The sequence below is a fragment of the Chelonia mydas genome, chromosome 3 (genome assembly GCF_015237465.2).
Source record: "Chelonia mydas isolate rCheMyd1 chromosome 3, rCheMyd1.pri.v2, whole genome shotgun sequence".
NCBI classification, from domain to species: Eukaryota; Metazoa; Chordata; order Testudines; family Cheloniidae; genus Chelonia; species Chelonia mydas.
The window spans coordinates 167,265,578-167,394,914 of record NC_057851.1 but is presented as its reverse complement, the minus strand read 5'-3'; the positions used below and the strand labels follow the sequence as shown (position 1 = coordinate 167,394,914).

Sequence of the window (129,337 nt, the reverse complement as noted above, 5' to 3'; positions counted from 1 at the left end):
TCCTAATTGCTATTCTGATATAAGAAATCTGGCATATGTAATGTACTAGACAATGTGGTTTCCGCTGCCATGTGGTGGAAGTTATTCAGTATTGTGTGTTAGTTATGGCAATGTGACTAGATCTATATGAATTCAAACAAAGATGCAGCAAATTTAGGGCCAATTTTCCTCACTGTTGTATTCTTATTCAGTATAAAAGTTGCTAACAATAGCAAGTAGTGTTAGGGATAAGAAAAGCAACAGTCAGTTTCATTACACATGTGAATCATCCCACAACACTGGGCTGTTAACTCTCTGATATGTTTCACACCTTGCTGCTGTCATAAAGAACAGAGGAGCACAGCAATTTGCAAAGCCAGACTACCCACGTTCTAGCCAAACCCTTCATAGGCAGCCAAACTTCCTCCCCAAATGTTTGATTTAGGTCGTGTTGTTGGTGTGACAAACAGAGCCTTGAGAAAAACTCCTCACTGCTGGCACAAAGGAGCAACATTTGTTCATTTAACTTTCAGTTCACTTTTCCCTGGGAAAATGAAAGGCAGGTTCCCATAAACAAAACAACCCAGGACTGTTGGTCTTAGCCATAAATACTCTGCTCCCCATTTCTGCCAGCACAAAAAGTTGAGTTGGATGGCAAAGTGAAAAAGGAAATAAGATACAACTTGCAAAATCTTTTCATATTGATGATAACAATCCAGAGACAGTGTCTGATAGATGATAGTTCTGAGGAATTGGTTGGGATGGGACAAAAGGCTTTACTGAGGATGAGAAGTGGTTAAAGCACTGTCTGCTATGTATTGTTGTACAATTTTAAATAAAACATCACGGAGACTGCCAGCTACATGATACTTCCAAAATTCAGGCTATTTTTTTGGTGATAGTCCTGTAGATTAACTGGTATTTAGTGAAATTTCTGCCGAATGAAATATTCCTGAGGCTTTGGGGTTGAAACCTACTCATTCCAGCCAGCTCTGGTTAAGCAAAGTGAATGTTTCTGGTCATTAGTGAATGTTTCTGGTTTGGTCATTAGCTGGGGCATAAGGACCAAAAGGTTTTGTGGGTTCCATCCCAAGGAGAATTACAACGGCAGTAGATGCTAGAAGGGAGTGTGTGTTAGTGAGAGAGATGAACTGTTCTGTGGATTTGCAAGAGTTGCCTTGAGTTAGTCAACAAAGCAGAGCAGCTAGTGAACACACTGGGGGCAGATCCTCAGCTGAGTAGCCAGGCTGGGCGTTATGTGTCTGACATTGCCTACATCTCTTGCTGTCAATTTAAAGTTCATACAGTCAGTCAAAACTAAACTCACCCCTGAGGCAGTAGGGGCAGCTGTGCCCTGCAAGTGGTGTTTGCACTTACTCAGGGCTTCTGCTAAGGGAAGGCAGCTTTTAAGTATGGCATGGCAGCCCTTCTGGCAAAGGCAACTTGGATTCAGCACATCCTCTGGGCTTCCTGGCCAGTGTGCCCCATCGCACCACCACAAACATCCTCTCTGGGCAAACTCAGCCCCTCCCTGGGCCCTGCTGGCAAAACCCAGTCTTCAATCTGGCCCTTTATTTTTTTACAGGCTTTCTTTAATGCCCTATAAAATCAGAAACAAAAATCCTAATCCATACCTACAATACAGGGACTATCTGAACGCTTGGCTGGTCACTGCTGTAGCTCCAAATCATCCCGAATGCTGCAGGCTATTGCGACAAGAGCGCTCTCCTGACCTAGTCCTTGCAAAGTGGGAAAATAAAAGGGTAAGGCCTTCTATCTCTTGGCCTCACAGCGCTGATGGTGAAAAGACCTCATGGCACTCAGGAACAGCTCTATTCCAAAGATAAGCAGCATAGAGGTTTCAGAAACCCATTTTTAATGTGTTAATTTGACCTCCAGTTAGGGTGTGGGCTGACTGGATTCATACAGAAAAAGCCTGCACAGCCTATTCTGTAGGCAGAAAACAGCTTATCTTTAGTCTTCTGTGAAAAGACTTAGAAGAAACAGAAGAAGGGGGCTTGTTTCACTCAACAGTAATCACAGTAGTACAATATGTATTTGCTTTTCTCAATTACAGGCCATTTGGAAGACTGAAATGGAGCTTTTGGAGAAAATGTTATTTTTTTTTTCTCTAACGCTGACAGTCTTATCATTTTAATACAGCCTCTTCTGCATACATATGAAGGGGCAGGGGGGAAGGTGGCAAATAGCACTGAGAACAAGGCTTAAAGGAACAAAAGCTGAGGAGATTCAGAAGCAAGGTTGGAAATCCTGGCTCACCAAGCAGAGATGAATACTATAGGTAACGATGCAGGACTCGTGAAAAACTGAAAGCTCATAGACATGTTTTGTAGTAAAACCAAATCATCGAAGTGCAGTTTTTGTTCTGTTTTTGTGGATACTTCTGACCAGTTGGGTACTTCTCACTGAGGGACAAATCTAGCTCCCATTGAAGTTAGTGGAAAAAGTCTCATTGGCTTCAGTGGGAATTGGACCAGGCCTTTAATCCTCTTTGTAGGCCCAAGATATTTCTGGCAAATGTCTTTAAGGCTTATGGGCTAGTTTGCGACCCTAATCCCTTTCTTTTCATATTTTCTCTAGAGCTGGTCAAAATTGTTCAAATAACTTTTTTTATTTTTGTTTAAAAAAGACATCAAAATTTTTTGATATTTTTTCTGCAACAAAAAAAAATTAGAGTTGGGTTGTTGTTGTTTTTTGACACTACTGAAAGCTAATACATTTTGTTTTTGGCTTTCCTTTTGTGCTCTGGGTTTTGATTGATCATTATTCTTTCCCTCCCCTTTCTCTGCTTCTCCTTCCCACTGCTTTTCAGGGCCAAAGAAGAAAAAAGGGGAGAAAGGGAGATGGTAAAAGGAAAAATGGAAATATTCCCCTCACATTTTAAAAATGAACAATTTTATTGAAAAATGTTCAGGAAAAAACTGATAAAGCAAAAGCGTTCCTTTTTGAAACTTGCGGAATGAAATTGACTTTGAAAAAATTCAATGATTTCTCCCTCCCACCCATGTTTTGACCAGCTCTAATCAGTCTATATAGATGTGGAGGTCTCGTGCTCTGTGGTTCTGCTTGGATCACCTACTGCAAATCTACCACTCCCTTTGAGTCCTTAGTCCCATGCTCTATTAAAAATACTCAGAGTGTATGATCTACAATCAATTAATTTATCCTCATAAACACCCCTCTGAAGTGGGTAAGTAATCATTATCCTCATTTTACACTTGGCGAAGCAGAGTTTGTGTGTGTTGCTTGGAATCTGGAGTATATGATAATACACCAGTTCTCAAACTGTGGTATGATGGTTACAATCAAACAATGTTCAGGTTGGTTTAAAATATAGTATCAGAATTGGAATCTCATTATAATTACACTGAAGTAAATTTATGAAGGTGGCACACCAAATACTTCCGAGTTTTAGATGTGGTAAGCTAGCTCTGAAAGTCTGAGAACTGCTATTGTAAAGAGCGTGTGTGTCTCCCTTCCTCTAAAATCAGAAATACCGAAGTATGTGTCATAGGCACTGTACTATTAACACCTAAAAAGATTCTCCCGTAGCTCAATGGAACGGTGTATATGCCTTTACAGCAGGAAGATATGTGTTCTATCCCTGCTATTGCTGGGAAAATCCCATGTGGCTGGCATGTGCACCATTAAGAAGCCCACAGTTATCGATATACTTTTTTAAACAGTATTTAGCTCCAGAGTGTGCTTCGTTGCAGAAGCAAAGAATGCTCCCAGTGTGATACCTCATAATGCTAGTATTAGGTGAGAATCCTCCCTTCATTGCACAAATACAGCTCATCCAGTGTTCATGGGAACAATTATCCAAGGGGAGATTAATAGAGTTTTCAGATAGGCGCAAACGTCTATATGGTGAATTTGAAACTCTTGAAAATAGGGGTTTCTAATGTAAGTGTGTCTGTTTCTTAAATTTATGGGGGTGTTGTTAATAGACTAAATCTAACTTGGCAGTTCATTGGGAAATGTACAATTCTGAGTTAAAATGTACTGTTTTGGGAGGAACTGACATATCAGGGAAAGCATACAAAGGTGCTAAAGAAGGCCACAAGTTGTTACTGAGGTCTTATTCACTCCTGAAATCACTGGCCTCTCTTATATATTTAAAGCTTCCGGTTTTCTGTTTAAACCAATATTTATATATAAAACTAAAATATCCATACTATAAAACTTTTAATACATAAAACACACCAACCTTCCAAATATTCAGGCAGCTGTTTTGACACATGCGTTGACAAAGACAATATGTGGAAACAGTGGACTGAGTGTTTTTAGTGTGGTGGTAGTTTTTAACTATTTAAATGAATCGGTAACAGGCAATCTGTTGGGATTAAAGAAAAGTCTTTAATAATAAATATTTGCTTTATACTGATTTTTTTCTTGTTTCCTGATTTCTGCAGCCCGGCCATCAGTTTCATGTCGATCTTTCAGTTTCTCAAATGCGCACTGGCACTGGACTGAAAGCAGACCAAAAAAAAGTCCAGTCTTTGGACTTTGCAGCATGGTATTTTGTTTATACTCTATCTTATTTCTATAACAGTGGTTCTCAGCCTGCGGCCCAATCAGCACAGAGCTGCGGCCCACGTGAGATCCTCAGGGCCATGCAGGTAGTATTGGATGGGGCCCGTGTAACATATTGAGGGCCGCATACATGGCCCACAATGGTAAATAGTTTGAGAACCACTCTTCTATAAAGATCCTTTCATTTAAAAGCATCCCCAAGCTATGTGTAGGCTTTACATAGAGACGATGGAATGATTTCACAATGCAGCTACCTTTGGGGAGGAAGGTACCATTTTACAGATCAGGACAGGAGGTGGACCCATGAAGCTGGAATTTAGGGAGGCAGAATGTAATGACTCATATTGGGATTTTGCCAAGATTCTGGAATTAGCAGAGGATCTTCCATAACATGTGGTCAGGAAGTCAGTTTTACTTTTCATCTGAGAGAAGGTAACTCCTCCAGCAGCATCTTGGACTCTGCTTCCATGCTGGAGTATGAGTTTGGTGGAAAGAGTGCCACTATTGAATCGTCAGCACCACTTCCCACATTGCCCTAGTGTTTTTCCCTTGGATGTCTCCCATGTACTGACCAGACTGAAAAATATCTGTAGAAAACTGGACTCCTTTAGCCTGATTTTCAGAGGTGCTGGGCGCACACATGGGAAAGGGACTGAGGGGTAGTGTAGACCACATGCCTGTAAAAATATTCCCAAGCCTCAATTACATTTCAGTGGAAAGCTTTCTTTGTACATGATTAGGTAATGAAGTCCATCCCTACTAGGCTTTTCCAAGCATTCCCATAGAATTTCTCCCTGAAGCTATGGCAAAATATTTGTTCTTCCTCTGATATAAACATCTGTAAAAGAGGCTGTGTGTTTAAGAGAAGGCACCTATAAAAACCCCGTATCACAGCAATCATTTGAAAAACATGGTGCATTTTGTTATCTTCCTGAAGTTTATTTAAAACATTCAGTAAGCCTATTAATTTATGTTATTGTCTTGGTCAAATCTACACACAGCAAGACCCAATAAAAGGCAGAAGAGACAATTGAATCATAGAATCATAGAATATCAGGGTTGGAAGGGACCTCAGGAGGTCATCTAGTCCAACCCCTTGCTCAAAGCAGGACCAATCCCCAACTAAATCATCCCAGCCAGGGCTTTGTCAAGCCTGACCTTAAAAACTTCTAAGGAAGGAGATTCCACCAGCTCCCTAGGTAATGCATTCCAGTGTTTCACCACCCTCCTAGTGAAAAAGTTTTTCCTAATATCCAACCTAAATCTCCCCCACTGGAACTTGAGACCATTACTCCTCGTTCTGTCATCTGCTATCACTGAGAACAGTCTAGATCCATCCTCTTTGGAACCCCCTTTCAGGTAGATGAAAGCAGCTATTAAATCCCCCCTCATTCTTCTCTTCCGCAGACTAAACAATCCTAGTTCCCTCAGCCTCTCCTCATAAGTCATGTGTTCCAGTCCCCTAATCATTTTTGCTGCCCTCTGTGGGACGTTTTCCAATTTTTCCACATCCTTCTTGTAGTGTGGGGCCCAAAACTGGACACAGTACTCCAGATGAGGCCTCACCAGTGTCGAATAGAGGGGAACGATCACGCCCCTCGATCTGCTGGCAATGCCCCTACTTATACATCCCAAAATGCCATTGGCCTTCTTGGCAACAAGGGCACACTGTTGACTCATATCCAGCATCTCGTCCACTGTAACCCCTACATCCTTTTCTGCAGAACTACTGATAGCCATTCGGACCCTAGTCTGTAGCGGTGCATGGGATTCTTCCATCCTAAGTGCAGGACTCTGCACTTGTCCTTGTTGAACCTCATCAGATTTCTTTTGGCCGAATCCTCTAATTTTTCTAGGGACCTCTGTATCCTATCCCTACCCTCCAGCGTATCTACCTCTCCTCCCAGTTTAGTGTCATCTGCAAACTTGCTGAGGGTGCAATCCACACCATCCTCCAGATCATTAAAGTATATTGAATATTCTGGCCCAGATCCTCAGCTGGTGTGTAAATCAGCAAAGCTCCACTGAAGTTAATAAAGTGATGCTGATTTATGCTACCTGAGGATCTGGCTCTCTGAACATTAAATATGAAGCACAGCATTCTGTGGGATTGTCTAGATAAAAGAAACTCTTCTTATTTCAGTGTCGTTTAGCTTGCTTGTGTTTGCACTGGCAGAGAAGAATATCTCTTCAAAACAACTAGCTTCTCCCTCTTTGAGAAACACTGCCGTAAATGATTTATGCCCATTTGCTTCTTACGGATAGAAGCTGTACTCAATACAGCTCATCCACCCACACCATCATACTTGGCTTTGCCATCTGTAAACTCAGTATCACTACCTGATCCCCATTTTATTTAGCTTAGTACTTTTAGCTGTAATTATGTCTGCTCAGCATTCTCATGCTGATCATACCAAGGTAAAAAGGGAGAGTTGAGCACATGCATATCCTAAAATGGAAAATTGCATTTACAAGATTGTTACACTGTCTCACTTCTGGGGCGTACATGAGAGAGCTGGTTCAGCTTCCTATGAGTCTACCAGTTCACTTGGCATCGGTTTTATAAAAGCTCTTTGATAGGCTTGCTGAACACATTAGTGAGAAAAGTCCTGTGGCCAATGATTGTAGTAGGGCACTGTTTTATTTCCCACTTAGTAGAAATAGGAAGTAAAAGAGGGAGCACAGGTGAAGATCATTTCTCCTTGGCCTGTGGAGTTTGACAGATCTCATGAGACTAAGCAGGTATGATTTGGTCATTGCTTGGATGAGAGCCTTTCCCCAGCCCCCTAGAGTGATGCAGGAAGCAGTACTGAATAATCAGTAGGTGACAATCTTCTGTCTAAATCAGCACTAAGTCAGTGCACAGGGAGTTGGGGGGGGGGCACTCTGCTTTTGGAGATGCTGTCTTTTGATAGACACCTAAAAGTAAGGTAGTGACTACTTGTGGACACTAAAGAGCTTGTCACAATTTTCATAAAATTAGGAATGGCAGCCTGGTATCTTAATCAATTTCCAGCTTGGACCTTTATCTTATGTATCATAAATTTTAAGGCTGGAAGAACATAAGAATGGCCATATTGGGTCAGAACAAAGGTCCATCTAGCCCAGTATCCTGTCTTCTGCCAGGTTCCCCAGAGGGAATGAACAGAACAGGTAATCATCAAGTGATCTATCCACTGTCGCCCATTTCCAACTTCTGGCAATCAAAGGCTAGGGACACCATCACTGCCCATCCTGGCTAATAGCCACCGCTGGATCTATCCTCCATGAACTTATCTAGCTCTTTTTTGAACTCTGTTATAGACGTGGCCTTCACAACATCCTCTGGCAAGGCGTTCCACAGGTTGACTGTACATTGTGTGAAAAAATATTTCCTTTTGTTTGTTTTAAACCTACTGCCTATTCATTTAATTTGGTGGCCCCTAGTTCTTTTGTTATGAGAAGAAGTAAATAACACTTCCTTATTTACTTTCTCCATACCAGTCATGATTTTATAGACCTCTATCATATCCCCCCTTTAGTCGTCTCTTTTCCAAGCTGAAAAGGTCCAGTCTTATTAATCGCTCCTCATACAGAAGCAGTTCCATATCCCTAATCATTTTTGTTGCTGTTTTCTGAACCTATTCCAATTCCAGTATAAAGAAGGAACCCTTATGATCACCTCCTCAGACTGCCTGCATAACACAGGGCATAGAACGTAATTCAGTAATTTCTGCATCAAACCCATAACTTCTTTTTAGAAAACTATCCAGTCTTGACCTAAAGACTTTAAGTAATGGAGAATCCACCACATTCCAAGGTAAGGTGTTCCAATGGTCAATTACTTTCACTTGTCCAAAAACCTGTACCTTATTTGTAGTCTGAATCTGTTTAGCTATGGCTCCCACCCATTGCCCTTTTCTCTAGATTAAGGAGCTGTCTACTATCAGAAATCTCTTCCCCAAATAGGTACTTGTAGTTTATGATCAAGTCACTGCTTTCCTTCTTTTGGATAAACTACATAGATCAAGCTTCTCAAGTCTCACCATAAGTCCTGTTTTCCAGGCGTTACGTCAATTTTATAGGTCTTTTGTGAACACTTCCAATTTTTCCACATCATTTTTAAAGCACAGACACCAGAACTGGACACACTATTTTAACAGTGGTCTTACTTATGCTGTGTACAGAACAGTAATACCACCTCCTACTCAATGCTCCCCTGCTTATGTATCCAAGGATTGCATTCACTTTCTTAGCTACTGCATTGCACAGGAAGCTCATATTCAGCTACCATGACCACTAAGATCTTTTCCGGGTACGTCTACACAGCAGCTGGGAGCATGTTTCCCACCCTGGGTAGGCAGATGCGTTCGCTCTGCTTGAGCTAACCTGGTAAAAATAGCAGCATGCCTGTGGCAGTACCGGTGGTGGCTCAGATTAGCCACCTGGGCATGTACCCAGGAGTTGGATGGGTTTGTACACCGGTGCTTAGCCTAAGCCGCTGGCTGTGCTGCCATGGCCACATGGCTTTCTTTCGCCCCCTGGCTTGAACAGAGGTAGTGCGTATCTGTCTCCCCGCACTGGGAAGCCGTCTCCCATCTTGTGTGACCTGGATTCTTGATGTATGGCCTTGCGTTTGGGTGCGTATAAAGCATGTGTTGTTCAAATGATTTTTTTCCAGTGTTTTGTTTCACAGGAAATTTCAATGATTTTTTTTTTTTGGTTCAATTTCAGAATGGAAAAAAATAGAAATTTTGGGTTTTCCCCTGAAACAGAAACACCCAGCTCTACACACCAGTTAAAAGAAGGAGAGAGAAGAGAGCGATTTGAAGAAAAAAATAAACGGTGGGGGAGGAAAGCTCTGCACAGCTTACCTGCAGAAATACCTGACTAATGACGAAGAGGCAGCCAGCTAGTCAGATCTCCAGGGAAACCAATATAGGTCATATGTAACCAGATAATCAAGACATTATCGTGGAGGTCAGATTTGTATGGCAACCCTAAACTGTCAGTCATTGGTGCTACAGCAGGAAACTAAACTGGTGTCAGCCTGGTGAATTTGGAAAGCAGTGGGCCCTTTTGCTAAGTATGTGGTGGGGAGAAAACACTGAACAACTGCATGGTTGGCTCTTCCATGTCTAGGGTTTGGGGTCTATCTTGGGTGCCTGTATTGTGGAAAATATAAACAGGTTGCTGGACTAACTCAGTGCATGGGGAGTGTTTAATGATAGTGATGAGATGTTATTTGGGGGAGTGGATGGTTGAAGGGTTCGGCGATGGCATACGTCAATGGAGATATGCTGATTTATAACAGTTGAGGAGCTGGCCCTGAATCTGTAGCAAGAAAAACTTGAGCTTATATTTTCTGATGCAGGGACACATTTTCCTGTTTCCTGTACTAGAGTAGAGCCCAGCTCAGCTTTGAGGACCCAGTTTGGATACTTAGAAAAGCAAGATCTTAGTGTTCTGTCCATAATCCCTAATGCTCTTAGCTGAAATCATTCTGATCCAGGGAGTTCTCCAGGTTCATCCATAGAGGAAGTATTTTGCATCACAGTGTTGGCAACTCGCATGATTTTATCATGAGTCTTGCAATATTTGGTGTTTCTCTTAAAGTTCCAGCTGCTGGAGTCATGCAATTATGTGAGAATCTCAACTTTAATTCAAAACTATGGAAATTTCTAGCTCCCGAAGTTGTGGTGAAGAGCTTGAAGAAATGAATCCCAGAGGCTCACAAACAGGCGGCAAATAAAAAAGACCTTCAACTTTATTATTATTTTTTTTAATTTCATGATTTTGTGGGGCCTGATCATGATTATTGACCACTTAGGATTGATAATACCGGAGCAGTAGCTCCAGGTTTATTTTAAAAAAATGCAGGTCTAGATAATTGAGGATGCAAAATAAACACATTTCTTTTCAGCCAGGTGAAGTTGTTGAAGTTGATAAGGTGAGTTGTTAGACTCTCTGGCTGTAGATAAGGAAGCATTATGAAGGGAGACATATATATTAGGATATGACAGTTATACACATGTGCATACACACTGTCATCCTACTTTCATTGGACGCACTCCATTATCCCCTTCAAAAGTAGAGTGCCAAGGAGAAGTTTCAGAGTAGCAGCCGTGTTAGTCTGTATCCTCAAAAAGAAAAGGAGTACTTGTGGAACCTTAGAAACTAACAAATTTATTTGAGCATAAGCTTTCGTGAGCTACCGCTCACTTCATTGGATGCATGCAGTGGAAAATACAGTAGGGGGATTTTATATACACAGAGAACATGATACAATGGGTGTTACCATACACAATGTAACGAGAGTGATCAGGTAAGGTGAGCTATTACCAGCAGGGCAGAAAAAAAAACAAAAATAAACAAGCAAAAACACCTTTTGTAGCGATAATCAAGGTGGGCCATTTCCAGCAGTTGACAAGAACGAACAGTAGGGGGGAAAAATAAACATGGGAAAATAGTTTTACTTTGTGTAATGACACATCCACTCCCAGTCTTTATTCAAGCCTAATTTAATGGTGTCCAGTTTGCAAATTAATTCCAATTCAGCAGTCTCTCATTGGAGTCTGTTTTTGAAGTTTTTTTGTTGAAGAATTGCGACTTTTAGGTCTGTAATCGAGTGACCAGAGAAATTGAAGTGTTCTCCAACTGGTTTTTGAATGTTATAATTCTTGACATCTGATTTGTGTCCATTTATTCTTTTACGTAGAGACTGTCCAGTTTGGCAAATGTACATAGCAGAGGGGCATTGCTGGCGCATGATGGTATATATCACATTGGTAGATGTGCAGGTGAACGAGCCTCTGATAGTGTGGCTGATGTGATTAGGCCTTATGATGGTGTCCCCTGAATAGATATGTGGAGACAGCTGGCAATGGGCTTTGTTGCAAGGATAGGTTCCTGGGTTAGTGTTTTTGGTGTATGGCTGCTGGTGAGTATTTGCTTCAGGTTGGGGAGGCTGTCTGTAAGCAAGGACTGACCTGTCTCCCAAGATCTGTGAGAGTGATGGGTCGTCCTTCAGGATAGGTTGTAGATCCTTGATGATGCGCTGGAGAGGTTTTAGTTGGGGACTGAAGGTGATGGCTAGTGGCATTCTGTTATTTTCTTTGTTGGGCCTGTCCTGTAATAGGTAACTTCTGGATACTCTTCTGGCTCTGTCAATTTGTTTCTTCACTTCAGCAGGTGGGTATTGTAGTTATAAGAACGCTTGATAGAGATCTTGTAGGTGTTTGTCTCTGTCTGAGGGGTTGGAGCAAATGTGGTTGTATCGTAGAGCTTGGCTGTAGACAATGGATCGTGTGGTGTGGTCTGGATGAAAGCTGGAGGAATGTAGGTAAGTATAGCGGCCAGTAGGTTTCCGGTATAGGGTGGTGTTTATGTGACCATTGCTTATTAGCACTGTAGTGTCCAGGAAGTGGATCTCTTGTGTGGACTGGTCCAGGCTGAGGTTGATGGTGGGATGGAAACTAAAACCTCTCCAGAGCATCATCAAGGATCTACAACCTATCCTGAAGGACAACCCAACACTCTCACAGATCTTGGGAGACAGGCCAGTCCTTGCTTACAGACAGCCCCTCAACCTGAAGCAAATACTCACCAGCACCACACACCAAAAACACTAACCCAGGAACCTATCCTTGCAACAAAGCCCATTGCCAGCTGTCTCCACATATCTATTCAGGGGACACCATCATAGGGCCTAATCACATCAGCCACACTATCAGAGGCTCGTTCACCTGCACATCTACCAATGTGATATATACCATCATGCGCCAGCAATGCCCCTCTGCTATGTACATTTGCCGGACAGTCTCTACGTAAAAGAATAAATGGACACAAATCAGATGTCAAGAATTATAACATTGAAAAACCAGTCCGAGAATACTTCAGTCTCTCTGGTCACTCAATTACAGACCTAAAAGTCGCAATTCTTCAACAAAAAAACTTCAAAAACGACTCCAATGAGAGACTGCTGAATTGGAATTAATTTGCAAACTGGACACCATTAAATTAGGCTTGAATAAAGACTGGGAGTGGATGCGTCATTACACAAAGTAAAACTATTTTCCCATGTTTATTTTTCCCCCCTACTGTTCGTTCTTGTCAACTGCTGGAAATGGCCCACCTTGAATATCACTACAAAAGGTGTTTTTTTTTCTTTTCTCTCATGCTGATAATAGCTCACCTTACCTGATCACTCTTGTTACAGTGTGTATGGTAACACCCATTGTTTCATGTTCTCTGTGTATATAAAATCCCCCTACTGTATTTTCTACTGCATGCATCCGATGAAGTGAGCTGTAGCTCACGAAAGCTTATGCTCAAATAAATTTGTTCGTCTCTAAGGTGCCACAAGTCCTCCTTTTCTTTTTGCCAAGGAGAAGTTAGTATTACTTCTTTTTAGCTTTAACATGAAAAATACAGTTAGACCCCTGCTGCAATTTAGGTGATCTGGTGCAAGAGACTCATCTTCTGTCCTGGGGCCTGGATCAAAAGATTATAAGGTAGGGGTGGCCAAACCGCGGCTCGTGAGCCACATGCGGATCTTTTATAGTTAAAGTGCAGCTTGTGGAGTCCCCCACACCTGAGCCCGCCTTTCTCTACCTACCAGACTGCGGGGGATGGAGGGGAAGCTCGGGGCTTCTGCCCTGCAGCGGGGTGGTGGGGCAAGAGTCTACTGCTAGAGACAACTGGTGCCTGCTGAGAGTGCGGGGCACAATTTAAAGGTTCAGGCCCCCCCAACAGCTTGCATCACACACCGCCAGGCACATGCCTCCTCTTACCCGCAGTGGCCCCTCCCTGCGGCTCCCAGGTGTCAGGTCCACGGAGAGAAGCAGCAGCAAAAGCAGAAGCTCTCCCTGCAGCTCCCAGCTGTTTGCCACTGCCTCTGCCCACAACCAGCTCCAGCAGCTGCCATGCAAGGAGGGGGCCCGGTTGCACCATCTGACCGAGTGGAGCCAGCAAACCCTGGCTGAAACCCCAAGCCTGGGCAGGCGCGCCCCGGCTCTCAAATTTCTGAAGATGGTTGTATGCAGCTCAGAGGGTCGGTAAGTTTGTCCACCCCGGTATATGGTGTTTTGCAGATGTGACATTCATATTTTCCAGGACAGGAGTTTTGAGGAAACTTGTGTTTTAGCACCCTCTTGTAATTGCTGTTCTGGAGGAAACTGTGAACACTCAATCTGGGGGATAGTCTACACTTACATTACTGTAGTGCTTAGTGAAGATGTAACCTAAGCCAACGGGAGAACTTCTCCCCTTGGCACAGGTACTGCACCTGCCTGAGAGGCAGTAGCTATGTCGACGAGAGAAGCCCTCCCTTCAACATAGCGCTGTTTACACCGGGAGTTAGGCTGGTATAGCTGCATCACTCAGCGGGGTGTATTTTCTAAACTCTTGAGCGACATAGCATAAGTTTACTGGCATAAGTTTATAGTGTAGACCTGGGCTAAGAGACAGAGGTTTCAGAGGTCCCTTGAGACCCAAGCATGTGCCTTTGCTGCTCTAAGAATGCAGGATGAAAATATGAGCATGGTGGGGCAAAGGAAGGGAATGACGTCTTTCTGAATTAGCACTTCCTGTTGGCCAGTCCACATACTAACATTAACATCAACCTCAGAAGCCCCTTGGTTTTGGTGAATTAGCATGAAAGATGCACTTAGGGCATGAGTCTGGAAAGGGGCACAAGTGAGAGTCCCATCTGGACTGCCCTTTGGTTAGTGGTGACTGAGGTGTGGTGAAGAACTCCTGATTGACCCCAAAAAAGTAGTAAAGCAAAATAATGACTGGTTAGGTCAAAGCAGGGCACTGACTGCAGAGGCAGGTGTTTTCTTTACCTCCCAGGAAATAGGTTGGTGACACTGAATGAAAGGTATGAAGGAACAGGGAAGAGTTAGTCAGGAGATGTAGGATATGTCTACGTTAACAGCTGCTACAACCGCACAGCTACAGTGGTGCAGCTTGCCGCTGTAGTGCCATAGCGTAGATGCTTTCCACAGTGATGAAAAGGTTTTTTCCCCTTGATGTAGTTAATCCATCTCTCCAAGAGGTGGTCACTAGGTTGACAGATTTCAGAGTAGCAGCTGTGTTAGTCTGTATCTGCAAAAAGAAAAGGAGGGCTTGTGGCACTTTAGAGAGTAACAAATTTATTTGAGCATAAGCTTTCGTGAGCTACAGCTCACTTCATCGGATGCATATGCTCAAATAAATTTGTTAGTCTCTAAGGTACCACAAGTACTCCTTTTCTTTTCAGGTTGACAGAAGAAGTCTTCCGTTGACCTAGCCACTTCTACTCAGAAAGTTAAGTTGACGTGACTTCATTGCACAGGGTGAGAAATTTTTCACAGCCCCGAGAGACGTAGCCAGATTGATCCAATTTTTAAATATAGACCTGCCCTATTTCTGATCTGGCTGCAACCCCATGTACGAAAAGCTGGCAGAAAAAGGTGGGCGGGTAGTAGAAATGCAGGGGAGAAATAAAGGCTTGCTAAATTGTCATATATTTGTCATTGCAAGTGATCCAGTAAAAATCAAGTGTATAGGGGCATCCGCACTATAATATTATCCATGTTGGAAGACCTGCTTACTGCACAGTTGTTCTCTGAAACACCTGAAACACACTTCTCTCTTGTACTGACACAATCTCAACCACGTTTTAACTGTCTCCAAGAATCAATTTGAAGACCTGCTCTGTCTAGTCTAGTAAAAGAGGTCATGTTTCAAAGTGTGTTAGGTAATGTTTTAACAAATAGGGTTTCACCTATTTAAAACAGAATTAGTGTTTAGAAATGAGTTCAAAATGTTTTAACTAACCTATTTTAAACATGACTTGCCCTGTCTATATTAAGTGCAAAGTTCTGTTAGAACTGCTATTTAAAACATAGCATGTTGTGTTTAAAAATGTTAGCTATTTTCCTAGTCTAGACATGGCGTAAAGTTGTAACATGGTTCAGGGACATAGTTAACCCAGGGAAATCTCTGCTATTTTTATAATGTTGGGGGGCCCTGGTTATTCCCTCAATACAGTTAAAATATGGTTTAGTCTTGTTCTGTAGATGGGACCTAACTGTATTAACCATAGTACATTGTCACATAGAGCAAGTCTGTAGCATTTATGGCAACCTATAGGTGGTTTTAACATGGGCAGTCCCATAGAGATGGATCAGAAGGAAGTGAATCATCCTTAATATACATCCATGAGTGCTGGAGATAACTGCTTAGAGCATGGGAATCTCTAGCAGAACAGTGGACATGCGTGAACAGGAGACAGCAAACACACCCAGCTGCAAGGCCTGTGAACTCAACACAGTGGAGTCACTTGTAATCTGTGTACAGAACACTATGTGCAGCTCAGTCAACTCCATGCTCCGATATGCTTTAGGTTCAGATACCATATGCTATGACTTGGATGGCCGTGCCCATGCCTTCCTTCTGGCTGCCACTTGTGACAGATGTTGCTACTTATATTTGTCTAATTAGGACTTTTTTTCAAATTTATGTAAACACTTTTTTGAAACAGGTAAAGCCAAATACTGTGAAAACCTCAGGAAAAAATAACAGGGGAAGGAAAAATGATTAACTGTCAGCAATGCTGCTTGTTCTGCTGCTTGGGAGGTAACAGCAAGCAAAATATTTTTGTTTTCTGACAGGCAGCTTGGAGAGTGTTAGCTGATATCTCTTAAAACCCAGAACTTGGGGGGGGGGGGGGGGGGGGGGAGAGGGAAGTGCAATAAATCTTTAGTTTCTTGTCTAGCTTAGATATTTACAAATATTTGTTTGCTGTGATAGGGCAGAAAAAAGAATATTTAAGCTCAATTGACCCCACCAGCAGAGGTGTATGTTTGCATGTTCAATTCCACAAGGCTGGGAGGACCTTCAGATGAGAACATAAGAAGCAGCCACACCAGGTCAGAGCAGTCGTCCATCTAGCCCAGTATCCTGTCTTCAACAGTTGCCAATATCAGATCTTCAGAAGGAGTGTACAGAAGAGGGCAGTAGGAGTGACGTATCCCCTATCTTCTACTGCTGCTTCTGGCTGTCAGAGGTTTAGGGTCACTCCAGGTATAGGGTTGCATCCCTGACCATCTTGGCTAATAGCTTTTGCTGGACCTATCCTCCATATATTTATTTAATTCTTTTTTGAACACATTTATACTTTTGGCCATCGCAACATCCCACGGCAATGAGTTCCACAGGTTAGTTATGCATTGTGTGGGGAAAGTACTACTACTTATTTGTATTAAACCAACTGCCTATTCATTTTATTGGGTGACTCCTGGTTTTTGTATTGTGGGAACGGTAAATTACACTTCTCTATTCACTTTTTCTACTCCCTTCATGATTTTATAGACCTCTGTCATATGCCCCCAGTTATCTCTTTTCCAAGCTGAACAGCCTTACTCTTTTTAGTCTTTCCTCATAGAGAAGGTGTTCCATTCCTTTGATTATCTTTGTTGTCCTTCTCTGAATCTTTTCTAGTTCTACTATATCCTTTTTGAGGTGGGGAGATCAGAACTGGACACAGTATTGGAGGTGTGGGATTATGGTATTTTCCGTGTTATTTTCTATCCCTTTCCTAATAGTTCCAACATTCTCTTAGCCTGTTTGACCACTGCTATACTTTGAGCTGATGTTTTCAGAAAACTATCTATAGTGATTCCAAGATCTATCTTGAGTGGTGACAGCTAATTTAGACCCCATCATTATATATGTGAAGTTGGGATTATTTTTTCCGGTGTGCATTATTTTGCACTTATCAATGTTGAATTTTATATTCCGTTGTGTTGCCCAGTCATCCAGTTTTGTGAGATTTCCCTGTAACTCTCTGCAGTCAGCTTTGGACTTAACTATCTTGTATCATCTGCAAACTTTGCCACTTTAACTGTTTGCTTCCTTTTCCAGATCATTAATGAATATGTTGTTCAGTACAGATCCTTGAGGGACCTGTCTGTTTACCTCTCTCCACTATAACTCACCTTCTATTTTTACTCCTTGTTTCTTATCTTTTAACCAGTTACTGAACCATGAGAGGAACTTTCCTTTTATCCCATGCCTGCTTACTTTGTTTAAGAGCCTTTGGTGAGGGACTTTGTCAACAGCTTTCTGAAAATCTAAGTACGCTATAGTGACTGGATCACCCTTATCCACATGCTTGCTAATGCCCTCAAAGAATTCTGATAGATTGCTGAGGCATGACTTCCCCTCACAAAACCTGTATTAACTCTTCCCCAACAAATCATGTTTATCTATGTGTCTGATAATTATGTTCTCCTTACTGTAGTTTCTACCAGTTTGCCTGGTACTGAAGTTAGGCTTACTGGCACCTGTAAATGGATTGCCTCTGGAGTCCCGGTTTAAAATTGGCATTACATTAGCTATCCTCTTGTCATCTGGTATAGAGGCTTGTTTTAGTGATAGGCTACATACTACAGTTAGTGGTTCTGCAATTTCATGTTTGAATTCCTTCAGAACTCTTGGATGAATGCCATCTGGTCCTGGTGACTTATTGCTGTTTCATTTATCAATTTGTTCTAAAATCCCTTCTACAGACACGTCAACGTAGCCTACATGGGACAGTCCTTCAGATTTGTCATCCAAAGAGTAAAGAATAGCTCTGATGTGGGTCTCTCCCCTGTATCTTCTGCAGTGAAGACTGATGCAAAGAATTCATGTATCTTCTGTGCAATGGCCTTGTCTTCCCTGTGTTCTTCTTTAACAACTTGGCCGTTGCGGGTATGTCTACACTGTAATTAAGAACCTGTACCTGGCCCCTGCCACCTGACTTGGGCTTGTGGGTCTTAGGCTAAGGTGGTGCTGAATTTCAGTGTAGACATTTGGGCTTGGGCTGGAGCCCTGGCTCTAGGACCCTGCAAGGTGGGAGGGTCCCAGAACTTGGGCTGCAGCCTGAGCCCAATCATCTACATTGCAGTTAAAAAGCTCCTTAGCCTGAGCCCCAGGAGCGCAAGTCAGCTGGCAGGGGCCAGTCGCAGATGTTTAATTGCAGCGTAGATATATCCACAGAGTCCATGCTGCTTGTGTAGTGGCTTTCCGCTTTTGATGTACTTAAAAACCTTTCCTTTGCCTCCCCTCTGCAGTCAATCTTTTTTCACCCAGACTGACATTTTTCACTAAACTTGTTTGCGCTTGAAAGTTAACATGGATTAAGGTAGTGTACAAATTTAAAGTGCAGTAGCTGTTCTTGAATAACTCTAGGTGTGGACACTTTTCATTCCAGAATAAGAGTGCTTTCAAAGTGGGATATACTAACCAGAACAAATTGCGCTTATTCCACACATGGTGTTATTCCTGGATATCTGTTCCTGACCAACTCTATGAGTAAATAAGTCCTAACATGATCCCTTCATGCCCTCTGGTGCTGGATCAATAGCAGACCTTTAGAGCTATTAACCTTGCTTTGGAAAGGGCTGACGGCCTCCAGGCTGACATTGTCCTCTCTGCAGGTAACAGGCCGGGTGACTGAAGAATGATGTACTTTTACGTCCTTGTTGTTTCCCCTATCCCAGCAGACAGTGATCATCACATCTACAATGCTCACAGGCCATGCCAACCTAGTATGATTGTTCTTGTTATCTGTTTACTGCTCAGGTCTGAACAAGACACAGTGGGAACCTGAAAAGCCCTGAGATTTTTCCTCCCTGCTGAGTGACTACTTCATCTCCTCTCTCCTCATTTCTTTGACTTTTATAAAAGGAAACTGACATCACATAATTTATAGCTGACTTAGGAAAATAATATATCCTTTAAGTAAAATGGGCAAGGATGGGACTTGAGCTGTCTTCTCTGTAGCCTGCTCAGTTGGGCTACATTTCTTTGGACCTCCTGTAGTCCATCACTATTACTTCAGTGTCTGTGGCCATAGCGTCACTGGCAGCCATTGCTGCTAGGCCTGCACACTGTGCCAAAGCCTGAGGTTAAGTAAGTGTGACCCAGACACTGCTGCTTTAAGGAGGAGAGACCAGCTGGTCACTGAACCCAAGTCACCACTGAAGTTGCATAGATGGACCAAATGCACACTGCTTGGATACTAATGGTGGCACTGAGCTCTTTAGAGGTTGTCCCTCTTTCTGCAGAAACTGCATCTTTATACAAAATGTGCTTTGTGGGGTATCATTTTGAGAATGAATAACTCACTGGTCAATGATATCATGGTGAAATGTACGTAGCATCATGAAGGGAAAGTTATGAATTCTCACTGTAAGTTGTTATCGGCACATGATCAAAACTAGACAGCCCTGCCTGGGAAAAAGTTGTTAGAGGTCTGTCCTAAACAAAGGAATTTTACCTCAATTCACATATAAATAGTAAACAGGATCATCAAGACAGCAGGGGGAGGGGATGACAGGAAGCAGAACAATTTGCATGTCAGAGAACAGAAGTGGGGGGAAGAAGCATGGAGCTTCCTTCATCCCCAGACTCCATGGCACCTTCCTCACAGCTTGAATAGACTACTTTGAGGGAGGGGTAACAATCAGAAGAATCCACTTCAAAGAGTCAATGGACTATAAATTAAAGGGACGGAAAAGCTCAAGTTATCTCTTTTACGTAAGAAGACAAAGGCACCAGCACCTTTGGGCCTCTGGAAGAGATCCTGATCAACGAGAGGGTCAGTCACCATCTTGCTGGAGGATGGTGGGTGAGACAAGCCATCTTGAACAAAGCCTTGAACCAAAACTTGCTAGACTTTTAGATGCATGTTTTCACTTTTCTTTGCTTGTAACCATTTCTATTATACTTGAACTCATTTAAAATCCTATCTTTTGTTAATAAACTTGTTTTATTCCAATCAAATCTAAACCAACAGTGCTGTGTTTGCACTACAGTGAATGTCAACTCCAGTTAATGTGGCAAACTGGGGTGTTTTGTCTCCTTAAAGTAGGAAGCAAACCACATTATTTCTCTGAACTGTTCAGGAGAGGGCTTGTCATTACAGACCACATAGTTTGGGGAAAATTCAGGACTGGGAGTGCGTTGTGATCATCCCTCAGTAGTAATGAAGGCTGGTGGAAGCCAGAGTGGGGAGGTAGACAGACTGCTGGAGTCAGAGCTGCTGAAAGAGGATTATCTAGTGCACACTCTCACAGGATGTGACCTGCATGGTTGTAGGCTGGTTGTGGGCAGCTTGGGTTGGGAGTTACAACATCAAAGCATTGTGAGGCACCCATAGTTACAGGGCAGGCAGTGACACAAACTCACACTGCTCTGGACTGCACCACGAAAGTGACACCATGACAAAGAAATCACAGCTGTTCCCTGTGTACTCCTATGTTGTAAGTGAGCAGACATTCCACATAACACACTGGGCCCACAGGGAAAGGGGAGGAAAAAATGTCCACTGTCCAGTGGAAACAACTGATGAGTCCTCCAGGAGAGTCTCACTGCAGTACTCTCTTAAACTGGCACTGAGAGTCAGGGGATTGTTCTTCCTTCAGTATATCTCAAAAGGACTTTGTAGACCAGGATATGATCAGTTCCATCTGAAATGGGAAGTCATTACCTTGTTTGGTATTTGGTTCTCTATTTCCAGTGGCATTTTGCATTCTGCACATGCTGACAGTATGCACTTTAACAGAAACACCTCTCTACTTTCCCACTATAAACTGTTAGCCTGTCATTGACCTTTTCAAGAGTGGGCTGGGAGATCTAAGGACAAACTCAGCAGAAAGCTGTTGCTAATAGAAATATGACGTATGTGGCCAAAGATGGGTGATATATAAAATTTATTTGACAAACGTATCCTTTCTGTTCACAAATTATCTGCAAACAATCTTTCATTTTTACAAACTTTTTCATTATTGGATATTACTCAATGTATGGTTGATTGGAACACACTTCAGTCTGTGGATTACATGTAACTGTTTGCTCTAGCTCTCTGTTTGCAATTGGTCACTTACGTAATTCAGTATAGTACATATAATCTGTTTTTGTTCCCTGACTGGTGGAGCTTTTGAGATAGCTGCACAAACACTTCCAGTGCAAGTCTTTGCACAAGTCTTCAGTGTGAACACACATTCACATGAGAATCTGCGATAGTTCCCTGTCTGTGAACCTTCCTGCAAACAAATCTTCACCACCATGAATGTTTGTTGAAAACTAATGAAAGGGATCTTAAAGACTGTTAAGTGAATTTGCAGGCTTTACTTGAACGCATGTCTGTAGATACTTTTATTTGCTCAGATCTGTATGTGGCTGTGAATTTTAGAACAATGCCTTTTTTTCCTTTACAAGGTAAAAAGCAAAGTTTCTAACAACCTCTTATTGCAAAGATTACTTTTTGGGGATTATATATAAAAGAATGCTTTAAACTCAGTCTATGAAGTGGAGGGAAACCTTGGACTTGCTTGGGCTTCCCACATGCTGTGAGACAACTGCGTTCTGTCTGTTCTGTAACACACTGGAAATAGATCCTCTGCTTGCCAGTTAAACAGAAATAGCATCTGGAACATGATCACCTTGTTGAAACAAAGAGCAGTGTCATTATTAGAAATCTGAGGCCTCTTGCATTGTTTCATTAAAGATCAAGACTGTCAGAGCTATTTGGTAGGGGCACGAAGGCAGTGGTGCAAGAATAACTGTACTTCGACCAGCCATTTAACGGTTCAGTGTTCAAGCGTAAAAAGAGGGGGAGCCAAGAGAGTGCAACAGTCAGACTTTTTTCAGAGAAGCAGCCGTGTTAGTCTGTATTCGCAAAAAGAAAAGGGGTACTTGTGGCACCTTAGAGACTAACCAATTTATTTGAGCATAAGCTTTCGTGAGCTACAGCTCACTTCATCGGATTGTTCCTTCTTCCACACAGACTGTTCTCTCTCATCAAGCATGTCCTGAAAGCAGAAGTTTCTATGCATTACTCTCAGTTCCAATACATTACCCTATATGTACTATCATACTATAGCACCCACTTTTGGGAAGCTACCTACCATCTTGTCCCTTTTGCTGCATCTGAGGTAGCAAATTCAAACACAAATAGAGTATTGCCAGCTCTAGTCATTTCTTTGTCACAGGATTTTGTCCGGGTTACAGACAGTTCAGCGATGAGGTGGAAAACTCCAGCCCCCTCACAAATGTCAGCTCCACCTGGGGGAAAACCCCCTCTGATTGGCTATCTTCCAAACTGCCTTGCCTGCTGTCTGACAGGAGCTCACACTGTTCTCACAGGAAGGGAGTGGGGAGCAGAAACAGCCCAGCACCTCAGGGCAGCTCTGTTCCCTCCTGCTCCCTCCCCTCCTGTGAGCAATGAGATGGCTCCTCTGCTTCTCCCTGTTCCCTCCTTGTAACATGCAGCCTAGGGAAGGGCAGAGGGGGGTGAATAATGTTGGAATGTGTGTGCAAGTCTGCCTGGTGATGGCAGGAGACTGCCTTACATTTGGTTCATCTGGTGGCATGGTGCTCTGAGAGCCAGTTCTAATATCTGTGGGTCATTCTTTGGTGTGTGTTCCTTCTGTGTCCTACCGATCGAGTATCAGCAGAATGCATATTGCACTGTCCTCCCTATTTGTGTTTGTGTCTTGTTTGTAGAGGGTGAATATGTTTGTGGTTTCAGTGAAATATACACCCATCCACTTCTGTGCTATATGAATAATGATTTTTCTGTTCAATACGAGTAGCTTTTTTCCCAAATGTATGATTTTTTCCAATGAAATAGTTTAATCCTGATAGAGTCTCCTGGTTGTGGTTCTGGAAGGTCTTTAGCTTGCTGGTCCTAGTAGACTTTGGCCTTTGCATTTCTTTCTTCTTCTTTTTTTTTTTTTTTTGGTCTGTTACTCCTTCCTCTGGCTGTTGTAATGCTGGGGCTATGGGCACCAAGGTTTGCATGCATCTTGACATCAAGCATTGGACCAGGCAGCTATTCATAGAATCATAGAAATGTAGGACTGCAAAGGACCTCAATAGGTCATCTAGTCCAGGCCCTGACACTGAAGCAGGACCAAGTATGACCCTAGACCATCCCTGACAGGTGTTTGTCTAATCTGTTCTTAAAAACCTCCAGTGATGGAGAGTCCACACTCTCACTAGGTAATTTTGTTCTAGTGCTTAACTACCCTTACCGTTAGGAATTTTTTCTAATGTCTAGCCTAAATCTCCCTTGCTGCTATTTGAGCCCATTACTTCTTGTCCTGTCCTCCATGGATGAGGAGAACAATTTATTATCCTCCTCTTTATAAAGACCGTTTATGTACTTGAAGACTATTATCAAGTCCTCTTCTCTTCTCCAGATGAAACAATCCCAGTTTCTTCAATCTTTCTCACCAGGCCTTCTGTGGGAGAGCGTCTCCATTTAAGACTGTCTTGCTGTATAGTCTCTTTGCTTTTTGCAGCTCTCTTTAATAGAGTCTTTAGCAATTTTAACTGCCAATTCGGTTTTGCTGTTTCCCTGGCTGTGGCATGGTGATGATGGGCTATTAATGAATTCTTATTCCCAGGTAAATTGCACAAACTCACTGAAAGTAAATTGGGGTCTGTTGTCTGAAACTACACAGTTTGAGATTCTTAGCCTGCTGAAATCCTTCATTGCTTTGTCCGTAATGGTCACTACGGTAGTTTCTGATGGTTCATCTAGTATCCAGAAGTCTGAATAGGAGTCTGCACTAATGAGGTAGTGTGAAGAAATCTACTGCACCTTGAAGGGATAGGCTAGAGCCCTCAGCTGGGACAGCTAAGGGTTGGGCTATTTAGACAGGAACAGGAAGCTGGACAAGAGAGAGGGGAGTAGATGCCATACAGGCTACAATGGGTGGTGGTGGTGGTTTTCTCTCAGGGTATGCAAAATCACCCCTACAGCAGCAAGTCTCAGAGCATGGGTCTACAGACTCCAGCTTGTGGAGCTTGTGCTATGGTGATAAAAGTAGTCATGTAGAAGTTCCACCTTGGGCTGGATTTGGGGGCTCTGAATGGAGGGATTCCCATTCCTTTAGGATTTGGGGGCAAGCTTCAGAGCCTGAGTGCCAGCCCGAGCCGAAATGTCCACACAGCTATTTTTAGTGCCATAGCATAAGCCTTGTGAGCCTGAGTCTGTAGACCCAGGCTCTGGGACTCATTGCTCTGTTTTTTTGTTTTTGTTTTGCCATGTAGATGTACCCTAAGGCTCTAGGAGACTAACCTAACCAGAAGCTTTTTTCTGTGGCCTTTAATTTCAGGAGCTGAATCAGGGTCCTGAGGTCCTGTAATTACTCTTGACCTGAAGCCGTGCTATTTTGTTAGTGCGTGGTCTCTCCTTGTCCTTGATTGTTAAAGTGAATCTACTTTCATCCCAATTAGGGGAAGTTAAGTTGGGGCACAGTTGCAGAACCACTCCAGGCTGCAAATGGGCTCACAGGAACTGCTTGTACCTTTACAGGTAGTTTGCCGTGAAAAGGTTCATTTCTACTTTGAGCCAAGGTCTGTTGGGGATGCTAAGTATTTTCATTGTGTGTTTTGCTGCTTGGCCTGCGTTTCCCCAAATGTCCCACAATTCTGTATCACGTCTCAAGTATTCTGGGTGATTTTGAACACTGTGTGGCATCTCTGGCTTTCCTGGTACAGGCTTCTATGCCAGAATGGCTCCAGTGTATTTTTGAGAGCATTTCTCTTCTCAGTGATCTTGCTATTATGATTCAACTGCCTTGATATATGATGCTATCTTGAACACTCATCTCACCTTGATAGTTGCAGTGTTTTTGAGAGGCAGGTGGGGCATCTACCAGGGTGCCTGGCCATCTTGACAGAATGATGCATGTGATCACTGCTAAATCTTGGTCTTGTATAGTTTGTTCTTGGATTCTTTCCAGACCCTGGCTTCAAACTGGTACTTAACTGTTTTGGTTTATGGTTTTTATGTCTTTCGGTGTTCTCTTTATTTCTATCAGGTTGAGGATCTCATTCCTGTTCAGCTGCCATATTTTCATCCTGCAAGTCTGCTCTGGATAAGAAGTCAGCTATGTATAGCTCAGTCCCCGTCTTGTAGCATACATCTAAGTTGTAGCATTGCAGTGTCAGTAGCAGGTGCTGAAGGTTTTGGGGGACTTCTAGCAGTGACTTTTAAAAATGCTTTTTAGTGGCTTATGGTCACTTTCTATGCTAATGATTTCCCACCCTTGAAGATACTGGTCAAACTTTTCACGTACAAACAGTATTGCAAGAAATTCCTTTAAAATTTGGACATATCTTTGTCTGTTGGTGATAATGTCCTTGAGGCGAAAACTACCAGCTGTCCCTTTTGTAGGAGGGATTCCTCAAGTCCTGACTCACTGGGCATCACCCTGTATGGTTGTCAGTTCAGTCACATCATATTTCAGGGTGGGATAGCTGGTCACCACCTCCTTTATAACAAGGGTGACCAGACAGCAAATGTGAAAAATTGGGATGGGGGTGGGGGGTAATAGGAGCCTATATAAGAAAAAGACCCAAAAATCTGGACTGTCCCTATAAAATTGGGACATCTGGTCACCCTATTTATAACTGTAATGGCTGCATCCTGTTGAGGCAACATTGTTTTGGAGCAATTTGGCAAGGGGGATGATGCCTTTGCATCAGGGATGTGCCTTTTGTTGATCATGTGAAAATCCACCCATATTGGCCAAGTTATATACCTTTGAAAAATTGCTGTTCACGCACACCCAGTAGAGGCTTCTTAGCATTTAAGAGATAAAATCTCCAAAGATTGTCTGCGCTGGCCATGCTCTAACCCCTCAAAGCTCCTAGGGCTCACCACATGGCACATGCATCATCCCCCAGAGTAACCAAACATGCTGTATCCCCTCACACCAAGTATGGGGAGTGACAGGCCTGTGCCTGTGCCATCCCTGCAGTGTGATTGGGCATGCTGCCACTCCGGGCTGCAGCTACAGGCTACTGTATTCCAGGGTGAGGTCAGGGATCAAAATTGAGAGCAGGGGTCTGTCTCCTGTGCTGTCAGGCACCTGCTACTGGCACCCAGGCAGCGTGGAGGAAGAAACTGCGCGATGCAAATGCAGAGGGGACTAGAATCTGCGGCGGGGCAGGGGGGAAAGAAATTGTTTAGGTCAAAGGAATCTGGTGAGGCTGGGACAGGAGTTGAGGAGGGGGTCTGAGTGAGACCTGTTGGTCAAGAAGACTTGAACTGGGAATGGAGGGTGGAGGGGAGACTGGGTAGCAGGAGGGGAGAAAATGGTAGGAGGGGAGACAAATCTGACAGGGAACTGAGGTGCAGAGGGAGAACTGGGACAAGGATCTAGGGTGGGAGGAGACTGGGACAAAGAGTCAGTGTGGGTGTGGGTGGGTACAGAGAGGATAAACAAGCACTTCGATGTGGCATATTCATTGGCATTGTGGCCAAGTGAGGGAAATGTGACTCTTTCACACTGGAAACCTGTGTTCTGTTCCCAGTTCTACCTGAAGAGGCCTTATGCGATCTCTCAGTTACTTTATTTGTAAAGTGGAGGGAAAGGTTGTTTTCTGTTCCAAGGGTAGGGGATATGACTCTGAACTCAATAATAAGTGTTGTGAAGTGCACAGAAATATTACAGCACTCATTAGAAGAGATCACACAAGGGCCCTGGATTTCCTGACTCCCTGCCCTGGTCACTATCCCCCAGGGTAAAGCATATTCTGTAGAGGAGGATCTGTCTTTATACAATGCATGAGATTTTACTTGAGATGTGAGAAGCATGACAAGGCTGCCAAATGTGTGAGTTTGACATGGGATGCACAACACTTGGCAGGTTTGATAAAAGACAATGATAGGAACAATTTAAGGGCATGCATACGTGGTACCACAACTGAGAAATTCACAGCTGTAATACTCCCAAAGTACTAATCACTATGTATGCCAGGTGGCAGCTATTAATGGGAGCTTCATCTTACCAATTAGCCAAGTCCAGTGAGTGGTCTAGCTGTGTATGTCCTCAAACCAAACCCCTCAGGATCTGAGGCCACCATCTCTACAAGGGAGCTAAATTGGCATCTCACTGGCATCACACTGCCAGATCTCCTATTGGCCAAGCAAGTCAGCAGGAGATCTGGCAAGTTTGTAAGTAGCCCATAACATATGTGGCAACAGAGTTCCTGACCTCCAAAGCCACATGATACTAAGTCAGATGAAAACATCCTTTTTTTAAAACTACTATTTCATTTTCCCATTCTTTGTTTGTTTTGTCTATTCAGGGAAGAGATTGTCTCCTACTATGTATTGGGTCCCATCTTTGTTGGGACCCCAAGACACTATTATAATGCTGCTAATAAAAGAAAATGTTTTATGAATATACTCCAATATAAGTGTACAATATTACACTGGTTTAGGATATTTCCCTGAAAGGAATGTTACATCAGGCCCTGTCCTTCAAGGGTGGGATTTTTAAAAGTACTCAGTATTGGCTTAACTTCTGATCTGAAGTCCCGGGGTGGGACCAGCTAAGCCAACACCTAAGTACTTTTGAAAATTCCATTCCAAATGTCTAGCAGCTCACAATTCACCTTCACCTTTTCTAGGTATTCCAGCATTTCCCGCTCTTTGGCAATCAGGCATAATCCTTTTCGAAAGGGCTTTCTGCCAGTATTCACCTCTTTAGGAAATTGGCTCTTTACATTCCAGAGAAAAGAGGCAATGGCAGCTGTATGGTGGCCATCTGAGGAGCAATCTCTTCCTGTTGCTCTGTTAGGATACTTGTGTTTCTTCCTCTCCCCTATGCCTTTATGTTTATCTTTCCAAGACTCTGCATGGCCTGTTCCTGGCAAGAAGCCACCTAGTAGCCTTTGAAAAGAAAATGAGGCTACGGTTTTTCAGGCCCAAGTCTGTATATTGTCACACTAGATGGCCAATCCTCACTGTATACTGGTTCCCAAAGAATGGAGAACAAGGCAGAAGGCATTCCCAATAGTTTCTTCTCACGTTTGCGTGCTAGTCATGGATAAAAGAAGCTTGAAAAGTGTTTTGTGGGCCCACTCCAAGAAATACATCTCTAAATATTCCAGGTAGGGACTTTTAGGAATGCTTGATCTCAGGTGATGGAAGCGTGGGCCTTGAGCAAACTCTAATGCATCTGAGTATCTTTCCTAACAAGTCTGATGGATCAGGAGCGATGAAAGTGCCCTAGAAGTCTGTGTGTGTGTGGAAGGACGGGACGCACAGGTGCCCCCCACCGCTTTTCCCCAAGCCCCCACCCTCGCGCCACTCATTTTCCCCCAAGGCCCTGCCCTCGCATTGCCCCTTCCACAAGAACACCCCTCTCCCTGCTCACTCTTCTCCGCCCGTCTTCCCGTTGCTCACCCTTACAGCCAGTAAAAAGTGGGAGGGGGGCATGGCCCCCTGGCTGCCGGTTCTGTCCCTGCAATGGACAACTCAGGTGTGTAAAGTTACATGAATAAGCACTTTCAGGATTGGGGCCCTAATTGTTGGCTTTCCTGCTTCAACCCCCTTGTTTTCAATGACACATACAATTTTGTGTAGTGACAACTACATGCTAGTCCCTCCTCTGGAGTTGGAATAAGCAGGCTCACAAGGCTGAATAAGTCCTAACAGTTGTCATTTTCTTGAGGAGGCTCTTTCAGGCTCTTCCTTGATTTTTTCCATTGTTGAGGCAATGCTGCTTACCAGTTCTCAGTTGTTTCATAAGGGCCATGTGCTAAAGAGGAGCTGTAAAATTATGTGTGTGGAAATGAGGTGTGCTCACGTACCACAGTTATAAGTGAGGAGGCACAGACCAATGGCTTTATCTTGGGCCTACGAGTCAGACAGCCCTGACAGCTTTCTCATACTCATTCCCTGTGAGGCACTGAGCAAGCGACTCTACTTCTCTGCCTCCGTTTCTCTATCTGTAAAATGGGGACAACAATTACTTGCCCACCTCATAGGAGTGTTAAGAGGATCTATTAGTTACTATCTGTAATGCGCTTTGAAAATGAAAAGCACTAAATAGGTAAGCATTATAAAATGGTGAGCATAAAGAGCTATATGAAGAATTTGAGACCAAACATTCATCTTAACAAGAGTTTTACTTTAGGTGTTCAGTACAGCGTGTGACCTAAAAACCTTTGAAGCATATTTATAGCAGTGCAGTTTGGTAAAATAGAGTGTGTTCTCCAGTCATAAGTCTGCAGTGAGAACACAAAGAGAAGGAAAGAGAATAAGGGATTACTGTAAAACAGAAAAGTGTACATGCTGCAGGCTAATACAACAAATCAGTTTGTTACCATAAAACCCTTCTCAGACAGCTGTAAGGATTCTCATGTACTGTAGCTGGAACAGGAAAAAAGGAATAGACCTGCGGTAAATCTATTGCTATAATAATCCTCTGTTTTCCCTTCCAGGCAAACCAGGGGGGTAGACCTTGCTTGTTGTGGTGTTTAGTCACCTTTGCACTTTATTTTACCTGCAAATCTCTGGCTGGGAATCAAATTGCAGTTCTCATCAGCAGGTTGAGCTACTGTGATCTATCTTGTATTGTTAACAAGACATTGCTAAATACAGTGAAAGGGGAAAATGTACCTATCCTCAGAAAAAAAGAGGGGAGACCGTGCTATCTTTCCTTCTCATGGAACCCAAAAGCAATGAAGTGACAGAACATTCTGTTGGTATTTTTTTTTTTTTTTTTTTTTGAGTTCTGGAAATAAAGCTTGATTTCTCACTTTCACAGCAATATTCTTAGCCTGTCTGATATACAGACTGAAACCATTACAACATGTGTGCATTCCAGTAGGTTAATATTTAATTCCCTCTTAAACATTAACTTTGGCTAGAGCTGATTTTGGTCCTGGAGAAGGGGACTGCTGTGCTAACAGCTCTAATCATTTTTCTTTGCAAAGCATATGAACAACGTGGAGTACTGTACGTGGCTGAAAAGTAAGCTGTGTTATAATGACACATATATATTACAGTTTTGCAACACACACACAAATCTACCCACCTCTTTTCTTACTGTTTCCTCTACCCTTTGCCCACTGTTCCTGCCCTGCTTGTAATCAAATAATTTTCCAGGTGTAACCACCCAGTATCTGGATTTCACCTTCTGGATTTCACTCTGCTATAGGCATGCCAATGGTTTTGTTGTTAAGCAGAGTACTAGGTAGGTCTGAGTTTCAGTGAATCAGAGCGCAGTGATGAGCAGCCTTTATTCTTGCAAGTTCTTGTGGTATGAACTCTATTGACAGTCAAATATAAATATATATAACTGTAACCCCATGGAAATTAATGTAACTTTTTTTCAATGCAAGATCTGATAGAGGGTGGTTTCTATAAAACAAAGCTTTGATACAGACCGCATTCACTACAAACAATTCCCAACCAAATTCATTGTGAAATGAATCTTGTTCTATATATTCAGCCATCAGGTGAGACCAAGCACCCAAAAATAGTAGGCCTGTTTCCATATATGGAATATCATTTTAGAGTCTAGAAAAAGTGCTTTTCTCTTTGTCCACCACTCTAGGGAGAATAAGTGCTCAGTCAAAACAATATTTTCCTCAAAGTTTAGCTATCCCGAGCCAGTGTCTGTCATGTCATTTATTTAGTTGGGGATTGGTCCTGCTTTGAGCAGGGGGTTGGACTAGATGACCTCCTGAGGTCCCAACCCTGATATTCTATGATTCTATGGCTATTTTACTGTTGTTTGTCACTCTTCTCCTAGGTACTTTACAGACAGTAAAAGGATGAGCTCTCCACTCCAGAAAGCTTATACTCTAAATATTACTACATATTAATCTCAGCAGGAGCACAGGGTCACATCCTTAACTGGTGTCAATTGGTATAGCTCCACTGAAGTCAGTGGAACTAAGCCACTGTACACCAGCTAAGGATCTGGTCCACACTGGCCAGGGCACCATCAATGATATGGAGAGCAATTGTGGCCTCACAGGATAAAGACTAGGCAGCGGGTTCTTCTGGGGAACCTGTGGAAAGGAGGGGGGTGGTCCTTGCACAGACTGCCATTAGTGCAATTAGTTCAGGTTTGGACTTCCCACCCCATACAATCATCTCAGGGTGGTTCTCTGCAAGGCTCCATTATGGATGCTGCTGCTCCTCAGTCCTAAGCTGTGGGAACAGAAGAGGCTTCTGAAGTCCACCTGCCCAGGAGCAGACTGTTATTTCCTAGAAGCAGGCTGGGCCACTTTATATTTCACAGAAGGGGAGAAGGGGCTAGTCTCCCAACTTGTGGAGAACGCAGCAGCTTTATGGCTGCTTTGCGCCTTCCTCCCACCCAGTGAAAATGTAGAAGCCCAGCTTTCTCCCTGTCTCCCTGGAAAACAATAGTATGTTCTTGGACAGCTGAGCTTCTTTGCTCAGAGATCTCTCTCTGCCTTGAGGATGGGCAGAGATAAAGGCCTCAGCCTTGCCAGAGAAGAAGGGGAGAGATCTCCTGCACCCAACCCCAGCAGCTGTTACCTGTCCCCTAGAATGCCACCTGCATTTGCAGTGGAGCTGGGCAGGGAGGCAGAATCAGAGGCAAGCAGAATGTATCACATAATGTTCATCTGGAGAGCTCTGGCAGCGGTGGATTTCTGGCACCTTATTCTCCACCTCAGTGCATTTTCTGCTTTCACCATGCTGAGGCAAACATAAAAGCTTTGGCTCAGCAGGGTCTGTCTGCTAGAGGTTTGGCTGGACGGGATAGAGCAAGGAGTCCATTGGGAGGATAAGCATTTGGGGGAGGGTGCTGGGGGAGCTGATCGCCAGCATGGTTATCACCCTACCCTGCTCTGGAAATTAACACATGATGGGATTGTTATGGGTTCATCCCTAATTACTGAAGCCCTTCCATAGCTCACTCCATGGCACCTTGCCACTCCTAGATTATATGATCAACAATGACAGCAGCAGATGAAGCAGAGTGAGCCCATAATTCAGAATGTTTCTGTTTTTTCATGAGATTATTTGATGAGATTACAAATTTAGTTGATAAAGGTAACTGTGTAGCAATAATATACTTAGACTTTGTGATGCATTTTGCTTGGAACCACATTACATTCGGATTAAAAAACTAGCAGTACACAATAATAACAAAGCATGTTAAATGGAAACTTACAGGTCTCAAAAATTAGTTGGCAAAGAGGAATCATCGTTGAATAGCAGTGCTTCTAGATGGGTTCTGCAGGGCCAGTGCTGTCCAATGTTTTATCAATGATCTGGAAGTAAATGTAAAATCACTGGTGATAAAATTTGTGGATAACACAAAGATTCATGGAATGGTAAATAATGATAAGCACAGGGCAGTTATTAAGTCCAATCTGGATTGCTTGGTCAGCTGGGTCCATTCAAGCAAAATGCTTTTTACTACAGCCACATTCTTTTAATCTAGTAACAAGGAATTCAGACCATACCTACAGAATGCGAGACTATATCCAGGAAAGCAGCAACTCTCAAAAGGATTTCAGGGTCCTAGCGGACAAACAGCCCAGGCCACGTGTACACGACAAAGTTAAGTTGACTTCGTGTAAGTCGACATCGAGCCTCCGATTTAAGCAAGTCAATCTTGCATGTCCACACTATACTCATTGTATGGGCAGAGTGCATCCTCATTAGCAGGGCTTGCATCGACGCACAAAGCACTGCACTGTCAGTAGCTATCCCACAGTGGGCACATGGGCACATGGTGTTAGCCTCCCATTATGTACTTACCTCCCTCTCGCTCTGAAATCAACAGCAAACAAACCAAGCCTTTTTTGCACCTTTTTTCGCAAACCTGCGTTACCGGCACAGACACCATAGCATGATAAGTGTGGACCCTGCTAAGTGGTACACTATTATTGTGAGCACTACAAACACCTCATGCCTTATCCTACAGTATTTATACAACCGATGCAGGAACTGCCACACGGAACAATGTGATGCCATGCAAGCAGCCTTGCTGGAAGACCTAGTGTGGAGCAATTTGCAGTTGCTGGTGACAGTCATGCATTACCTTGACTCAATTGAGCACCGTTGCTGGGCCCGGGAAACAAGCACTGACTAGAGGGACTGCATTGTTATGCAGCTATGGGATGACGCACAGTGGCTGCAAAACTTTTGAATGCATAAGGCCACTTTCCAGGAACTGTGTGAAGAGCTTTGCTGAGCCCTGAAGCGCAGCAATACTAAAATAAGAGCTGCTCTGACAAAAGTGCAAAAGTGGCACTGGGTTGGGGGTGAGCAGGGAAGGGAAACACACAGGAAGCCGCCACCCCTGTTTTTTTTCCAGTGCTGCTTGCAATACAGTGATCCCTTCCAACCACAGCGTGTTTGGGAAAGTATGGTTGTGTGACCCAGATTTCACCAAACAGGGGGCGGATTACTTGCTGAATTGTTTGCGGTTTAAGGACTAGCAATGCAAAATTCCCCCATTTCCTCTAGGTAACCCTATGCAATATCACTCTCCAGAGGGTAACAGAGGCAGCAAGGGAGCAGATGATGCAAGCATCTGGGTACAGACCTGGTCTTCATGCTGCAATGCTGTGTGCTGCAATGATGCCAGCAGAGTTAATACTGGAGTGGTGCGGGAAAGTGTCCTATTGTGGTGGACGAAATAAGGCAGCCCTTCCCAGAAAACTCCTGCAAAGGATTGGGAATACCTCCATGGAAGCTTCCTAGAGATCTCCATGGAGGATTCCCAGGCCATCCCTATGCATGCGTAAACAGTCTTTTTCGCAGAGCACCCTCTGCATAGCTGAAGTGGCCACTGATACCAACTACACCTACTTTTTTGTTCAGATTAAACATTAAAAATAATAGCATGCAACCCCTACAATTGGATTGGAAATGTGTACCCACCAGAGGTGCCTTCCCCGGCATCACACTCCACTGCCAACTGGTCTTGTGAAGGGATGGGCTCCAGGGTTAAAAACAGTTCTTGGCTGTCGGGGAGAGTGGATCCTCCACTTGCCTGCCTCACGTTCTCCTCCTCCTCCTCTTCCTTGTCAACAATGTCCTCTTTGTTGTTGCTCGAGGTCACCTGGGGCTCCTGGGAGTTATCCACTGTGCATTTTGGTGTAGTGGTGGGGTTGCAGCCGAGAATCACATGCAGCTCCTCATAAAAGCAGCATGCCTGTGGGGCAGAACCAGAGCGATTGTTTGCCTCCCTTGTCTTCTGGTACACTTGCTGAAGTGCCTTTATTTTCATGGGGCACTGCTGCATGTCCCTGGCGTAGCCCTTCTCCCCCATGCCCCAAGCGATCTTGGCATACATGTCAGCGTTTCTTCTGCTGGATCGGAGCTCTGTCTGCACAGACTCTTCTCCCCACACAGCAATAAGATCCATCACCTCCTGTGTACTTCATGCTGGAGCGCGTTTGCGGCCTTGAGTCTCCATGATCAGCTGTGCTGGTGAGCTCGCCATGCTGATCAAACAGGAAATGAAAATTCAAATGTTCCCGGGGCTTTAATAGGGGAGCGGCTGTTTCCTGTGTATCTGGCTGATGTGCAGTAGAGTTGAAAGTGTTCTCCAGAGAGGTCACAGTGAAGCACTGTGGGATGCCTTCTGGAGGCCAAGTCATTCGAATTACACATTACAATGTCTACACTATCCCCATGTTGACCCATGGATGTCGAATCAAGAGCTACACCTCTCGTGGAGGTGGAGTACAGAAGTCGACTTTACAGGCCACTTAGGTCGGCAGAAGGGACTCGGTAGTGTAGCCACATACATTAATAGATTGATTTAACGCGGCTTATGTCAACCCAGGTTTGTAGTGTAGACCAGGCCTCAGCATTATCTCTTTTTTGCCAGTGCAAGGCTATGGTAAAAAGGGTTAATGAAATCTCTGGATGTATCAACAGGGGAGTAGTAAGTAGGAGCAGGGAGCTGATATTACCTGTATATATGGCATTGGTGAGATCGATATTGGAATACTGTCCATATTTTTAAAAAAAGATGTTGAAGGTACAGAAAAAGGTCACAAAAATGACTGGACGGCTGGAAAAAATGCCTTAGAGTGAGATATGTAGAGATCAATCTGTTTAGTGTATCAACAAGAAGATTAAGAGGTGACTTAATTAAAATGCATAAATATCTTCATGGGGCAAAAATATCCGGTATTCAAGGGCTTTTTAACTTAGCAGAGAAAGTCATAAAAAGAGCCAGTGGCTGAAGTTAAAGCCAGAGAAATTCACATTAGAAATAAGGCACCAATCTTTGACAGTGAGGATGTTTAACCTTGGAACAAACTACCAAGAGAAGTGGTGGAGTCACCATCTCTTAAAGTCATCATATCAAGCCTGAATGTCTTTCTAGAAGATATGCTTTAGAAAAACATAAGTTATTGGGCTCGGTACACAGGGATACCTGAGTGAAATTTTCTGGCCTGTGTTATACAAGAAGTCAGACTAGATGATCTAATGCAGGGATCGGCAACCTTTCAGAAGTGGTGTGCCGAGTCTTCATTTATTCACTCTGATTTAAGGTTTCGCGTGCCAGTAATACATTTTAATGCTTTTAGAAGGTCTCTTTCTATAAGTCTATAACATATAACTAAACTATTGTTGTATGAAAAGTAAATAAGGTTTTTAAAATGTTTAAGAAGCTTCATCTAAAATTAAATTAAAATGCAGAGCCCCCCCGGGCCGGTGGCCAGGACCCAGGCAGCGTGAATGCCACTGAAAATCAGCTCATGTGCTGCCTTTGGCACGCGTGCCATAGGTTGCCTACCCCTGATTTAATGGCTCCTTCTGGCTTAAAATCTATGAATGTATGTCTCTTTAGACATAGACTTCCCTCCTCTCGTTCCCAGAACACTGCTCTCATGTGGGAGAGAATTTGTGTTGGTGGAGAGAGAGGCATAAGTAAGAGGGCTCTGAGAATTCAGTATGTTACTTATCTAAATTACGTGTAGGAGTGCTATAAATGTGCTTAAATATTTACTAAAGCATGTGAAACGACAAAGTCCCTGCCCCAACAGGCTTACACTTGACTCAGATTTTATGATATACAAGACAAAAACAGAGGTGCAAGAAGATGCAGAGATATTGTTGATGAGGCAATTAGTGTCAGAATGCTTCACAAAAGGAGTGTTTGTATTAGAAGGAGACTGGGGTGAAAGTGCAGAGCTAAGAGGAGAAGGAAAATAAGGGACTAATAAAGAGGAGTGAAAATGGAAGAAATGAGGATAGAGGTGTAGGTAGGTACAAAATTGTACTGGGCCTCAAAGGTGAGGTGTGCACCCTTAAGTTTATTAGGTAAAAGACATGAAGTCAGTAAAGGAAATCAAGGAGGAGGGTGATATGGTCAGAGTGACAGGAGAAGAGGAAGATTTTGACAGATAAAATAGTGCGGTTTCAGTACCGACTGATATGTCTTTTATGTCTAAATTTGTTAGTCTCTAAGGTGCCACAAGTACTCCTGTTCTTTTTGTGAATACAGACTAACACGGCTGCTACTCTGAAACCTGATATGTCATTGGTGTTCATGATTCTGATCCATGCAATGATGAAGCATAAACATCTTGCTTTCTCTACCTCGTCTGTATAATTTACAGGGATATCCAACACAAGGCACTGCATTTCAAATGACTCTGTTTAGTCTCTGTGGTATGATTTAATCTAATGTGACAATAAATTTATAAACACAAATTTGATTCATCATGTGCACGTTGCATTCATGATTTGAAACAGAATGAATGCACCCTATATTTTGCCTTCTTAAAAAAAAAAAATCATCCACTGCTGGTTTGATCTTTTGCTAATCTACTGCGATCAAATTTTATGACCTGAGGTCATGCTAATCCCCTGTGGTCATGTAGTTACTATAGTTTCATTGATAGAACAAGGTTTAAGCAGTGAGAAGTGATGAAGTGAAGCTGATCCTACAAATGTAGTGCTTGCCTATAGCAGGGGTAATTATGGACATCTGCATGGCTTCCCCCCACACCCCTTCCTTTTGTGAATTGATTAAGCTGCTCTCTCAATCAGGCAACACCCCTTTTCAGCGCACTCAACCTCATTCTTCTTACTCTTCCAGGGGTTTGTTGAAGTTCTGGACTTTGTACATTTTAGGAGTTTGAATTTATATGGAAAGAAATGGTATTTGCACAAATTCCTCCCCCTGCCATATAGAAAATAGTGTGTTATAGACATGCATAAGGACTCTGAGAGACACTCTCCTGAGGGCAAAGATTACAGTAGAATTGCAAGAGTTCAGCTGGAAAATGTGTACTGGATTTAGTAGTTGGAGCATGGGACCAGGAATCAATAGTTCTGCATTTTGTTTGCAGCTCTGCTACTCTATCACTGTGACCTTGAGCAAATAACTTAACCTTTGTGCCTCAGTTTCCCCATCTGTAAAATGCGAATGATTTTTACCCTTCTTTTATAATGCATTTTGAGATCCTTGGATTAAAGGAGCAATATAAGTGGTAAATATTATTTATTATATTATATTATATTTATTTGTCTGAGGCCAGGGAAGGAATCTGTGTCCAAACTGGGATTAGGACGTGAGAATTCCTCTCTGCCAGTCCTGTCTTCAAAGCACTGAGCTATGCTTTATGTTCATGTTTAGAAAACGAATACTTCATCAATAAATATGCTATTACTTAGACAGATTATCTCTTACACTTTCTGGGACAAGGTCAGTCATTTACTATATATTTGTACAATGCCTAGAACAATATGGCTCCAAGCTCATGGATTTCTAGGCATTACCTCAGTATAAATAATAATAATAATCAGTTACCCCATTATCAATGGGATGAGGCCAGCTGCCTTTTGAGTTTGAGGTGTGGAAGCCATACTGCCAAAGGAGCTCTAGTTTGGAAGTATCAAACACAGTACTTCGGTTTCAGAGTAGCAGCTGTGTTAGACTGTATCCGCAAAAAGAAAAGGAGGACTTGTGGCACCTTAGAGACTAACAAATTTATTTGAGCATAATCTTTCGTGAGCTACAGCACAGTACTGAATCTCCAGCAGACTGTCTCCTCTTTATTATACCTTATCCTGTAAAACCTTCCTGTCTTGGAGGCAAAGCCTGAAATGTCTGGGATGTTACAAACTAAGCAGCTGCTTCTTCTTAAAACACCTGTGAGGTGATTCCCAGTGGACATAAAGGCAAAGGTGAAGATAACCTGAAATGCTCACAGGGACAGGCTTCATCCATCACCCTGTGGCTCCGTGCTACTCTGTGATAACTACCCCACTTTTTCCCAGCTGTTTTATGAAACACCTGATAGTTATTAGAAACATGAAGGACAGCATGTCTACTGGTTAGAACTGGAGACTAGAAACCAGGAACTCTTGAATTTTAATCTTGGCTCTGCCACTGGCTGTCTTTGTTTGTCAGGGGTTTTTATGAGACTTAATTTGATTGATGTGTGTACAGCTCTTTGAAGATGTAAAGCATTATATCAGTGCCAGCTATTATGAAAGCAGCAACTGGTAATTTGGCTGGCAGTGCACATAGGGTGTCTGACAATCCATAGATGGGTACACGTGTATTCCAACCTCCAGTGGTTTCAACAATAAGAACAGAAAATATAAAAGACAGATAATAGGTTCATATTGCTGAATACCTTGGGAAAATTGCTCATGGTAGCTAATTTTTGAAGCTCCATCACAATGTAGGCTATGGTCTCAGATCACAACCAGGCCTTAAATATCTGACTGAATTTAGTTTAATGTAGTCCATTTCGTACTCCAGGTAAATCAAAGCAATGTGCTGGATAGTGGATAATAAATGATTGCAGGTGATAGTTATGTGCTCAGCATGAGCTCATACACAGCCTTGTATGAGAACCTGTATTTACCGAGGAACATAATGCTATTAACCCTTATGCTTTTTTGTATCTTGTAGCTAGACAAGGGTGGAAGTAACATAGGTAACCAGCAGCAAGTGCTGATCCCCTGACCACAGAGCAGTGCCTTTCCAATCACGATGGAACACTGCATGCTCCTTTCTGTAGTATCTACAGGTCACAGCTCCATGTTAACGATGAGAGGTGAGCTACAATTTGTTTTGTTTGGGTGTGGCTCTGAGGATCCTGATGTGGTGTTAATGTGGCCCTTAGCTGGACAAAGTTTTGAGTATCCCTGTTCTACCAATAGAAAATTCCCTCAGGCTGGAGCTCACTTGCCCATGTCTCTCTTTTCCTGTGCTCCAGGATTGCCAATCCCAGGCATTCAAAAATCACGTCAGCTCCATAAAAATCATGAGATTCACATATAACAATGACATTTTGACAAATAATAAATGCTGGGATTTTTTGTTTGCCTTCTTGTATTTGAACTAGTAGGGTGCACTTGGGTCATGTTCTCAGGCTTTTCTCTATAACCATGAGGGCCAGAAACATACTCTTTTTAAAAATGAGAGCTGAGATTCTCAGATGAATGCTTGACCCCACCCCAAATATCATGAGAGTTGGTAACAGCGGTTTGCAAAATTGTACCACGTGCTCTGGTTCCTGACTGAATACTGCATGTTTCTTCAGTGTTCAGGTCCCAATATAGACAAAGTGAGGAATAGCTATTGTTGTTGGTTTTGAAACTCCTGAAAATAAAATTAAAAATTATAAAATGTTCTTGCACAAAATAGGAAAAAAGTGGGACTATTTTTCCAAATTCCATACATGTCACATTCTTACTGTCTGACAGCAAGTGATAGCTGAAGGAGGAGCTTTATGGGTAGTTTAAATGCCTCCACTTCATGGTCCTGTATTAAATACTAATTTGTATGTTAAGGTCCACTTATAATTTCCAATGCTTCAGTATTGCACTCTGCACAATATGGACAAACTGTGTAATCTCATTATAAGACTATTTATTGCTTATTTCAAAGGAGATCTAATTTTTCCAAACATTTATTTATAGAGTAAGATGTACTGCACAGAATTATTGTGTGTAAAAAGAGAGAGAAAATAAATGCTGTAAGTAAGTAGAAGAACAAAATTAGACTTGCTCAACTATTATGATTCTGTATTAAGAATAAAGCAAAAAGATACATTTAATCTTTTTTAATGGTTTGTGTGTTTGGGGGTTTTGTGCAGAAAATTAATTATTCAAATTAAATTAAATTAAATGACTGATGGATCTGAGCTTTGCACCCCCACAATGTTTATGTCTTATAGCTACACGTCTTTATCTTCAACACCACTGGCTGAAGTGTGTTGCAATGGGTGAAATATTGTATAAATGCAGCCAAGATTGAGCTCTTTATTCTCCATGCATGTATGGGTAAGGGACCGCTCTACTTTGTAATATGGAACTAGTCTGTTCCATAACCAAATGTGGTAACTTGTGAAAGAAATAACACTGGGAAAGATTCAGATGACCAGTGTATTGTGCTGAGGCAAATTCCAAAGCAGACTCGTTCATTTAACACCTGTCATTCAGACGTATTGTTATTTGATGAGGGAGCACAATGGGATGGAGTCGGCCGAAAACACAAACTAGCCCTACCCAACTACACAGAGTAAAGTATGTCACTTGTTGTTAAGGATTTGGGAAAATTATGAGCAAAACAGTGAAACATAAGAACTCTTGAAGCCCAGCTCTGAAAGGTGCATTGAACCCTCTCCAATCCCATTGTCTGAGGATCAAGTCCTTCGGTAACATCTGTTTTTAACTTTCCGTGCTCAGTGAGATTGCCAGCCTGAAAATTACATCGCATCTTTCACAAATTGCCAGCTACATTGATTTAATGGAAGATCTTAACACCCACAAACAATATCTTTGGCTAAACATAGTCCTCGTCCGTACTGGAATTTCAGCCACCAGTGTAGCTGCATTGGTGCACAACCCTAGTTTATATATGATTTACTCTGTTGTGCAGGGTTGCCAACTGTCTTATCACACAGACCCAAACACCCTTGCCCCACACCTGCCCCGACCCTTCTCTGAGGCCCCACCCCTTCTCCAAGATCCCGCCCGGCTCACTCCATCCTCCTCCCTCCGTTGCTCGCTCTCCCCCATCCCCACTCACTTTCACCGGGCTGGGGCAGGGAGTTGGGGTACAGAAGGGGGTTTGGGCTCTGGGCTGCGGGGTGGGGCCAAGGGGTTCAGAGTGTGTGAGGGAGCTCCAGGCTGAGCCTGGGGCAGGGGGTTGGGGTGCAGGCACGGGTGCGGGATGTGGGCTCTGGGAGGGAGTTTGGGTGCTGGAGGAGGCTCAGGGCTGGGGCAGGGGATTGGGGTGCAGGCGGGGTGCAGGCTAGGGTTGCCAACTTTCTAATTGCACAAAACTGAAATCCTTGCCCTGCCCTCTTCCCTGCCCCTTCCCGAGGCCCCATCCGTGCCCCACCCCTTCTCTGAGGCCCTGTCCCACACTCACTCCAGCTCCTCTCTCCCTGTCATAGCCCCAGGGCAGCCTGCCCCCTAAACCCCTCATCACCAGCCCCACCCCAGAGCCCACACCCCCAGCTGGAGCCCTCCCCACCCTGCATCCCAACCCTCTTCCCCAGCCCTGAGCCCCCTCTCACACTCTGAATCCCCGTTGTCCCCACCCCCACCACACATCACCTCCATATTGGTGCACATAACAAAATTAATTCCAAACAAGGGTGGGAAAAATTAGAGGGAACACTGGTGCTGAGAGGGAGTTAGGGTGTGGGAGGGGGTTCTGACCTGGGGCAGGAGGTTTGGGGTGCGGGAGTGGGTGCGGGCTGTGGGAGGGAGCTCAGGGATGGGGTAGAGGTTCAGGGTGCGGGGTCTGGGAGGGAGTTAGGGTGTGGGCTTCAGCCGGGCAGTGCTTACCTCAGGCAGCTCCCGGTCGGCAGTGTAGTGGGGCTAGGGCACGTTCCCTCCTAGCCTGGCTCCACACTGCTCCTGGAAGTGGCCAGCATGTCCAGTCCCTAGGCGGAGGCGCGGCCAGGCAGCAATGCACGGTCTGCGCTGCCTGCACCTGGAAGCGCCTCCCCCGCAGCTCCCATTGGCCGCAGTTTCCAGCCAATGGGAGCTGCAGAGCTGGCGCCGGCTCCTAGGGGCTGCAGGGACATGCTGGCCGCTTCCGGGGAACTGCGCAGAGTCAGGGCAGGCAGGAAGCCTGCCTTAGCCCTGCTGCCCTGTCAACCAGAGTTTTAAGGGCCTGGTCAGCAGTGCTGACTGGAGCCGCCAGGGTCCCTTTTCGACTGGGCGTTCCGGTAGAAAAAACCGGACACCTGGCAACCCTAGTGTAGGCTCCGGCCGGGAGGCGCTTACCTCGGGTGGCTCCCAGTCGGCGGCGCAGCACTAAAGCAGGCTGCCTGCCTGCCCTGGCCCCAAGCTGCTCCCAGAAGCAGCTGGCATGTCCCTGCAGCCCCGGGGCGCGGGTGTTAGGTGGCTCTGCGCGCTGCCTGTTCTCACAAGTGCCACCCCCGCAGTTCCCATTGGCTGCAGTTCCCGGCCAATGGGAGCTGCGGTGTCAGCGCTGGGGGCGGGGGCAGCGTGTGGAGCTGCCTGTGCGGCCCCCTTCCCCCCCCCCCCCGGGGGCTGCAGGGACATGCCAGCTGCCTTAGCCCCACTGCGCTGCTGCACTTTCAGCACCTAAAGTCTCCCAGTTTGGCTTCAGTAGCCTCTGGGAGATAGAGCCTGATTCCAGGAGAGTCCTGGCGAAACCGGGAAGGTTGGGAACCCTTCTGTTGTGGTATGATTTACCCCAGTTTAGTCCGCTAGCTGAAATCTCAGTGTTGACTTGACAAGGCTGTAGTCTCTTTCTACTTGGAATGATGAGTTCTCATTGCAAAACATTTTCTATTTAGTTTTTTCCATGGTGTGTACAGATGGAAAGAGAACTAAACTGTCCTAGATATTCCTTTGATTTAAAAGTGTATTTGCAGATAATAGTGAGGCTGCTGAATTTTCAGAAGCAGAGTTAAATAGTGCTGCTGTTAGCAGTTTCAGAGCAAGCAAACAAAGTATTAAATAGCATTGTCCATTCTTTTTCTCCAATTTCTTACCACTTTGACATCAATTTATTTTTAATGAAATACTTTTCCTGGCACTTCCTTTAAAAAAAATAAAAGAGAGAGAGAGAGAGAGAGGAGATGGGTTGTGTGGGGGAGGGTGGAAGAAGTGCTGTGGAATGCTGTAATGGGGAAGCAGATTATATCTTTGCATAGTGTCAGAATATTAAAAGCATTCTGACATTGCATATGTTTTGCCCCTTAAGCAAATTGAGTCTGATCCTCAGCATTTCCCTCTATCCCACCCCCTTCCATTAGTTAATATGTCAGCAGCACATCTCTCAGAATGAATTATGGCATGATCCACAGAAGGAAAGGAAGGTTACATTGAACAAAATTATGGAATAAAAGTCAACTGCAGCATAAAAAGCACTGAAAGTGGGAGAAAGGAAAAGAACTAACTTCTCTGACACAGCACTGGAGATATGGGTTGTTTACTGAGTTGTGCAACATTGTGTATTATTCTGCAATAACTCATAGGGGATTATTAATTGGCTAAAATGAGATAAATATATAAAATTAAATAATTTACCACTTCCCAGAATGCTTTTCATTAGCTTCGATCCCAGAGTGCTTTATAAATTAATAAACTGATTTACAAACTAAGTATATATTTTATCCTCCATGTTATTCAGTGATTAGCTGCATATAAATTCTAGCATTCTTTTGAGAATTTGTTTATACAGAGGCTGCCTCACCAGAAAAATACCCTAAATCATTATAGTGTTTTATATGGTGTCTCCATCATATCCTCCCCCAAACACCTCTACAACATATACAATGATATTTTTCAAAGGAGGATAATTAAAAATTTGTCATGAGTCATGGGCATGTTTGACTTTAAATTCATTGTGTAATATCCTAGCTCTATTGAAGTTAATGGCAAAACTCCCATTGACTTCAATGGGGCCAAGATTTCTCCTATTAGCTGCAGAGATTCTTCCGAAGAATTGTATTCATGGAGAAGACTGGAGGGAGAAAGGCCAGGGGGCCCCTGGCTTGTAAAACAAAACAAAAACCCCAAACCCTCAATATACTCCATTCCCCGCTGCCCCTGCTCCACGATCCCTATCTCCAGCAATCTCTGCTCATTTCCTGTAGAAACACCAGTTGTGTCCTTTCTTGTAAACAGCTGAGACCGGCCTGTTTCAGTTTATTGTTTCATGCTAGTTAAAGTAAGTGACAGGTGAGAGCAGCATAATAAGGAAACAGTGAAAACTGGGAGAAAATAAGGGAACTCACTTCTAAAACCGTATCTCAGGGATAGTATGTGAGACCTGGAAGGTATGTTCCATGTGGAAATTAAAGTTATCTTGGAGTGTATCTGAACTGAAATTTGCCTTTTCTTCTTTCTCAATAGGGCAAGCAGTTGCCATGCAAATAAGTATGTGCCTATCTTTTCAAGCCTAGCTAGACACTTTCTTGGCTACAGGTGGCATGGAATATATGTTTCTCTCTGATTCTGCCTTAGCTGTTACAGCATTAGAGCCAACAACTGGGTCCACACATGACCTATAGTGTGCTTGTAAAGCACACGAAAGCTTATGCTCAAATAAATTTGTTAGTCTCTAAGGTGCCACAAGTCCTCCTTTTCTTTTTGTAAAGTTGTTGTTGCCGCATTGGTCCCAGGATACATTCATTTCCCAGGCCTGAAGAAGAGCTTTGTGTAAGCTCGAAAGCTTCTCTCTCTCACCAACAGAAGTTGGTCCAATAAAAGTTATTGCCTCACCCACCTTGTCTATGTAGCATGTTTGGCAGTTGTAAGATCTCGACACAAAACGTTTCATCTGCAGTCTGTTTGTGCTGCAGCATTTCAGTCTACGTAGTGCTTTTTGCCTACACTCTTGGCTTGATCATCATGCCTTATGTTTGCTGCAAAATTTTTTAAGGAGCTTTTGTGAGATTAGATTTAGTGGGTTTTCTCACAGTCCCACTGTTATGTGCTCAGGAATAAATTCCAATCCTGCTGCAGTCCAGAGTCTTTATCAATGAAGAGAGCGTGATAGATCCAAACCATGATGCAGGACTCTCTTGTCCAATGAAGTTCGACTTTCTGAGATACCAAAAGGAGCATTAATCTGTGAGCAGTTTATCCTGTGAAAAACACATTTCATAATATAATGCCAATCTGGAGCCCTTTTCTTTTAAATAAGTGTTGTGCTGTTAGGTAGGCAAGATGCAGACCTGAGCTCTGATCTCTCATATGCTTTGCCAAACATTTTATGTTAAACCACAGTATATTTAATGAACTCAAAATAGTGGTTAGCTGACTACCAGTTCAGAAGTCTTACTGACTAAAGCCTTATCTTCACTGGAAAGTTTTTTTTGTATAAGCAAATGTGTGAATTTAAGAGTTCCTTTTTTCTTTTCTTTTCTTTTAGTTTAATTTATCACTGGGGAAGGAGTTTAAGATAAACTGAAAAAAGCCTCTCTTGTACTAGACTAAGAGGGGTTATACTGGAATTATTGCCAAGTGGTTCAATGAAAGAAACGTGCCAATTGTAAAGTAGAACAATGGAACAGGGAATGTGTGATAAGAGTTTTTTGGTACAGCTGCATGGAGAACAGGGGCTGTGATAGCTGAAGGCAAAGGAACTTGTGACTGCTGGATAGATACAGAAATTGCTGTGAAGTAAAAGGAAGAAAGAAAATAGTTTCCCTGATGCGGTAATAGGTAGTTGAACTTTGGATACAATCATTATTGATTATTATTGTCTGTATTAATGTGGCACCTAGGAGTCCCAGGCATGGATTAGCACCCCGTCATGCGAGGCACTATACAGACACAGAACAAAAACATAGTCCCTGCCCCAAAAGAGCTTACCATTTAAGTATAAGACAAGACACAACAGATGGAAACAATCTGACAAGGGTGTACAAGGAAACAATGAGACAATGTTGGTCCACATGATAAGCAGCAGCCTCAGCGCACCTGCAGTCTAACTGTTGTCGAGGTTTTGTAGCATCTAGAACATTACCACAAAAGCTGCATCTCTTGTTCATCCTGTAAGGATGATGATAAAGTTAGTGTTAATTAGCTAGTGTCGGACCAGAGGGTATAGTGAATGCTTATAAGTCAGTGCTAATAGGCACCCTGGAATATCAACACATGGGCTCTTGTGGTGTCTATGATGTTGTGAAAGTGTTGACATTCTTCTGAGAATGTGGTGTCTCCCGTAGTCACAGGGCTTGTCTCTATGTTGTGCAGTCATAACAGCCAATGCAAAGTGGGCGTCAAATGTTATTGAATCAGAGTGGTAACATTTTGCACAGGTGTAAATGACTGTTAGCCCTTTTGGCCCCAAAGGTTAGTTAATATTCAGGTTGAGAAACTGATGATGGAGTCAGGTGTTTTATTTTTTAATGAAATCCAGTTTATTTATATAGAAAGCACACAAAGTCCTGTTTCCCTGAACACAAGAGGACTCAAACAGCAGGAGACAGTTCCTTTGCTCTCAGTTTCAAGCCTCTTTCCATCTAGCACTCTATCAAAAACACTCTCTCAGCTTATTCTCAGAGTCACAGTATAAGGGCTTCTCTGACTGTCTCTGTTGGCTTCTACAGTGTTTCTGCTGCTTCTCTCTCTTCACACACATTCACACAGCTCCATCCAACAGTACCCACATTTCAACTCTGGTGGTGGCCAGTACGTCCCTCGGCCCGCGCCACTTCCAGCAGCTCCCATTGGCCTGGAGCAGTGAACCGCGGCCACTGGGAGCCGCGATCGGCTGAACCTGCAGACGCGGCAGGTAAACAAACCGGCCCGGCCCACCAGGGGCTTTCCCTGCACAACCAGTGGAACAAGTTTGGGAACCACTGGTGTAGCACATCCAGACAACAGCACCTTTTATTGACAAACCCATTTTGGTGACTCCATGGATGCAGCACATGTTGCAACCATTTATTTCACCAAAGTATGCTGGGGCTGCTGCAGCGCTTATCCCATAGTGCCCTGCACTGTTGCTGGAAGCAAGGGGCATTTGGGTAATTTTGAAATGCTATTCACTGTGTTCTGGGATAGACGTAGGAGAACCAGTGCAGTCACAGCATTCATGGCTTCCACGCGCGGGAGAAACCATTGTAGACTGCACTAGTTCAGCTGCACTCATTTGGGCAACACTTTGTACTGCTGTTGTATGCGGATACATGGGATTATGCAAAGGTCACAAGCTCAAAGCATTCCAAGTGTGGATGATCATGCTACAGTTCTATGTTGTGTCTTAGGGTATGTCTACACTACGGAATAAGGTCGAATTTATAGAAGTCGGTTTTTTTAGAAATTGGTTTTATATATTCGAGTGTGTGTGTGTCCCCACAGAAAATGCTCTAAGTGCATTAAGTGCATTAACTCGGCGGAGTGCTTCCACAGTACCGAGACTAGAGTCTACTTCCGGAGCGTTGCACTGTGGGTAGCTATCCCACAGTTGATGCAGTCTCCGCTGCCCATTGGAATTCTGGGTTGAGATCCCAATGCCTGATGGGGCTAAAACATTGTCGCGGGTGGTTCTGGGTACATATCGTCAGGCCCCCGTTCCCTCCCTCCCTCCGTGAAAGCAAGGACAGACAATCGTTTCGCGCCTTTTTTCCTGAGTTACCTGTGCAGACGCCATACCACGGCAAGCATGGAGCCCGCTCAGATAACCATCACCGTATGTCTCCTGGGTGCTGGCAGACGCGGTACGGCATTGCTACACAGTAGCAGCAACCCATTGCCTTCTGGCAGCAGACGGTGCAATACGACTGGTAGCCGTCATCATCGTGTCCGAGGTGCTCCTGGCCACGTCGGCTGGGAGCGCCTGGGCAGACATGGGCGCAGGGACTAAATTTGGAGTGACTTGACCAGGTCATTCTCTTAGTCTTGCAGTCAGTCCTATTGAACCGTCTTATGGTGAGCAGGCAGGCGATATGGATTGCTAGCAGTCGTACTGTACCATCTTCTGCCGAGCAGCCATGAGATGTGGATGGCATGCAGTCCTTCTGCACCATCTGCTGCCAGCCAAAGATGTAAAAGATAGATGGAGTGGATCAAAACAAGAAATAGACCAGATTTGTTTTGTACTCATTTGCTTCCCCCCTCCCCCGTCTAGGGGACTCATTCCTCTAGGTCACACTGTAGTCACTCACAGAGACGGTGCAGCGAGGTAAATCTAGCCATGTATCAATCAGAGGCCAGGCTAACCTCCTTGTTCCAATAAGAAAAATAACTTAGGTGCACCATTTCTTATTGGAACCCTCCGTGAAGTCCTGCCTGAAATACTCCTTGATGTAAAGCCACCCCCTTTGTTGATTTTAGCTCCCTGAAGCCAACCCTGTAAGCCGTGTCCTCAGTCGCCCCTCCCTGCGTCAGAGCAATGGCAAACAATCGTGCATCTGAGTTGAGAGTGCTGTCCAGAGCAGTCACAATGGAGCACTCTGATGTGGCTAAAACATTGTCACAGGTGGTTCTGCGTACATATTGTCAGGCCCCCGTTCCCTCCCTCCCGCCATGAAAGCAAGGGCAGACAATCATTTCGCGCCTTTTTTCCTGAGTTACCTGTGCAGACGCCATACCACGGCGAGCATGCAGCCCGCTCAGGTAACCGTCACCGTATGTCTCCTGGGTGCTGGCAGACGCGGTACTGCATTGCTACACAGTAGCAGCAACCCATTGCCTTGTGGCAGCAGATGGTACAGTACGACTGGTAGCCGTCATAGTCATGTCCGAGGTGCTCCTGGCCACGTCGGCCACGAGCGCCTGGGCAGACATGGGCACAGGGACTAAATTTGGAGTGACTTGACCAGGTCATTCTCTTTAGTCCTGCAGTCAGTCCTATTGAACCATCTTATGGTGAGCAGGCAGGCGATAAGGATTGCTAGCAGTCCTATTGCATCATCTTCTGCCGGGCAGGCAAGAGATGAGGATGGCTAGCAGTCCTACTGCACCATCTTCTGCCGAGCAGCCATGAGATGTGGATGGCATGCAGTCCTTCTGCACCGTCTGCTGCTAGCCAAAGATGTAAAAGATAGATGGAGTGGATCAAAACAAGAAATAGACCAGATTTGTTTTGTACTCATTTGCCTCCTCCCCCGTCTAGGGGACTCATTCCTCTAGGTTACACTGCAGTCATGCACAGAGAAGGTGCAGCGAGGTAAATCTAGCCATGTATCAATCAGAGGCCAGACTAACCTCCTTGTTCCAATAAGAACAATAACTTAGGTGCACCAATTCTTATTGGAACCCTCCGTGAAGTCCTGCCTGAAATACTCCTTGATGTAAAGCCACCCCCTTTGTTGATTTTAGCTCCCTGAAGCCAACCCTGTAAGCCGTGTCGTCAGTCGCCCCTCCCTCCGTCAGAGCAACGGCAGACAATCGTTCCGCGCCTTTTTTCTGTGCGGACGCTATACCAAGGCAAGCATGCAGGCCACTCAGCTCACTTTGGCGATTAGGAGCACATTAAACACCACATGCATTATCCAGCAGTATATGCAGCACCAGAACCTGGCAAAGCGATACCGGGCGAGGAGGCGACGTCAGCGTGGTCACGTGAGTGATCAGGACATGGACACAGATTTCTCTGAAAGCATAGGCCCTGCCAATGCATGCATCATGGTGCTAATGGGGCAGGTTCATGCTGTGGAATGCCGATTCTGGGCTCGGGAAACAAGCACAGACTGGTGGGACCGCATAGTGTTGCAGGTCTGGGACGATTCCCAGTGGCTGCGAAACTTTCGCATGCGTAAGGGCACTTTCATGGAACTTTTTGACTTGCTTTCCCCTGCCCTGAAGCGCATGAATACCAAGATGAGAGCAGCCCTCACAGTTGAGAAGCGAGTGGCGATAGCCCTGTGGAAGCTTGCAACGCCAGACAGCTACCGGTCAGTTGGGAATCAATTTGGAGTGGGCAAATCTACTGTGGGGGCTGCTGTGATGCAAGTAGCCACGCAATCAAAGATCTGCTGATATCAAGGGCAGTGACCCTGGGAAATGTGCAGGTCATAGTGGATGGCTTTGCTGCAATGGGATTCCCTAACTGTGGTGGGGCCATAGTCGGAACCCATATCCCTATCTTGGCACCGGAGCACCAAGCCGCCGAGTACATAAACCGCAAGGGGTACTTTTCAATAGTGCTGCAAGCTCTGGTGGATCACAAGGGACGTTTCACCAACATCAGCGTGGGATGGCCGGGAAAGGTACATGACGCTTGCATCTTCAGGAACTCTGGTCTGTTTCAAAAGCTGCAGGAAGGGACTTTATTCCCTGACCAGAAAATAACTGTTGGGGATGTTGAAATGCCTATATGTATCCTTGGGGACCCAGCTTACCCCTTAATGCCATGGCTCATGAAGCCGTACACAGGCAGCCTGGACAGTAGTCAGGAGCTGTTCAACTACAGGCTGAGCAAGTGCAGAATGGTGGTAGAATGTGCATTTGGACATTTAAAGGCGCTGGCACAGTTTACTGACTCGCTTAGACCTCAGCGAAACCAATATTCCCACTGTTATTACTGCTTGCTGTGTGCTCCACAATATCTGTGAGAGTAAGGGGGAGAAGTTTATGGCGGGGTGGGAGGTTGAGGCAAATCGCCTGGCTGCTGGTTATGCACAGCCAGACACTGGGGCGGTTAGAAGAGCACAGGAGGGCGCGGTGTGCATCAGAGAAGCTTTGAAAACCAGTTTCATGACTGGACAGGCTACGGTGTGAAAGTTCTGTTTGTTTCTCCTTGATGAATCCCCCCGCTCCTTGGTTCACTCTACTTCCCTGTAAACTAACCACCCTCCCTTCCTCCCTTCGACCACCACTTGCAGAGGCAATAAAGTCATTGTTGCTTCACATTCATGCATTCTTTATTCATTCATCACACATATAGGGGGATGACTACCAAGGTAGCCCAGGAGGGGTGGTGGAGGAGGGAAGGAAAATGCCACACAGCACTTTAAAAGTTTACAACTTTAAAATTTATTGAATGCCAGCCTTCTTTTTTTTGGGCAATCCTCTGTGGCGGAGTGGCTGGTTGGCCGGAGGTCCCCCCACCGCGTTCTTGGGCGTCTGGGTGTGGAGGCTATGGAACTTGGGGAGGAGGGCGGTTGGTTACACAGGGGCTGTAGTGGCAGTCTGTGCTCCAGCTGCCTTTGCTGCAGCTCAACCATACACTGGAGCATACTGGTTTGGTCCTCCAGCAGCCTCAGCATTGAATCCTGCCTCCTCTCATCATGCTGCCGCCACATTTGAGCTTCAGCCCTGTCTTCAGCCCGCCACTTACTCTCTTCAGCCCGCCACCTCTCCTCCCGGTCATTTTGTGCTTTCCTGCACTCTGACATTATTTGCCTCCACGCATTTGTCTGTGCCCTGTCAGCGTGGGAGGACAGCATGAGCTCGGAGAACATTTCATCTCGAGTGCGTTTTTTTTTCTTTCTAATCTTCACTAGCCTCTGGGAAGGAGAAGATCCTGTGATCATTGAAACACATGCAGCTGGTGGAGAAAAAAAAAGGGACAGTGGTATTTAAAAAGACACATTTTATAAAACAATGGCTACACTCTGTCAGGGTAAACCTTGCTGTTAACATTACATACATAGCACATGTGCTTTCGTTCCAAGGTCGCATTTTGCCTCCCCCCACCGCGTGGCTACCCCCTCAACCCTCCCCCCTCTCCGTGGCTAACAGTAGGGAACATTTCTGTTTAGCCACAGGAAAACAGCCCAGCAGGAATGGGCTCCTCTGAGTGTCCCCTGAAGAAAAGCACCCTATTTCAACCAGGTGACCATGAATGATATCTCACTCTCCTGAGGATAACACAGAGAGATAAAGAACGGATGTTGTTTGAACGCCAGCAAACATACACCTCAATGTACAATGATTCCCGAGTACGTGTTACTGGCCTGGAGTGGTAAAGTGTCCTACCATGAAGGACGCAATAAGGCTGCCCTCCCCAGAAACCTTTTGCAAAGGCTTTGGGAGTACATCCAGGAGAGCTGCGAATGCCAGGGCAAAGTAATCCTTTCACATGCTTGCTTTTAAACCATGTATAGTATTTTAAAAGGTACACTCACCGGAGGTCCCTTCTCCGCCTGCCGGGTCCAGGAAGCAGCCTTGGGTGGGTTCGGGGGGTACTGGCTCCAGGTCCAGGGTGAGAAACAGTTCCTGGCTGTCGGGAAAACCGGTTTCTCCGCTTGCTTGCTGTGAGCTATCTACAACCTCCTCCTCATCATCATCTTCTTCGTCCCCAAAACCTGCTTCCGTGTTGCCTCCATCTCCATTGAAGGAGTCAAACAACACGGCTGGGGTAGTGGTGGCTGAACCCCCTAAAATGGCATAAAGAAAAGGAGTACTTGTGGCATCTTAGAGACTAACCAATTTATTTAAGCATAAGATTTCGTGAGCTACAGCTCACTTCATCAGATGCATACTGTGGAAACTGCAGAATTTGGTCTTCTGCAGTTTCCACAGTATGCATCCGATGAAGTGAGCTGTAGTTCACGAAAGCTTATGCTCAAATAAATTGGTTAGTCTCTAAGGTGCCACAAGTACTCCTTTTCTTTTTGCGAATACAGACTAACACGGCTGTTACTCTGAAACCTAAAATGGCATGCAGCTCATCATAGAAGCGGCATGTTTGGGGCTCTGACCCGGAGCGGCCATTCGCCTCTCTGGTTTTCTGGTAGGGTTGCCTCAGCTCCTTAAGTTTCATGTAGCACTGCTTCAGGTCCCTGTTATGGCCTCTGTCCTTCATGCCCTGGGAGATTTTGACAAAGGTTTTGGCATTTCGAAAACTGGAACGGAGTTCTGATAGCACGGATTCCTCTCCCCATACAGCGATCAGATCCTGTACCTCCCGTTCGGTCCATGCTGGAGCTCTTTTGCGATTCTGGGACTCCATCATGGTCACCTCTGCTGATGAGCTCTGCATGGTCACCTGCAGCTTGCCACGCTGGCCAAACAGGAAATGAGATTCAAAAGTTCGCGGTTCTTTTCCTGTCTACCTGGCCAGTGCATCTGAGTTGAGAGTGCTGTCCAGAGCGGTCACAATGGAGCACTCTGGGATAGCTCCCGGAGGCCAATACCGTCGAATTGTGTCCACAGTACCCCAAATTCGAGCCTGCAGGGCTGATTTAAGCGCTAATCCACTTGTCAGGGGTGGAGTAAGGAAATCGATTTTAAGAGCCCTTTAAGTCGAAATAAAGGGCTTCATCGTGTGGACGGGTGCAGGTTTACATCTATTTAACGCTGCTAAATTCGACCTAAAGTCCTAGTGTAGACCAGGGCTTGCTATGCATTTTACAACAGTACATATAAACTTGTTAGAAGACAAAAAGGAAATGAAGTTTGGACCAAAAAACATTCCCCGTGTTCTTTAATTTTTAAACGTTCCCTCTCAGAAAGAGTTGAAATGATATAATGTTGTCAAGTTTCAGTGTGACTCAGCTCATTGTTTTCATTCTCTCCCCTTGACAGTTATTCAACCTTCAAGAATTCCAGTTATTGCTCCTCTAACCACATGGAAAACATCTTTTTATAAACATTTTCCCACATTCAGTATATGGATAGTTTTAAAGCAGCGGTGGTACTACATACACAGCGTTCACATGCAACTAGTGCTGGTTGCTGGGCAACTAGCTGGAGGCATGTTCAGGATGAGGAGACAGGCCAGCAAGAATGATTTAAAAAGCTTCTGTGTTGTAGAGCGATGTTGAGGAGAAAGTCCAAAATCAGCTAGTTAGTTCAATAAAATGGTGTTCAAGTCCAAACCTTTCAGGCTGAATTACACTTTAATTTTACAAAAAGAAAAGGAGTACTTGTGGCACCTTAGAGACTAACAAATTTATTTGAGCATAAGCTTTCGTGAGCTACAGTTCACTTTGCAGGGGAATAGTAAGGGCAGAACAAAGCGCGGAATTTACCCCGAGCCTATAAAATGAAGGAGGCTTGGAGAATTACAATGGAAAGTCAAGGAGATACAGGATACTCTTCTTGTAACTTTCAGAGTAGCAGCCGTATTAGTCTGTATTCGCAAAAAGAAAAGGAGTACTTGTGGCACCTTAGAGACTAACCAATTTATTTGAGCATAAGCATCGGATGCATCCGATGAAGTGAGCTGTAGCTCACGAAAGCTTATGCTCAAATAAATTGGTTAGTCTCTAAGGTGCCACAAGTCCTCCTTTTCTTCTTGTAACTTGACCACAGGGATAAGTATGGATAGCTCATAAATTGTGCTCTGGACTGAGTGGAAACAGGAACGTACCCCTTGTTCATTTGTGGATGGTGTGTTTAGAAGCACATGGACCCTCTTGATTTTCCTGGCTTACCAAGTGTGGTTTTGAATAATGGAGAAACATAGAGTGGTTACACAGGAGATCTTACAGCAACTCAGCTGCATCAGTACCATTGTAAGATCTCTAGTGTAGACACAGCCTTAGATCCAAAGCTCAGACTCCACTAAAAGAAAATGACAATTGCACAGTGGCAGGGTTATTAGTGGATTGTCCTTTGAGCTGAGCAGTAAGATTGAAAATTCAGTAAGTGAACCAAGGTTTAAACTCAGAGTCTCCAGAGAAAATAAGAATTAGAGTTTTGAATACCAGCTGAACCTTCTCTCCATGATCTATAGTGCAGAACATCAAATCACATGCAGAAATAGCTTAGAATCTAACCTAGTGTGCATATGCATAACTACATGTGTTTAACAAAGAACACAGGAAGAAAAAGCACATACGTTTTTTTCTAACGAATGCTGCACTTTCAAAAATGTGGTCATTTACCTCACCATGTAAGGCTGGGTTTCTTACTCTTGAGAAAACACCCTTTCATTATCAATAGAAATGCCAACATATATCTGACTGAGTGGCTCGCTATGGTTTATTTCGTTCGTAAGATGCATAAGATGATGAAAACTGCAATGAGCTAACAGATGAAAAGGGGTTTTCTGGCCGTAGATGGTTCAGTACTGAGAGTGCAGAGAAAAATCCGCCCCGTGATGTGACTATCTTGGTAAAAGTGAGAACTCTTACTGAAAAATATTTGTTTGAAGATTAGTTAGGCAGGTGGCAAGCCATGACTAATGCTCATTGTACCAAGATATGCTTGTTTTAGTGTTAACTTGTCCTCCACCTCTCCCTCCTACCCCATGTTTGGTTTGTGTATCTGATGTAGCCTGTTGAAATCTACACTGTAACCTCACAGGACAGGGTCTTTTTAAAATGTGTTAGTACAGTGCCTAGCACAAACGATGATACAGTGTTGAGGAATGAAACGATACAATAACTGATAGTCAATAAGAACTCTCTTGGTCTACTGAAATTTTGACGGTGCACCTTAGTCACAACCCTCCAGGAACTTCACTGAACAAATTTCAGGCAAGATGAGCTGCAAGCACCAGTAGCTGCAAAAATTTCAGGGTAACTATAAAAGGAAAATGAAATATCTCTTCCCAGAGCTAGTGAAACTCTCCTCTTGACTACATAAAAAAAAAAAAAAAAATCCACTCAAAGCTGCAGGAAACATGCTGGCAACAGTGACTCTAGTTCTAGTTTGTTTCTCTGTGTTGTAAGGTTACAGCTCAGGAATTATACTACTTGAAAAGGAGAGATAAGGAAACTAGCACCCCGAAGGGGCAGAAGGCCCGTGGTGGTGGTCATTTTATGCTGCTTGCCAGGGCACTCTTGTAAAAGAGGTGTTATACCTCAATGAGTTTGTGTGCCTTTGTGAAATAAATTAAAATAAACAAAGTAACATTAAATAAACACTGGTGTTCAGGCCTGTGTTGCATGAGAGCACATGGTGTGTGGGACTCTGAAAACCACAACTGTCCACTGGAAACAAGAATTACTAACCACCCTGGCATGGCCCTTTGATCATGCTGCTGATGATATTAATTTCCTGCAGGTCATGACCACTTGTGGTTAGTAAAAAGCCATGACACTTTTTGCTCCACCGGCGTGTTTAGACCAAGTTCCAAGCTACACTGATTTCCCACCCGTATTATAGGACCCTTTTTAGAAGCAATTTTGGGAAATGGTTTCAGTGAAGAGTCCTGCTAGGTGATGTGCATGAGGCTTATATTTTTTTTAATTGATGGTTGGCACTTTCTGTCTCATCCTGGGTCTCCCTAACACCATGTCAAAGGCCTTGGCTACACTTGCGAGTTACAGTGCAATAAAGGAGCACCAGGCGCACGAGCTCACTACCCGTCCACACTGGCAAGGTACGCAGAGCGCTCTGACTTCGTGGCTACAGCGCTGCTGGTACTCCACCTTGGCGAATGGAATAATATTTGCTGCGCCCCTACTGGAGCGCCGTGGCGCAAGTGTGGACGCCCTGGTCCTCTAGTGTACTCTGATTGGCCTCCAGAAGTGTCCCACAATGCCAGTGCTAGCCACTCTGGTCATCTCTACTCCACTGCCCTGCCCTCAGGTGACCAACCATCAGACCCACCCTTTAAATTCTCTGGGAATTTTGAAAAATCCCTTCCTGTTTGCTCAGCCAGGCGTGGAGTGCTCTCAGTGAATCCTTCCAGGAGACCATGCCTCCACGCGCCAGGCGAGCCCCAGTATGGAGCAATGGCAAGTTGCTGGACCTCATCTGTGTGTGGGGGGAGGAAGCTGACCAGTCCCAGCTGCGCTCCAGCCATAGGAATTACGATACCTTCGGGCAGATATCAAGGGACATGATGGAGAGGGGCCATGACCAGGACGCACTGTAGTGCAGGATTAAAGTGAAGGAGCTGTGGAATGCCTACCTCAAAGACCATGAGGCAAACAGCCGCTCCGGTGCTGCCCCCATGACCTGCCATTTCTACAAAGAGCTGGATGCGATATTTGGGGTGACCCCACCTCCACTCCGGGGACCACCATGGACACTTCAGAGCCCAGTGCAACAAGTCAGGAGGAGGAGGACGAGGAGCAGAGTGGGAGCGAGGGTGCTGAGGTGGAGGAAGACACCCCGGAATCCCTTGATGCATGCAGCCAGGAGCTGCTCTCAAGCCAGGAGGAAGGTAGCCAGTCACGGCAGCCAGTGCTTGGGGAAGGACAAACACCAGAGGAGGCTCCCGGTAAGCGGCTTTTATTTTAGGAAGGAAGTTATTTGGTGTGGGCTCTTGGGGCAAGGAGGAATAGGGTATTGATGTGCTCTCTCACATTGTGGTTATCAGCCCCAGTGATCTCTTCAAAGGTCTCATCCGAAACTTGGGCAATGCGCTTGCACAGGTTTCTCGGGAGAGCCACTGTGGTCCTTGTCCCAGTCAGGCTAACTTTTCCACGCCACTGTGCCGTGAGGGGCAGGGGGACCATTGCTGCACACAGGCAAGCTGCATATGGGCCAGGGCAGAAGCCACGTTGCAGTAGAAGACCCTCCCTTGCTTCCCAGGTCACCCTCAGTAGCGAGATATCTTCCAGGATGAACTTCTGTGCAAAATGTGGGGACAGTGTTCAGTATAGGGGCCCCCTGCCACTGTTGGCTCTCCCCAAGGCACAAAACCCAAAGGACAGTACAGCCGTGGAACAATCAGTCACGGTTGACCCTGTGCTTACTCACCATTTTGGGGCTCCCATGGGTTATGTGCGCTTGCTTTGGGATGGGAAAATTATGCTATTGTGTAGACTGTGCTTGCCCTTAAGTACAGGGGAATCATTGTGCTGTCTGGTGTGAACAATGCTGCCTCTGTTAAGTGTTGCATTTTGCCTTTACAGATGCAACCTTGAGATCTCAGCCATTCGTGTTATCATCGGCCAAAAAGACTCCAAAGAATCAGAAAGAGGCCATGTAGAAGCAAGGAAGATGTTGCATGAAATAATGCAACATTCAAGTAATGAAAATCAAAAAGTGCAGGAGTGGTGGGAGAGTGAAAGGAGGGTCCACCAGCAGAATGCGGATTGCCGGCACCAAAGCACAGAGCGGCTGCTAAGCATCATGGAGCGCCAAGCAGACTTGATACAGGCGCCCGTAGCAATGCAGGTGGAGCACTACCGTGCCCCCCCCCGGCCCCGCAGCCCTTCTCCCAAAACTCTTTCCCTTGTGCCCCCATGTCACCTCTAACCCACTTTTCCCAACATCCGGGTTCTGACTGCCACCAGCTGCCTCCAACACCTGGAGCTTCACCACCCAGCCCTGAAAACTACGACCCTTACCCACTGCACTCAACCCCCATCACCATGCAGTATAGCCATCCTGAAGTGAAGCACTCATTGCACAGCACTCCAGACAGGACAGACACAAATCTGTGATTGTACTGTTCCCCGCCCTCGCCCTTTCTGTTTCCCAAGCAGTTGTGTCTTTTTTCATAAATGAATTTTCTTTTCAATAAATGGATTTTTTGGCTTTGAAAACATTCTTTATTATTGCATAAAGTAAAAGATACCTTAGCCCAGGAAAGAAACAGGCACTGCAAGTCAGCACAGCAAACACAGATTCCCTACTAACATTGGAACCACTGCACTTCACTCCCGTGCAGGGCACCAGACATTACTGGTGGCTTTCAGCCTCAAATTGCTCCCTCAAGGCATCCCTAATCCTTGCAGCCCCACGCTGGGCCCCTCCAATAGCCCTGCTCTCTGGCCATTCAAATTCAGCCTCCAGGTGTTGAACCTCCGAGTTCCATGCCTGAATGAATCTTTCACCCTTCCCTTCACACGTGGTACAGCATGCGGATATAACCGCGGGGATGTTGTCATTGGACAGGTCCAGCTTCCCATACAGAGAACGCCAGTGGCCCTTTAAACGGCCAAAAGCACACTCCACAGTCATTCTGCACTGGCTCAGCCTGTTGTTGAACCGCTCCTTGCTGCTGTCAAGGTTCCCTGTGTAGGGTTTCATGAGCCACGGCATTAAAGAGTAAGTGGGGTCTCCAAGGATAACAATGGGCATTTCAACTTCCCCTATGGTGATCTTCTGGTCTGGGAAAAAAGTCCCAGCTTGCAGCTTCCTGAACAGGCCAGTGTTCCGAAAGATGAGTGTGTCATGCCCCTTTCCGGGCCAGCCTGCGTTAATGTCAATGAAACGCCCACGGTGATCCAGAAGCACCTGGAGAACAATAGATAAATAGCCCTTCCGATTAACATACTCAGAGGCTAGGTGGGCTGGTGCCAGAATTGGAATATGTGTGCCATCTATCGCCGCTCCGCAGTTAGGGAAACCCATTTGTGCAAAGCCATCCACAATGTCATGCACGTTATGGTTCTTCTGAGCAGGATGCGATTAAGGGCCCTGCAAACTTGCATCAACATGATTCCAATGTTTGACTTCCCCACTCCAAACTGGTTAGTGACTGATGGGTAGCTGTCTGGAGTTGCGAGCTTCCAGATTGCAATAGCCACCCGCTTCTCCACCATCAGGGCAGCTCTCAATCTCGTGTTCTTGAGCCGCAGGGTGGGGGCGAGCTCCTCACACAGTCCCATGAAAGTGGCTTTTCTCAGCCGAAAGTTCTGCAGTCACTACTCGTCATCCCAGACTTGCATGACGATGTGATCCCACCACTCAGTGCTTGTTTCCCAAGCCCAAAAGCAGCGTTCCACGGTGGTGAGCATGTCCGTGAATGCCACAAGCAAACTTGTGTCATATGCGTTGCTCGAGTCGATATCATCATCGGAGCCCTCACTGTCATGTTTGGATCATAAGGAATAACTCGACTGCCAAACGTGATGTGCTGGTGAGACTCATCAGCGTATTCCTCAGCAGTTCGGGCTCCATTCCCACAGACCGAAAGGGAAGACAGAGGTTGCAGTACAAAAAATGTTGAAAGATGGTGCCAAATGTGAACGGAAGCAAAGGGAATGTTGGGATGCAAACCGATGCATCACGGGGCATTGGGACAGGACCCAGAATGCCCCGCACTTCCCGCCCCCTTCCCACAAGCCACAGCGCCAGAATGGGAAGAGGTGCTCTTTGGGATAGCTGCCCATAATGGACAGCTTCCAATGCTACTGCAAGTGCCTCAAATGGGGCCATGCCAATGCGCTTGCAGCTGTCAGTGTGGACAGACTGCAGCTCTTTCCCTACTGCGCTCTACAAAGGTGGGTTTAACTCACAGCGCTCTACATCTGCAAGTGTAGCCACGCCCAAAGACTCATGGATTACTGTGTGTTGTTCGGGTATTATTTCGTTTGTGACACAGAAATGGGAGAGCTTCTAAACTGATTCCCCGGTGCAGCTTTTCTATAGCAGCTGGCTTTTCCTTAGATGTTTGTCATCCAAGTATTACCCAAATGTGATAACTGTCTCTTCATGAGTTCATAGTACAAAGCTGCATGGTGATAAGACAGTAGCCTCGGCCAAATGAAGGGTTCTTTCCAGGATCAAGATTTGGTAGTTTACCTTATTTAAAAAAACTCCTTCAAGCCTTTTGGTCTACTGTGAGATGATAAAGAGAAATGCAAAGATGGTACGAGAGGAATACATTGTAAATATGCTAAAGTGCTATAGTTAGGTAGTGGTTAGGTTCACTATTTATGGCACTGGTTAGCTTGCTGTAGCTGTGCAACTTATAGCAAGTTCATAAGTGATATCAAAGATTTATCTTACCAGGGAAGAACTGAGTACATTGTGTTCCATTCATCCAGAAGCGGAGGCACCACAGTGTAAGGGTGGGTGGACACATGAGTGAAGGGCTGAGCAGTGCTAACCAGAGAAAAATGTTTAAAGGAAGGAGTGGAACTTAAGGGTCTGAGAGGCATGTGAAGAACCCACTCATCTCGCAAAATGAGGTTGAGGTTTGATCCTTTCACACTGCCCTTTTTACTGTGCTCACCCCCTGAATGAGAAGCTCTGATCAGAAAATGGATAAACTGACAGCAGAAAGAGTTGGGGGCCTTGGTGTTTCATGCAAATGTTAATCATATATGCATCTACAGACAGTGAGCAGTAAGTGTATAGGATGACAAGAAGGGAAACACTGTAAAACTTTTTTAGCTGAATCAGTTTTTTTTTTTTTTTTAATTTAAGTTTTTACACCAAAGTGGGTAGATGGAGTCAAGGGGTATGTCGGAACCCCAGCTCTAGCTCTTCGATTATGTCTCCCTACATTCCTTGCTGGTTTCAATTGGAAAAGGTATTTTTTGCTTTCTGCCTTGAACCACCGCATACTCTTGTTATGTGTTGTTCAAATGCTGCTGTCTTCTACCCTAGAATTGGCTGAGTGAAGTAATCTCTCTGGGTTGGATTGTGCCTTCTCATGGGATACGATATGCACCTGTGCTGTCTGGGCCCCTGCCAGGCACTGTGGTCCCTGCAAACCCAGAAACACACATCCAGGGGATATTCCCCAGCCAAGATGCCCTGCTCGTGGCTCTCAAGCCCAGTGAAGGGTTCTCCGTCAGATCTTGGAGGAACATGCACACCACTCTGTGTATGTGGGGGAATGGGGCCACTGAGTCAGAAGATACCCAACTGCACTTCTGCGAGGGTTAGGAGACAATATACAGTAGTTGTCATACAGTTAAGCCCAACCCTATAGCCCTTACTCACCCAAGTAGTTGGATGAGTTAGGAGGACTCAACATGAGTTAGCACTTTCCGAATTAGCTGTAGTATGAACGTCAGTAGTAGTTACTGTTATTAGTATACTACATTCATCGCTTCTGAGCTGGATTGCCCTGTTACTGCAGTGATCTCAGTATTCTGCCTAATGCTCTTGCTCTTCATTACAGACTGTAAAAAGAAAAGGAGTACTTGTGGCACCTGAGAGACTAACAAATTTATTTGAGCATAAGCTTTCGCGAGCTACAGCTCACTTCATCGGATGCATTCAGTGGAAAATACAGTGGGGAGATTTATATACATAGAGAACATGAAACAATGGGTGTTACCATACACACTGTAAGGAGAGTGATCAGGTAAGGTGAGCTGTTACCAGCAGGAGAGCGCGGGTGGGAGGGGGACCTTTTGTAGTGATAATCAAGGTGGGCCATTTCCAGCAGTTGACCGGGTGGGGAGGGGGGAATAAACATGGGGAAATAGTTTTACTTTGTGTAATGACCCATCCACTCCCAGTCTTTATTCAAGCCTAAATTAATTGTATCCAGTTTGCAGATTAATTCCAATTCAGCAGTCTCTCACTGGAGTCTGTTTTTGAAGTTTTTTTGTTGCAGATTGCCACTTTTAGGTCTGTAATCGAGTGACCAGAGAAATTGAAGTGTTCTCCGACTGGTTTTTGAATGTTATAATTCTTGACATCTGATTTGTGTCCATTTATTCTTTTACTTAGAGACTGTCCAGTTTGGTTAATGTACATGGCAGAGGGGCATTGCTGGCACATGATGGCATATATCACATTGGTGGATGTGCAGGTGAACGAGCCTCTGATGGTGTGGCTGATGTGATTAGGCCCTATGATGGTGTCCCCTGAATAGATATGTGGACACAGTTGGCAACGGGCTTTGTTGCAAGGATAGGCTCCTGGGTTAGTGGTTCTGTTGTGTGGTTGCTGGTGAGTATTTGCTTCAGGTTGGGGGGCTGTCTGTAAGCAAGGACTGGCCTGTCTTCCAAGATCTGTGAGAGTCTCTCCCCAGCCCTGCCTTTGGGGCTTGGCCACCTTCAAATCAGCGGCGCTGCTATGGGTACCCGCATGGCCCCAAACTATGCCAACATTTTTATGGCTGACTTAGACCAATGCTTCCTCAGCTCTCGTCCCCTAATGCCCCTACTCTATTTGTGCTACATTGATGACATTTTCATCATCTGGATCCATGGAAAAGAAGCCCTTGAGGAATTCCGCCATGATTTCAACAATTTCCATCCGACCATCAACCTCAGCCTGGACCAGTCCACACAAGAGATCCACTTCCTGGACACTACGGTGCTAATAAGCAATAGTCACATAAACACCACCCTATACTGGAAACCTACTGACCGCTATGCCTACCTACATGCCTCCAGCTTTCACCGAGACCACACCACACGATCCATTGTCTACAGCCAAGCTCTACGATACAACCACATTTGCTTCAACCCCTCAGACAGAGACAAACACCTACAAGATCTCTATCGAGCATTCTTACAACTACAGTACCCACCTGCTGAAGTGAAGAAACAGATTGACAGAGCCTGAAGAGTACCCAGAAGTTACCAACTTTAGGACAGGCCCAACAAAGAAAATAACAGAACGCCACTAGCCATCACCTTCAGCCCCCAACTAAAACCTCTCCAACGCATCATCAACACCCCCTTCCCCCCAGCTCTCCTGCTGGTAATAGCTCACCTTACCTGATCACTCTCGTTACAGTGTGTATGGTAACACCCATTGTTTCATGTTCTCTGTGTATATATATCTCCCCACTGTATTTTCCACTGAATGCATCCGATGAAGTGAGTTGTAGCTCACAAAAGCTTAGCTCAAATAAATTTGTTAGTCTCTCAGGTGCCACAAGTCCTCCTTTTCTTTTTGCGGATACAGACTAACACGGCTGCTACTCTGAAACCTGTCGTTACGGACTGTGTGGGTCTTCCCATTTACTTCCCATGCTAGCAAGCCAACTGAGTAACTTTTCAGGAAATTCTTCAAGTCAGTTCTGAAGTATGCCTCACAAAGTGACAACCTTTATTGCCAGGATGAATGCATTTCTTAGCTATTCATATAAAATAAACAACAGTAATCCTCACAGGCTGTTGGCAGATTGGAAATGGGAACAGGCAGTGATAAAAGATAGAACACAATTCCAAGGGTTACTTTTAGTTTACTAAATCATTATAGGTGTGGTCAAACTGGGTTACAGTAGAATATAACAACTGCTAGGCACAAAGCTAACCAGGGATCCAAAGTTCATTCATCACACAGACTGGATAAATATTATGTAAGCATGTTAATCACAATGAATAAAAATAGCCTGTGGTTTACATAGCTCTTCCATCTTTATCTAGTTATTTTTAAATGTAAAATGAAACATATATTGTGACAGGTTCAGACCAGAAGAATATAAGAGAGTGGTGAAGGCAGGTATATCAGCCTTCAGAATGAGCAGGTCCCTGTTCCCTGGATAGCCAAACAAAGGCTACTCCAGGCCAATTAAGACACCTTACACCAATTAACCAGTTCAGGCCGTTAGGCTACTGGAGACAGCTGGAACCAATCAAGGTTCCACTTATACTGTTTAAAAGCTCTCCTTCCAGTTCCCTCAAGGAAGCCCAGGTGAATAGAGCTGGAGGAAAGGAAGTGTTGCTGAAGCCTGAGGTAAGGGTGAAGCTAGAAAAGGGGACCACGGGGAAGTGACCCAGGGAATCAGAGCAGCTCCAGTGGTGAAGGGTAAGCCGCCAATGGCTGCTATCATTAGGGTCCCCGGGCTGGAGCCTGGAGTAGAGGGTGGTCCCGGGTTCACCTCCCCACTCTACAGAGACTCCCTTGAGAGGGGAAGCAGGCCTTGGTCCAGGCGGGAGGCTGAACTGTGCCTATTAAGCTCAATGGAGCAACAGAGACTGTGGGGTATTCCCCCTTCCATACTGGCCTGTGATGAAAGTAGCTTGGTAGGCTGTGACCCTTGCCACTACACTGAGAAAGGGAAGTCACGTTGAGGGCCTTAGCGAGTTTCTGAGGCCATCGAATTCGCCTGGAAGCATGGGCCCACCAATACAGGCTTGGAACTTTGTCACAATATACATGTACAGTGTGTCTTATAGGGGAGGGTATGGTGACCCCTATATTAAGGTTGCCAAGCACTTTTATAAAAACTTCAGTTTTTAATTGATTATAACAGTGCACTGATTGTGGCAGGGTTCTTGTAGGAAAAAATAGTAGGTGATCGTGTAATTAAAGACTGTATTATAATACGTACACACAAGGTGGTCAAATAAAGGCTGCACAGGCAACCTTAATTTTTGCATTTTCTAACTTTTGAGTGCTTGACTTTGCAACCTTAATGACATTTGTGTAAGATAGGGTTGTTTTTTATTGTAATTATATATAGTAGTATATATATATTACTGTTATTGTGTGTATATAAATATGTGATCGTGTGATATAAAGCTTTATCTGCCAGAGATTGGGATAGCTGCATTGCTTTTGAGTGGCAAAGCTATGAGTGACAGATGTGGACCGTCTCAAATGCCAGCAAAAACTTCATCCTACTTTACATTATCATATATTCTGTGTATAACACACACTTACTTAAATTCACCCCATGCACATAAAGCCTAAGTATCTGGGCTCTGTGCAGGGAAGCTGAAAAGGTGAAATTCACCCAGCTAGTCTGGAGACAAGGTACAGATTAGGGTTGCCAACTTTCTAATTGCTGAAAACCAAACACCCTTCCCCGCCCTCTGCCCTGCCTTTTTCCCCAAACCCCTGCCCCCCGCTCACTCCACTCCCCCCTCCGCCTGTCGCTCACTCTCCACCTGCCCCCCTCACTTAATCCCCCCTCTCCCAGGATTCACCTGCTGCCTGCAGAGCCAGGCTGGGAGGAGCTGACACAGAGCCAGCCCGGAGCAAGGTGGAGGGGAGGGGTCAGTCCCCGTAGTGAGAGACTAGGGTCAGGGTCAGGACAATTGAGGCACAGAGGGGGCTGGTTCCCGGAGCAAGGGCTGGGGTTGGGAGGGCTCAGTCTCTGTAGCGAGGGGCCGGGGCTGGGGCAATCAGGGTATGGCAGTGCAACGGGGGCGGGGCGGACAGGATCCCCCTCTGGGCGGCGGCACCTACTTCTTGGAGCCTGGTCCGAAAACCACTGCTCTCTGTCAGCTGAGCAGAGAGCAGCTCCTCCATGTGGTTCCATCTGCTGCTCTTCCACGCGATATTGGCACTCCAAAGCCCTGCACTATTTATTCTTCTTTGAGTGCTTGCTCATGTCAATTCCAGTTAGGTGTGCGCGCGTTGCGTGCACGGTTGTTGGAAGGCTTTTCCCCTAGCAACACCTGTTGGGTCGGCTATGGAGCCCCCTGGAGTAGCGCCTTCATGGTGGTAAATATAGGTCCCTGCCAACCCGCTGCCTCCTCAGTTCCTTCTTACCACCCAGGGTGGTCATTGGGACGGCAGTTGCTTGCTCTTGCAAGTGCTTCCCTTAGTTTTGTAGTCTCATAGCTTAGTTTTGTAAATAGTTGAAGTTGTTAGTGTTTAGTTGTTAGTTTTAATAGGAGAGGGGGCTTTCCCCCACCCCAGATTCCCTCTCCCCCTTTGGGGTTCGGGACATGCCTCAATCCCAGGGGTTTAAATCCTGTAGAGCCTGCCATTAGCCCATGCAAACAGGCGACCCCCACAACTCTCTTGTCTCAAGTCTTTGGGGGAGGTGCACCAGACAGAACGGTGCAAGATTTGCAAAGGGTTACACCCAAGATGGAAGAGAGAGCAGGACATCAGGTTCAAGCAGATCCTGATGGAAGCAGCTCTTTGTCCACACCCGCCCCAGGGCCAGTAGGATCTGGCACTGAGCACTTCCACGTGGAGTGCTCTGGCCTCCGTGCATGAGGTGGTGCTGAGGAAAGATTCTGGCCATAGAGACCCTGGGCACCGGCGCTCCCCAGCACCAAAGCCAGTGGAGGCAGCGTGGCACTGCTCACAGTCCCCGATGCCACATAAACGGCAGAGGAAAACAGAGGGGGTGCTTGCCCATGCCAAGAGCTGCCGGACTGGACAGTGCTGCCAGAGTGCATCCTGCACAGGAGCCCCTGGTGCCGACAACACAGAAGCCGGCACTGTTGACTTTGGCCCCACAAGGGGGACCAAGGAGTCTGGTGCTAGTGGACTCTCCTGAGCATGAGTGCCAGGTGGATGAGCTAGAACTCCCTTCCATCCCAGACACTTTCACGGCTGCAAGGAATTTGATTGCCATGATGGCTTCACAGTCCCCTGCCAGTCGGGATAGACCACTGGTGCTGCAATGTGGGGCACCGTCTAGAAGCAAGCCTAGAATGGATCCTGAGCCTGCCATGGGTGCCGAGCCCGCAGTTGGCACTGAGGAGCACGGTACTGAGCAAGACTTACCCAGGGAGCCAGAGGGCCAGGAATTCCCAGTGCCTCTTCTGGCCTTATCGTCATCATCCCTGGATGAAGCGGTGGCAGGGACCTCCTCCTCTGGGCTGCCCCCTATTGATAGCCTAGCACACCAGGACCTGCTGCGCAGGGTGCCTCACAATATGGGGCTGCAGGCTGAGGAGGCAGTCAAATCGGAAGACCTGGTGGTCGACATCTTGGCCCCAGAGGGTCCATCGAGCATGACTTTGCCCCTCATCAAAACTATACAAGCCAACACTAAAACTCTGTGGCAAACCCCTGCCTCCATTCTCCCAACAGCAAAGGGGGTAGCGAGAAAGTACTTCATCCCCTCTAAGGGGTATGAGTACTTGTTTACTCACCCACAGCCCTGCTCGTTGGTGATGGCTACAGTGAATGAGAGAGAGAGAGAGGCAGGGGCACCAGGGACCGACCCTGAGGTCCAAAGACTCCAAAAAGCTGGACATCTTTGGGTGGAAGGTCTACGCAACCAGGGGGGCTCCAGATCAGGATTGCCAACCAACAGGGAATCCTGAGTAGGTACAATTTCAACTCATGGGACTCCATGTTGAAATTCAAAGAGCTGGTTCCTACTGAATTCAGGGCAGAGTTTGGGGTCATAGTGGACAAGGGCAAGCCAGTGTCATGGACCTCCTTATAGGCCTCACTGGATGCCGTGGATGCTCCAATGTCACTGCCCCTAGTCCTAGACCTGATCACCCAAAATCACGGTCGCCTCCTTCATCCTGACTTCGAGTCTCTTCACCTCACATCTTGGAAGCTTCCTGGCTAAACCCGATGGAGCTCATGTGTTCCAAGCAGGTTAGGGAGGTCCTACTTGGTAGCAGGAAACCCCCCACCGGGGTAATTTACCTGGCCAAGTGGAAGAGGTTTGTAATCTGGTGTTCTCAGGGTCATGCTCCTCTGTTGCAGGAGCCCAGACCGCTTATCCTGGACTACCTACTGTACTTAAAACAGCAAGGCCTCTCAGTATTGTCTCTCAAGATACACCTGGCAACCATCTCTGCCTTCCACCTGGGAGTGGCTGGCTGCTATGTCTTTGCCAACCTGATGGTCAGTCGTTTCCTGAAAGGCCTGTGCAGGCTATACCTGCAGGTTAAGCAACCAATCCTGGCTTGGGATCTCAACCTGATCCTTTCCAGACTAATGGGCCCCCATTTGAACTCCTGGCAACTTGTTCGCTGCTCTACTTATCATGGAAGGTGGCCTTCCTAGTCACCATCACCTCAGCAAGGAAAGTGTCAGCGTTTAAAGCCCTAACCTCTGGCCCTCCGTACGCCATTTTCTATAAGGACCAGGTGCAACTTAGGCCTCACCCAGCCTTTCTCCCAAAGGTTGTGTCCCAATAGGACATTTTTCTACTGGTCTTTTACCCTAAGCCTCACGCAGATGGTCAAGAACAAAGGCTCCACTCCCTGGATGTTCGATGAGCGCTAGCCTTTTACATTGAATGCACAAAGTTGTTCCATAAGTGGAATCAGCTGTTCGTGGCAGTCACAGACCAGATGAAAGACCTCCCGGTCTTGCTGGACAGGATTTTGTCGTGGATCACGTCCTGTATCCAGGCATGCTATGATTTGGCAAAAGTACTGGCTCCTGCACTAACGACACATTCCACACGAGCGCAGGCCTCCTTGGCGGCGTTCCTGGCCCAGGTCCCGATCCAGAAGATCTGCAAGTCAGTGGCGTGGTCCACGGTTCATACTTTTACCTCTCATTAAGTGATTACCCAGCACACCAGAGATGATGCAGCATTTGGCAGAGCAATTCCTTGAACTCCGACCCCACCTCCTGGTTAGGGCTCGGGAGTCACCTAATTGGAACTGACATGAGCGATCACTTGGAGAAGAAAAGACGGTTACTCACCTCTCGTAACTGTTCTTCAAGATGTGATGCTCATGTCCATTCCAAACCCACCCGCCTTCCCCTTGTTGGAGTAGCCGGCAAGAAGGAACTGAGGAGGCAGCGGGTCGGCTATGAAGGCACCACTCCAAGGAGCTCCACAGCCGATCCAACAGCTGCTGCTAGGGGAAAATCTTTCCAACAACTGCATGCAGCTCGCGCACACCTTATTGGAATCGACATGAGCAATGCATCTTGAAGAACAACAGTTACGAGAAGGTGAGTAACCGGTTTTTGCCCCCCCATCAAGACAGACCTTGCAATGTTCATTAACTCCTTACAAACACCCCGGAACATAGAACCCCGAAAGCCCTGCAATTTCCAGACAGCCCCCCATTTTTATTTCCCTCCCAAAATAATCACACCCCAATATCCTTCAATAGTGACTGCCCTCCAGTGTACAGCTTGCATTGCCCAGCCCCTGAAAGCCCTGCAGCAAATCCCTGCCACAAGCCCTATGTTACCAACGCCCAAAGTGCACCTCCCCACACCCTGTGGCATGTAGTACCGTGCCCTGCAACCCCTCCCCATTTGCATGGGACAGGGAGCTGCCACTGGCCACATGGCCCCAAACCCTGCTCCTATCCTGAGGCATCTTGCTCCTACCCTCTGCGAGGACAGCTTTTACCTTCTCTCTACCCCAGGAGCCCAGCCCCAGCAGCAGCTGCCAGCTTCCCCTCCTGGGCAGCCAGGGGGAAACTTACTAGGCTGCAGTGAGGGTTGCATCCCTTTTTCCCCCTGTAGTGAGGATGCGGGCTGCAATGCCAATGTAACGTGAGAGGTGTCCCTGAGGCTCTGGCTCCAGGTGGCCGTTAGCACACAGCCAATGTGATGGCAACGCAGATCTGCACAGCAGCAGTGGTCACCAGCAGCTCCCAGCTCCAGGAAGCCCTTCAGCAACTGTGGCAGCCCTACTGCAGCCAACCGCACTTTTAGTGTCCAGTCAGCTGTGCTGACTGGATGATGCCACATCCGGTCAAACACCGGACCCCCTGGCAACCCTAGGTACAGCGTTATTCCAGTTTACACACTGGAATATATGCCACAGCCCCTCCACACTGACAGTGTTGATGGATCACACAGCTCGTGCAGTCTCCTTGTCACACCTTTAGACCACTCACCTAGACCACCCTCAAATTAGCTTTCTGCATAAGCTTATGGGTCTGGTGGGGAGACCATTTTCTGTGATGGGCAGAGTGGGTGTAGATCTCAGGCTGTGGTGGGTAGGCTGGGTGAAGGTGAACCCCCTCCCCACTTTCATGCAACCTCTAACTGGGGATTAAGTGGTGCAAAGGGCCCTCAGCTAGATTTCTGCCCAAAGGAAAAATTTTATCCACAGTTTACTGGAGCTGGGCATGGTCAGCCTAGGAGTGAGATAAGAGGATCCATAGTGGTTCAGAATTTGTGTCTATAATGAGAAAACTAAAGGTCCAAATCTGAAAATCTTTGAACTTTTGGGGGGGAAAGGGATTTGAAATCCTTACCCACACCCTGATTCCTAATGTGTGTTGGGGCACCCTCTGGTGCCTATCTACACAGACAGAGAATGTTTTCCACTTCACCCTATTTATTCCTAACCTTTGCCCTCTTATGAGTCTTTTGTGCCAGTTCCTGGCCCTTTGTTGCCAGACCTCAGCTTGGTGGGGCTTATGAATTGCTTGTCTAGGTTTTATCTTCTCTAAAAGGTCAATCCCATAGTGCTAAAGAAGGATGAGTCTTGTTTAAAGAGGTGCATTTTTTGGCACCATGCAACTCTGCAGTCTGGGGAGGCCTCCTCATTGGCTGGCTGACCCAGCGTTGTTTGTTGTGAGTAATGCAAGCCTTACATAAGACATTCAGCACAATTTAGATATATTAATGGAGATAAAAGGGTGGTACTAGGAATTAACTACAAAAACACTGTTCTCAGAACATTACCTCAACAAATAAGTCAGCAGTAAGTAGGCAAAACCAGCAGCCTGCTTAGTTCAGCAACAGAGAAGCTCTTATTGCAGCATCTCTCCAAGGTACTGCCCCGCCCAGGTGAAATAAGCATTCATCTTTCATGAAAGGAGCATTGGCTCACATTGCTTCAGAGACATCTGCTTAGACTCTGGAAATGCTTCTGCTTTCCTTTACCTGGAGAGGGAGCAACTGTTTGGGAGACAAAGTTTCCAGTTCAAATCCCAGCTCCTCCCTGGGTTGGCCTGCTTACTCAAAATGATTTGGCTTGGGTTTGGGTCTGAAGACATTTACACACACCAATGGCAAACGGGTTCTACTTGACTGAGGACTTTGCAATGAGGTGGCTAGAAGTAAGTTGCAAAGCAACAGCAAATAAAAGATGTGAAAAATGACCCTGCCCATCTCTGTTTAAAAAGTATTAAGTATCCAGTCTTTTGTTTCCTTTATTTGGGGCTTTGAAGGGAAGCTGGCTATAGAGGAAAATGATAGATACAATTCCTGCTGGTGGGTGCATATCTCAGTCCAGTCTGGCTTATGCAGAGCTTCCCCTCATTTGTTTCACTTTAGCACTTCTCAAGGCTAAATTAGTTTAACCTTGGAGCTGTCAACCCTCTGAAAAAGAGAGTTCCCATAAAGATGACTGGATTGTTCTCCAAATATTCTAAGGTTAAATACCACTTCTTGGTCATCCCTCTTCTCCTCTCAGATATAATTTCAAACATTTATTTTAATATAGCGCTATGACATTTTTTTTTTCAAGGAAAATGTGGAGCAGTAATTACATCAATTTTTATTGTATATGAAATAACAATTTTCTTCTGTGGACATCATTTGAGTCAATATTCCCATATTGTTTTGGTGTTAGGGCAGAAAGCCTCCTAAAATATTTAATCCCAACAATTTTTCGAAGAAATCTTTTACAAAAATCCAGATGGAAATAGTTCTAATATGAAGGGGGAGCAAATCCACAAGGTTAAGGAAGAGACTCACATAAAAAGTCTAGCTCTAACTCTGAGGTCTCCAACTCCGTGTTTTGTGTTAGCCCTGTCAAATATATCATTTTAAGACATGTATCCTCTTTGGGGTTCTGTTGTTGGCCCAATGGAACCAGTACGTGAAAATAACTCACGTGATGGTAGAAAATATGAGTGAATCTGTGGAAGCTGATTATCACAGAGCTGAAAAAATGTGGTAGCACTTTGAAGACCCATGAACTGTTGAGTTGGGCCAAATCCTCAAAGGTAGTCCCAGTGAAGTCATTGGGAGTCAGGCGCCTGAACACCATTGAAGATCTGGCCCTTAGATGATCAGATCTTGCAGTCAGATCTATCCTGGGAGAGCCCGTCTCCCTTACGGAGCCTCATTGACTTCAGTGGAACTCTGAGCTGGATGATGCTCAGATCTGTGCAAATCAAATTGTGGTGTTGGGGGTTTATAGTGTACATGTTGTGTTCAGGAAAAGGCAGATTCGAAATGTTTCTTAAAACTGGATGTGAGATAAAGTGAACAGTCCATGTTCGTAAAAGGTAATCTGAATCTGAAATAAAAAGGTGTTAGAGCACGCTGTGCACACAGTCAAACTATTTAATGTTACCCTGCAAAAAAAATCTCTCAGCTCCTTTGAGAGTACAGATAACTGGAGCTGGATGAATTCTGGGGGGGAAAAAGAAAAAAAAAAAGGAACATACCTGAAGCAAATTCATTTAAAGACATATTTGTGGATTTCTAATGCTTTTGTGTTTGCCTTCTGGAGACATTTGTGAGATTAAGTTTTACTAGTACGAGTACTCCTGGGAACTAATATTTGCAGAAAATGAATTTTAAATTTGCTTTCTACAGGTTTTTATATCTGTCTAGAAGAGTTATGCTCATCCAGTCAGAGAGCAAAAGCAGTATCATCTGACTTACATGACCAATTACTTCTAAGCAACATAAGTCATAGAGCAGATAACATCTCTGAAAAGTTTCTTAGATTCGAAGAGACCATTATGATCTTCTAGTCTGATTTCCTGCCTGACACAAGTCCTAGAATCTCCCCCAGTAATTTCTGCATCAAGCTTATAACTTCTATATGAGATATGCACATCTTTCAGAAAGACATTTAGTTTTGTCTTTAAACTGCAAATGAACATGAATCCATCACACCTTAGGCTTAATTACTTACCTGTTAATTACTCTCACTGTGACTTATTTCTAGCCTGTATTAGTCTAGCTTCAACTTCCAACCATTGTTGTGGTTTGTCCAAGACAATATTAATTGGTTGTGGAGCTGGGAATAGAAACCAGGGGACCTTGCTGACAGTACCTCTGGACACTTATGCTGTATAGAAATCTATTCCTTAATATTAATTTGCCTAGCAATCTGGAGAAAACACATGATTTTAGGATTAACATTTCTTTTTAAAAGAATGGTACATAAGCCTTGTCTCTTGAAAACATGTATAAAATATATAATGGTGTGAATTTCTGAAGGCTTTCGAGGAATGAGTTTGGCTGAACATGTAATTGAGTGACATGCAGTGACATCCAAATAAGTGCCAGTAAAAGCTTTAGACCGCAACTTTATCATCATGTGCTCTTCTTTATGCATAATATTATGGAAAAGTTCATTTTAGAAAGAGTTTAAAGTATTTGGTACTATTTTTCATGTCTTTCTGCCTGCCAGGTTAGGTTGCTTTAATACAAAGAGTCCAACTGCAAAAGTGGAGAGGCAGGTAAAAATTAATAGCGGTTAACCATGGGGGCCCAAATCAAAACATTGTTTCCAAATACCTTTAACCTATGAAATCCTGTAGCCTTCAAGGGAAGGCAGAAAGTATTTCTAGCCAAGTTGGATTTTTAGTGCAGTGTTGCCTACTCACCATTTTTGATTTTTGTTGCTTTACTTAAAGCTCCAGCTGCTGGAGCCAAGGGATTGCACAAGAACCTCAGTTTTAAATTTTTTTTTTTTTTAAATTAAGTTTCTCGCCTTTGTGGTTGCGGAGAGAAGCTTGAAAACATGGAGTGAGTGTCCCCTTAAAGGCTCAGAAACCAGATGGCAAATAAAAATAACTCAAAGTTTATTATTTATAACACACCTTTATGATGTTTTGGGGGCTGTTTTATGGACTTTGAATGCTTTACATTGGCCATACATTGGCTGCAGATACCAGCCTGAGATTGCAGAGCTGACAGTTAATAAGCCATGCTTTTACACTACTATCCAAAAGTGGACACACTAAACATAGAACCCTCACAGTGCCATTTTGTTACAAATTCATTTTTCAGAATAGAGCTGCACTTTAAAACTGTCCCCACTCCCAGAACCAAGTATACTACAGCTAGGCTTGGCTTTTGGACTGATGCAGTTTAATTCTCACTCCCTGTTTTCCCCCCCCCTTTCCCTCACACCTTCCATTTAAATTTTGGGAGAAAGAAGAAAATAGTCTGTGGCATGTTCTTTTTATATGAAAATGGCAGCTGTCTGAAAGCAGATTTCTGTTCAAAGTAGGTTTCAGCAGAGATAGATTAATGGCCAAAGTTCAAATGAGGAAATCAGAAGTGTCACTGGAGACTTATAGAATCATTTGAAGGCCCTGTTCCTCTCTTGTACCTTTGCTTCCTTCTGTTGTGCTTCTGCTACCACATGCTGTCTTCACAGGGGCATGTTTACTTGTCGTGCACCTACCATGCACCAGTAATATCCGTAGTGCTGCTGTTCTGTCCCCATGGAGACAGATGCAGCTTTAAAATGTTCTACCTGTTTATGGCTGATTTATTGGGAAATGCATGACTTGAAAACTGTGGTGGCAGAACTAATATAAGGATGGTTTTACTTTCTCTTAAAAAAAAAACAACAACAACAAAAAAACCCAAGAAAGGGTCATTTGAAGTGGCTGGACCTACTTTTATGAAGCATTACTGATCTTCAAAACCAAGTGGTATAAGCTTTCCTGTTGTTTTGCCAACACTGTTGTATCTGGCACTACTGACGAACAAACCCAAGTGGGTTTATACAATTTTCCTATTATTATGCTAGCAGGGTTGAACCAAGAACATTTCAGAGTTAACAGAAAATCCAGCAACACAACTGATACTTTGCCTGAAGAAATGCATGCTCTCTTTCTAGACAAAACATTTTTTTTCAATATTATTAAAGACCAAGTACAACCCCTGCTATGCCAAGGATTTTAATGGATTAGGATTACTATGCCATCTCAATGGACACCCTTGTTTATGTTTCTGGAAGAGGTCCTTCGCTGGAAAGGAAAGCAATCCCTCCCCTATACTTTTTGCTGTAATCACTGCTAACAAGAAGACTCTAGTGAAGTTTTGTTTTTAAAAGGCTTGGCAAAAGACATTTTGGACTTGTGGATTAGTTTGCGCTCCTCTCTCCCCACACTCCCCACTTGATCCTTAAGGATTTTCCTCAGTCATGGATTTCTATTAGGCTTGTTAATTCTGTTTTTTAAAAAGCCGTTAGAATAAAGAAATCTTTTAGTGAGAGCCACTCATCGGGGATTAGCCATGAATGGACTGAACAACTCACTGACTCCCTTTAGGGGATAACCTTTGACTCCTGGGTCAGATGGTGATTCATCTTTAGCCTCAGACCCAAAGCAAGCTGAAGGCTCCAAACAAGTGTTTTCTCTGTTTTGCAGATTTACTGAGCCCAGTGACAAGCAAAGTAAAAGATGGGCTCTGATGACATTTTATTATCACAGCTGTTATTCCACAAAATTAGGGGAAAATAATAAAGTAGATAGAATATCAAAGGCTGTAGTAACTGTTATTAGAAAGAAACTGTAGAATCTAAAGAGACCTGTCTGCTTTCCTCCTTTACAATTTCAGAGCTGGTTTTTCAGCAGGGATTTTCCTGGCACAATAGTGGTGCTTCAACTTGATTCAGAGTTGAAGGGTGGAGAGAGTGGCTTTTGGAAGAGTTTCTGTTGTAAATGGTAACTTTATCCAGTCCTGATGGTATTGAAAATTTGAGTTGTTGTTAAAAGTTTAAAGAGATGCCTGTATGGTGCTGTAGATATTGTATTAAAGTACAGCATCAAACCTATTTGCTTTGGCTAGCACATCTGAACAGTGCTTTTAGGATGCAAAATGAAGTAAAGAGAGAAACCAAAAATCTGACTGAAATCTTAAATGCAATGAATCTAGGATTTTATGGGTGAGACCACAATGCAAATAAGTATCATTGTGCACATGATTATTATGCAAGATTAGTGTGTTTTTATCTAATGCTTTATGCAATGATCTTTTGAAATCCTGGTTGTTTTGAAAAACAGTCAACTGCACCTATCAGATTGTCAATGGCATAGGTCAACTCTTGATGAATAAAAATCAAAACTAGTTCATTCAAACGGCCTTTCAGTCAACTGTTGTAGTGCATCAGTAGGTTTTCAGATAAGCAAACGTGGACAAGGAACACTTTCCTCATTAGCTGTCGTTACGGGAAGAGTAACAAACAGCTTTAACAATTATGTGAATATTGTGAAAGAATATTGGTTCATAGGGAGTCAGGGTTTCAGTAATGTTTTATTAATATTTTATTTATTATGTGCATGCTCAGGATCAAACCTCCAGTATGTTAGGCATTGTGCTACCACTGAGGTAGCCCTGAGGAGCTTAAGATGGGATTTTCAATGTAGCCTAAGGAATTAAGCACCCAGCTACCATTGAATTTAGGCACCTAACTCCTGTGTTGGAGAAGAAGGGAAGAATGATATACATATATTTTTGATCTCTCTCATGTTGAAAGACCCTATCCTGGGTCCTTCAGAGTGTTGGGGGACCTGGTGACAACCATAGCTAAATGCTGTAGTGTAGACAGGGGCTTCACTACAAATACTAACATCTGAGTGGACCCACATACAATAATACACTTAGCCCCGACATGGTCTTTTTTTGTCAGCGCTTTACATGTCTTCAGATCTTGCTAACGTTTTAGATTGTCTAAGGCGTTGGCGTGGTTTGGGCACATGTTTAAGTCCCGTCTAGACTAAAAAATGGAAATGTGCTTTAACCATGTTGCGGCACTACACTCTTGTAGCCAGCCGTACCACCATGATTTTCAGAGGCATGATTTTAACATTTGCAGTATGATCTGTTCTTTCCCTAGAGACAAATCCAATAATCTTTGTTTGTGGGAGAAACACTTTGCATAAATAAAACACTCTACTTCAGATTTTTTTCTTTTTAATAAAAATAGCCTTTGAAATCTGAAAATGCATTAGTAGCTGGTAATTGAGATCAGGGGTATAAGACTCATGCCTTTGCATGCTCAGAAAGCTGTGTGAGTTCATAATGCATCATTCAGATTTTTATTTCTCAGGCAAAAAACTTATGTTTATGTGGGGACAGCAATACTGATGTGCCTTTTCCCCATCTACACTAATCACCTGGAATGAAGTTGTTTATATAATTGGCAGGTTTACTAGATGCAGTATGATTCACATTTAGCAGCCAGACGGAGCTGCCTGGTGTGCGTTCTGTGGTCATTCTTTATTGCAAATATTATAGGGTGAGGTTGATATGAAGCGCACTTACATCCTTGCAAGGTGTCTTATAAGAGAATAGTGATTGACATAGCTGGAAATGGATGGGCTCATCCTGCAAGGTGCAGATCTAAACTTTCCTAAAGTAGGTGAATGAGTGGAATCCAGGAGTTGGTTAAGCCTGTTAGTTTGAAGCTTGATCCAGACTTTGGGGTTGTGGGAATTTGGTCCAGGCCTATCTTGACAAGGATCATTCCCCCTATAAAATGCATTGTAGTTTGAGACCAATGCATAATATAGTCATAAATATAGATCTCCTTTTCTTTTTCTCTTCTTTGTTGTTGGGGTAGTGACCAGGGAATCGTCAGAAGACATTTTCAATGCTGAATCATCATTTCAGGGGCGTCAATAGTCCCCCCTGAAGTTTTTCACAGCTTTATTGGGGTGGGTCTTATGGGTTTATAAGGAGGATGCTGGGTTGAGAATTTATGTATCGCTTAAGAGTTTTCTTAGATTTGTTTGCATACTTTAAAAACTTTCCCATTCTCACTTCCCATCCATGGTGGGTGAGGAAATATGTTTTACTGGACCAACTTCTGTTGGTGAGAGAGGCAAGCTTTCGAGGGTTTAGGACAAGAGTCTTGCAAATCCCTATGGGGCTAAGGTCCCTCTAAGCTGCACAGGCTTAGGGCTGTGGCAGGGAGAGATGCCCCTACCCCAGCATGGACCTGCCACGGCAGGGGGAGGCACCCCCCCTCCCGCTGGCCCCAGCACAGACCTGCCCCGGACTTGCCGCAGCTGGGGGAGAGGAGCCCATCTCTTGAGCAGGCCCTCCGGCGCTGCCACAGCTGAGGAGAGGTGCCTCTCCCCCGGCCTTGAGCTGCTGCGGTGAGAGAGGGCTGGGGGGAGTCCTCTCTTCCCACCACAGCCCCGGGACAGCTTGCAACCCAAACCCCTCATCTCCAGCTCCACCCCAGAGCCTGCACCCCTCCGCATCCAACCCTCTGCCTCAGCCCTGAGCCGCCTCCCACACCCCGAACCTCTCCTCCCTGGCTTCACCCCAAAGTTCACACCCCTAGCCAGAGCCCTCATCCCTCCACACCCCAACCCTCTGCCTCAGCCCTGAGCCCCCTCCTGCACCCCAAACCCCTCCTCTCAGGCCCCACCTGAGAGCCTGCACCCCCAGCCAGAGCCCTCACCCACACTGCACCCCAGCCTTCTGCTCCAGCCCTAGCTCCTTCCCACACTCTGAATCCCTCGGTCCCACCTCCACCACATGAATTTTTGTTATGTACACCAATATTGAGGTGATGTGTGACATGTTACCTCCATATTGGTGCACATAACAAAATTCATTCTGCACATGGACATAAAAAGTTAAAGGGAACGCTGCTTCAGGGTGAGAATTTCTGAGCTTCCTGTGAGAGAACGACAGTGTTCTATCTCATGGGGCCCTAACCGTAAATTTTCAAAACTGTGTGTGGGTTTTAGCTTTGCATGCAACTTTTATTAAAGCCTATGGGTAAAATCCCCACATTCTCCTAAGTCTCTGGCGTGCTTTCTGTAACAGTGTTGAAATATGTCTCCAATTACACTTCCAATTTAACCATTTTCAACAACATTGTGGAGGTGGGGGTCTTGCGAGCCATTGTTAGTAACTACTCCTGTCAATGGGTCATTTTTATGATGATGTAGATGAACCACTGTGCTGTGTGTGTATATTTAGCTTTTTCTGAGAAACTCCCACTACTGTTGGAACACCAGTGCTGCTGAATGTGACAGGGCTCACGGGAGAAATGCTGGCTATATTGACTTCAATGGGGCCAGGATTTCACCTGAGGCATTTTTTATCACTGTGTGTGTAACCCTGCTCTGAGCAGGCTCAGAGCAATATCATGTCCTCCTGGGGGGATTCTGCACCAAATATTAAATATTCCACCAAACAAATAAAAAATCTGTGCACAATATTTTAAAATTCTGCATATTTTATTTGTCAAAATAAAGCAATATAATCACACTTGTTTCAATTTTTGGTAATTTATTTAAACTACAATACAATGGATGGAGAATGGGAGTGGGGAGCATTGGAGGAAATCCCCAAACCCCCTTTGTCTAATAGTAATAAAATAGTTTATTTCTAGTTGTTGTTCAACAAATATATGCAGCCATATGCTCAGTGTTACATCCTAGGCAACTGAAGAGCAAGTGAGGGCTATTAATAATCTCCAGAAAGGTAACAAACAGTTCATGGAGCACATTTTGATAGAAAGTTTTTTCAGTCCAAAAATTTGGACCAGTTCTAATCACTAATGCACCATAAGCATTTATAAGGCCATACTGTCATTTACCTCCCCCTGGCAATGTAAAGTAACCTTTTTACACCTGTTTTATACTCCTGGGGAATTCACAAAGACAATGGGAACAATTCAGTAAGTAGGCAGGCTGCTACTTTCTGCTTTGTCTGAGGGGACAGAGCCTGGCCCGCACCTACCTCCTCAGAAACACCCCAAAGCCATGCCCCTCCATGCCAAATGTGCGGTAATAGCGAGCAAAAGGGACAGAGTATCTCTCTCACTCTTTCACACACATGACTGCCCAGCCCCTCAATGCAGTGATTTATGTTTCTACCAGCTGCTTTGGGCATCTGAACCGACTTGATTGAGCTGCTGGGGAGGAGCGCATGACCGCTCTTGTGGCTTCCCTTTGCTTTCCCATCAGAAGTCATTTTTCTGCAGGAAAGCAAAGAAATCTGGGGGGGGGGGGGGGACATGAATTCTGTATACCCCTAAAGTCCAGACGGTATTTTGATCTGTGGTTTTGGAATGGTCTAGTGTAGAAGTTGGGGTCTGGCTACAAAGTTTGGATCTGGACTGAGGGCTGAACTTCCCAAGTGTTTGGATCTAAGGTTTTGGTTTAGGTCCATCTTTAGTTTTCCACGCAGAAAAGTCAAATTTAACATTGTTTAGGGGAGACTGCAGATCACACACCATACTTTGTGTCCCAGGACACAGAACAAACTCACCTAGCACTTGATCCAAAGCTCCCTGAGATCATTCAGAGTTTCTCCATTGTCTCCAACCAGCTTTGTATAAGACTCCTACTTAAATAAAACTGATGTAAAGCAGTTTAAATAGAAAGCTTGGTTAGAAGTGTGGTTCCTGAAATGGGTTGGAGTTAATGCTTAGTTGTCAAATCACCTGCAGCATCAAATTACCTGAAGCAATGTGCCAAGTCTTTTGCCTTGCCTTGACATGATGTGTTTGCTCATTCTTCTTTAGCATTGTATTGATCTGGATATATTTTGGTCAGGTTTTCTAATCTCTTGCACTGTTCCTTAGGCCAACTCATTTTAGAGGAAGCATTTCTAACTCCACAGCCTTGTACATGCACTACATTATTTTTTAAACAACTCCAAACGCTGTTGTTACCACGGATGTACCCACCCTGGCAGCTTGTCACTGCTGTTCGCGGTTGACAGTCATCTCCAGTTCCCCTGCAGAGGTGTAATTTCAAAGCCAAATGGACTTTTTGCACATCTGAGAGAGAAATATCATGGTTCATGTCTATGCAAAGGGAAAACCTTGGTGCAGTAAGGCCTAGAGGCCCTAGTCAGGATCGGGGCTCATTGAACTGGGCACTGTACATGTAGAGCGGAAAAACGGGCCTTGCCTACAATCTAATGAGACATGTCAGACAAACAAATATAGACTTACCTCATACAAACATTGGACCTGAGTTTGGTCTCAGTTAAAGCAGTGTAAATCAGGAGTAATAAATACTTTCAAGTCAGGGCTGAGCAAGCCCTTTGTAACCTAGAGCAGCTTGCAGAGAAAGGCCACTGCTATGCTAAACAGCTTGCTTGCAAACTACTGGCCTCACTTCCAGAAGTGCTGAACACCTGCTGTTCCTATTACTTAGCTCAGTGTGAGCTGAGGATGCTCAGCAGTACTGAAAATTAAGCCACATTTGCAGTATGTATTGCAGGCCGCTCTGGGCTATGTGCTGGGAGTAGCCCACTATATATTAATGCAGAGTGAGGCCTTTTGAGTTGACTTATTGTGGAGCTATTTTAAAGCAAATATGGACATGCCATAAGCTTCAAAGAGGTTTAGCTTTTGCCCTCTTATTGAAAAGCACATTCATCTCCTAGAGCGCTAGCTGGTCAGGGTTTACACTGTTTTAGGTACTTCAGTTCTCCTGATGCTACTTTTCTCGGTGCAATGAGATCCCAAATATTTTAAAAAAACAAACTCCGAAACCTTTTAGAAATGGCCACAGTTGAGAGGACTTTTTGCACTGTGATAAACTACAGATCAGCAAACACTCTTCTGAAGCAGTTTCTAGATTTACACTGTGAATGAAATCAAAAATAAATGCAATGTGTCACCAGTGCAGGCACAGTTATTAATAATAATAAAAAAAGTTAGCAGTTTTTGCTTTCTAGAAAATGTTCTTTTTATTGTTTAAAACTTTCATTTTCTTTCCTCGCTTCATATTAACTCTAATACTCAGCAAGGCAAGAGGCTGCTCAAGTTACATAGTAAGAGTATGTCTACACTATGAAATTAGGTCAATTTTATAGAAGTCGATTTTTAGAAATCGCTTTTATACAGTCAATTGTGTATGTCCCCACTAAGCGCATTAAGTAGGCAGAGTGTGTTCTCAATACCATGGCTAGCATCGACTTACAGAGTGGTGCACTGTGGGTAGCTATCCCACAGTTCCTGCAGTCTCTGCTGCCCATTGGAATTCTGGATTAAGCTCCCAATGCCCGATGGGGCAAAAACATTGTCGAGGGTGGTTTTGGGTACATGTCGTCAGTCACCCGGCCGGCCCTCCCTCCCTCCGTGAAAGCAACGGCAGACAATCGTTTTGCACCTTTTTTCCTGGGTTACCAGTGCAGACGCCATACCACGGCAAGCATGGAGCCTGCTCAGCTCACCACTGCTGTTGTGAGCATTGTAAACGCTTTGCACATTATCCTGGAGTATGTGCAGAACCGGGCTAAGAGACGCCAGCACGAGGACGATTGTGATGAGGACATGGACACAGACATTCCTGAAAGCACAGGCTGTGGCAGTTGGGACATCATGGAGGCAGTGGGGCTGGTTGACACAGTGGAATGCCAATTCTGGGCCCGGCAAACAAGCAGAGTGGTGGGACCGCATAGTGTTGCAGGTATGGGATGATTCACAGTGGCTGCGAAACTTTCACATGAGTAAGGCCGCTTTCCTTGAGCTTTGTGACTTGCTTTCCCTCGCCCTGAAGCACAGGAATACCAAGATGAGAGCTGCCCTGACAGTTGAGAAGTGAGTGGCGATAGTGCTGTGGAAGCTTGGAACGCCTGACTGCTACCAGTCAGTCGGGAATCAATTTGGAGTGGGCAAGTCTACTTTGGGGACTGCTGTGATCCAAGTAGCCAGTGCAATCACTGATGTTCTGCTATCAAGGGTAGTGATTCTGGGAAATGTGCAGGTCATACTGGATGGCTTTGCTGCAATGGGGTTCCCTAACTGTGGTGGGGCAATAGATGGAATGCATATCCCTATCTTGGGGCCAGACCACCTTGCCAACCAGTATATAAACTGCAAGGGGTACTCCTCAAGGGGTACTGCAAGCACTGGTGGATCACAAGGGACATTTCACCGACATCAGCGTGGGATGGCTGGGAAAGGTGCATGACGCTCGCATCTTTAGGAACTCAGGGCTGTTCGAGCAGTTGCAAGAAGGGACTTACTTCCCAGATCAGAAAATTACCTTTGGGGATGTTGAAGTGCCAATAGTTACCCTTGGGGACCCAGCCTACCCGTTGCTCCCATTGCTCATGAAGCCGTACACCGGCAGCCTGGACAGTAGTAAGGAGCAGTTCAACTACAGGCTGAGCAAGTGCAGAATGGTGGTAGAATGTGACTTTGGATGTTTAAAAGCTTGCTGGTGCTGTTTCCTGACTAGGTCAGACCTCAGCGCAACCAGCATTCCCATTGTTATTGCTGCTTGCTTTGTGCTCCATAATATCTGTGAGAGTAAGGGGGAGATGTTTATGGTGGGGTGGGAGGTTGAGGCAAATCACCTGGTGGCCGATTTTGAGGAGCCAGACACCAGGGCGATTAGAAGAGCACAGCAAGACGTGCTGCGCTTCAGAGAGGCTTTGAAAACCAGTTTCATTACTGGCCAGGCTACAGTGTGACTGTTGTGTGTGTTTCTCCTTGTTGCAAACCCTCTCCCTTTGCTGATTTTAATTCACTGTAAGCCAACCACTCTCCCCCTTTGATCACAGCTGGAAAAGGAAGTAAGGTAATTATTGTTTTGAAACCATGCATTTTTCTTTATTAATTAAAAAAAAAAGTGAGAACTGGTAGCCCAGGTGGGGTGGGGTGTGGGAGGAGGGAAGGACAAGGGCACATTGCTTATTGTAGCCACACTACAAATCAAAACTGTTTGAACGATAGCCTTCTGTTGTTTGTGCCATCCTCTGGAATGGAGTGGCTGGGTGCCCGGAGCCTCCCCACCCCACGTTCTTGGGCATCTGGGTGAGGAGGCTATGGAACTTGGGGAGGAGGGCAGGCGGTTATACAATGGATGTAGCGGGGGTCTGTGCTCTTGTTGGCTTTCCTGCAGCTCCAACAGACGCTTCATCATGTCCGTTTGTTCCCCCATTCTCCTGAGCATCACCTCCTGCCTCTGCTCTTCACGCTCACTTAATGCATTCCTGGCCTCTGCCACTGAATGCCTGCATGCATTAAGCTGTGCCCTATCAGTGCGGGAGGACTGCATGAGCTCGGAAAACATGTCATCACGAGTGAGGTTTTTTTCGCCTTCTAATCTGCGATAGCCTCAGGGATGGAGATGATGGAGGAGCACAGAATCATTTGCACCTGGGGGGAGATAAAAAGGGAGAGTAAAATTTAAGATAATACATTTCTGAGAACAAAAGGGAGACTCTTTCACAGTGAATCAAGCAATTCACAGCAGACAGCACATGTGCTTTAGGTACAAGGTCACATTTTGCCTTTTACATTGAGTGCCTACTGGTATGGTAACACATCACAGACGGCTGGGCAACAGGATTCGATTTCCAGGCAGCCATGGTAAGCCTTCTGGTACGCGGGCTTGGCTTCTTTCGCCTTCATAACATGTGGGAATGGTTTCAAACTGCAGCACCATCCTTTCCCATAGCAAGCAATGCTGTTTGGGTTTCACATTTAAAAGAAGGGGCTGCGGTTTTCGGGTGGATGTGCAGCACACACCTCCCCCCACCCTACCGCGTGGCTATTTTCCGGGATGATCCCTTCACTTCTCCTCCTGCCATGTGTCTATTCTCCAGGATGATCCCTTTTAGCCAAGCGCAAACAATCGAGCACGAACGGGGTCCTTTTACTGTTCCCTTACAAAAATTCCCCCTATTTCAACCACGTGACCATGAATGATATCATTCTCCTGAGGCTAACACAGAAAGATAAAGACTGAATGTTGCTTGAATGCGACCAAAACCCAGGACCATTCGCTGCCATGCTTTGTGCTGCAATGATTCCAGACTACTTGCTACTGGCTTGGCATGGTAAAGTGTGCTACCGTGGAGGATGAAATAAGGCAGCCCTCCCCCGAAACCTTCTGCAAAGGCTTTCAGAGTACCTCCAGGAGAGCTTCATGGAGATGTCCCTGGAGGATTCCCATTCCATCCCCAGACACGTTAACAGACTTTTCCAGTAGCTGTACTGGCTGCAAATGCATCCCAATTCTTCAGGGCAAATCAAACATTAAACACTGTTGCCTTTAAACCCTGTACTGTAGTTACAAATGTGCACTCACTAGACCTGCCTTATCCGGCTTCAGGGTCAGGGATCCTGCCTTGGGAGGGTATTGGCTCCAGGGTGATGAAAAGGTCCTGGCTGCGAAGGAGAATGGATTCACTGCTTGCCTGCTGCGCATTCTCCTCCTCCTCCTCCTCTTCCTCATCCACAAAATCCTCCTCCCTGTTGCATGAGACTCCTCCCTTGCAGGTGTCCACGGACAGTGGTGGGGTAGTGGTCGGGTCCCCCCCTAGAATGCCATGCAGCTGATCATAGAAGCAGCATGTATGGGGCTCTGACCTGGAGCGACCGTTTGCCTCCTTTGTCTTTTGGTAGGCTTGCCTGAGCTCCTTAACTTTCATGTGGCATTTCTGTGTGTCCCTATTGTAGCCTCTCTGCACCATGCCCTGTGCGATTTTGGCATATATATTAGCATTTCTTCTTTTTGATCGGAGTTCTGCCTGCACAGATTCTTCTCCCCATACAGCAATCCGATCCAGTGTCCCCCTTTCGGTCCATGCTGGAGCTCGTTTGCGATTCTGGGGGGACTGCATGTTCACCTGTGCTGCTGAGCTCGCCATGCTGACCAAACAGGAAATGAAATTCAAAATTTCCCGGGGCTTTTACTATGTACCTGGCTAGTGCATTGGAGTTCAAAGTGCCATCCAGAGCGGTCACATTGGAGCACTCTGGGATAACTCCCGGAGGCCAATACTGTTGAATTGCGTCCGCACTACCCCAAATTCGACCTAGCAAGGTCAATTTTAGCCTACTCCCCTCGCCGGGGAGGAGTACAGAAGCCGATTTTAAGAGCCCTTTAGGTCAACGGAATGGGGTTGGTTGTGTAGATGCATTCATTTTTAAATCGACCTAACGTGGCTAAATTCGACCCACCCTGTAGTATAGACCAGGGCTAAGTGCAATAGAGGTCTAAATAGCTGCAAATGAGCCAAACTCTGCTCTTGGTCAACCTAGCCATGCTAGTGAAGCCAATGGGCTTGCAAGAGTGCACGTGACGGCAGGGCCTCTCTAATGTAACACGTGTTTATAACTCCAGTGATCACCACTTAAAACAGCATTTACAAACAGTGGCCACATCATGGTGTTGTGAAGCACCACAGTGTTGCCCCATATTTACAAAAACCAAACACCTATGTTCTATGGTCTCTCTCTCTCTCTCTCAGATTGTGAGGCATAGGCGCCGACTTTTTTCTGGCGCCAGTGGGTGATCAAGCCCCCTCTGCCCCCTGCCCTGCCCTGACTCCACCCTTGCCCTGCCCCCTCCCACTCCCATTCCAACTTCTTCCCCAAAGTCCACATCCCAATTCTGCCCCCTCCCTGCCCCTATTCAACTCCTTCCCCAAATCCCCACCCCAGCTCCGCCTCTTCCCTATCTCCTTCTCTGAGTGCGCCACATTCCCGCTTCTCCCCACTCCCTCCCAGAGCTTGCTACAGCTGTTTGAAGGTGGCAATGGCTGGGAGGGAGGGAGGAGCGGAGACGCGGTGCACTGGGAGGAGGCAGAGGAGGGGGGGATGGGGCAGAGAGCTTGGCTGCTGGTGGGTGCAGAGCACCCACTAATTTTTCCCCATGAGTGCTCCAGCCCCAGAGCACCCACAGAGTCAGTGCCGATGTTGTGAGGTGGTAATTGCTGGTAGATGTTGACATTTTAAGTGGTGACAACTTTGTTTTATATGAATAATATCTATATACAAATTAAAAGTCCTTTACATCTTCAAAGGACTTTCACAAATTTTAGCGAATGGGGGTGAAGCTTCTGTAGCATGCAGCATGGGTGCCTCACTGATCTAAACTGTGGATTCACTGTAGCTTGAAATCTTTACATCAAGATTTGCAGACATCAGAAACTCAGCCAGAGGTTACTGGTGTCTGACAGGAGCGGGTGGGTGAAGTTCTGTGGGCTGTCATATGCAGGAGGTCAGGCTAGATGATCACAATGGTCTCTTAAAGTCTATAATCAATTAGTCTGATTTCCTGCATAATTCAGGCTCTAGAACTTCACCAGGTGATGCCTGCATAAGAACATAAGGTCTGGAAGGGATCTCCTGGGTCATTGATTCCACTCCCTTGGCAATCCTGTCATATAATCCTGTTAATAGATTTACCAATTTCCATCTTAAAACCAGTTGGGATTCTTTCCTGTACTACTCCTACTGGAAGGCTGTTCCAGAACCTCACTCCTCTGGTGGTTAGAAACCTTCCTCCTAATTTCTAAACTAAATGTACTCATTCTCCATTTACTCATGCATCTAGTCCGGTAACTGGTGGTTGAGGACATGAGAGAGCTCACACCACAGTGGTCCCAATTCCTGTAGGCTCAAGGACTGAGCTGGCACTAAGCTGATGGATTATCCTCAAGATGTGGTTTTTAAAATGATAGCACCCTAGGGAGATTTTGCATGGACCTGAAAAACTGTTGCGTGTCTGTGTACTGTTAGATCACAAGCTGTTTTGATTGAATCTGCTCTGAAGACAGTCTCCCCCGCACCTACCCCTGCAAGAATTTTGTCGTGTAGAATGAGCCTTAAAAACTGTTACAGATCTCCCGTCCTCTCAGCCCATTGGGATTCATATGTAAAACTTTAAGTACTGTGGATGTCAGCCAATTGAGAAAGATAATTGTGAATGGCTGTTCACTTACAGCATTTTCCAGTTTAAAGTATTTTCTGAGGACATGCAGGGATAACAGTCTGGGGTGTGGATGCTTCCGTCTTAAATTACTAAGCAGTACCATTCTCTTACATGTAAATTAGAAAATTGGTGATGTAGGAAGACCACACAAAAGATTTTATTGGTGTGAATAACTTGCAAACTGGCATCAACTGCTACTGCAACAACCAAATCTTCCAGCAGTTAGTCGTTTGAAGAGATCTTCCCCATATTAGATGCAAATTCACCTCTATTTCTGTCTCACAAACCTAGGATAGCCCCACCATATTTATGACTGTAAAATATTTAAAGTACTTGATATATGGTACCAACTGACATACCCCATTCCTGCCTACAACTCTGTTAGAAAGACAGGGTGGGTGAGGTAATATCTTTAATTGGACCGAATTCTGTTGGTGAGAGAAACAAAGTTTTGGGCTACACAGAGCTGAAGAATAGCTCTGTCTGACTTGAAAGCTTGTCTCTCTCACCAACAGAAGTCTTTTCTCTCTCATATCCTCGGACCAACATGGCTACCACAACTCTGCACACAACTCTGTTTTCATTTCCTCCCACCCATTCTCTTCTTACTGCTTTCTTTTTTTTCTCCTTCTCAGGATTGACTTCAGCTACGCTATTCATGATCCAGTGGGTAGTGTAGATGTACCCATACAGAGCTATAGGAGGAGGGAGGACTGGCTTTACCAGTTTGGTAGGCACAGTAAAATAACAGTGTGATTTAAGCTGATACAGGAATGGAACCATGTGCCAGACAAGGCAGACGCAGGGTAGTGCATGGCTAAATCCCCCCGTTATTAGGGGTATCTTATTCCATGTGTAAGGATGGTGGAATCTGGCACTAACTGATCATTAATTGGTTTCATCATTAACTGTGCTTTGTGGGTAAAAACTGTGACTTCACCCAGTCGTGCCCCTTACAGGCTAGAGGCACATTAAGAAGCTGCTATGTAGCCAGAGTTTTAGTTCCTTCTTTCATGCCTCCAAGATGGTCTTTAACAGTCTTTCTTAGGTACTTATATGATCTCACAACCTTTAATGTGTTTATCCTCACAACACCCCCTAGTCCTCAGGAAATGCTAGTCTCCTATTTTAGGGGGAGGGACTGAGGTACAGAACCATGGAGTGATTTCCTTGAGGTGACACAGAAAGTCTGTGGCAGAGCAGGGACTAGAACCTGGGTCTTCTGTAACTTATGTGAGCAGCCTAACCACTGGCCCAGCCTCCCACTTACCTCACTACTTTTAAAGCGCTTCTGCAAAGCCGGCCAGCGAGCATGTCTAGGCTGTGTTCTTCCTGCTGGCCCTGTGCGTGTGCCTTAGACATAGACTGTAAGTTCTTTGGGACATGAAGAAAACTCTGTTTTAAGGAACTCAGGGATTCTGTTATTCTAAAGCCCAGTTAGAGCCCTAAGTGAATAATAATTAATGTTAAAGCTAGGCTTTTTTTCATGGAAAATGGTAGTACATTTCATGGTAGATGTGTGGGGAAACATGATGTGTCAAGGAAGAGGGAGCAGGGGGGCTCATAGGTAGGGTGACCAGATGTCCCAATATTTGGGGCTTTTTCTTATATAGGCTCCTAATACCCCCCCCCCCCACTGTCTGTCCCGATTTTTCACACTTGCTGTCTGCTCACCCTACTCATAGGGGAGGGGAGCTGGAGAGTGAGCCCAGCCCCGCTTGGGGAAAGGGGAGACTTGGGCAGGTGGGCTGGAGTGTGAGCCTGCCCTGCACTCACCCCGCAGTGCTGGCTCCTGTCCTGTGGGACTGGAGCTGGCTCTTTGCTCTGGGAGTTGCCGTCTAACCCACATTGTCCCAGTGCCACTTAGATTTGATGCCTCTGCCCCTCTGTAGATGGAGACAGAAGGGTGAAGGGCCAAATCTGATTGGCTTTGTGACCTAGTGCACAGGGTTATAATGCCACTCAGATGTGGCGTGTCCCCACACCCCCACTAGATGAAGACTGAGGGGCAGATGTGCCAAACCCGAGGGGTGTTGTGACCACATGGGCCAGGTCATAATGCCCTGAGGGGAAAGGAGCCGCCACTGCAGGGGTAACAGACTTTATCTGATGAAGTGAGCTGTAGCTCACGAAAGCTTATGCTCAAATAAATTTGTTAGTCTCTAAGGTGCCACAAGTACTCGTCGTTCTTTTTAGACTTTATTCAAGTTCACAGTTACCAAGAACACTGTGACTTGTGCACCGAACTCATAGCCTTAATAATAATAATAATTAATAATACAGTTACCCCCAGACTCTCTGCGGAGCTGAGTGATGTACTGTGATAGCATAGCTAAATAATAGCAGAGAGGGACATAAAGACATAATGGCAAATTCTAGGTGGTTTTGGGGTCTAAAGGTGAAAATCAGTGCAGGGGGTGAGCACAGAATAAAAGAGAAAACCCTTTGTTTCTACCAAATGCTGGCTCATGGATCAGGGGGGCTAAAAACAAAGTTGTTAATGGAAAATCAAATTAATCCCAAGTAACTCTAAGACCAGGATTGGTCACGTTCAGGAAGGGGATCCTTCTTTTGAACAGCAGTGTGGAGATTTTCTGCTGGGTGAGGTGTGGGTGGCTTTAGAGAGTCACTTAAGTGGTGCTTTTTCATTCATTCTGAATCTGCCTATGAATCAGAGAAGGCTACCAGGAGATAATTCAGATGTCAAAAGGGGGTGGATAGCAGAAGGGGGTGGGGGGAAGATGGGACACTTATGGTCTCTCCTTCCTTTCACTGCAGGATTTACTGCTGACACTGTATGCAGATTTCTGTTTGCTTTACTGCTGGTAGTTAGAACTGGTGATCAAAGGCTAGTGCAGCAATATGTATGAAGGGAAGTGATGGGTTGGACTCGCTGAGTTCTTTGTAACAATACTCAGTTTTGTTGTTTTAGGCAGTGTTCCACAAAGTGTCAGATACATTGTGTGATCACTAGGGAAGTCAATCAAACATATTTTCCTTCTCAATTCCTTTTATACAGGAAACCAGTGCAACTTGGAGCATTGGGGGTGGAAGCTTTAAACCCGTAGAGTGCCTGTTGCACTTCCTGAGCCTCTTGTCAGGGACACATATTCCTCATTGAAACCATTCTGCTGACAGATATATTTTTATTGCCTATTATTCTCTCCTCGCATTCTTTGTTACATTTGAAAATAACATAACCTTTATTTTTAAGTGCTCATCTGCTCTGTCCCGCTGCTTACTTCCTCGCCCAAAACGTATAATCCTCTGGTGTTTTTTTGACATCACAGTTGGTTGCTGTGAAACACATGGTCTGCTGTCCCTGTTTAGAAGAGACATTACTTATTTCTTGAATAAAATATTTTCCATTTTCCTCTCTATCCCTTCCCCCACAAGAAGCTCTCCTATTCCATGGTATTTCATTTGAATTAAAAGGTTATGTCCCTATATATAGCTTTAACCTTTTGGTAGAGGAATAAGCTGAAGTGGGAGATGAATGTAAAGACCTTGTTTTTCTGCTAATATGCAAAATACAGAAAATGTGTCTTATACAACTGTTTCCAGGGTCCTTTCCGTAACCAAACTCTTGTTGAATTCAATGGTGCAGGATTGTGTCCCTAATGGTCTTGGATATGCTGAAATTCAATTTATAGTGTAATAGGGACATCCAGAACGACTTCATTGCTTTGCAGTGTCCAAATTGCAATTTCAGTTATTGTGGGCCTATGCTATATTTTGTGTGCCCACCTAAAAAAAACCCAAAACTCTACTTTACATACAAAACCTATAATTTTAGTCAGAATGACTTTTAGTTTAGATTAACAACCATGAAAGAGCAAAAATGAAGTCTCTAGGAAAGAGTCTACAGTGTGCATCTTGTCTGTAGCAGTCTGCAGTGAATGGAGTACAAAATGGTGGCTGCTCTCAAGCGAACAGTAAACATCACCACTAGAAGTTTAATGGTACAAAAGATAGAAAACAATATTATAAGTTGCATAGCTACAGACGGCACATCAGTAGGAGGATCCAACTCTATAAGCAATTCCTAAAGAGGTTTTACAAAATTCTGTGGGGCTCTCCTTTTATGTGAAAGAGAGCATGCCTGGCACTTGCAGCATTCATATAAACTCCTCCAGTTTACGAGTGCTCTCTATAAGTCACTTCCCTCTGAGCTCAGACCAATACCACAACCCCACTTACTTACTGGACAAATGATTATTTCCTTTGCATTCCATTGACTGCTCCAGACAAAGGACCTGATCCTGCTAGCTATTCTCTGATTTCAGGGAGAGTAGAAGGTGCTTGGTATCGAAGGTGCTCAGTATCTCTCAAGAGGAATTTAGGAAGATTGGGGCCCAGTATTTTTGTCTTCAGTTTTCCCATGCTGATGGGCTTATGTGTTGTGAGCTGCCTCTTTTTCATGGGGCTCTGCCAGAGAAATCTGCTCCCTCTGTTTTCAGTAATTTCAAGCAGTACTGATAATAAGCAACTGTGAGTAGAAAGCAGCAGTCTGGACTGTCTGAGGAGAGACGTTTTATATTCAAGCAACTTTTGAGCCCCAGACCATGTGTATGTCAGCATTTTAGAGCAGCGAATTCCACCAGTTTCCTGAAAGAGAGAAACTAGAAACTTATGGAACAGCATAGCGATGTAACCATGTAATGTAATTTGCATCTCACTCTCATTTCATACACTGCAAAGGGTTATAGGCTCCTTCCTGCATTCCCAAGCCCCCTCTCTCATTAGGCAGCTTTTACTTTCTCGCAAGATGAAACATAAGCACACAAGCCCCCACAGGAAAAGTCTGCAAGGCTGTCTAAATTATAGCTATGCTTTCAGAGAGAGGCCTACAAACAAAAATGTGTTATAAATCTTCTCCAAACTGCCGCCTCCCTCCACACAATGTATTATTCTTGTAACCAATCAGTCTTTTAAGATTCCTGTAAGAAGATATACTGGTTAGTCAGTGCTTTATATACATTTTATATATGTTTACATTATAGATGGGCTTGAATCAAGCTCAGCCACAAAATTTGTGTGAGTTTGGATCTAAATCTGAATGTTACTGCTTGAGGCCATCTCTTGTAGGCAAAGCCCTGTCAATACTAAAAGTACAACTGTGTCTTTCCAAGTTGTGTTGTGTTCGTCAGATCTGGTTACAACACATATGGATGTGTCCTCCCAGCACCTTTTATCTATCACCACAACAGCATGTCAGCTGTGCTTGTAAGTTTCCGGGAAAATCTGGACAGCTTTCCCAAACTACTCAGCTGGTCTCCCAGCACACTGGATTTTGGGTCTCTTCCTCTCCTGCTGTAGGATCAGACCCTTGTTAGATGGGAAGGATAGTCTTGTGGTTAAAACACAGCTTTAGTATTCAGGAAATGTGTGTACTGTTCCTAGGTCTGCCCCTAATTTGCTGTGATACCTTGGGAAATTAAGATAATCTCTTTTTGCTTCAGTATAATGTAGAAGGATGATAATGAACTGGGCTGCTCACTGTGGTGGTGGTAGGCTAAATTAATGTTTATAACAGGCATTGAGATTTTTGCAGGGAGGAACTATAGAAAGTGCAACGCCTTGTTACTACTATTTTGTATAGAAGTCTGGCAGAATTTTCCACCACTCAAACCCAAGTCTCTCGCTCTTTAAATTTTCTACACCTCAAGTTAAAACCATTCATAATACTGCTGCTGGCATCTAGGGCTTTCCGTCTGTTGTTATACCCCAGATATTTGTGTTTTTAATGAGGTGAAAAGGACAATGAAAGAAAAATAAAGGTTGAAGATTTCTGTCATCAATCAGAGCTGAAACTGACCAGGTATTGGCCTCCTCCCTTAAGCCTGATAAACTTTTACAGTTCCTTAGTCTGGTTGCCTTCATGCTACCATATTTATCATGATATGGTGGGTTTTTATTGCTGATAATGGCCTAGTGAGGCCTAAGGAACTTTATTTGCTTAACCTTAACTCTCTGGAAGACAAGTTAGCCACTTTGAACCTTTTAGCCTTCTGCTCTTAAAAGTGTTGAAAGAAGCAACTTTAAATCAGGGCTTTTATTGCAATTCTAAACATACAAATAGATGCTCTGGTTCTCACAGAGTCAACATCAAAAGGCGAGAGAGTCTGGAGTGTGTCAACTATATATTGGCCATTCACTGTTAATCAGCGTATAAATTGCTTCATATTAACTGAGATCTTTTACTCCTCATAGTGTGTTCCTTCAGCACACTATGTGATGAATATAGAACCAATGCAAATTCTGAGTGACTTCAATGAAAACTATGGCTGTGTAACTAAAAGCAGAATTTGGCCCCTTTTCTTTCTTTGGTACAATTATACTGTGTTTTCTATGTATATATGTGTGTATATTTATATGTTAACTCATTATCCTTCATTATCCACTATCTGGATTTTTCTATTTTGTGCCTCTAATGAAGTCTACTAATGCTGATGTTCTGGAGCAGATAAGCCAAGTAAGCTATTGGCATTATCAATATACATAATAAACCAATAAACATCAAAGCAATATGTAAAATGGCCAAAAATGTTAATATGAAAGAGCAACTCTCCATATGGTTTCCAGTGATGTTCCAGCCTTAGTGTGTTTTTGTTTTTGACTTACTTTTTTGTGCTGTCCTGCATGTGCCTCGATCATTGCTTAGCCCTAATGTTTTGTTTGTCAGGTTCTTGTGTCAGAGTAGCAGCCGTGTTAGTCTGTATCCGCAAAAAGAAAAGGAGTACTTGTGGCACCTTAGAAACTAACAAATTTATTTGAGCATAAGCTTTCGTGAGCTACAGCTCACTTCATCGGATGCATTCTTGTGTGTGTTTGAGTCTTACGAGTTACAATATTGCTTTTTCTTTAATTCTCTGTTTCCATAAATTGACTAATTCTCTAGAGGGCCAGTACAGAACCTAAGTTATGTTACCTTTATAGGTAGAGTATTCCTGTTAATTCAAGTACACATTATTTACTTAATAGCAGTTGTGTACTCTGGATTGCATGTCTTTTGTGTGTTAGGTAAAAATTGTCAAGAAGATGTAATTGTGTGTGTGTGTGTGTGTGTAATACATATAGCATACAAAGGTGTGCATGGGGAGGGGAAGATAACTCTAGAGCATTACTTAAGCCAGTGGAGTTTTATACAGTTTTATATAGAATGTAATTAAATCCAGTTTTGTTTATATAAACTCTTCCATGCCTATATAACTCACAACATTTCCCCCTTACACCTTGTTTGTATCTTCATGAGCATACTCCTGTGCAGGACTGGGACTAGGTGTGGAAAATGCTTTGATTTATCTAAATACATTTGTCACACATGGGCTGGAAATAGTTTAAATCCTCCACCCTCCCCTCCCCAAAAAACCCAACCCCATATCCCTTCTCCTTTTATAAAATGCATATGGATGTTTACAGTATCCTCAGCTACTGCTCGTTGACAAGCTTTGGACTGAGCTGTCATTTGTATTTTATTGAACAAACTATTTTTGACTGGTGATAAAACACAAGTGTCGTCAGCTTTGAATGCCAGCAGTGCTGAGTAAGCAGTAAACCTGCCTAACTTTGAATCTGAAAAAGTATTAAAATAAAGACCAAAGTCCAGATCCACAAAGGTACTTAGGCTGGGACATATGGGACATAGGCCTGTATGTCCCAATATGATCCACAAAACTCCTGCTTGGCTGCCACCTAACCCTGTAAGTGCCTAATTTCATTCTCCACCCAACTCATAGGCGCCAGCTCCGTGCTTACCGTCAGCACCCACCATCAGCCAGCCCCTCCGGCCCCCCGAGCCTCTCTCCCCTCTCCCAGCACCTCTGGCTTGCCGCGATTAGCTGTTTTGTGGCATAGAGGAGGCACTGGGGGATGAGGGGAGGAGTGGGGATGGGGCAGGGGTAGGAAGAGGTGGGCAGGGGTGGGGGCTTGGGGAAAGGAGTGGGGCAGGGGCAGGGCCTGGGGTGGGGAGAGGGTAGGGCCTGGGGTGAAATGGACCGGGGACAGGAAGGGGCAGGGTGGGGGCCTGGGGGAAGGGAGCAGGAGGGGTGGGATGGAGGCGGAGTGGGGGGTTGAGCACCCCTGGGGCCCTGAGGAAGCCAGTGCCTGGGAATCAAGTTTTTGCAGTAAAAGTTCCCAAGGTCCCTATTTTTCTGCCTCTGGGCAGATCTCCTGAGTTCTAGTCCAGTACTTTAACCACAAGAGCATCCTTCCTCCACTTCCTCCCCCATTCATCCTCCCCCATAGGGTCGTTCCCAGTCCCAGCTGTTATGGTGATGGTCCCCTTGGTAATGCACATAATAATTGAGTACATGACAGTTTTTGAACTAGATCATGTGGGACAAATTTGACCCGTTCTATTTTACTTCCCCAGCAGCCTGTGTGTTAGTGGTTAGGGGAAGGAGATTGGAGTGAAGTAAGAGGATTTTGTAGAGACCTGCCACCTCTGGCAAAGCATCAGATACCCTTGTCGATGCTGGGCCCAGATCTCAAAGATGCACTGTTTACATCTGCCCCAGAACACACCCATGCACCATTAAGATAAGTTGTTTCCTGGAGAAGACTGACACTGTACAACTGTTCCGTAGTTTTGTTGTCATGTGTCTAGATACAGATCAGTAGGTTTTTCCCCCGAAAAGTTCCCTTATGTTAAGTGATTGTTTCTTTCTTTTGAAGAGCCTGTCGTTAGACAATGTTGTTACGCACATGGAAGGCATCCATTGTTTTTGCTGCTGTTACTTGGCTTGACACTGTATTCAAGGAGTAACTGTGGGAAACCAGTGTTCCTTTTTCTAAACATAAATTAGGTTAAACTGCAGTCTTCCTGCCTGCTATTGTTAATGAGACCATTAGCAAAATGGTAGGTACCAAATAAGCCAGAGAAAAAAATAGTAGGGCAATTTCTATCTTTTCAAAGTTCCATGTAATATCTACCATAACCAGTGAATGGGGTCATTTACACTAGGAATTCTATAAAATAATCTATAAGAAAGGAATAGTTTGGGTCAACTTAATAAAATCATGCAAGGGAATAAGACAGAGAGCATTAGACTCTGGGCTGCTTCAGCAGTAACATTCCTCTTCAGGCCTATGGATGCCTAGGAAGGGAACAGTTACATATTTGCACAGCAAGCAAAGTAAGAAGAACTTGGTAAATATTGTCAAACCTTTATGGTCTCTTTAGCTAAGAATGTCATTGAAATAATTTGCCTCTAACCATCTTGCTGGTTGCCACCGTAGGAGTAAGCTACACGTAGTCAAACTTAAAACCAGATAAGAATTCCTTTTGTGATGTTCGCTTTTATGCTTCTGATTATAAGATTGCCAGTTGAAGGACTGAATGAGAGAATTAAAGGCAAAATTTTCACAGCAGATATCTTATCTGTAGTGAAGAATAAGTGCAGAAGATACACCAAAGAACTATACTACGGTCAGTGGATAAGATTCATCTTTGTGGCCTGGAAAGGAGAATTTTGCCCTAAAATATGTTCCGTTCAGTTCAGATTAGTTTTACAGAAAAGCTGCTGTTTCTATGTAAGAAAGAGATGAGGTTATTTCTGCTGCCATATTGTCCTTTTTTGTGTATACTGTGGGGTTCTTATTCCCAGTATATATTTCAGTCACATGTTCTGTGTGAGGAATTCCTGTGGATATCAGGCGAAGTGCCATATTCAGAACAAATGTGGGATATATAATGGTGCTCTTTAGTGTGGATACAAGCGAAGAATTTAATCCTGCATCTGGAGTTAGCTCCAATTATTTTATTTTTTTTTTAAAAAGATACTTCAAAGATAATTCATGAATGCTGTTTTTGAAGAAACACACACCATGTTACATATTGATTCGAAGACTTTATGTTTTAAACCACATACCATGTGACAGGTGGAATATTTCAAAATCTCTGATAAGGCTAATTGCATATAATAAAAACTTGGGTCTCTGTGTGACAGGATGAGAACATTGGCCATCTGATCACCTGTGACGTTTTTAGAGGCTGCAGGGTTGAGACATGTATCTTGTGCAAATGACCCAGTTTAGTCATTCAGATGAACATTTCACCATTTTGGTCAGGTATGAAGCCATACTTTTAAACTGGATAAAAAGACAGGCGATGATAATCAAGTCAGAAAGGCGGTCTTAATTTAATAAGGTGTGGCTAACCTGAGGCCACTGTCAGCAAAGGGACACAAGGGATAATTGCCGCTCGCTGCTGCTGAGTTGTTTTCACATGTATGTCAGAAATACCCAATACTACCATTTAAAAATAACCTTTTAATAGCCTTCTTGTGCAGGTAATCTTTGGCTCAGCTGAGCATTGCACTCAAAACATTTCACTTTTCTCGCCTACGGGCTCGCAGGTGCAGAGCCAGGTTTAAGAGAGCAGCCTTTTGCGGGAGGTTCTTAGAGTGGGAAGAATCATGGGCAAAGAAAATTGCATGATAATTTGGGAGCAAGTGTGCCAAGCAGCAGGTCTTGAAATAGCAGGGTTACATGTGACAGCTGCCATCTTGGCCAATACACCAGGGATTGAACCAGGGACCTGCAGAGCTAAAAGCATGAGCTGCTACATCTTGAGCTAAACAGATGGAATTCTGTAACTAGGGCTGTAACAGACTCCTATCCTCTAGAACAAATGAGGCCCTGTAACATACACTCACCAATGGGTTACACCTCCATGGCCTCTACATACATTGTTCAAAGAAAGTTATTGTGTTGGGTTAATGAAGGATAAAATAAAATTGAAAGTACTTATAGTGCCAAGACAAAGGATGACTGTGTTAGATATGCTGAAAATAATGCCTCATTCACACAGGACTCTTTAAACTCAATTTAAAAGTGGTTGCAGCAAAAACCTTTGCTAGGATGCTTTGGTTGGCCATTGTGGATCAGGACAGCCTATGGACCTGATTATGTAGGCATCTTGACCTCCTTTGGGGATCATGTTTTCAAGGAATAACTTGAAATCAATTGGATTCTAGGCTAGAAAAGGGATCTAACACATTTGGTCCCATCCAAACTGGATGAGCAACAGCAGTACAAACTGCTTTAGCAGCAACAGGACTCAAACACAACACTGTAACCCGGTTTGAAGGGAAATGCAGTACTTCCTTGCAGGGCCCAACTAAGACCAGTTTGACAACTAAAGTAAATGACACACACAATTACCTGTGAAATCCTCCAGACTTTGACACGTTTTAGGCCAGATTTGCATAAGAGCACAGTTTTATATATCTTGCCTGTTGTTTTAAAGCTAACTTAATGACTAATCAATTGCTTGACTGAAGGGCCCTTTTTTAAATGTGAAACAAGCAGCGCCATCTGATCTGGCCACATTTCTGAGAAATGTGTGCTCGGTAGTCACAATAGCTCATTAGACATCCTCACTCAATAAAAAACAAGAGGGATGAATTCAGAAGGCACCATGAGAGACAGAACCAAGCGTAGGCTTCTGTGCCCCAAAGCCCAAGACTTAGTATCTCTATTCTGCTCCCACACTGCTCATCTAGCTGCTTCTGCAGGTTGGGTGCAATTCCATGGAGGCCTTCTGTTGTTAGCATTGAAAGTAACAGAAATGGCAGTATCTGGTAGGATAAACTTGATTTCTTGGAACACACACTCATTATTACTCACTGTATCTCACTGTTCATTCCGATTTGCACGAAGTTCTGATATGCCATTATCATTCAAGATCTGTTTACTTTATGGTTAGAGCTGCCTTAAAATGTGTCTTTTTGTTGTATGGAAAATAGATTTTTTTCCTTTCAATAGTTAAACAGTATTGACAGGAATTATTTGATCAAGGATAGCATGGAGAACAATGGAAACGCAAACATTTGAATACAGAGGTTCTCGAATGTGCAGTAACCCATGCATAAAATTAGTTATTTGAATACAGCCAAATATTGGTTTAGTAAAGGAAGAGGTGAGAAAAAGAAGTTAGCCTATACATTTGTGATTATTTCAATACATAAGATTTTTAAAAAGCGGGTCTGAGATTATAAAGGCCATGTTTTCAGAAGGGTGGCCTCCCTTTGGCAGGTACAATTAATCCCCATAAAAATTTGCACCCACACTTGATTTGTGGTCTTAAATCTGATTACCAGTGCCTGTAACAGTGGGCAGAAATCAGGTAGTAATCTGATTTGTGCCCAAAATTGATTCATTTTGTGGGCATGCTGTTATGGACACAAATTTCTCCTATTTATTTGAAAAGAAAAGCTGGGTCTAGTCTGACCTGAAAACTTAAGGCCTTAAATGTGTCACTGAAACACACTACATTTTTTTCATCAGGAATTCTGTACTTTGAAAACTACCTGAAAATGAGTCCAAAACAAGGGAGGCCTCTCACTAGATGACAGAGACTTGGCAGGGCTGGAGACACTTGGCATGAACATCAATGTTAGTATTCAATTGATGTCCTCATTCAGTTTTTCTTTCTTACCACGACTGGCAAGGGACAAGAGCTATTGTGGCTGAAACTTTGAAAGTAATATTTAATTAAGTAAAGTGATGTGCTCATTAGGAAACTACAAGTCATTTTTTATGTGGACTTTTTTCTTTTCGTTTTTAAGTGCACTCAAAGGGGGAAGTTTCAGCTCAGCAAATTCATATCTTTACAATAAATGATTTTGATGCTTCAATTCATAATTTGCTTGGTGGTGTTTTGCTATTAAACTGTACATTCCCCACCTACACCTTCAGGAATAAATGCAAAATTAACTTTTTGACTTATGTTAATGGTACAAACCACCCTTTTCATTAAGTTGTGAAATGTTGTTCAGTTCTGCCTAAGGGTCTGAATCATGAAAAAACAACATTTCAGTGGGTTTCTTCCTCTCCTTACCCCGTCCAAAAACGTTTTTACGTACAAACTACTTTTGGAAACTAGAGCGAGAAAAATGTTAAACATCTTGGAGGGGGAACAACTAACAACTGTGTGGGGAGCTTTAGGTAATCATCATTTTACAAGAGACGCAGAGGGAGAGACTAAGACTTGCTCACCAAAGGGTTAACCATAACATTGGAAGCAATTTGTCTATTGTCTCTCTATTAATATCAGTCACCAACTTACCACTCATCACCTTCTTCAAGCAGTCTCCCTATAGCAACAAATGGCGCCATAGACAAACCAGATGCAATCTCGTCTGTTTTCTTTTCATAAGCATTTGAAAATTTGTTAAAAATAAAAGTGGGGAAAAGGGGTAGGGGGTGGGAGTGTTTATTTTGTAAAATCTCAACTAAGGAGTGTTTTGAAACAGGGAGGAACTGTATTTTTGCTGTATCCCTTTTTAACTGGCTAACAAGCCTTGACATATCTGCAATATGTGTTCCTTAAAGGATCTGTTCTGTGTCACTGAGGTAACAACAGATTCTGTTCCAAGCAATCTGGATGGTCCCTAACTTCTATTTTGAAGATTAAAGGGGTACTGTCAGACTTGTTGGTCCAATATTTGACTTACTTTCCCCCCATCTTATATTTGTTTGCAAATTCTTTTAATCTGTGTTTTGTTTTAATTCTGTAATTATATGCTTCACTATTTTTTCCTCAAATGTTTTAAATCAAGCACACACAAATTACACAGTCTTACATTTCCACATTAAATAAATCCATTTCTTTACTTTAAAAAAATTCATTACTTTTCTCCATTTTGTCTTCAGTTGCCTCATACATTTTCTGTTTCAGATGGTAGGTGATTTTAAATGTCTTCATCCATATCTAATTTCTGCCATCCATAAATTAAAAAAAAAAAAAGTTTGGTTATTGTTAATAGGGGAGAGAGGTCCCAGCCAAATCCCTGGATTTGAACACAACTGAATGCTGGTGAAAGTCTGCTCTGGACCATGACTTTACAGCTGAGATTCATCTGAAGTTAAGTAGAAACCAAGGGGGCAAATTTTGATTGTCAGTGACAAAACTCTAATTGACTATAATGGGGCCAGGATTTAATCCCAAATGCAGTTCTTTTCAGCTTTATGTTTTATGCCCTCCAGATATATGCCTTGGAGAGTTCTGAGTTGGTGCTCTGTCACATTGCCAGACATTACTCCTCAGTTTACATATTTCCATTCAGAAGATGCATGCTTTATGGGACAGGCTAGAAGTATCTATTCAGGAGACACCCTGTTGTCTACTGTGGACACACATGGTTTTTTTAAAATATCTGTAATTAAAAAAACAAAACACAGCTATGGAGACTTAACCTTCCTAACAGGCCAGAGAACTGTTTAAACAAACAAATGAAACCACCCCCCACTAAACCAAAAAAAACCCTGGGGAGATAAAATAAGAAGATTGTCAGATATACCAGAAACAATGTTGAAGAAGTGTGTCAGTCATGGTTAGTCTCCCTCTTCCATTTGAGGCAAAGTGGAATAGTGCAGTTCCTACAAACATGATGTATTATTGCCATGATGTCCTAGTGTCTAGATGGCTGGCTGTGACACTCTACCTGACATGGTAGACAGAAAACTAGAAATGGTAAATACTGTAAAGACAGATGTGTTAAGGAAAATAAAGAGATGAAAATGTTACATTTTTCTATATGTGTGGAGCAAACATACTTTATCAGAATGAGTTTTGTTTTAGACTGAAGGAAAAGGAACCAAAGAAAACAAAGAGGAGAAGACTAGTCTCCACAAGAGAGGACAGGGTATGTCTCCTCTGAAGGGGCAGCATCTGAAATGAACACAAAATGCCAGCTGCCTCTAGCAGAACACCAGACTCCTAGGTATTTATGGGGCATTGCACAGAAAACAACCATAATAGTTACATATATCACAGAAAGCAAGTGGATGTTGATATTTCTTTTGATGCATCTAGCCTTCCTTTTCCCCAGTTATAAAAATATATACACTATTGTTGCTAATCACATTTGTTACAATAGGGCCTAAGGTCAACCAAGAATGGGGCCCCATTGTGCTTGGCACTGTACAAACACAGAGTAGCAGACAGTCCCTGCCCCGAAGATCTCACAATCTAAGGCGTAGTCTACTCTTAAAACTTAGGTCTATCTAGCTACGGTGCTCAGGGGTGTGAAAAATCCATACTCCTGAGTGCTGTGGCTATGCCAACTAATCCACAATGTAGAGATAGCTAGGTAGATGGAAGAATGCTTCTGTTGCCCTAGCGACTGTCAATGGGAGAGGTGAAATTCCTACAGCAACAGAAAACCCCTTCTTTCGCTAAATTTTCTGTCGCTGTAGTTGCATCTATACAACAGGGGTATGGTGGCTTAGCTACAGCACCATAGTTATGCTGCTGTAGGGCTTGCGATGTAGATCTGGCCCGAATAGACAAGATAGACACAGGGTGGGTGAAGGGATAGAACACACAAACAGAGTGAACAACATGATAGCAGCAAATGTCATGTTGTTGCCACATTTTGGGGTAGGAGTAGGTTCAGTTAGGAGGAGATCAGCAAAATGGGAAGAAAAGGGAAGGGGGTGAGCGACACAGAGAAGGAGAGAAGAGGATAAAAGGGACAAGCATGGAGGGGAGCTGAGATGAAGACTCTATGAGGGGGGAAGAGGGGGAAGGAAAGAACCGGCCAGCATGGGCAGAGAAAACCCAGTCAAAACTCTAAAAAGTTCTCTGAATGTCTGAAGGTCCTGGCTTTGAACTGGTGGCTGGCTCCTCTCTGAAGTTTTATGCCAAGGCAATGTAGCTGGGCCGGGGGGGACGGGGGGACGGGACACCTTGATCCTATTGTTCCCAGAGTCTCCCCTGCACAGTTCTGGGTCCAGTTCTGGGGGTGCTGTTTAGAGGGGGTAGCCCTATCTGTAAGGGGGCTGGGATAAAATGGGGCCCAGTGTAGCAGTCATCCTTGCTTTAGCTGCTTCTGCTCCTACCGGATGGAATCTCATATAAAGCCTTTGAATTTTATGTGAACTGTAAAGAAGATGGCTCAAACTGTGTTTTAAGGAGCACTTGGCAGTGAGCTGTAGAGAATTGACTGCTCCTCCTTATAACCGGCTGCTAAACTGCACCAAAAGACAGCCACGGCATATTAAATCCTTTACTCTTCCACCTCAACAATTGCTGTAATTGTCACAGGGATGGTATATGACCATGAATGGAAGGGATGAGGGTCCTTGAAAATGCAGGATGATGTAGTCTCTACTATTGTGAACCTTTACCTTGTGTGAACAGCAGAAAGTATAATGAATACTAGTGCATTGCTTTACTAAGCATGAGTAAGGAAATATTTTAAATTAGAGTCACAATCTGCTGCAAAGCATGAGGAAACCTGTCATTTCACAAATCAACATCTGTTCCTTACTATAAACTTTACCGAAGAAAGATTTGAATGTAAATCATCTCACTCGATGATCTGAATGTATGTGGTCTCCTATGGTAGTAATTTAAATAGTAGTGGTAGCAGGGCCTGGAAAGCTTATGAGATGACATGTTAAGATCTTGGGAGGAAATGCTGGCTGTACAGAAGTCAATGGGAGTTTTGACATTTTGTGTTTCAGCATTTTTTCTATTTTGCTGTTTCACTCTGATTCTGCAAAAAGAACAGGAGTACTTGTACTTGTGGCACCTTAGAGACGAACAAATTTATTAGAGCATAAGCTTTCGTGGGCTGCAGCCCACTTCATTGGATGTGTAGATGGGACATATATATATATATATATACACACATACAGATAAGTTGGAAGTTACCATACAAACTGTGAGAGGCTAATTAGTTAAGATGAGCTACTATCAGCAGGAGAAAAAAAACTTTTGTAGTGATGAAAGCTTATGCTCTAATAAATTTGTTAGTCTCTAAGGTGCCACAAGAACCCCTGTTCTTTCTGCAGATACAGACTAACACGGCTGCTACACTGAAAGGAGTACTTGTGGCACTCAGGGCTGGATTACCCAATAGGCAGACTAAGCACATGCTTAGGGCACGAGCAAAGCAGGGGGCACCAAAAAAAGAGAGATTTTTTTAGCAGGCTGTCTCTCAAAATATGGGAATGCTGGCAAAGGTAACCCATCACACTTATCCAAGACAATATGTGATGAACTCATTGGTCTAAGTTACAAAGTTAGTTCAGCTATTGTGGATGAAATAAGTACTGCTGGGTACTTCAGTTTATCTGTTGACTCTACACCTGATCTTTCACATATTGATCAACTGAGTATTGTACTAAGACATGTGTCTGCCACATATGGAAAACCAGCTGAACGATCTATAACATTCCTCAATTTGAAAAGCCACACTGGAGAAGAAATGGCAAATCAAGTACTGCGTTATCTGTGCCAAGTTTTCAAAATAGATTTCTCAAAATGCAGAGGTCAATCTTGTGACAATGCTGCCAACATGTCAGGGCGTTATCAAGGAATGCAGAAGAAGCTTATAGAACAGAACAAATATGCCATATTCATACCATGTGTTGCACACTCTCTCAATCTTATTGGCTGCAGTGCTGTTGATTGTTTTCCGGTGGCAGTAAGTTTTTTTTTCTCCACCGTCCAGTTACTTTATACATTTTTCTCTGCCTCAACATTTGGGCAATGATCGTGTGTTGAAATCTCTTTCTAATACTTGCTGGGAGGCACACGCAGTGGCAACAAGTGCAATTCTGGAGTCCTACTCAAAGATTGTGGATCCATTAGAAAGTATAGCTGAAGACCAATCACAAAAGGGAGAAACTATACGAGAGGCAGAAAACATTGCAAACAAGATGCAAGAACTAGAGTTTGTATTCATGTTGACCATGTGGAATGAAATTTTACAACACTTTTACCACACAAGTCAGGGCCGGCTCTACCGTTTTTGCCTCCCCAAGCAGGACGTTTGAAGACAGAAGCTGCCACTGAATTGCCGTGGCCACACAGCCTGCAGAGCAGAGCTGCCGTCGATTTGTCACCGCGGTGCAGCCTGTAGAGTAGAGCTGCCGCCGAATTGCCACTGCCGCGAAAAGACGAATGCCGCCCTGATGGCACACGGACTGCCGTCCCTTTCACAGCGCCGCCCCACGCACCTGCTTGGAACACTGGTGCCAGGAGCCGGCCCTGACACAAATCAAGCTCTCCAAGAAAAAGCATTGGATTTGAAAACATGTGCAGACCTCTGTCAATCATTAGCAGACCACTTACACACTTGAGGAATGATTTCGAAAGATTTGAAGACATAGCAAAAGATATCTTGCCTGATACTAACTACAAAGAAGCCCAGTCCCGCAAGCGAATCAGGAAAAAACAAGCAAATGATAGCAGTGCAACAGAAACAGCATTGAATCCTAGAGGCAAAATTCGCGTTTCTACTTACTACGCTATAATTGATACACTTGAAGCTCATATGAAGAGGAGAGGTGAAGTGTACAAAGAAATATCAAGTAGATTTTCTTTTCTAAACGATATGGATTTATCTGACTAACAATATTCACAAAGTTCCCAAAAGCTAGTTGGCTCATACCCTGTTGACTTGAACATGAATCTCTGTGGAGAAGTACGGCAGTTCCACTGTTATGTGCGCACAAAGTTTAATGAAACAGGAAAAATGAAATTCAGTCACATTGATCTTCATGACACAATATTGAAAGACAGAATACAATGTGTATTTCCAAATGTAGAGATCTCACTATGTATTTTTCTAACATTGATGATTATGAACTGCTCCGCAGAACGCTCTTTTTCTCAGCTGAAAAGAATAAAAAACCCTCAGAGAACAACAATATGTCAGGACAGACTTGATTTACTTTCCCTATTGTGTATGGAAGCGGACATGCTTCATCGAGTCAGCTTCAATGAACTTTATCCAGAATTTTGCAATCAGAAAATCTAGAAAGAAGCTATTTTAATTTCAGCACACATGTAACTTTTGTGTCATTTTGAAAAATAATATTTTATTTTACAGTATAGTATTGTTTTTATTTTGAATTACATATGGGGGGCACCATAATCTTTTCAGTGCTTAGGGCCTCTAAAGGCCTTAATCCGGTCCTGGTGGCACCTGAAGTATTCCTGTTCTTTTTGCGGATACAGACTAACACGGCTGCTACTCTGATTCTGCTCACTTAGGGTAAAATCCTGCCCTGATTTTACTATGTGGTCTTCTATGCCTTCTGTAAAACAAGAGTTTCCTGCTATTGAACATATGGAGCCTTTCTAAATATTTCTTTTTCATGCAAATCTAATGAAGATTAGATTGTCCGATTTTCTGGAGGAAGTCCAGATTGGCTGCAACAATTTTAGTTTTGATATCACTCTATAGGTACTAGTACAAATCCTTCCTACATGCCCCACACTCATTTTCTAAAGGTTATTTGTTTTCTGACTCTTGAAAAGCATCCTGTCGCCTTATCTGTCACATACTGTGCTAAAAACACTTCTTAACTACTTCCAGTGCTTTCTTCTACAGGCCTACATTTGGCCACTCTATCTGATTACAACAGGAACAGAGGAAAACAGTTTATGTGGGCGCTTTGTTGCCTGTGTTTACGGAATGCCATGGTAAACGCTGCCCAGATGCTCTATCTCTGGGAAACCTAGAAACCACATGGCACTGACCTGTGGTATTTTCAGAATTCAACAGCTTTATCCTAGGTCTAGTCTGTTTATGTGGGCCTAGGCCTCTCTCACAGAAAGGGTATGCTGTCAGTTAACCCTGACAAGAGATAGCATTGCTACAGATGTTTGAAGTTCTTGTTGTTTGGGCCACTTATGGCTTTTCAGCTAACATTTTGGAGCAAAGTTGATGTTGGCAGCTGTTGTGCCTCGGTGTATGTTTTAAAAGTAAAAATAAAATATGAATATTGTTTCGCTATATATTTCCATTTCATAGATTTACTAATGTCACAAAGAGATATTTTAAATTTCAATACAACTTTTGTCTGAAATTAATATAATTAGTATTTTATTGTATTTTACCTCTCACTTTATGTGATAATTTTGTGTTTCAAAGTTTTTTCTATTTTCTTTTTCACACAGATTCTGCTGACTGAGTAAAATTAGCCATGGGGCACATTTCAAGGATACCATTTATGCAATAAAAGCTTATATGGCCTCTTTTAGAGTAGCTTGATCCTAAGTTGCACCCAAAACTAACATATCTCACTGGGGTAGATTCCACAGTATGTTCAGCTGTATCTGATCATTCAAATGACATTCAAGTAACAGAGGAAATAAAAAGGTAAAGCAATTTTGTGGGATCACAGCCAGCCATTCAAAAGAAAATCTATAGTCAAGCTAAGTAAAGTCATTTCTTTTATTGTAAAGAATTCAGATGTTTCAGAAATTGCATAAATGTGTAAAAGACAACTTTTGAACACTAATAGCTTGCAGCATGTACATTCATTTCGTACAAACTGTGTGAAAGGCAGAAAGTCATGTGGTCCAAACAGATGATAGGTTGCCTCCAAATTAAACATCAGCTCATGTTTCTTCAAGATGCATTTAAAATTAGTTCAGCAGTGGAAGGAAGTTTTTTTTCTTTTTAACTGAGATCTGTAGCATTGTTTTGATTTTAAATGGAGCGTTTCTTTTTTTCCAGGGGTGCATCAATATGTATTTTGGTTCCTGTATATCTGAAGTACTTATACAAAGTACTTTTGTATACAAATGCATAATGACCCAATTATCTGAGACATTGATGTGCTTTTAAAATCTGAATAGACATTCCTTTACTTATGGGTGAGATGTAAACTCCTTTTAACTACTTCACCTCCGCATTCCAAAACCAATAATTTACAAACCTAAGTCTGAATTGCAATTGACAATGAACTCATTTTCAGCTAAAACTGACCACTGTCTGTCCCTCCCCCTCACACTTTCTGTTGCTGGGCCACTTGTGATAAGGACTAAAGCTGTTATTTGGCTGAAAAGCCTAAGGAGTTGTTTATCAAAAAGAAGCTATTCTAGGAAAAGATGCCCTTTAAACATAACAATGGGGATCTTGAAGATAACCAGGGGTGTTAGGGCTGTTTTAAATTGTCTCTGGGCTTGTGGGGGCGGGGGAGGTGGAAGCGGGGTATCTGGGTTTGAATCCAGAGCTATGTGTGAAATGGTTCAGCCTAAACTAGCTGCTATTACTTGTTCATTGTGCTCTGTATCATGCATAAATGTAGAGCATGAGCTCCTCTTGCTCAATGTGTATGTAGCACTTGGAGAAAAAAACATTATTAGAAGATCCAATTTTATTTTATGATCCAATTGTATTTTATGGTCCTCTCTGATTCTCCCTTTTGTACTGGCCATCCTGAATTTCAGTTCCTAAAAGCTGACACAAGACTTACAAGTCTGTCTGTCAGGGATAGGATAACACTGTAATGCTTATACAGTGCTGTACATATCCAAACCACAATGCAGACGTTAACTCATTGTTCCCCAGTCCTCCAGGGAGTATCATTATCTACACTTTACAGATGGGGGGGAAAAGCACATTGGGTGAAAATTACCACTGCATAGAAGGCCAGCACAAAGTGGCATATACATCTTGTGCTGGCCCTTGCAGAAGTTGTGTAGGTATTTTTTACACCTCTCCACAGGGTGAATTTCACCCACTAAGAACAAAGGGAAACTGCAAAGAAAAATAAAAAATGCCAATTTAAGTCTTTTTTTTTTCCCTTCTGCTTTGACAAGTTGCTTTATTATTTTAAATCTTCCTTAAAGGAAGCTTTCCACCAAAAGTTTGTCAGACACGGGCATAAAATAGGAGTTAAAAACCAAATATCCTTCACTTCCTTCATTCTTTACTGGCTGAAAATCCCTCCTGACTGGATTGCTTGGGTGCAGTCTCTTGTGCTGTTGTAATGCCACTTAGTTCTCCAATCCTCCATGAACTCCTCCTATAAAAACAAGCAGCAAAAAGCCCTTTCAGAATAACAGCCATTGCCCCCACCAATTTCAATCTGCCTTTCTACATCATACAGAAGCAAAAAGGGCACAAACATTCCACCCCTACCCCCATTTACTGGTCACATGTAAGTGGTTTAAGGCCACATAGTGAGTCATTTGCAAAATTGGGAGGATCCTGGCTCCCAGCCCCATGCTTAATCCACTAGGCCCTGCTACCTCTGTGCTTTGTCCTTATACTACACTTTTATTTGGGGATCTCAAAGTGCTTTATGAAGTTGGTAAATATTGTCACCTCTATTTTAGAGATGAGATGATGATGCAGGGAGGTGAAGGGACATCACCTCAGCGCAAGGGGGTGGCAATCATGAAGAGAAGCTGTCTCCTGACCCCTGTGGACCTGTTCCAGATCACACCCCCTTCCATTCCAGTTGTTGAGAATCTTCTCAGAGAGACTCAGGACTTGGGCAGAATGGGAGCCACATCTATTAAGTTTTGAATAACATCATTCCACTGATTATTCTTTCCCTTCTGCTGCCTGGCTATTTGCTTCAACCCCTTTGTTCCCCTTGCCATCTCTTCACTTGCATTTCACTCCAGCTGCCTTCAAACAGCTCCATCCTCTTTCCATTCTTCCCACCGCCTCCACCTTTGGTTTTCCTTTTATTTTACCTTTTCTGACTTCACTTCTCTCCCACCTTGCCATAGAATACATTTTATGCATATAATAACATGTCCCATATACAGAAACCTGCCCAAAATGAATTATACAAAAGCCCAAAACTACCAAGTTTTTTAAAAAAATGGTGGCACTACCATGCCATTTGCAAACCATCACTCTGTTCACCTGTTCATGTTATATTCCTTTCCCCAGCCCTGTGTCTGTCATGTCCAGTTTGACTGTAAGAGCTTTTGGGCAGGCACTGTTTCTTGTTGGTACAGTGCATAGCACATTGGGGCTCTGGTCTCAGTTGAGGCCTCTAGCTGTTCTGGTAATACAAATAATAAATAACTATTTGTTTTGCTGCTATGTCATTGTCTGACTAAGATCACTGATGGGCTGCAAGGCATCTGGTTAAAGGTTAGCTTGAATAAGATAGTATTAAAGGTTGAATGAGGGAACAGCTGGAGAATGCCACTTGTTCTATAATAACCATTTTGATCAATGGAGTCTGCCAGGTCGACCGGTGTAGGTGGGTCCAGAATTCAGGGGTAACTTTCTTTTAAACAATAAGTGGAACCATGAGACATTTTGGAGGCTGTTTTCTTTCTCCATATATTTGGAGGTTGGCCTCTTCTGAGCATGGACATCGCCACAATGACCTGTGCCGTCACAATGACCTGTGTCTCCACCATTGGTGTGGCACCCTTATTTGAAGCCACAGAGGCCTTGCCTATACTATACTTACTTTCCTAATATTTCCCACGAGCGGAGCTCCACCAAGTGTTTGTCGTGCTGGCGATACTAATGTTGACCAGGTATCAATGTTTTGACCACCATTTTAACCACCGTGGGTGAGGTTGTGGTGAGTAACATGGTAGTGACCATTGTTACTTGTGACCTCCACTGGTGGGTAATTTTAAGAAAATAATTCTACTATAATAATTCTACTATAGATTGTGGTGTAAAGAGTGAATGAGCACAGGGAATGACAGGTAATAATATACAGAGGGGAGGGATTACTTGGTCCTGAAATGATGACTCTTTCATACAGGAAGAAAGGAAGAGTCACAAGTCTGGTTACTCAGGCACAATTAGCGATTCAATTATGCAGCAAAAAAATAAGTGATTCAGTCTGATTATTAGAAGTGGGTTTGTCAGATAGACCACTGGCAAGGATGGCATGTAGCCTTTACACTTACTGACTTGCTGAGCAATACTGTTGCAAACCTCACAACAGAACCAGTTAAGAAGAGTATAAGTTCCACTGAAGTCAATGGAGTTATGCTGGTGTACGCCAGCTGACGGTCTGGTTCTCCAGTATTTAGGAGTTATTTTACTAGGCAGAATGTACTGGAGTTAGAATTTGGCCAAAAAACTCCACCTATTGCTTAAAAAGGTTTTTTAATAGCCATAAGTATTAATTGTGGCCAACATTTCTGAAGCTTGTATGCCTAAGGCCAGGTCTACCCTCAAAAGTTAAGTTGATCCAGCCTGCGTCACTCAAGGGTGTGAAAAATCCACACCCCTGAGTGACAGAGCTAAGCTGATCTAACTGCTGGTGTGTAGACGGTGCAAGGTTGATAGAAGAATTCTTGGGGAGGTGGATTAACTACAGTGATGGGAGAACTCCTCCTGTCACTCTAATGAGTGTCTACGCTGAAGTGCTGCGTTTCAAGTGTAGACAAGCCCTAAATATGGAAACAGTTTTCTAATGTTTGGCATCACATTTGAAAATTTTGACTTAGGTTTTTGTGTCTCCTCCAAGTTAAGGATCCATTTTTCAACATGGCTCTGTGTTAATAACTTTCTAACATCAGTTGATCAGCCAATGTAGATTGGCCTGAATTGTGCTAGAACCATGTTTAAAAATCATGATAGCCATATTGGCCAAATGGTGTTAGAAACTGGTTTAGCTGGAAACATATTTCAGCTAAATTTAAACGCTTCTTCCATACTATGTCAAAAGCCAGAGTAAACAAAGCCTAAATCTTGAATCTCATCAGGCAAACAGGTTTTGGGTGTTTTCATTCTACTGGCAATGCAAAATGTTGTCAACTGCTATAAACAATGATGTCTCCTAGCCCCCCTAGACTCTAGTGCGGGTTAACTTTTCTGGGACTTGGGAGCAACAGTGGCAAGGCAAGGGGCAGAGCTTCCCTCCGGCTCTCTGACCTACACAGGTCTGGATGCAATAGACTGGCTGGGCTGGCTGAACTTCTACTACCTGAATGTTGGACATGTTTTTCTGTAATCTGATTGGCTGTTTGCTCTAACCTCCTCCCACCCTGGTGAATGGAGGGTTTGGGCTATCACAATGTAAATAAGCCATATGTCTTAGCCTCCACGCCTTTATAAAAAAAACCTGTCAAGCTTACCATTTGCATGCCTTTTAAGATACAAAGGATTCAGGAAGGAACTACTTTAATGCAGGGCTAAGCAAATTCACTCCACATTGGTACAACAAAAGTGGAAACAGTTCTACTCCTTAGAAGCTGTTAGATTAGGTTGGTATTGATTGATTTATTAAGTTATGTTTATTTCACTGTTAAACATAAGGGTTTATTTATAGCTTGTCAAACAGACCTACTCAGGCTTGGAAGCAGTAAACAATTTTGTTTTTGTGTGGCCCAGGGGCAAAATTACAATGATACTTTCCTTTGTTTTGGAAACAAAAACTGTTGTAAAACAGGAAAGGGAAGGTGTCACTAAAATAGAACAGCTCAAGGTGGAGAGAAGCAAGCAGTGGGGTTGCTGCGGGGATACCTCCTAGGCCAGTTTTTCATTCACCTTTTAAACAAATGACAATAAATACAATGCCTATATAAATATAGCCCCATTTTTTCTGATTTGTTTTTATTTACTACTCAGAATATAATTTCAAACATAGCTAAATATGCTGTAAACACAAATCTGTGCATAGGAGTGACTGCAAATATAAAGAGCAATTGAGTTCAAACTAGATTAGGGTTAAATTTGTGGGGCCACTAGGTTGTGTCATACAGAGTTCACTGCCAGTCATCTGTTTGAAAGTGAAATATGAGGCATTTCCAAAGCATGGCCTGATATTGAGGAAAGGGCTATTACTCCAGTGAGACATAAAGAATCTCTTGATGTGACAGACTAAATTCACCCCTCATTTACACTGCATTTGCTTGTGTAAACTAGGGTACAAGTCTCCTGGTTGCAGAAAACATAGCCTGATGTTGCTCTTCAGAGATTTTATCGACAGTAAGAGGGCTGCTGTCCAGATGTTGGGGCTGCATGGTACGACTCTCCCTGCACTCTCCTGGCTGTGCCCTGGTGGAGGACTGCACACAAGGAAGGAAACACTGGGACATGATGAGCCCCAAACTCCACAGAGCAGGGAGAGATCTGGTAGATCGCCATTGCTTCAACAACTGCCCTGGATGGTTAAGGCACTAGTCTGTGAGTCAGGAGCCCTGGGTTTGATATGTAGCACTGGCATAGACTTCCTTTGGAACATTAGGAGACATATCTTCTAAAGAACTTGGTTCTTCACTCATCATAAATCTTCTAGCAAGTCTGAGAGCATCCTTATGCGGTGCTTGAACAGTCAGAGAGCATTTGGTCTTCTCAAAAAGAGCTTCAGGAGTCTCTGCATCAGAGTGGGGGCAATATGCCCCCAAAATGTTTAACAAGCTGTTCCTGACGTTCTTGTTAACTCCTGGAAATGTGCTGGAAATGGCCCACCTTGATTATCACTTCAAAAGGTTTTCTCTCCTCCCATCCCACTCTCCTGCTGGTAATAGCTCATCTTAAAGGATCACTCTCCTTACAATGTGTATGATAAACACCCATTTTTTCATGGTCTGTGTGTATATAAATCTCCTCACTGTATTTTCCACTTTATGCATCCGATGAAGTGAGCTGTAGCTCACGAAAGCTTATGCTCAAATAAATTGGTTAGTCTCTAAGGTGCCACAAGTACTCCTTTTCTTTTTATCGACAGTAACCTTTCCCCTAACATTTCTTACTGTTGGTCTTGCCAGTGCAGCTCCAATGTGGGGGCACTAGTGTAGACATGGTCACGGTGTTGTGCAGGCCTGGGCTAGATGATATAGTGGTTACATTGCCACCAGGTGCCTGCAGTCCTGACTGTACTAATGCTCCTACTGTTGAAGTTGCAGCACCGGTGTTAACAACAGTGGAAATCTTTTAGAAAAAGAGGCTAGCATAACAGCCAGAGTGCAAAGAGCCAGTAACTCTTGTCATCAGTCAGTGCCCTTTACCATGGTGGTTGTTCTGGACTATACACTCCTCATTCCATTCCCCAGCACTTCTTCCTCCAGCCCTTTCTCTGCTTCAGCAGGATGGTTTGTTATTTTCTTCCTTCTCAAGCCTGAAAAGATACATGATTCCATTTTTCCTTCTCCCTCAAACCAAGCGCAAACCAGCACTTCCTCCATTTCACTACTACCTTGTAATGACATTAAAGCCATCACCAACCTCATTCTCTTCATTGTATCACCTTCTAATCTCCATTTTCCTTCTGGCCTGATTATCTGCCAGCCACCATTCCTTTACCAGTACCTATCACAGATAAATAGAGAGCAGACCTTTCCCTTTCTCACTTAAAACCACAGTCTTCCAACAGCATAACGTCTCCCCTGTCTCCTCTGCTGACATTGGTTTTAACCTCAACTTTTTGTTTGCAAGGCCAGAAATATTAGAATAAACTTTTGATAACAAAAATACACCCTTTTTGTTTGTTAGGGTGCCCATTGCAACATCCGGAACTTTGATTCTGCCCGTGATGGAAACTCTTGGTCATCTCAGAACATTTTCCATCTCAGCTACTGTAATTCCATCTTATGTGTCCTTCTAACCAGCCGCTCATTTCCTCCCAACCCATCACAATGCTCCAGGAGCCCCTTCTCCCCATTCCCCACTGCAATTGCATCTGGAGCACCTTCCCCACCCACTAGAGCACAAAATTCCTCTCTTTGCTTCTCCCTAACTTTATTTAATACATTTAAATTCTAAATGTAACATTTTAAATTTCCAAATATAGGTAAAGCAGTACAAAAACTGTGTGTAGACTAGTCCTAACTGACTTAAGCTAAACTGCAGTAAGCCTGGTTTAAACTGAAATAAGTGTCCACACAGCCTTTTGTATCACCTAAATCAGTTTATCTGGTGTAAGTTGTAGACAAGGGCTGATATTTCAGGAATGTCTTTCCTTTTTTTTTTCCCTGGAGGATTTCTTGGGTTAAATATGCTTTAGTTAAACACAAGTTATGGGACTCAGTACAATGGTAATTCGGTGAAATTCTGTGTTCTGTGGTATGCAGTAGATAAGACTAGATGATCTAATGGTCTTGTCTAGCCTTCAGATCTATGAATCTCTGACTCAGAAATGTATATTTGGATCTTTTTCAAACATTAATTGAGAGGAATTCTGAACAGAAAGCTTTTCTTCCACTTGTTTAGCTAAATAGTTGTTATCAGCAACCAAATCATTTTAAACAATCTGAATAAAAATTCATTTTCTTAACAACTTTCACTTCCATTGTACTCGTGATGTCATCATTGTACTGGCCCTCTGGTCAGCCATCGAGTATTCCAGAGCAGAACATTTGAGAAGAGCCCTCTTCTGTTGGCACTTTTTTTTTTTTTAAAGGGGTTGAAGGAAGCTTTCAAGTTTTCATTATGCATCATAAAAATAAAAAGCTGATGAAAGGAAAAAATGATGTGAGAGCACCATATTCTTTCTTTGCAGGTCACCTTTAAATATATAACTCTGCACTTGATAAACAGGAATGTTTAATTATTCTTTAGCTGCATATTTTTGAAAGGTTGAGACACCCATTGGCACTTCAGTGAGACATGTGCTTAAATAGCTTCCTGATTTGGGGTCTTAAGCCTGATCCAATGCCTGTTGAAATCAATGGAAAGAGTCCAAATGCCTGCAGTGGGCTTTGGTTCAAACCATTAGAGTGGTTCAAATCTGGGAAACAGGTCACACAAGGGAAATTCATTTGGTGCCATCTCATTTTAGTCCCCACTCACCCTTATCATGAACCTCCTCTATACACATGGGTACAATTCTGCAGGAGTGGCACTCTCTGTTCTGGAGAGGCCCGGGACTGGAATAGCCGGGACTGGTGTAGTTCAGGAGTGAGATTTAGTGGCTGAAATACATTTAGGAAGTTGGCTGGCACAGTGCCTGCCCTTGCCAAGCATAGCTGAAGCCGGTGTTATCAGTCTCTCTCTCTCTCTCTCTCTCTCTCTCCCCGACACCCCCGCTCCCCTTTTGGGATACTAAAAAGAAAGTTTCCTTAAAATGTAAAATGGTTGTCATTCTTTCCTCCTCATCTACTTCTCCCTCTGTTTGAAAAACAATACTCTGGACCAGCTGAACAAAATATATCTCAATCAAGAAGTAGCCCATCTGTGATATTATGTGGGATCCACGAGGTGAGCTCATGTGCCAGGTTCTGTTCTTGGTTACACTGATGTAAATCTAGAGTAATTCTATTATCTGCAGGGAACTGAATTCCTGCAGATTTATGCAGAGCAAAAGCTGACCTTAAGCAGGAGACAAAAAAAATCAATCGTAGTTCTAAAATTAATCCTGGGATAATTACACAGGTTCCCCACTGCATCTACCCTTTTGTGCATGTCATGTTTTTATTAACTTCCCAACAGCATGCTATTACCATTTTTCTGCTCTTCCTTTGACTTAGTTGTTTAGAGTGGTCCCTTTATATCGGAACCTGCCCAGTGATCTGCTAATTTGGTTTTAACCCTTTGCTCCCCTCTACTTTCCTTGAACAATCTCTCCCACCTCAGTGCTGCTGTATTTCATTTTTATCAATACAAGAAACAGTAGTGAATGTGCTAACATGATGCAGCTGCAGCAGAGCAAAACCTTAGTGCAGATTTGCTGCCCTTAGTGCAAAAAGTGACTTTGCTGGTGCAATTTGTAAAGGGGTAAAAGACATACTGGCACAAGTCACTTTTTAAGTTAATGCAGTGTGTGTACACTAGGATTTTGCACTGGTGAAGCTGCTACATTGGGGTAGCTACACCAGTGCAAAACAAAAGCACCAGCATAGATGTGCCCCACGTCATACCCCTTGTTGGAAACTCTATACTGGCTTTCCTCTGACCTCAAGTTTGTCATCCTCACATTCCAAGCCATGCATAATCCATCCCTGCCCTCATTTCCTCCTCCTCCTCCCCGTTCCCACTGCATATGCTTCTCCCACCATGACTGCTGGAGTGCTCCTTTTGTTTCATTCTCCCACTTTGTGAGTTCATCCCTGTATCTCTATGTCTTTGGAACTCCTTTCTCCTCAGGTACCAAAGGCTCTTCCTCCTCTATATTCCCCCTCAAAACGTGCATATTCCATGCTGGCTCTTTATGTAAATCAACCAGTGTAAGAAGTTGTGTTATGGGCAGCTTTAAGCAGAAACTTAGCTGCCATGATAATTATGAAGTGTCTGCATCCACTCCACAAAGACAGGTACTTTCATTTAAAAATGCATATTTATGTCTACACTGCTTTCAGCAATGCAAAGCTGCGGATTCACCAGCCATTGGCTGTCTTTTGTGTTCATAACGCCCTCTCAAGCCCAATCTAGAGTTTAAGTTCATTGGCGTGGGGCCATATCTTCATAATTTATTAATAATTCAGCTACTGGTAGCATACACTATGGTAGCTGCTTCACACAAGTCCATGCATTCCCAAGTACGACTGATCTGATTCCCAGTTATGGAAATAGTTTAACTGTACAGAGTTAGAAAATATTATTTTGAGTATACACAAGGCATCAGAGTAGCTTTTTCACTTCTCTGGTTGTCATTTGAGCCATTTGCAGCTGGGGTTCTGCTAGTGACCTTTCTGCATTAAACAACAATGCAGAAGGAATCACATCATGTTAATCCAAGGCAAGCCAGAACATCACTATTATAAATCTCTCAATTGTTCTGTTCCTTAGTACAGCTATTTGTTTAACCTAAGGACCTGTAGAATATTTTTCGATGTGCTTTTTCCAATAACCTGCGTAAAATAAAAACTCAAGTTAAGACTGAGCATGACACTTGAGAACCCAGTTCCAATGGTCTTTCCTTTCAATTCGCTTTTGTAAACGAGAACCCAAGAAGAAAAGCAAACAAAAGCAGCGTGCAGCATAAAACCTCTCAGCTTTTGTAGAACTGTGAAGCAGAAACCGCCAAATGCATGGAGCCCTCCTGTCCCTAAGAACGGGATAGCATCATGAATGTGTAAAGTGCTTTTTACAGTTCAGGGCGTGAGTGATTCTCTGATTAATTCAGTCTTTTTGTTTCTTCCAAACATAAATGGACACTTCTTAGCTTTCCTGGCTCCAATACTTAAAAATAAGCAGTGAAATAAATTCTGTGGCTTATTTATTGGTAAGCTCTACTATTAAAATAGGAACATTTGGAGAAGAGAAAGTTACCAATGACAGTTTCACCAAGGGGCTTTTTTGCAGGGTGGATGTATCACCGAAAGGGTAGGTAGCTATCTGTTTGCAACCACTGCTCAGTAGCTCACATTTATGGTGGTGCGCAATCTTGAGCGGTGCCGAGTGCCCACAGCTCTCAGTGAAGTTAGTGGGAATGGAGGGTGTTCAGCAACTGACAGGATCGGGCCCTACAGTGAATCATGGCACTGTGGTTTTCTCAGTAGAAGCTGAGGTCACTCAGCACCTTGCAGGATCGTGCCTTTCTGCTGATAGTGATATCATCATTCTATTGGCCATGTGTAGGTTCCCAGTCATTCTGTTTGGGTCCAGTTTTCACTTCCAGCTCTCTTTCTGTGTTGTTTATACTGAAGAGCAATTGCTTCTTATATTTAGCAGCCTGTCCCTTCTGGTTTTGTTCCCAAACTGATCCCTTGTAATGGCATGCCTGTGCCACTCCCCTGTGTATAATTCAGCCTTTAACAGGAGCTAACAGCTGCAAACTTTAACCTTTATGGACTGTTTTAAGGAAAATGGGTGTATTGTGGGATGGGATGTTCACCCCACACCAGCTCTGAAGGGTTAAGGTGGCTTAGAAGTGGCTAATTCACCTTATAGGTCACACCTAAGGGAGAGTCAGGCTTGAGGGAGTTGCTGTGGCCAAAGGGAGGCGCCTCTTCCCCGGCCCCAGGCTGTTGCAGCGAGAGAGGGCTGGGGGGAGTCCTCTTTCCCTACTGCAGCCACGGGGCAGCCTGCAACCCAAACCCCTCCTCCCTGGCTCCACCCCAGAGCCCGCACCCACAGCCAAAACCCTCACCCCCCCCCTCAACATTCGGCCCTAGCCCTGAGCCCTGTGGGTTCTCCTCCCACACTCCGAACCCCTTGGCCCCACCCCTTCCACACATCACCTCCACATTGGTGCACATAACAAAATTCATTCCGCACGTGGATGTAAAATATTAGTGGGAACATTGTGTGTACAGGAGGCAATTTGGGTCAATAGAAGGAAAAGTGAGGCAAGAGAGCTTTTCTATTAACAAGTAAAAGAACCTCAGAGCATCACAGAGAAATCCCCATGTATGTCACTAAAATCTGAAGAAGGAAAACAAGCACTTCTAGACCTTGCCTAAGCTAGTCTACTTTTCCTTAAAATTTCCTACTGCTGCAACCACAGGTGGGAGCTGTGGCATAGATAAAGCATGGTATCCTCCAAGATATTTGCTGCTGTGTCATCTAGATCTCCGATGGCCTGGTGACAAAATGGCTGCTGCCCTGTCTATACTAGCACTTTAGTTGTTGCTACTGCCAGTGGATCTTTACTAGTGGTAGAAATTTTTCTTGGGGCGGAGAGTGGGGGGCAGTTTAGACACAGCTGTAGGGAATATGGCTATTCTGCCTGGAAGATGGACCAGATGACCTAAGTGTTCTTTTCCACCTTAAAAATATCTATGATCCACTAATTTTTTTTTCTCCAGTGCCTATTGTTTTTAACCTCATTCTGGAGATCTCCCTAAGTACAAAAGTAATCTTTTCCAGGCCAAAAGCAGTATCTTCTAATGTGATTAAAAGCTGAATCCTGTTATCATTGATGTCAATGGCAAAACTTTCATTGACATCAGTGAGAACAGGAAAGGTACCTACTGATACAAACAAGGTCTCTTAAACCCAGTCCTGTCTGTACCTCTCTGTATTGTATACATGCCCACATACTCCAAAATACTTTAAAACTTGCCATTCAGCTGCACAAATTTCATTTTTAGTGAATATGGCTGATAATGGGCACTGAAGCTAACCATTTGCTTATCTATCTTAAAAATTTTTTTTCCTTGAGAAGGGTCTCATATCAAGTACACACTAACTATAGCACTGCATCATTAGAGAAGTTTTCATATTTTCAGGTAAGCAGGCTGCTGCTAGGGAAAGAGGATAGCCCACCTTGGATCAAAACAGGCTAACTTCCTTTCAACACAGAATATATTTTTCACATAGACCCTTGGTGCCTCTGCTGGATTCAGAGTTGCTGTGTTTCAAACACTGTACTATAGATCGCTCTTTGTGAATGGGCTTGTAGGCTGTGCTGATGAAGTCACAAGTCTTGGATTTAAAATTCATTTTGCTCGCTCTCTCAGCCACTGCCTTGTGAATTCTGCGGATGTAGGGGCAACGGGACCCCACATTTCAGGCCTAATGAAAGCAGGGCTTTTTTAGTTTCTAAAGCACCACGTGTGTGTAACTTACAACTCTGAGAGCCTTTGGCAACACTTTATAAATGCTGTTAATTCACAGCTGGCATCTCATCCGTATGGGAAAGATTTTTTTTTTTTTTTTTTTTAAAACAAACATCTAATAGAGCCATTGAGAGCATCCCAGCAGTGGAAAATAGGGGAAAAAAAATTATGCAAAAACCGTATTTGCCTCTGCAGAAGACTTGCCTGGAAGAATATTGAAAGCCCTTCTTTCTGCCACAGCACAGGGCTTCTCAAGGGTTTCAGGTGCGCAGCAACCACAGTTTGACCGGTGCAGCTACAGCAATGATAAATGCAGTGAGGTAGCAGCTGTGAGCACGGTTAGCACAGTAAACATGATTGTGCTAGAGGTGACAGGCCACAACTGCTGCACCACTAGAACCAAGCCCAGGCCTTTGGAGGGACTTTCTGCAACTAGATTTGTGGGGGTGCAACAACACAAGGCATCTATGTCCTGTGCTGCAGTGGGGAGCTCAGTCAACTGGTATAGGCAGGGTTGACTCTGGGGGTGCCGAGTCAAACTAAACTAGGGGGTAGAGGGAGGGACCCAGCAGCCTCGTCGGCATGATTACATGTTTAACATGCTAGTGACCACCAGTGTCTCAACTACACTAGGGCTCCCCTCATTGCTGTGACCATATCCTATGTGCCTGTACAGCCCCTAAAATGATTTATCATTGAGAAGTGTGGGAGCACCTAGGAGCCCCAACCAAGGCTGGGGCTGATTGTAACGGGTACTGTGCAGTCACATTGTGAAGGTCAGTCCCTTTCTTGAAGAGCTTACTTTCTGTTGCTGAGGTTCTAATTTGGATTAGGGCTTCTGGAAGCTATTGTAGTAGAAATAATAAATGAATAATAGTAACCTAACTTCCTTGATCCCTTGTGGGCTAGCTGCATGCTCCGGTGGGCTTTGTAATAGATGTGGTATCACAGCAAAGCTGGTGCCAGCTGGCAGGACCTCAGAGGGCTTGTCTGTGTTCTTAAAGAAAATGTAATCTCCATTGTGTACTGAATGCCATCTGCAAGAGGCTGTGGGGAGGAGAGGATGGTCTTGTGGGTGAAGCACTGGGCTGAGATCAGGAGTTCTGGCTTCTCTTAGTAGCTTTGCCACTAACTTACTGCGTGACCATAGGCAAGTCTTTTAACCTCTCTGCCTTAGTTTCATCATTTGTAAGCTGAGCTGATTTTATAATACCTCAGACAGTGTAAAGGCCAAGAAGGAATATCCATAGCATGGCCTCAGTGTGGGCCCAGTGTTAGAGCTATGGTATTCTTGGGCTGGACTCGTCTGACTTTTGATGCTCATGGAGGAGCACTGGTATCTCTCGTTGGAAAAATAAACCTGACACATATTTGGCAAGGCTATGAACCATGGTGTTGGTGTCAGTTCTCATCAGGGACTCTTTTGTTGGCAGGCTGAGATGGGTTGTACAACAGAAGTGAGAGCTGTCTCATAATGGAAGGTAAGTGTAAACTGAAATTGGCCCCTTCCAGGTTTTGGATGCAGATTTGCAACACTGTTAATATCTTGTGTATCATGCATTATTATCAGTTGTACTACAGCAGTGCCTGGAGGCTCCAACCAAGGTCAAGGCCACATTGTTCTAGGCTCTGGACAGACACATCGGGACAGTTTCTGTTCTGAAGAGCTTATGCTCTAAATAGATAAGATTGACAAGTGTGCTAATGGACAAGAGTGCTAGTGGAAACAGGTGAAATGATTTGTCAAGGACGTACAGCAGATGAGTGGACACGTTAGGAATAGGACCTAAATCTCCTGATTCCTAAACCAGTGCCCTGTCACTATTCCACACGGCCTCCCATACAGCTTGAGTGAAACCCACAAAAGATTCTAGATGAATTTGGAGTAAGATTGTTGCGTAGCAAAACTCAGTACTGACTTTATTCGAGCAAACCCCATGGACTGGAACACAGAAATGCCATACTGGATTAAACCAGTAGTTCAAGTTATCCTCTGTCTGGCAGTAGCCAGTATCAGATGCTACAAAAGCAAGTGCAATAAACCCTGTAGTGGACTCTTATGGAATGTCCTCTCCCTAGGTGAAGTTTCTTCTTAATTCTGTTTTATGTCCTGAAGCATGAAGCTTTATATTCCTTCTAAAATATCTTTGTTTTAACTTAACTAACATAACTCTGGATGTTTTTATTTCCCTATAAACATCTAATCCTTTCTGAATCCTACAACTCTCTTGCCCTCAATGATATCTCGTGGCAGTGAGTTCCACAAGTTGGTTATACATTTTATTAAAAAGGAGTTTCTTTTGTCAGTTTTAAATTAGTTCCCTTTCAATATCCTTTTATTCTTACCTTAAGAGAGAGTGCAAAAACACGCGTACAATTTTACAATTTGCCTTCTCAATGCCATTCATGATTTGGTGTGCCTTTATCATGTCCCGTTTTATTTGTTTTTTCCTCTAAATTATCTCATTCCAATCTTTCCTTGCCTCTAATCATCTTCCCTGAACCCCCACTGTAGTTCTGCTACATCCTATAAAGCACATCACCACCACCAGAGGATTTTTGTATTGATTCCATTCCCTGTGAAGGCTGTTTGGGAAAACCAGAATGCCTACTGATATCAGGAGAGAACAGCCTTAAGGGAGAGTCTATGGCCTTGTCAACATTAATGAACTGAACCATTGCTGATCGCTGACCAGTATTCAGCAGTGGTTCAACTTCAGCTGTTGTCGGTACTGGTTCAGTTTTGTAGTTTAGGTGACAAACTCACAAAAAATAGGCATGCTATCCTTGCTGGTCATGGAATCAATGCAAAGGCTGCTGAACCCTGAGTTAGAGAAAATAGTCAAGCAGAAAGAAAACTCGAAGACGTTTTATAGTGTGTTGCCACTTGGACTATTTTATTGCAGAATCTTGTGATACTTGTTATTTTTTCATGAAGTCACAGCTCTGGGAGTCATGTGAATATATCAGCATCTCATATTTCATTTAAAAAAAAAAAAAGTAAGTTTCTAGCCCTTTGCATAATGACAGGTTTCAGAGTAGCAGCTGTGTTAGTCTGTATTCGCAAAAAGAAAAGGAGTACTTGTGGCATCTTAGAAACTAACACATTTATTAATAAATTTTAACATTAATTAATATTAAATTTAATATTAATATTTATTAATAACTTTGTTAGTCTCTAAGGTGCCACAAGTACTCCATTTCTTTTTTCTAGCCCTTGTGGTTGCAAAGAGAAGCTGGAAACAGAGCTCTAAAGGTTCAAACCAGAAGGCAAATAAAAGAATCTTCAAAGTTGTTGTTTTTTAAAATCTCATGATCTGTAAGCATATCTCATGATTTTGGGGGCTTGACTCATGATTACTGAAACCGTGGTTTTGGCAACACTGTTTATCCACCAAAAAAACTCCCAAACAAACAAACTGAACCACATGTCCAAAGGAGTGATGTTAACAAAAAGCCATACATAATAAGGAGACCGCAGCAACTCTTAGGGCATGGCTACACTGGAAATTTAAAAACACTGCCGCAGGAGTGCCCCCGTGTCAGTGCTTTGAAGTGTGCGTGTGGTTGCTCTCCCAGTGCTCCTGGTAATCCACCTCCATGAGGGGATTAGCTCCAAGCGCTGGGAGCCTGTCTACACTAGTCCTTTAAAGCGCTCAGAATTGCTGCGCTCAGGGGGGTGATTTTTCACACCCTTGAGCCAGCAAGTTAGAGTTCTATAAAATGTAAGTGTAGCCAAGGCCTTAGGGTATGTCTTCACCACAGAGAGAGTGCAGATAATCAGCATCCAGGCCTGAGCACCTGCGTTTGCCTATCCAGGTGTGACCAGCTACTCTGCAAAGCCTCACTGGAGTTAAAGTGTCCTCACTGTCCCTTTGTGACTCACCTCTGTATGTTGGCATATCTGGGAGCATATTCCATGGTTATCTGTGTGTAGTAAACTGATCCACTCTATGATTGTTTCTAAGTTGACTGTGGGAGCACTTGTCTGTGTGTGCATGTAGAGGAATTGTGGGAAGGCATGGACAGACTATCAAATATTCAAGTGACTTAACCTGCATCCTCACGGCAAGTGGGTGGGATACCAGCCTGAGTGAAGGCGTCACTTGGCTTTTAGCGTGTAACGCCAGAAGAGCTGGCTAGCCTGGATTGAAGTCTCAATGAAACTTGGGTGAGAGACTTTTGTGTCTGGACAGGAAGGGGCTTGGGGCAAGATCCTGGGCTAACTCTGCCGTGAAGTCATACCCATAATCACAGCTGCTCTCCTTGTTCTGTTATTGACTTGAGCTAGACCCCAAATGCACAGCCGACAATGGGAATAAAGGTGACAGACTGAACTATGTGTAGCAGTAGTAAGACCACAACAAAATCTAATTTTACCTCATTCTCCTGTCAATATTCAGCCAGCAACCTAAGATTAGTACCGTAAAGTTTAATCTCGGGATTCTGTTTGTTGGGCTTTATTCATTTAATTTTTGGAGATCTGTTTTTAGCAATTTGAGTTTTATGTAAATATCCAAAAATCTGTTTTAGGGAGGCTTTCTCTTTGTATTTATTATGAGTAATGTATATATGAGTAATCTCTTTGTAATATTCCCTAGTGCACTTTAAAGTAACACTCTTTCCAGCAGCACTACCTTAAAGCACACTAGGAAACCCTTAGTGCGCACCAGCAGGATCTACTCAGACCAGTTAAAGTACAACACATTAGTGTGCTCTAGAAATCAATCCTGTCGAGTGCATTACAGACACGCCCTTAGACACAAGCCACCATTTCTGATGTTTTTCTGGTGTTTATTGGATAAACGTTGATTTCATTTTGGAAGGGGAGATGAAGGGAGGGGTGTTTTTATTAGTATTTATTGGTTAAAACTAAAATCAGAAGCGCTACTTACACCTCTCTAGAAGAAAACCCCACCATTACATAGTCACGGCCTCATCCTCTCGAATTAAAGGCCTGTCCAAATGGGGGAGTTTTGCATCAATGTATCTACACTGATGGAGCCATGCTGGTCAAATCCTTAGGCCAGGTTGACACTAGAAAATGTTTGCTGGTATAACTATGCACACAAGCCCTCCTAGTGTAGATACAGTTCTTACTGGCCAAAAAAAAAACCCCCAAAAAACCCCAGTGCTTTTGCTGGTATCGTTTATACAGGTTCCCTAAGAGAAATAAGCTATATTGGCAGAAACACTGTTATGCCATATAACTGCATGTATACTAGGGCTTTAGCTGGTATAGAAATGTCGTGTATGTGTATGTACGGGGAGAATCATACTCCTAACTGGTAATAGTGGACCAACAAAAACTGGCCTGGCCATAGTGTGCACGTGCTGCACTAATGTAAAAGCGGACTTGCACTTGTGCACCTTACACAGATCTGAAATTGGGTTATCCCACACTAATGCAAGTTGCTTTTTACACTTATCTGCACTAGAGGTTTGCCTGAATGCAGCAACATTGCCACTCCAATACAAAAAGCCGTCATGTACACAAGCCCTCGGTGATGCAGAATGTAGATGTCTGAATGAGCAGACTGGTGAGAAAATCCTTAATAAAAAGGTTTGAGATAAAGCAGGGGTTCTCAAACTCGGGGTGGTGACCCCTCTGGGGGTCGCAAGGTTATTATGTGGGGGTTGCGAGCTGTCAGCCTCCACCGCCAAGCCCCACTTCATCTCCAGTATTTATAATAGTGTTAAATATTTTAAAAGTGTTTTTAATTTATGGGGGGGGGGGGGTCACTCTGAGGCTTCCTGTGTGAAAGGGGTCACCAACACAAAAGTTTGAGAACCACTGAGATAACGGATCAAAACGTCCAGAGAATTGTGCAGCACTGCAGAAAAGCAAACCACTAATATTAAAGTTGAATTGCAAAGAGAAAACAAATTGGGCTTACTGGGAAAGAAGGTGTATTATTACCTCGTGAACACATGGTAGCTAATGAGAGGTAAACTGCTAGTGAAGACACAACAGTCTGTAGCTCTCACACGTTAGCAGGTTGAGATAAAGACTATGAGGGAGCCAAGGGTAGCACTAGTTTTCCTAGTGAGGACAAGGCTTCAGAAGGGAAGGGTTTTTTATTAGACTGTTTAAAAATGCTGTTCTTTGTTAACACCTATTTGCTTCAACAACTAATTAGCATTTTGGATAAAGACCATCTTTGTGAAAGATTCAGTACACTTGCCTTACACATCAGATATGAAATCTTCTAATGAAACCAGAGATGACTAGACTTGACATTGCCAGTGTTTTTAAGGCTAAAAAAAAGTGTGTGTGTTTCGAGGGGGAATGACTTAAAAAAATAAACAAACCACCTTTCTGCTGCTTTTTTGGATGTATAAAGAACCGCAAAGCCTAGTTTTTAAAAAATAATCCTTTGCAAGTCACCTGTGAAGTATCAGCATGCATCTACCGCCCCATGGCCACTTTGAATGAGTAGTAGCCTGGAATACCACTCCCAGTCTGTGCGGAGTAGGTTGTGTGTGCAGAATGACGGGCAGACCAGCGCTCCCCCTGTTTTCAGAATGTGAGCGCACACACTGAAATTACTCAACATACTCACACTCTCTTTAACAGTCTCAATGATATTACTATTTATTATTACTCCTTTTTTGCTGTCTCATATCTTTCACACACATGTGCCAGCTGATATGGGAACTGTGACAGACCACACCCCACAGGCAAGGAAGAGAGTCACATGACATGCTCCCATTGAGAGCACTTTAAAGAAGCCGATAAGCTCTATCTCTCATTTAACTTGGCGTTTGGAAGATGTTTGTGGAAATTTCTGCAAAGGGGGTGACATCAGTTGTTGTCACAGCTGCTGAGAAAGTCTGCGAGACCATGCCTGTTGAGGGAGTGTGTGTAAACATATATCGTTAATAGATAAAATTTAAAACAAAAGGCAGTCCATATGCTGAAGGCTGGTATGTTTCACTGCTCAGGATGGATGTGTATCAATATAATCAAAACCTAATACAACACTACAGTAAGTTAATTTGAAAAAAAAAAAAGAAAAAGATACTAGCTTTGGAGTGCTTAAATTTAATATGAAACAAGACTTCTCCCAGGGGAATTCCAAGCGTTTAGCATGTGGGACATACTCCAGATGCTAGCTGTACATACCTAAAATAAACTATGCAAAATTCCATATTCAGAACCAGACTTTGCCAATTCTGAAAGTAAACCCAGCTAGCTATCACAATCTTTTCACTTTGTCCCCCTCTCCCCTCCACCTGGACTAGGAAGGCAATAAATAATTCTGTTTGAAATAGAATCTCAAAGCTCAGTATTTTTCCAATGTGAGATCTAAAGCATTTGTGTGTGTAACTCTCAAGAGCCTCTAAAGTGATACACACTTTTGCATATACAGTAGTTACAAAGAATTCAGTAGGGAATTGATCGTCTGCCTGTTGTAGGTATAGACAGGTTCCGACAAAAGGAATTAAAATGTAAAGAGTAGAGACAACAAAGGGTTAAAAAGACTGGTTCTAATATTTTAACCCTAGGTGACAATATCTCCGTACCCATAGCACCATTGTAATCTGCTGATTTGCTCTGACAATCCAGCTACTTCTAAATTGTAGGATGAGACTATGTTGATGAGAGAATATTTCCTTTATTAAACCACAAACTTCAGATGGACTCTGTTAAAACTGAAGAGAACCCTTTGGGATTGCTGTTGAACTGGAAACATTTTAGAATGTGAATTTTTTCTTGACACCTTATGTATAATTTGAAGCTACCAAATCTGCTATACCAAGAATCCAGAAACAGGACAATTGGAAGATGCACAAGTGTCAGTCTGACAACTAAACGGAGAATAACTTTGGGAAGGTCTTAACAAGTAGACAATAATGTTTGCCTTGTCTTGGGTTTTAGAGTCTGAATTAAAACTGTTTGGCTCACTAATAATTTTGTGAAAGTAATCTACTGGGGATGGGGGGGGGCAGGCGGAGGGAGAGGGGGGTTGGGGGGAGGGTTAATGCAACCTATGTGAATCATTCCTGAATCTTTCTGGGCTTTCCTATGTGAAAGTTTATTCATCCAGACTTCAGAATTTCTCTGCAATAAAACTTGCTGAACGACATACCACACAATGTTTAGGAATTTATTTAATACTAGTATTACTGTCAAAGCATAGAAGCCAAACTGTACATACAGTCAGCTTGAAGAATGTGTAAGTAACGACACTACCCCAAGCAAATATATCAGGGTAGACT

General features: G+C 43.9%; 1 long non-coding RNA gene across 2 annotated transcripts; it reads left to right on the top strand.

Moving 5' to 3' along the window:
• Positions 1-64,270: 64,270 nt before the first annotated feature.
• On the top strand, positions 64,271-129,047 carry LOC122465208. Of its 2 annotated transcripts, XR_006289877.1 has the most exons (5): positions 64,271-64,447; positions 122,548-122,595; positions 125,083-125,285; positions 126,553-126,654; positions 128,624-129,047. It is a non-coding gene; the product is annotated as an uncharacterized LOC122465208 (long non-coding RNA). The 2 variants fall into 2 exon arrangements; XR_006289878.1 differs by lacking the exon at positions 126,553-126,654.
• Positions 129,048-129,337: the final 290 nt, after the last annotated feature.